Source organism: Thalassophryne amazonica, chromosome 1 (genome assembly GCF_902500255.1).
Source record: "Thalassophryne amazonica chromosome 1, fThaAma1.1, whole genome shotgun sequence".
Lineage (NCBI taxonomy): Eukaryota > Metazoa > Chordata > Actinopteri > Batrachoidiformes > Batrachoididae > Thalassophryne > Thalassophryne amazonica.
In genome coordinates this window covers 13,373,281-13,495,176 of record NC_047103.1, presented here as the reverse complement: position 1 = coordinate 13,495,176, position 121,896 = coordinate 13,373,281, and the positions used below count along the sequence as shown (strand labels likewise).

The window sequence follows — 121,896 nt, the reverse complement described above, 5'->3', positions numbered from 1 at the left end:
CAAGCATGCATTACTGTTACAAAGCGGGCCTATTATTCTGATTTGATTACTAAAAACAAGCATAACTCAAAGTTTTTGTTTGACACGGTAGCATTTCTCATTCATGGACAGCCACATGTTAGTTGCTCTCCTTTTTTCAGCACAGGATTTCCTGGAGTATTTCGAGAAGAAAATAGAAGATATTAGGTCGAGCATATCTCAGCACGCCTTGGTCCAGCCACTGCACCCTGCTATGGAGGTGGGTGCTACCATTGAGGTGTTACCTGGATTTACAGAATTTAACAGTATTTCACTAGGTGCGCTTACGAAACTCGTGATACAAAAAGCACAACCTGTTTATTTGAGCCCACACCATTCTTGGGCCGACTGTGCTGGAAATTCTTAACCTCTTATTAAATCCTGGATCTGTTGCTAAATGCTTTAAATGTGCAGTGATTAAACCATTGCTTAAGAAATCTAATCTTGACCCTAGTGTATTGAAAAATTACAGGCCAATATCAAATCTATAATTTTGTTCTAAAATTCTGGAAAAAAATGGTTTCACAGCAGCTCATGGACCACCTGACTGAGAATAATCTCTTTGAGCCACTGCAGTCTGCTTTTAGAAAACATCACACCACAGAGACAGCACTCGCTAAAGTAGGATTCAAAAGGATTCAAAAGAATTTTATTGTCATATGCACAAAAGAACATGTTCCCTGCACAATGAAATGTGTCTACTGCATTTAACCCATCCTAATTGCCAATTAGGAGCAGAAGTCGCCATTAGGCGCCCGGGGACCAGCTCCAGATGTACATCCCTGCCTTGGTCAACAGCAGGGCTGAGCAAACCAAGACCGACCCATAACAAACGACACACACATAACACACAACACACATAGGCCGGCCCGGTACATAAACACATATAAAAAGCACACACGAGGGAAGAAAGAGAAAAAAACCCCTCATAGCCACTGTGTTACACAGCAGCAATGAGGAAAAAACCCCCATCAGCACAGAAAAACAATAATCACACAGACAAACAAAGACGCAGGATGACAACCGAGATTTGAAGGTCCAGTTTATCAGAACACTCCGGAGGCAGCCTATTAGGCGCCGTCAACGGCCTTGTCCGACAATCCTGGAAGGGGGAGGGGCTCAGCCCTGAGCAGTCCACTGTCCACAGTCAACGTCAGAGCTAGAGAAGCTGAGGGGAGGGGGATGACCAGGGAGCGAGGCTTAAGTGTTGATCTTCTTGAGGAGGTTTTTATCACAGCGGCCTTGAAGTGCAGCTGTGTTTGGGGAAGCCAAATAAATATCCAGATTAGCAGACGCCTGAAAGATTCCACAGTTCTGAGAACAGAGTGGCTCTCAATACATCTGAATGTAGGATGTGGTCTTTACTGACGGTCAAAGTGGGTTTCCAGAGCTGCAATCCTGCCCGAGATGTTTTCCAGCGTGCAGTTAACACCCGCCGACTGCGCAGCCACTGCCTTCCCAATCAAATCAATCATGTAGGGCAGCCTGGACGGCCCAATTAATGCTGCCTCCACTTTCTTAATTTTCCGGTAAACCAGCGCCATGCCCGCTCCACGCAGCAGAAAGCCGGTCACCACCAAGCCAAATATATACACATCTTCGACGTCCTCCACAGAAAGCGTGTAAAGGCACATGACCTGCCATCTCCTCCACGAGTCCATCACGTAGTCCATCACATGCGTCCCGGCAGGACAGGTCGGGTCCTCCACCCCCGAATGTCTTGTGGAAAAAATAGTGTCAATTGCGTTCAGAGACCACTTTAACAGATCCATTTTTGTCGTTTTCCAGAAGAGCAAAGCTGCAGCCTGACAGACAACACGCCACAGAAGCAGGAAAGATAAGGAGGGAGGGAGAAGAGAAAAATGCGTCTGTCTCAGCCGAGTGCAAGCTGGCAAAAAAAAAAAAAAAAAAATGACCAGTGAATGACCTTCTGCGAGCAATGGACTTGGTTTTGGTGCTGTTAGATCTTAGTGCTGTGTTTGATACTGTGGATGATCATATTTTACTTGATAGGCTGGCGAATCTTTTTGGGATTACTAGAAATGTCCTTGCGTGGTTGACGTCATACCTGTCCAGTCGTTCTCACTGTGTTTTGTACAATAACACTACTTCTAATCTTAGTGATATGAAGTTTGGGGTTCCACAGGGATCTGTTCTGGCCCCCCTGCTTTTTTTCCCCTGTATGTAGCACCCCTTAGGCGTATACTGCAGTGTTTTGGGATTGCCTTTCATTGCTATGCTGATGATACTCAATTGTATATGCCGATAACTGCTGGTAATCTCATTCACATAAAATCTTTCAAAGATTTCCTTGCAGCAGGAGTAGGTGGAGAGATTATATCGCCATACTGGCCTGGGAACGCCTCGGTATCCTACAGTCACAGGTGGATATTGTGGCCCAGGAAAGGGACGTTTGGGGTCCCCCGCTGGACCTGTTGCCCCCATGATCCAATCCTGGATAAGCAGTTGAAGATGACTGAGTGATAACAAAATGGAATTTGACTTCACTATCATTTTAATCCATCAAATAGTTACATTTCTATGCAAAAAGTGATTTTTGATAGGTCACTTTGGCAGCAAACTTGGAAAAGACCCACCATCTTGAATTATCAAGCGTTCAATCGACCAGATACGCTAATATCATGAGAATCACCATGTCAAATTTGGTGTTTGTACCACCAAATGCACAATGTTTCCATTATCTACACCACTATTATAGTAGTTGGTGAGATCAGGACCAGGTCTGGGAGCATGCATTGGTGCCATGCTTTACCACATCCACCACATTGTGGTGGAACCACCTTGTGTCCTGGATGGCAACCACCCTTGCAGACAACCAATCCATCCCCAACTTGTATCTCTGTGTGCAGAGAGCTGAGGATGTGCGTCAGCCCTCTAATGCCTTTCGGTAACTCATGAAGCCCATATTCTGTCCCTTCAGACCTACTTAGGGCTGTGCAAATGAACTTAATTTGGAAATAATAATTTAGAAACAAACATATTACAAAAGGTTTTTTAGACTACACAGATGGACAAATAGTAAGCATGTCATCAATCACCACCATCACATGCACATTCAACAAGGATATGGGCATGGTGAAGGCCTTTGAAGGGAGAATTTTAAAAGCACCATCAGCGGCTGAGTGCACACACACACACACACACACACACACACAGCACAACAGATGCAGTAACACACAGTGGACTGTGTGTATGTGGAACTCTTATTACACAGAGTAAGAACCAAAGAGAATGTCCTCCAACTGTCCCACTTAGTCTCACAGGACTGAAATAGGAACTCAAATTAGTCAGGCAAGTGTTTGGATTTGGGAGTGTGTGCTTTTTGTTGCATGTGCACGACTCTCTTCTCTGTGTGACAACAGAGTGTGCTCAAAATGAATTATACATTTTTATCTTCTTGACTCTAGCAGAAAATGTATCATTAAAATACAGTTAAGATTTTCTTTTTTGGAGTGAGGAGGGTGAGAACAGGCTGCAGAGTGGATGCTTTATATTGTAGTCATAGTCTTATGGTTTGTGGTAGAAGTAGAACCCAAATATGCAGACGTGCGAACTCCAAGGGATGTGATAATAATTCAGTGGTTTATTAGCTGAGCCCATTTAAATGTATGGCAGTTTGTGAGACCAACCAGATAGCCAAAAACACAGAGGAAACAAAAAGTCCATTAAACACCAGGGAGAACAACTAACAAAAAAACAGGAATCAGAAGACGAGCATAGGGATTGTCCAGAGATCAAAGGAATACTCAAAATGAGGCGCAGATCAGACAAGGGGAAATCAAAGACCAAACCCAAGGCAAACAATGAACCACCAAAGGAACAACAGAACAGGTGTACTTAAATACAGAGATTAAAAAAGTAGAACAGGTGCACAAAACAATGGTAGGAACTAAAAATGCACATGGCAAATAAACGCAGGTTAAAATGACAGAACAAAACCAATAAGGCCGGTGAAAAAGAATACAACGAACAACAAAGAGTGAGTGGAAAATTACTAACACTAACCAAACACAACCGCCGAGGCAAAGAAATAAAGACACGTAAATAAATAACAACTAAGAGGTGAGCGCGTGCAGCAGCAAACAAACAAATATGAACAACTACGAAAATAATTACAAAGTGGGCAAACACAAATCACAATTGATACAACAACAGCAACCAAAACCCAGAAAGCAACGTGGAACTTGGAATAATAACCACATAGGAAAAATACATAATAACACTGAAACACAGGACGGGGAAACGGACCACAACAATAAACAGCACGCAAGGGACTGGGCACACACACACATCCACATGACACACACGCAGGACGCAGGGAGATGACACTCACGTCCACACACCGGAGGAGGGAAACTGTTACAGTTAAAACCCCACGAAATGAGTTGGACCTCAAAATGCAGTTTAGCAAAGACACGAGAGGTAAGTGAAAAGTAAAGGTTTTAATTCTTCACAAAATGACAGTGACAGAGGCTCCAAAATCACAACTCCAAAAATAACTACTGTCTTTAAAGACAGAAACAAAATTCATCAAAGTGACAACAACCAAAAATAGTGTAAAAATCAACATAAATCTACTGTCCAAAAGGAGACAGCAGAGACACTTACAGAAACCATAAGACAGCAACGAAAACGAAAACCATAAGAGATACCAAAACACAAGGAAATAAAGACGCACAGAAGAAACACCATAGGTGTGCGAGGAGGTGGGACCCTCGCAGCGGACAGCTGTCATAATGCTGCACTTTGACACTAAGCATAACCATGATGACAATAAGACGTGGCTGTAAACAAGGAACTAAAAGGTAAACACTGTAACAGTATCATGTAACCCAGGACACAAAGATCTAAGTCTCTTGTTCCACCACTCATTCCACACACACACACACACACACACACACACACACACACACACACACACACACACACACACACACACACACACACACACAATCGTTCACATGCATTCTTACACCCTCATTCACAACACGTCTATCAGTACTCGTGACAGGATCCCAACATACACACATTCACACCTGCCCAGACACGCACATCCACACATACGTGCACAACAGGAGGACTTGAGGAGGAACAGGACCTATTACAGACCCTGTGACAACCCACAAACTCTGCAGCAACGCAAACCCCAACAGGAAACGATCCAAACACACACACACACACACACACACGCAAACACACACACACACACACACACACACACACACACACACACACACACACACACACACACACACACACACACACACACACACACACACACCAGCCTGATGGGCAAGGTCCTTCATCCCCTAGTTGCTCCCAGTGTGCCTTGTATGTAGGTGCCTTGTATGGTAGCACCCTCACATCGGTTGTGAATGTGAGGCATTATTGTAAGGCGCTTTGAGCGTCTGATGCAGATGGAAAAGTGCTATATAAATGCATTCTACTTACACACACAAGTGCATGCAGGTGCACACAATGGACAAGGGGAGACACACCCACACAGGGAGGCCAGGAAACAATGACAGATGAAAACCCCAAAATAAAACACAAACTCAGAAACACAGGCAAACAGGCAGATGGGTGAAAGCGCTACACATAGAAACAAATCCCACATTTATATTTTAATTTATATTTGGTTGGGAAATGGGGAAAAAAATAAACAGGTTTTAGTCATACTACTGTCCGATGCCTTTCTTTCCAAGTGGCTAATCAGTTTCTGATCCCCATGCCTCAGTAAGATCAGAGCCGTACAAAATAAATAAATGAATAAATAAATATTTTATCAGATTGTTTTTTCTCTCTGTTTGAGGTGTGAGTTTATTAAAGGTCACGTTAGAAACCAGGCCTGGGACCCTCACAGACAGTCTCCATCTTGTGAAAGGCCCAGAAAATGAGTCATAAAACACTTTTTATATCTTGTGGGTGTTAACAATAGGTGTAGTTTAGTCTCACATTTTTAATGTTACTGGCTCTCACCAACAGGGGAAGATCTCCCTGTGTCTGAAACTTGGACACATGATGAAGTAAAATCTAACTTATATTTCTCAGAAGTTCCAGACAAATAACACAAATACTTGATAGCTAATTAGCACAGATTAACAGCTCCATCCAGAGATGGGTGTGGTGTCTGTTCCTGAAACCCTCCTGTCCTGTGCACTGGCAACATTTCCTGTATATTCGTTTTGTGAATTGTTTTGTAAATCGTGTCGGTAGCATGGCGCAAGCAAAGGGTCACCCCTTTGAGTCTGGTCTGCTTGAGGTTTCTTCCTCAGAGAGAGTTTTTCCTTAACACTGTCGCCTGTTTGCTTGCTCTGGGGGTTAGTAAGATTAGACCTTACTTGTGTAAAGCACCTTGAGACAACTTTGTTGTGATTTGGCGCTATATCAATGAAAATAAATTGAATGTAGCAAGATGAAGGTCCTGGGCCCTGATTGAAAAGACATTCCCGCTAGCTTGGCTAACGGGGAATTCCCCTTTGGCTGACCTGGTAGAGGAATGGTCTCCCACCCATGGGATCCCATGGAATCCCACCGCCATCCCGGCCACAAAGGTCCTACGGCCACAACTGGGGTTGTCGGCAGGATGTGGGTAGTCACAGAACATGCTTAAGTGCACCTGTGATTTTGGGATGAAGTCATAAATAGTGGGGAGATATGTAGCAGGATGAAGGTCCTGGGTCCTGATTGAAATGATGTTTCTGCTAGCTTGGCTAACGGGGAATTCCCCTTTGGATGACCTGGTAGAGGAATGATCTTTAGTGCAAGCCATCCGGGGTTCGATCCCACTGCCGTCCCGGCCACAAAGGTCCTATGGTCACATGAAATTAAATAAAAACTCTGGGTAACATTGATAAATACAAAAGGGGAGCATAGTCTCACAGGAAACTAGAGAGTTTACTTCTGCATGGACATATTTATTTGCATTCATTGCAAACAATGCTAGCTTAGCTGTTAGCTTGATTCATGGTGAGAAATTACTAAACAACAGCAAAAAAGTTACAGTGAAAGACATTTCAGGCTTTTTCCTTTTTAAGAGCTTCTGACAGAGTAAATCAATCATGGGGTGGAAAGTGGGGGTTGGCGTGTTTGGATACAACTTTACATGCATGAAGGTCATGGTATATAGTGACAAACCACAAAACATTTCTTCTGAATTCATCTTGGTTCCCATAGTAACAAGCCCTTACACGTAAGTACCCCCAACCCCCCCCCCAAAATGGCCGATTACAGACCAAGATTTGACTAGGTTTTAGTGACTTTTTAGCATTCAGGTTCTCTGTAAACACTGAAACAAGAGAAAAAATATACACATATCATGGTGTAGAGCAAAGTATATATTTTTATTACATACACAACATTTTATGAGTATTTATGGGCATATTATACATTTTGGACACTTCTATCAGGCACTTCTACACTATTTTCAATTTGGCGAGATTTCAGGAAAAAATGATCATATTGACAACAAGACCACAAAAATGGAGATCATTCTCAGAGTGTGGTATCAGGCTGTGTATGAAGGAGGAGACCTATACAGTATATATAGCAAAAAAAATTTGGTTGCACTCGACACTAAGAGTTGGTACACGCAAATTTATTTTTACCATAATTTGGGTCTGGACAATATCTAAATAAGCATATTTGGCAGTCTCTGCCAACACTGATGTCATTTTCAGAACCTTAAACTTACCCTAATGTCATCATGGTCATGGACTGACACCAAAAATATATATATTTCACATGTTATTATTAAAAACAGTATTCAAAATACTGAAGTTGATTGATTTTTGACGTGAAGAAAATCAAAATTTAATGACGTCCAAACTTGAGCTGGTCTGACAGTAAGGAATAATTTATCTCCCATCATGTGATCAGCCAGTTATAGTGAATCTCTACACCAAAACAATTTAGTTTATATCATTACTAACAGAAATCCACAATTTTCTCTGGCGAGTACATCAATACTGCACAGAACTCAAGATTATGAGGGCTGTTCCAGAAATTATTCTGAGGCGATGTAGGTGGCATTATGTTTTGTCCATTGGGTCAAGTGAGAAGTGGGGACTGGAGAAAGTGAATAATTTTGCAAGGGTAAGTTCTTTAACAATGGCTCACTATTCTCCAGATAGGCAAAACCTTGTATTTTCCTGATGATAATTTCAGGACAACCCTTGAGTCAAAGTGACAACTCTTGTACATATACAATACATGTATATGCAGATAGATCACTGCAGTACAAACTTACACAGAAGTCCTTCTCTGGTGCCAAGACTAAATATTTCAAGAAAGTGCATGGCATTCACACACTGCTAGAAAGTCCTGCAAAGCTGCAATGTAAGCCTGTTTACGTTTGCCTGACCCAGTCACCTCGATATCAAAGTTCTCACAAACAGACCTCAGATCAGCAATGCAGAACTTTGACAGACTGCCTCTGCTGTACTGGTCACAAAGGTTATCCTCACTGTCACCAGCTTGGAAAACTATGGGATGAGTGACCTTCAGACTGGAGGTCACAGCCTCTACCACTTCTGTGACACCACCCTCAGCAACCGCAGCACTGAGGTCTTCAGCTGCATCCAGGTCCAGAAGAGTTCCGTGTCGCCGCTTACTTGCTAACCTTGAGAAGTAGCTTGTTACTTGTTGGGGTGACAAAAAAATCACCAAACTGAAACAAGTGGGTGCCTGAAGCATCTTGGACAACTCTCATGTTTTTGGAAACTGTGACCCCATCTAGTTTGGTGCCAGTCCAGCTGAGCTCCAGTAGGCTCAACCAGTCCTGTCACTCCTGGCCTCCGTTTACTGGCTTGTTGCACACAATAACATGTCAGTCAACAAATTATTTGTTGTAGACTGGTCTGTCTGCAATATAGTGTCAAATCTTACCAACAGCAATCATTATTTACTGACCTATGCACGAGAAACAAGCCTGAAACACATGGCAGGAACGATCATCACCATGCGAAAATGCCAAAACACGTGAACCCGTTCACACCCGTTGCAATGCTCATAACCCTGAAATACAACCATTATGTGCATGCATTGTTTGGCCTGAGAGATGCTATTTGGTGCTGTCAGGGTGAACAGGTTCATAGAGCATGTTGGCCAAAAGTTATTTATTGTTTCTATGGTCAGGGAATCTGTTTATTATTGTGTTTTTCCTGTGTTTTGCACAGATGAAAAAGCATGATTTTCAGCTTGTGCTGTACCCCCCATACTATAGCTCAGCAGGATATAGAGTGCAACCAATTTTTTTTTCACACACCTCTTCCCAAAACATTGTTTTAACATGTCCAGTTCTTCTTGATAGTACAGAATGATCTCCATTTACGCCAATCGGAGGTCACTAAAATTAACATTGAATCGGTGTGTAACTTTGCAAAAACAATGTCGGACTCTGTAGTTTTCTCTGGGCCCCTCCCCAATTGGACCGGGAGTGACATGTTTAGCCGCATGTTCTCCTTGAATTGCTGGCTGTCTGAGTGGTGTCCAAAAAATGAGGTGGGCTTCATAGATAATTGGCAAAGCTTCTGGAGAAAACCTGGTCTTGTTAGGAGAGACGGCATCCATCCCACTTTGGATGGAGCAGCTCTCATTTCTAGAAATCTGGCCAATTTTCTTAAATCCTCCAAACCGTGACTATCCAGGGTTGGGACCAGGAAGCAGAGTTGTAGTCTTACACACCTCTCTGCAGCTTCTCTCCCCCTGCCATCCCCTCATTACCCCATCCCCGTAGAGACAGTGCCTGCTCCCAGACCACCAATAACCAGTAAAAATCTTTTTAAGCATAAAAATTCAAAAAGAATAAATAATATAGCACCTTCAACTGCACCACAGACTAAAACAGTTAAATGTGGTCTATTAAACATTAGATCTCTCTCTTCTAAGTCCCTGTTAATAAATTATATAATAATTGATCAACATATTGATTTATTCTGCCTTACAGAAACCTGGTTACAGCAGGATGAATATGTTAGTTTAAATGAGTCAACACCCCCGAGTCACACTGACTGCCAGAACTGTCGTAGCACGGGCCGAGGCGGAGGATTAGCAGCAATCTTCCATTCCAGCTTATTAATTAATCAAAAACCCAGACAGAGCTTTAATTCATTTGAAAGCTTGACTCTTAGTCTTGTCCATCCAAATTGGAAGTCCCAAAAACCAGTTTTATTTGTTATTATCTATCGTCCACCTGGTCGTTACTGTGAGTTTCTCTGTGAATTTTCAGACCTTAGTGCTTGGCTCAGATAAGATAATTATAGTGGGCGATTTTAACATCCACACAGATGCTGAGAATGACAGCCTCAACACTGCATTTAATCTATTATTAGACTCAATTGGCTTTGCTCAAAATGTAAATGAGTCCACCCACCACTTTAATCATATCTTAGATCTTGTTCTGACTTATGGTATGGAAATTGAAGACTTAACAGTATTCCCTGAAAACTCCCTTCTGTCTGATCATTTCTTAATAACATTTACATTTACTCTGATGGAATACCCAGCAGTGGGGAATAAGTTTCATTACACTAGAAGTCTTTCAGAAAGCGCTGTAACTAGGTTTAAGGATATGATTCCTTCTTTATGTTCTCTAATGCCATATACCAACACAGGGCAGAGTAGCTACCTAAACTCTGTAAGTGAGATAGAGTATCTCGTCAATAGTTTTACATCCTCATTGAATACAACTTTGGATGCTGTAGCTCACTAATTTAGAAGATCTTCACTTAGCCTGGAAAAAGAGTCTGTTGCTCTATAAAAAAGCCCTCCGTAAAGCTAGGACATCTTACTACTCATTACTAATTGAAGAAAATAAGAACAACCCCAGGTTTCTTTTCAGCACTGTAGCCAGGCTGACAAAGAGTCAGAGCTCTATTGAGCCGAGTATTCCTTTAACTTTAACTAGTAATGACTTCATGACTTTCTTTGCTAATAAAATTTTAACTATTAGAGAAAAAATTACTCATAACCATCCCAAAGACGTATCGTTATCTTTGGCTGCTTTCAGTGATGCCGGTATTTGGTTAGACTCTTTCTCTCCGATTGTTCTGTCTGAGTTATTTTCATTAGTTACTTCCTCCAAACCATCAACATGTCTATTAGACCCCATTCCTACCAGGCTGCTCAAGGAAGCCCTACCATTAATTAATGCTTCGATCTTAAATATGATCAATCTATCTTTATTAGTTGGCTATGTACCACAGGCTTTTAAGGTGGCAGTAATTAAACCATTACTTAAAAAGCCATCACTTGACCCAGCTATCTTAGCTAATTATAGGCCAATCTCCAACCTTCCTTTTCTCTCACAAATTCTTGAAAGGGTAGTTGTAAAACAGCTAACTGATCATCTGCAGAGGAATGGTCTATTTGAAGAGTTTCAGTCAGGTTTTAGAATTCATCATAGTACAGAAACAGCATTGGTGAAGGTTACAAATGATCTTCGTATGGCCTCAGACAGTGGACTCATCTCTGTGCTTGTTCTGTTAGACCTCAGTGCTGCTTTTGATACTGTTGCCCATAAAATTTTATTACAGAGATTAGAGCATGCCATAGGTATTAAAGGCACTGCGCTGCGTTGGTTTGAATCATATTTATCTAATAGATTACAATTTGTTCATGTAAATGGGGAATCTTCTTCACAGACTAAAGTTAATTATGGAGTTCCACAAGGTTCTGTGCTAGGACCAATTTTATTCACTTTATACGTTTCCCTTAGGCAGTATTATTAGACGGCATTGCTTAAATTTTCATTGTTACGCAGATGATACTCAGCTTTATCTATCCATGAAGCTAGAGGACACACACCAATTAGCTAAACTGCAGGATTGTCTTAAGACATAAAGACATGGATGATCTCTAATTTCCTGCTTTTAAACTCAGATAAAACTGAAGTTATTGTACTTGGCCCCACAAATTTTAGAAACATGGTGTCTAACCAGATCCTTACTCTGGATGGCATTACCCTGACCTCTAGTAATACTGTGAGAAATCTTGGAGTCATTTTTGTTCAGGATATGTCATTCAATGCACATATTAAACAAATATGTAGGACTGCTTTTTTGTATTTGCGCAATATCTCTAAAATTAGAAAGGTCTTGTCTCAGAGTGATGCTGAAAAACTAATTCATGCATTTATTTCCTCTAGGCTGGATTATTGTAATTCATTATTATCAGGTTGTCCTAAAAGTGCCCTGAAAAGCCTTCAGTTAATTCAAAATGCTGCAGCTAGAGTACTGACAGGGACTAGAAGGAGAGAGCATATCTCACCCATATTGGCCTCTCTTCATTGGCTTCCTGTTAATTCTAGAATAGAATTTAAAATTCTTCTTCTTACTTATAAGGGTTTGAATAATCATGTCCCATCTTAACTTAGGGACCTCATAGTACCATATCACCCCAATAGAGCGCTTCGCTCTCAGACTGGAGGCTTACTTGTATTTCCTAGGGTTTGTAAGAGTAGAATGGAAGGCAGAGCCTTCAGCTTTCAGGCTCCTCTCCTGTGGAACCAGCTCCCAATTCAGATCAGGGAGACAGACACCCTCTCTACTTTTAGAATTAGGCTTAAAACTTTCCTTTTTGCTAAAGCTTATAGTTAGGGCTGGATCAGGTGACCCTGAACCATCCCTTAGTTAGCTGCTATAGACTTAGACTGCTGGGGGCTTCCCATGATGCACTGAGTGTTTCTTTCTCTTTTTGCTCTGTATGCACCACTCTGCATTTAATCATTAGTGATTGATCTCTGCTCCCCTCCACAGCATGTCTTTTTCCTGGTTCTCTCCCTCAGCCCCAACCAGTCCCAGCAGAAGACTGCCCCTCCCTGAGCCTGGTTCTGCTGGAGGTTTCTTCCTGTTAAAAGGGAGTTTTTCCTTCCCACTGTTGCCAAGTGCTTGCTCACAGGGGGTCGTTTTGACCGTTGGGGTTTTTCTGTAATTATTGTATGGCCTTGCCTTACAATATAAAGCGCCTTGGGGCAACTGTTTGCTGTGATTTGGCACTATATAAATAAAATTGATTTGATTTGATTTGATTTGTGAATACTTTACAGATGCACTGTGTAACAAATTTGGTGTTTGTATCAACAACTAAATGATTCTTACACTTTCCTGCTGCACTATTTGGTCAATAAATCCAACATATTCACAGACCTTCCTTATAAGGTTGCAGGAACTCTAAAAAAAACAAAAAAACAAAAAAAACAAAACAACAATAACAAAAAACAAAACAAAAAAAAATAGAAAAATCAGATATATGTGTGTCGGTCTTCCTCTGACTGGCCTGTTGCTAAGTAACAATGACAACAGCAATCCCCCCCCCCACACACACACACACACACACTGAACTTATAGGAACTTGCTTCAACTCATCAAATAATCAATGTTGACCTCCCTCAGCTTATAAGGGGAGAGGGATCGTCTTTCTTATTGGGGGAAACAGAAGGAAGATGTGGTTTAATGCTTCACTCTGGGAAAGGCCTAAAATGTATTTGTGTGGCTCCATGTGGTGCTTTTGGTGGATGAATGGCAACATTGTTTGACAGCAGTGGGCTGGAAGAGGCGAACTTGTGTCCACAGCAACTGAGGAAAGGAAAGAGCAGGAGGAGGCTTAAGAGAAAAAGCAGACGAGGGAAGGAAGCAGGGGAGAGGAGGTTTGTAACTAGGTCGGGGTACCAGGGAGATTCATGGGGGGTTGGGAGGATGGAATAAGCAGTAAAGCGAGCACCAATAGTGGAGCAAGCTCAGTGTGAAAAACCAGAAGTCGGGACAAATGCACTACAGGAGATGATCACACTATACCACACCATACTATAGATACTGTATTTTATCAACCATATAAAACATGCAACACAGTGTGCGTGCGTGCGTGTGTGTGTGTGTGTGGCGGGGGGGTCCTCTCCCACTTTTGATTTATAAGCATATCCACCCTGGCAGGGTAATGTAACCTTTTTATGCGGTCATTAAAGTAGGTTATAAAGCATAACATATATCAGCACAGAACCAAAAACATGAGGTGGTATCAATGACAAGCACAAAAATAACAAAAACGTATGTAGAACCTTTACCTTTGACCATCACATGACCTTTCAAAAGTGCCTAAATATTTTTTGTCCTGGTTTGACTTTGACCTCAAGTTCAGCCAGAATGCTCAAAATGCCCACAAATATGTTCTTCACATCATCTCCATGTTGACCCACTTTTTAAACTATGGTCAAAGGAAAACATGTGAAACAAATATTTATACATCACTGTGTAGGTGACACCAGAACTGGACCTGCTGATTCAAGCCCAAATCATTTGTAAACACGGCGGAGGTCGAGCTGTTTTCGGATGATTTTTTTTCTTGTGTGGAGCTTTTTTTAAAGTCCAGTCTGAAGGTTTTTCTGAAGTAGCCTTACGGTTTTGAGCCTTATTTAGATGACAATGAGGGAGAAGAAACCTTGGAGGAAAACCTTCAGTCTGACAACAGTGACGACATTGGCAGAGTTCAGAACACAGAACGGTGATTATAAATTAAACAATGCAGGTGAGTAACTTTTTTTCCTGGCTTTGTGGTCATAATCGACTGATAAAAAATTTTAAAAGATTTTTTTACTATCCTTGACATTAGAAAAAAGTGATGCGGAAGTGTGGATTTTTTATTCATGTTTTCTTAGAAAAAAGTAGAAACATTTCAAATCTGAAAAATAACACGAGGGACTGAAAATATCCGTTATTTTTAAAATAAATTTTGTTTAGTAGCGTAATACGTTATTATTAAATATTAAAACCATTCACACAAGGAGTAAATAATATAGTCTTACCTGTCCATTTCAGTGAGATCACCTGAAAACTTATCCACCTTTACAAAACGACATCTGAAAAATAATTTAATTCCTTCTGTCTTGACTGAAGAAAAGTCCATTTGTCACATGGAAGTTTGGTGCCAGGTTACAGTGCTGGCTGTAATCCGTTATTGTGGCTGATGGATCGAGTCTTTGCTGTTAACGAGCGTTTGCTCTGGAAGTTAAAGGACTCCTAGAGTCCCTCATCTGCCCATAACGTCTCACGTGACGAAATTATTCCATGATCCACAAAACAATAAAATAATGTGAAAATACTTTGTTTTGCCTCTGTGTCGAGTGGAGAAGTCGCGGGCACCGTGCGTGCACACTCATCAATATAAGTGTTTCCACCTACCAATCAAAAGGATTATGTCGGTGAGAATTAACCGTTCTTACACCAAAAACACAGCGCAGCTCTGACCCAAACCACTCGGTGGAAACGGGGCTGTCAGTAGCCTGTAAAAATCCATAAATTAATCCATAAATTCATGGGGCTATTAAGATAATCTTTCTGGCACTGATGCCAACTCCTCTTTCTTCACCAATGTTGGGAGTCACCAGGAGGTTCCTGGTTTTTTAGTGGCATGCAGTTTAAAATCTGAAGATTTAGCGCTTCACTAACTGCACACCAGGAAAAAATTTCAAACTGTTGTTTAATTTTAGTCTTAAATACTCAAAAAAACATTACATATTGAGTCATCTACACTTTAATCATGAGACTCTCAAAAGCTGATCAATAACCAGTGGGGTAAGTAAAGCCATTGGTGGATCTATTTTCAGTTTGCTTTTCATTCAGCGTGATTAGGGGTAGGATGTCATTTGTATAATTATTATTGCCTGAAGCCAAAATACGGGTATTGCGTAGACTTTGCGTCCGTCCCTCCATTTGTCTGTGCACAGCATAACTCCATTTGTATTACTGGCAGGGTCTCCAAATTCACAGGAACCATTCTTGGGACACAGACCTTGGACAAGTTCAAAGATGGTTAACCTTCAACTATTTTAAGTGGTCAAAGGGTCACATTCTTTCTACACACTCTTTTATTGATTACATGCTCATATGGCTGAAGGTACTTTAACATTGCATTCTCAATTTTTTAGAAACCACTACTGAGAATGAACAGCACTTGGAGGGAGTGGAATTAATCCTGCAATGATGTCGATTAGTATTACTTTGGTATTGGCCAAAATCACTGGATCGGATACTGGAAATAAGAAGAAGACAACCACACCCATCTCTGGATGGAGCCTCACCTCAAACAGAGAGAAAAAACAGAATCGGGCAGCAGAAAGACAACAAATACAGTATAATTTGTCAGCATTAAGCAAGAAGAAAAAGAGAAGAAATACAAAGGTGATCGCCAGCCACTAGCCCTAAGCTTCACTAAAAGACCCAGACTTTAATTATCTATATGGCCTCTTAAACAATAGTGGTTACCAAGGTAAACTCTAGCAGTGCAGGTAATATCAGAACAAATATTATATTGTTGAGGGATTTACCCCTCAACCCCCACCCCACCACACACACACACACAGGCTATGACAGGATGACCGATAAACTATGTGTTATAACACCTCTCAGACACCTGGCACTGGGGGTCCATATGGGAGAGGGACCAAGGCCACATGCTCGATATGTCTAACCCTAACTCTGTAGGAGGTGGGTCTGGTGTGTGCGTGCAACAGCACTGAAATACTTCTTCTAAATCCATATCCAAGCTTTATCCCACTCATACTGTTGATCAGCAAGTTTCCTTCTTAAATATGCTAAATCAGTCTTCTGATGTACTTGTTTTATATATGTTGAGCTGTTCTATGCTGACACACACACACACACACACACACACACACACACACACACACACACACACACACACACACACACACACACACACACACACACACACACACACACACACACACACACACACACACACACACACAATGTCACATGAAGTAAGGCTAACATACTTCAAAATGAATGTAGACATTTCTCTTATTTGGTGCAAACAAAAGGGCACTTTCTATTTTGTATTTTAAGGGCTAAATTTAGAAGCAGTGCAGTGCTAAGTGTCGCTGCTAGTTTCCAGCTTGCGATGTGTGTACTCTGCTTGTACACCAAAGGATGTGTCTTTAGTACATCAAACTACAATGAAATTATTCTCAAAACAAACAATAAAAATTAAGAAGTAATGGAAAAATACAAAACTTCATCTTACGTAAATCACTATTTAATCTGAGGGAGCTTTGGTGGCTGTTAAGTTCTTTTATGTGGTGAGTGATCTCAAAAAAGAATCGGACAGTCAACGGACTTCAAAGTTTAGATGTTATACTGAAAAAGTTCAAACACTGATACAGAGAGTCATCTGCAGTACTGGGGTCTCTGCAGCCCGGATTTCCTTTCTACGCTAACTTTTGTTCCTCCAGCCGGCCCCATGTGGGCAGCTCTTAGCCTGCCGTAGCCCTACAACTGGCCTTGAATTGAGCCAGATACTGGCCTCTCTGTCCTAGCCTGTGATTGGTTAGCGGCCGAGATGCTGACGTCAGGCCATGCGTCATCCTAACGTTGATGTGGCACGAGTGCTGCTCTCCTATTGGTTGTTTAGGAGAGGGAATTCCAGCGCTGCTCTCCTATTGGTCATTTAGGAGTGGGAAATCTCACGCCAAAATGGAGTCCAGTATCCGGACCAATTCATAGCCGGGCCGGTTGTTGGGTTAAGCCTGTCGTGAATCAGTGTCTATGTGATTGGCTGCAAAGTGAAGTGGGTGGTTACAACCCCAATTCCAATGAAGTTGGGACGTTGTGTAAAATGTAAATAAAAACAGAATACAATGATTTGCAAATCCTCTTCAACCTATATTCAATTGAATACACCACAAAGACAAGATATTTAATGTTCAAACTGATAAACTTTATTGTTTTTGTGCAAATATTTGCTCATTTTTAAATGGATGCCTGCAACATGTTTCAAAAAAGGTGGGACAGTGGTATGTTTACCACTGTGTTACATTATCTTTCCTTCTAACAACACTCAGTAAACATTTGGGAAGTCTTTTGTTGCCCCGTCCCAACTTTTTTGAAATGTGTTGCAGGCATCCATTTCAAAATGAGTAAATATTTTCACAAAAACAAAAAAGACTCAGTTTGAACATTAAATATCTTGTCTTTGTGGTGTAGTATTCAATTGAATATAGGTTGAAGAGGATTTGCAAATCATTGTATTCTGTTTTTATTTCCATTTTACACAATGTCCGAACTTCATTGGATTTGGGGTTGTATAAGCGGGTGTCTTCTCACGTTGTGTTTAAGGTTATGTGAAAATCTTATAGTGTTTGTGTATGTGTGTTTCTGACATGCATGGGTGATCTTGTAAATGAGCCACTCATGTCCCCATCTAAATAGCAATGCACCAGGTTCCAGGGCAGATGAAAACCCATGATTACTGTAAATAAGAGACTAAATTCAACCCCTTTGTGCCCTTGCATTAGTTTGTGCTCAGATTCCACACCATGCAAATAACAAAGTGTAGTTGAACATGCCCCATGTATGCGGTTTTAGACTGTACGCTGTAGATGATCAAAATAGGGCCCTCAAATTTAAACAACAATGTGGAAAAAACTATTTTAGATTTGTAGCTATAATATGAAAAAAGAAAGACAGAAAGAAAAAAAGAAAATTCCAGGCTCTAACCAACTTACAAGCCTATTTGAAATTAGCTTGTTAGCATACAGCATGAGTCAGCAGTGCATGAGTTGTTCAATTTAACAATGAACTTATAATGGACTACAGTCAGAATCTATAAAGAATAAAAATGCCCGTGAGAGCCTTTTTCATAACATTCCTTTAGTGCTATCACTTCTGTGTGCCTTCAATTAATTTTTTTTTTATTGTTTTGTGGTAGGTGTATGAAAAAAAATTTCTAGCTTTCTAGCTCTTTGACTCTAATTTGGTTGCCATGGTTTTTGGCTACACTTCAAGACGGCAGTAGGTCTCCACACTGTGAGAAGAACTAAGCATCTTCAAAATGGTAATGTACAGTACACTGTAGTACATTGTGCTTCTAACAGTATATTATTTTTCCATGTTGAAAGCTTTTACATACAAGCATGTGTGAGCTAAGTGTGTGGCGTTAGCTTATGTTGTAGCACTCTTATTAGCAGAGTAGCATTGCAAAGCTGCTTCGCCACGTTGTGATTCTGAAAAGTTTTAACGCCCAGAAAACTCACCAGCAAATCTTTCTCAGGTAAGAGTTTGCTATTATGAAAAATAAAATACCTCATTTGTTTTCTCCAAACTTTTAGCATGACTAGAAGTAAATATTTATTGGAGTGCTATTCTTAAAGAAATCAGCTGTCTGCAGTGGGTTTTTTTCCAAGGTTGGTGCATAAATAATTAGTGCTTGGGGTGACACAATATGATTGAAAGGATTATGACTGATCATACCAGAGAGAAACAAGATGATTTAGGTATGTATAGAGGAGGGATGCAGTATATTTAGGGAGAAGAATGCTGAGGTTGAAGTCGCTAGGCAGGAGAAGAGGGGGTCAAATAGAAGAAGAGCTTTTATGGATATGGTTGGTGTGACAAGAAGATGAGTATGTTCATATGGCAAGTTTTTGTTCTGGTTGTTTGCAACAACTATATAGAGCTGTATTTGGTCAATTTATTCCTTATTTTGGAGGACATGGAAGTAGTCATTCAGAATCTTTTGAACATAAAAGTCATTTATTTAATATATTCAGTTCTAAAACGTATGCATGTATATTATATCTTTTCACTTGTTGATCTCCCCACCTTCAAACTGGAATTGACATATAGAAATCAATTTGCACACCACCTTTGATATTTCTATTTGTTTCTTGTGCACAACTACTGGAGTATGTGCTTTTACTCGTTGAATACTGGGATTCAGACAGTACAGATACAAGGATGGAAGCAAGTCTAGCAGAGCAATGAACAAATAAAAGAGCAAGCTGTACATCTGTGATGAGCAAGGTGGAGGAAGAGGATGGGGGAGGGAGTGGGGGACAGACACTGGCGCCCCGCCAACATTGACGAAAGCTGCTTAGCCCACCCAGTTGCTATGGATACTGTGAGGTAGCAACCAGCATGGGTGTGAATATGAGAGAGCAAGAGAAAGGAGGGAAAGGAGGGGGGTGGAAGAAGGGAGAGAAAACCAGCAGGCAGACGTTAGAGCAAGTCAGAGTGGGAGTGAAAGAGCACCAGGCAGCTGGGTGGAAAGAGGGAGAGCGTGGGTGAGTGTATGTGTGGTGAGGACAGAAAGGCTGGGAGAGACAGTAGAGTGGAAGTGATAGATCGCTGGACGATGGAGGTGCAGTCGGAGTGTGTGGAGCCTCCTGTGGCCCCGCACTGTGAACCCCAACCCACAGGGAAGATCAACAAAGCTGCCTTCAAACTCTTCGGAAAGCGGCGCACTGGCTCTGGAATGGCAAGCTTCTTCTCCTTCAGGAATAAAGGGGCCACAAATAGTGGAAACAATGGGATTTCTGACAGTGGAAACGGCTCAGTAGCACCGGTGGATCTCATCAGGAGCAAAACTCACGATGGACTAACGGGTTCCAACAGTGATGCTGATGGGAATGCAGGGGAGCGGCTGACTGCCCAGGAGGCAGGCCCGGTGAGGTCGCTCAGCAAATCATTCAGTTTCTTTTCTTTGCTTCGACGTGGAAGTTTTAGATCGAGTGAAAATGGAGGGGCGGGGTTTGCTGGGAGAGGGAGGAGCCTAAAGGGCTTTTTCAGCAGCATGCGATGGAAACGTAAGGATAAAACAAATGAAGGAGATGGGGAAGTATTAGAAGTGAGAAAAGAAAAGGATGGGGATATTACCCAAGATGAAAAGGTAAAGGACATCACTCTCACACTTGAACCTCATCCACACCATCACCTTGAGGATTGTAGGGATCATGAGACAGAACCTAATGAAGAGGAAGTAGAGACTCCTGCTACCAGCAATACCATCACACCTTCGCACTGTGTTGCCATGCCAGGGCCGTCTTGTGTGCCAGACTCACCCTTCCCTTACACACCCACTGACTCACCAATCCATCCTTCTGTATCAAAAGCCAAAGCCTCAGTTTCAAGCCTCACCCCCTCTCTTGCTACACCCCCTCCAGATCGCTGTAGCACAGGCGATCCGCCTTCTGAACCTTCGGTGGACCGCCTATGTTCCCTCCTTTTCACAGACGTCACATCCCTTAAGAGCTTCGATTCACTGACTGGTTGTGGCGACATCATTGCTGATGCAGAGGAGGAGTGTCCAACAGGCAATGGGGGCAATGGAGGCAGTGGCACCAGTAGCAGCAGTAGTGGGGGAAGTAGTGGGAGTGCAGGAGGGAGTGCCGGGAGAGTTGCTGCCACGGTTCTTGTTTCCCCATCCAAACCCAGATTACCATCCCAGATGGCACAGGCAATGTTCTCCATTTCCCCTAGTTCAGTTTCTGTGCCGCTTCATGCACGTGCCCGCGTGACACCTGCACTACAGCAGCCCCCAGCTGGTAGTGGGGTGGTTGCTTACATGGGTGGGGGGGAGGAAATGGCAAGTCCAGAAGGAGTAGATGATGCAGACATGCAGGGGCTGTGGCACATGCTGCCAGCCACAGGGGAAAACTCTCCTGCTTTGCCCAGATCTCTCCAACCTCCCTCCTCAACACCAACTGCTACTTATCCCCCTTGCTCTACCGCCAACCCTACAAGCAGCCACCTTTCACTCAGGAGTGCAGACAGAAAGGTGCCCCAGGTGAAAGCTCTTGGGCTCAGTAAAATCCCAGTGGTTGGGGGAGCAGGAGGCCGGGCAGCTAAGCTACCCCTCCCTCACTTGTATGGGCATCATGCCACATCACCGAATGAAAAGGAGCCTCTCAGTGATGAAGGCTACTGGGAAACTCCCTCTGCAACCCCAACAGCAACACCTGATGAGATTGGGCTGCAGCGCAACCAGAAGGTGCCCCTATCACGTGACAGTTGCTCTGGAGACCACCTGTATGATCTCTACAATGACCCTGAAGTGGAAGGTGATGACGAAGAGCAGGAGGGCGATGAAGATTTCACCAGTACTCCTTCCCCCTCCACTGAATGCAAACAAAGCTCCCACTCCCAAACAACTCCTCCTCCTTCCTCTTCCTCCACTTCCTTCCGATCAATGAAAGGCAGCACCAGCCTGCCCCGAGAATCCAAGATCCCGGTAAGCACCAGACAAGCCACACCCCCTCACTCTGTCAGCCAGTCATCTCTCTCATCTGTCCAAGAGTCTGAAGCCCATCGACCAAAGAACCAAGCGCCAGCCCCAGCACGCACCAGGATCCCTGTATCCAAGATGCCTGTTCGTCGATCAGGAAACAAACCTGGTAGTTCAAGCAGAGGAACTGGTTCCAAAAAGTAGCTTGTGTCAACGGGGCAGTGCTCTTCTACTAACTCATGGACTTGACTGTACATCGCTACAGTGCTGTTTATGAAAAGCCATTCAGAGTTGTTCCTGATGATGAAAATATCGAGCTGCAGAGCTAGCTATTTGTAAATCCCTCACAAATCTCAAAAGCTCAAATATTGTGAGGGGTTTTGGAATATGACAGGCTGTAAAGTAAAAAGTAGATTCCAGATACTGGTTTAACACTTTGCTTGCTGACTCTTGACAATCTGTGTACTTGCAACAGGCACATTTGCCTGAAAGGTTTTGTGACCTGAGTTTGACAGCCACTTTGATAGCTTTTTTACTCTCTCAGTCTTAGTAAAGGTTGACACTGAACACAGATCATGACTGTACACTGCACAAAAGCAGAGCACCTTTTGACCCTTTGTGTTTTTCTTATGGACTTCCATATTTCAGAACTTAATTTGCTCATAATGACGTGATCTAATCAGTGACGTGTGTTTGTCTAATCCGTAACAGGTTACCTCCTGAATCTGTGATTTTAGAGCCAAAGTATGAAACAGTCTTCATCAATTTGGGTTGTGCTTATCATTGTTCACCATTGCATTCTTTTTTTCAATTTGGTGTTTCTTTGCTGTTAGATGATAGTTTGATGGTATGTGCAACAAAATTTCTGCACAAAGACAGAAAGAAACACTGAGATCGGAACGCAAGTTTAACCTGTTTTTCATGTAGCAGCTACTAATGTTGCCTGCACAATATCACTGACTGGCTAGCATCTATCATTACTACTGGCCTGTGTTTGGATTATGTTTGCTGCACCCCACTGCATCACTGGAATTACATCTATCGGATTTCAATCTCTGGGATTTACAACTGATTAATATCCAATAGAAAGCTGCAAATCTATTGCAATCGTCCATCACCAGGAATCACTTGCACTGATGCTTCGACTACAGCAGCATGCACCCTTTGTGGTGCATGACCGCAAACCTTTTCTCTCCCTTTCTGCATGCAGTGCCACAGATACAAGGCACAAAGGTCAGGGAATAGCAACAAACACTGGAAGATGTTAAACTATCACACAGTCCAACCTTTGGCACTGTCTTTCTACTGACGTTGGATGACTTTATTCTTTACAAACCCATGCACAAATGAATTTTTGTAGTTATTTCTTCAACACTGCATTTTATACTGTTTCTATAGGCTCCCGCGACTGCACGGAACTTCAACTGTGATTGCACCAGCTTTTTGATTTTGTTGATCTCTGTTACAACAGAGAGGCCCAAAATAGATTTTATTATTATTATTATTATTATTATTATTATTATTATTATTATTATTATTATTATTATTATTATTTCTACCCAGACTGCAACCAAATAATGACAAGACATTTGTTAGTTGGTTCCATTTAAGATCAATTTATAAAAATAGAATGGAATTTGTTTAAAATGCCATACTGGTCATTTTGATGTGTTGGATAATTGTTTTTCTTTTAATTATTACTTTGTATTCAACTTTGCAACAAGATTACATAGCTGTCTTTATGACAGTGCATGAATGCACCATCCATAAATGTAACCAAACGTGCTTCGCAGCTTTAATTGTACTAAAGCTGTAATAGGCAGTCAGAGAATCCAGTAACTGTGCCATACACGTTTGAATCATTTGAATCATGCAAATTCATTCTTTGCATGAACCATAATATCGTTCTGTGTGGTCTTGGCACTGAATCAGTTATCTTGAAAATTGAACTGCATTAATCCTTGACTATTCTTCCACCACATTTACTCCCTATTGGCTCTTAGCCATTTGAGTTAAACATGATCTTGAGTTTGACCTGTTCAGATCACCCAAGATCAAAGATCGTGTGACCAATTGATAGGTTATACATATAATTTCCTATTTGTGCTTAACAGGGGTGTCTTTAATTGGAATAGCCCTAATCAGAATCTGGCACAGAAACTTTGACCTTGGCCTTTGACCTTGATTTTTAACCAATAATTTTTTTCAAAATCAAATCTCTTTGACCTTGGATGATTCTTCATTTTACCATGCTCGTTCAAAATTAGATCAAAACTCTTCAAGTTATTTTGTTCACACATGTATGGGTAAAAACACAGGACTGAAAACTATAGTTCTGCATGTGCTACTGCTGCATAGGGTCGCAAAACATGAATTGCTTGCTTTCATGGCTTCATGTATCAGGTAGTTGATTTTTTTTTCTGTTTACAGTTCATTGTTCCACTTACATGATTTGGAAAATGATTACCAAAAGTAATATAATGGGTGATCGACATAAAATATCCAAATGGCCTGGATGGTTATTTGACACTGAGCCATGTCGGTCCTTCACCTTTCTCCCCTGACGATTGTACTTGAGAACATTGTATAAACTCTATCTGTGACCCAACACTGCTGAGTGCCAACCTGAATGCAACTTGACATCGTCACTATAGATCGGCGGGCAGCATAAATTTTCTCTCTTTCCTCTTTTGTAAGAGAATGATGAATGGTGGCATTTATGGTTTTTGTAAGTCTCTGAAGACAGACCGCTGCAGTGTGTACAGTCGTGCAAAGCACGACTTGTATTGAGAACACGGGGTATAGCTCAGTCCTGAATGGCTTTTGTTAGTTGGGCAAGTAAAAGGTGAAGTGTTCTGGATTGGCTATTCTACCTCACAGTAGCTTTTCATCTCATTTACAATCTGACAGTTCTGCTCTAAATTCAGATATCTTTTCAGCCGACTAATGGTGCAGTCTAGGGCAGATCCCGAGGTAACCTGATCCCAGGTCTGCAGTGAGAACACAAACAACGGGAGGTTTGAGGTCATCTGAGGAGCAGACAACAATCGTCCCCCTTTATTTGTTCTCTGCCTACACTTTGATCCTGTTCATAATCACTTCTTTTTATATACCTTGAAGGTAACCAGTGAGTCCCTCCATGGACACTGTCGGCAATTAAATTGTGTTATTAACAGTAAAGATGTGTTGTAGACACTGTTTGCAATAACCTCGATTGTGCATTTTCTTATACTGGATGAGCTTTTAAATCCCCGTACTAGCTACTTTGAGGTTGTACACAGTTAAGGGCCATTTCACACATAACACGATTGAAGCCGACTAGCGCACGAAGGAGGAATTGCATAGCATTCGTGAAAAATCGGTACACTTATCGCTACAGCCATTTGCGCACACAAGCGGCTGAAAGACAGCGAATGCCCTGCGTGTGCTCATTCAATCCCCCTCTTGGCAGGTGTTGGCCAAATTCCAGGTGTCACACATGGACATCTAACACCGCTTGCTGCACACTTAGAAATGGCCGGGCTATTCATGCACCTGGTACGATAGTAGACAGCAGGCGATCGCATTCAACCCGTCTGTGAAAATTGTCAAAGTGTAACATGAGTGTGGAATCACTTAGCAACACACATGGGTGTAACTGTGCCACTGGACCAGCTGATCACTGTGTACTGCAACTCAGCTGGAGAACACGCAGTGCACATGTGTGTGCATGGCTCACACCCTCATGAGGACCAGCCAACATCTGAGCGTGCGTGACAGTGTGAAGCCACCCGGCCGGATAATGTCATTTCCACCACTTAAATTGTAGTTTACATGACAGACAGAAAGAGTGGAAATAAAATAAAACACATAAGGGTGAAGGCGTGAACTCATTCTTGTGTGATTGCTTTGCTCATATGCTTTGCTGTGGACATAGAGCGCCTGTCAGCAGACTGCAGACAGCTGGGTGTGACTGTGCACGCAAGGTGTTAAATTAAAAAACACAGACAGATCAGACAGATGCATGACAAACACATAGTAATACATACATTAAATTAAAATCACAGAACAAAGCAACAGAGAGTGAGCCTTTTTTTTCTGTGGCCTGCCGAGGTCCGCTGACAGAGGTGGGTGTGTCCCCCTGCGACGTGCAGCTCAGATATCTGTGCTCGCATGTTATAGCTGGGGACACCTGTACTGGCTTGTAGGATATTAAGTCGCATAACTACAGCGTGAAGCGTGGACGTCGGCATGCTGTCCTCGCGTGGAAATAAATTAAAACACATATTGCTTCAGCTGACCGCTGCATCAGTGCACTGCAATGCTGGTGAATATCGTACCATGCAGGAAATCACCCCACGGGACGCCCCCGCGAGGCGTGTGTCACTGCGGGATTTCCCCACATTGTAATAATTAAAACACAGATCACATTTACAGCAGATCACTGCGTGCTGGGCACGCCATGCTGGCTACATGTGTTCACGACACGAGAGCCTGGCTTTTCATGACACGGTAGCTGGCTGGCTCCAGCACATCAGGTAATTCATGCAAAACATGGAAGAGAGAACAGTAATCAATGTCAATTCATTACTTCCTGGTGTACGTCTAGGCGGTGGCTAAACCCGCTCTTTATAAGAGGAATTAAGTATTATAAATTGCTGTGGTTTATTAAGTTTCCCTCCACTGCTGTGTGCGCGACTTTCCACATGCTTGCACTGTGTTCGTGTGTGTGAACACAGACTGTTGGTGCGGTATTGTACACGCCGGTCCAACCGTACGTCCCTCCTGACAGCAGGTGGAATGTTTCGTGGTTCCCCATTTTGTTTTTGGTTCGTAGATTTTCTTCCGGTTCCTGCGTCTTTTGTGTTATGTGTGAAGGGGCCTCAACACATGCATTACTTGAAGAACAACTATTTTCCAATCTGTATAACTACAACAGCAAACCTTAAAATGTTTTTTTTTCAATTTTTTGTGCACTAAATAAAAACAAGTCTTTTCGATTTACATGATTTCGCTATGTACATCAGCTGCACATGACCAGAATGTATCAAAATAGCATCATTTTCTTTTATTTCTACTTGAGAAATCCCATTTTGTGAGTCCCATTGGTTTCACTTTATTGTATTAAAATTAGGGCTGCAGCTATCGATTATACTTTATTGTATTAAAATTAGGGCTGCAGCTATCGATTATTTTAGTAATAGAGTATTCTATCGATTATTCTGGCGATTGAGTAATCGGATAAAAACTGCTTTTGCATTTTTAAACAACATCAGTAGTCCAGGGCTCTCCCTAAGCAATTGCACAATGTCGCTGCGCCAGTGTTGACATTTTGCTGAAATGGTGATGGGATGTGGTTTCTGTTTTGCTTTGTTTTTCCCCAACTTGTAAAATGTAACCATTTTTGAGTTTTTTTTTTTTTTTTAAGGTTTGTGGACTGGGTCCCTGCGTAAAATTTTTTTAATCCCTTTTTCTCTGCAATTCAGCAGATGCATTTCAGCTGGAGGTTGAACATGTAAGCCTCGCAGTCAGTTTTTTATTATTATTATTATTAATATTTTATTTAAGTTACAGTGTTTGTGAAGTATTGTGTGTCGCCCAAAAAAGCGAAAATCAAAAAGTGAAACACTCAATGCGAGTCTGACCAAAACACAGAAGAAAGAGTGGACTTTTGCTGAGAGGATCTTTCAGAAACTGTTTGTCAGTGTGGTCGGGGATGGAGCTAGGACTCGCCTGGTGTGAGCGGAGTGCTGAGCCCCTCACACTGGGCAGAGAGAGACAGCAGCCGACTGGGGACGAGTCACTCCCCACGTAGAACGAATCGTGTTATTTAAAAATAGACAAACACACTGCTTCACTTTAAATGCTCAGTCTATTTCAGATGATCAGCGTGGACCCTCTTTTTCTTAAAAGGCTTTATTTTACTCTGTGTGTCGCGTTGGAAGTAGCTTTTGGATTAGGCTTTACACGGTGTATGGGCATGCTCTAGTCTTCTTCTGTTTTTTTTTTTTTTCTGGGGATGTTACAGCATCTCACACACAGGCCTGGCATATGTACTACAAAGTTAAACGAAGCTTTGAGGCACAAAATTTGCCTCGAACATTTTTTGGAATCGAATTATTAGAGTTACTCGACTAATCGTTTAAGCCCTAATTAAATTCAACATGCTCATAATTGAAACTTTGTTGAGATATGAACAAAGGTTTTTTTGTGTGGTTAAAACATTCAAGCAAGTTATGTGATGCGTTGATGTGTTGTGGAATTCCTATTCAGCTGCATTAAAATCATTTTGGGAAGTTGAACACAATATCAAACATGGATTCAGAAAAAACATTTCTCACTTGATATATCATCTAAATTTTCTTAAGTGTATGAAAAGAATTCAACTTGTTTAGCTTTTATTCAGACTTTGTTTTTTTTTCTTTGTGCTAGTAGTCCAAGACCAAAGGCTGATTAAAAAAGGTAAATGCACAGAAGAGCAACAAATCTTTGCGCTGCACTGCATTAATGCTCAACAGTATTTCTGCTTACAGCTATGCCACTTGCTAGTGTAGCGTCTATCTCTGCAGTGTTTTGTTGTGTTTTACCTCCTTCCACTTGCTCCCCTCAGGATGCAAACTCATGGTTTTTGGCATGGGAGGTGGACTTTCTAACCAGAAGGCTAAAACCCAGGCCTTTTAGTTGTTTTGGAGTGATGTTTACTGACCCCTATTGCACAGGAACTCTTGCCCTCTGTCACACTAGCAAATTTCTCTTTGTTGAAAATTCCCTTTTTCTTGTGTTATGAGCAGGAGTTATGCTGCCTGCAATCCCACAGTTCCACTCAGATGCATCTAATAGCAAATGTGTCAGCAGACATTGCTTCACTTCGTATCACTGTCAGTGCATCTTCACTGTGAGAGTTATTATAGTATTATAGTGAGAGTCATTATAATACTGCTGTAATATGGTGCCCTCTATGGCTGGTATCTGCTCCATGTCAAAACAGTAAAAATGTTCCCACAGAACAAGCAGGCCGGCTGGGTGAATGTGAGGAAGAAGCGTAGTTCTAAACAGAAGCCCCCTGTACACCACCAACCCGTTCACATCTCTAACCGTTTTTCCCCACTCGGCGACACACCCGCCGAGGAACAAACTCTGGTTATTGGCGACTCTGTTTTGAGAAATGTGAAGTTAGCGACACCAGAAACCATAGTCAAATGTCTTCCGGGGGCCAGAGCAGGCGACATTGAAGGAAATTTGAAACTGCTGGCTAAGGCTAAGCGTAAATTTGGTAAGATTGTAATTCACGTCGGCAGTAATGACACCCGGTTACGCCAATCGGAGGTCACTAAAACTAATATTGAATCGGTGTGTAACTTTGCAAAAACAATGTCGGACTCTGTAGTTTTCTCTGGGCCCCTCCCCAATCGGACCGGGAGTGACATGTTTAGCCGCATGTTCTCCTTGAATTGCTGACTGTCTGAGTGGTGTCCAAAAAATGAGGTGGGCTTCATAGATAATTAGCAAAGCTTCTGGGGAAAACCTGGTCTTGTTAGGAGAGACGGCATCCATCCCACTTTGGATGGAGCAGCTCTCATCTCTAGAAATCTGGCCAATTTTATTAAACCCTCCAAATCGTGACTATCCAGGGTTGGGACCAGGAAGCAGAGTTGTAGTCTTACACACCTCTCTGCAGCTTCTCTCCCCCTGCCATCCCCCCAAACCCCATCCCCGTAGAGACGGTGCCTGCTCCCAGACCACCAATAACCAGTAAAAATCTATTTAAGCATAAAAATTCAAAAAGAAAAAATAATATAGCACCTTCACCTGCACCACAGACTAAAACAGTTAAATGTGGTTTATTAAACATTAGGTCTCTCTCTTCTAAGTCCCTGTTAGTAAATGATATAATAATTGATCAACATATTGATTTATTCTGCCTTACAGAAACCTGGTGGCGCATGCTCGTTGTGGCGACACGGTCGGGTGCACGTCTTGTTTGTAGTTATGTGTGTTCGTTTTGTTTGATCAAAGTTTGTGTTTTAAATATCGCGAATTAAGTGTAGATATTCGCAGTAACGCAAGATGGGATGAAACATCGCAGTGTTTCTTCTTGTAGTTTTAATTTTTTACCTCTTGGACGACACGGTGCTGGTGACAGGGCTTTCAGAGGGTCTTCAATTTAAAATCACCTACAGCCGAGAGGCTCTGCTGAACATCAGGGAAGTGGTTCCCTCTCTCCCCCGAAATGAATTTATTGGATTACCTACACCACCTTTCCCAGGTGATAAACCAAAGCGAAGGCATGGAAGGAAAGGGGGAGTGCGAGCTCGATTGAAAAGGAGGCCATTTAGGCCACCTCTACCAACCATTATGTTTGGGAATGTACAAAGCATTCGGAATAAAACTGATGAACTCCGTGCCTGCTGCCTGGAAAAGCAGGTGTCTGACTTTGGGGTCTCCGTAGGCCATTAACAGGTGCTTTGTCTCTCCAAGATGTGGTGTTGGAGCATAATCCTTCACCATTGGTCTTATCCTAACCATTGGTCTTATCCTAACCCAATCATGTTTCAGAGTGTAGGAACACATATTTCAATTCAAATCAGTTTATTTATACTATGCCAAATCATAAATCATGTCAAGGTGCTACACACCAGTGAGGTCTAGGCCTTATCCACCACATCGAAGGCAGCAGTGATAAGGAAAACTCCCTGAGCATTTTTTAATCGCAGCAAGAAACCTCATGCACACCAGACTCAATGGGGTGACCATCTGGTGTGGAAATGACAAATTTGGTGACATAGGTGTTCATAAAACCCAAAACAGATTTTGCAGTGGACAACAACCTAACTTGAACAATACCACATACCTGAACCTTAAACTAAACATTTTAATGGGGGTAAAATTAGTTTTGGAGGAACGCCTGTTTGTGCTCTGCGGAGATCCAGCCTCTTGTGTCTGATCACAAATCTAGGCCTATGATTGTTCACTGAATTTAAATGCACATTGAGTTCCCTTGTTGTTTTTTTTGCCATTTTTGTTACCAATTTGTTACTCTGCTCACAGTGTAAAATGGTTCCACTTTTCATATTTAACAAATAAAACTGTGTTTACATTTGTAGTTAAGCTCCTGTTGACTATATTTCTGCAGTAGCACACATATTTATATTGGGATCTGTACAAGTTAACATCTATGGTGAAATGGTTTTGTACTCTTTGGAGAAAAAAGGCTGAAATCTCCTGATTTGATACCTAAATTTGATACGTAAATTTGAGACCAGCTTGTACCTACATCAGTGATGTTGTATTTTTGGATTGTGTTATGGGGGATATGATTATTTAAAAAGAACATTTAATCATTGCTGATCTCTGACAGTTGTGGCATTGTCTCCTGAGATTTGCAGATACAGAGGGGCAGCTGTTCTGTAGCTGGTAGCGTGTGGACCCTGTGCGTGTCTTGAATTTAAAAGGCCCCTCTCTTTGTTTTGAGGAGGTTCACATGTCGCTGGAAGAAGCATATACGTAGTTGTGGTGTGGGTGTGCTGAGCAGGATTTGGTGCAGTGCGAATTCCCTTTGTAATGGTGCAACAACCCCACCCCCTCCGTGTTTGTGCACGCTGAGGTTCTTGCAAAACCCTTACGCAAGACCATCACTCGTTCCAGCCCACCAGATCAAAAGCAGCGATGCTGAGAGTGAGAATGGTGTGTGCAGGCGCATGCGCCGCGTCAGCTGATCTCGCCCTTAATCTCAGGATGCTGCTCGAGGACACTCATCCACATTGTGACCTGTGTTTGTGCCAGTATGCAGGCGTTTATTTTGGTACATAATTCTGGTGTAAGTGCATGAAAAGGAGGATTATGTTCAGTGAGGAACAAGAAAGCACTGAGATAGAGAACAGAGGGACTGAACATGAGAAGCAAAGAAGACCAGAAAGAGTTTATTGTCCGGGTGAATCAGGATCTGTTCTGAAGGGCTTCAGATGATGTCAACTGTAAATGTGACTGATGACATCAACCATCATAATGTTAGCACAACAAAAATGATCTTTAAAGACTTAGCATCCTGGTTAATTGTATCAGTTTTTTCTGGTAAACTGACACGATGAGTTTTTAGAATAAAAAAAAATTATTTGGATTTTTAAACAAGGCAATGTTTTCAATCCTATATATTATACAAATAATGAACGTTTCTGTTTAAGAGTGCGATGTAAGAATATTTCATGAGGCGAAAGATGGAAAGCATTCCATTTTTCACTTAATAGTCCTGATGAATGTAGTCCATACCTGATGCCGTGCATTCTCTTCTTTGTGTACAGACTGCCATTTGCTTTCCTCAGTCCAGCAAAAAATTGCGACACCTCTTAATCCGACAGCGCTTGTACTTCAGGTAGACACATGCCGACGAATACTACAAAAGCCTCCAGACGGCTTACGACATACTCTTTGTTTTTTGTGTGTATGTTACAATAATGAGCATGTCAGTAAAACGAAGCCCACCATGTTTGTTTTTAAGCTAAGTGCTGTCACCCTTAATGTGAGCGCACACGGTGGTTGGAACCAAATTTGCACGGCCAGTGGAACCAAATTTGCCAAGTCAATGGAACACAATGGCAAATGGGATGAATGATCCGTATCATGTGACACACAAACCACCAATCAAATGACATATGTACTTATACTGGCCTCTACTGGTGGTTGGCTCTCACTGCGGTATTGTATCACTTCCTGTTCCGGAGCACAGCGGCGTTTTGCTGTATCTGTTAGCTGTTTAATCTGCGTAGTTAGATTGATCTAGATAACTAGATAATGATTTATTTCACAGTGGAATCTTCACATGCCTTAACTAAAGCACTCTCTCTGCTGAATCACCTCTAAATTATTTACACATTATTCACTTTGTGTGTTTTTAGGAATTCGCTAGCTTAACGCAGCTATTAGCTCTTAGCCGGTTTAGCATGGCAGCTTCTACTGTCTCTCCTGCACTTTTCTACGCTGGGTGTGAAATGTTTAGTTATTCCTCGGCCTCCTTTAGCAGTAACGGTAGTTGTAATAAGTGTAGCCTGTTCGTAGCTTTGGAGGCCTGGCTGGGTGAATTGGAGACTCGGCTCCGCACCTTGGAAAATCCTACAGCAATCCAGGCCCCTGTTGTTGGTGCGGACCAAGGTAGCTTAGCCGCCGTTAGTTGTCCCCTGGCAGATCCGGAGCAGCCGGAAAAGCAGGCCGGCTGGGTGACTGTGAGGAAGAAGCGTAGTTCTAAATAGAAGCCCCCTGTACACCACCAACCCGTTCACATCTCTAACCGTTTTTCCCCACTCGGCGACACACCCGCCGAGGAACAAACTCTGGTTATTGGCGACTCTGTTTTGAGAAATGTGAAGTTAGCGACACCAGCAACCATAGTCAAATGTCTTCCGGGGGCCAGAGCAGGCGACATTGAAGGAAATTTGAAACTGCTGGCTAAGGCTAAGCGTAAATTTGGTAAGATTGTAATTCACGTCGGCAGTAATGACACCCGGTTACGCCAATCGGAGGTCACTAAAACTAATATTGAATCGGTGTGTAACTTTGCAAAAACAATGTCGGACTCTGTAGTTTTCTCTGGGCCCCTCCCCAATCGGACCGGGAGTGACATGTTTAGCCGCATGTTCTCCTTGAATTGCTGTCTGAGTGGTGTCCAAAAAATGAGGTGGGCTTCATAGATAATTGGCAAATCTTCTGGGGAAAACCTGGTCTTGTTAGGAGAGACGGCATCCATCCCACTTTGGATGGAGCAGCTCTCATCTCTAGAAATCTGGCCAATTTTATTAAACCCTCCAAATCGTGACTATCCAGGGTTGGGACCAGGAAGCAGAGTTGTAGTCTTACACACCTCTCTGCAGCTTCTCTCCCCCTGCCATCCCCCCAATACCCCATCCTCGTAGAGACGGTGCCTGCTCCCAGACCACCAATAACCAGTAAAAATCTATTTAAGCATAAAAATTCAAAAAGAAAAAATAATATAGCACCTTCACCTGCACCACAGACTAAAACAGTTAAATGTGGTTTATTAAACATTAGGTCTCTCTCTTCTAAGTCCCTGTTAGTAAATTATATAATAATTGATCAACATATTGATTTATTCTGCCTTACAGAAACCTGGTGGCGCATGCTCGTTGTGGCGACACGGTCGGATGCACGTCTTGTTTGTAGTTATGTATGTTCGTTTTGTTTGATCAAAGTTTGTGTTTTAAATATCGCGAATTAAGTGTAGATATTCGCAGTAACGCAAGATGGGACGAAACATCGCAGTGTTTCTTCTTGTAGTTTTAATTTTTTGCCTCTTGGACGACACGGTGCTGGTGACAGGGCTTTCCGAGGGTCTTCAGTTTAAAATCACCTACAGCCGAGAGGCTCTGCTGAACATCAGGGAAGTGGTTCCCTCTCTCCCCCGAAATGAATTTATTGGATTACCTACACCACCTTTCCCAGGTGATAAACCAAAGCGAAGGCGTGGAAGGAAAGGGGGAGTGCAAGCTCGATTGAAAAGGAGGCCATTTAGGCCACCTCTACCAACCAATATGTTTGGGAACGTACAAAGCATTCGGAATAAAACTGATGAACTCCGTGCCTGTGCGCAGCATATGGCTGACTATCGGCAATCTTGCCTGATTTGTCTATCGGAAACCTGGCTGACGGAGTTTGATTCAGATTCATCGGTTGAATTGGAAGGCTTCACACTGGTAAGGGCAGACCGTGATTCTAACTCTGGGAAGAGAAAAGGTGGAGGAGTGTGCGTGTTTATAAACAATAGGTACTGCAACCCAGCACACATCACCGTGAAACATAAACTTTGCACAAAAGACATTGAAGTGTTATCAGTCAATTTAAGACCTTATTATATGCCCCGTGAAATACACCAGATTTGCCTTTTTATTGTATATATTGCACCTTCGGCGGACGTTATGGAAGCTGCTAACACTATACATGAACTTGTGACAATGACTGAAGCAACAGCGCCCGATGCAGCAAAATTGATACTTGGGGATTTTAATCTGTGTTCTTTGGCGGAGACTCTACCTGCGTATCATCAATATGTATCATGTTCCATGCGGGAGGGGGCGTGCCTAGACCTGTGTTACGGCAACTTGGAGAAAGCTTACTACGCGATGGCCCTGCCAGGGCTCGGAAAGTCGGATCATAACATGATCCGCTTAACACCAACGTACCAACCTCTGTTGCGCCGAGAGAAAGTAAAGAAAAAAGAGGTGAAATGTTGGACCACTGATGCATCTAATACTTTAAGAGACCGCCTAGACTGCACTGATTGGGAACTTCTGATAAACTCATCGTCAAACATCAATGACGCTGCGCTTGCAGTTTCAGGATACATTCATTTTTGCAAGGACATTATCCTTCCAAAAAAGATTGTCAAACTCTACCCAAATAATAAACCATGGATCACTCCTGAACTTAAAGAACTACTAAACTGTAAAAAGAGGCTGTTTAAATCTGGAGGCTCAAAGGAGGACATTAGATCTGTATAGAAAAATATTAAAAAGAAAATACTGGACTGCAAGACTGGTTACAGGAATAAGATTCAGTCATTATTCAACCATGACGCTAAAAGGACCTGGCAGGGATTACAAATTATGACTGGATATAAACCTAAAATGCAGAACTTGACTGTCTCAGATGACAATGTCTTTTCAGATGAATTGAACACTTTTTATTGTAGGTTTGACAGTACTGACTATACAACTCAGCAGAAACTGGCAATGGATGCAGTCAGAACTATGCAAGTTCGTGACATACAAATTAGCATTGAGGAGGTTAAAGAGCAGGTTTTACGTGTTAATATTAATAAATCTCAGGGTCCAGACGGTATCAGCTGCAAAGTGCTGCGCACATGTGCCGATTCACTTGCTTTTCCTTTTCAAATGCTATTTCAGCAGTCAGTAGAAACAGGATTAATCCCGGCTCAGTGGAAACAGTCTTTGATTGTTCCGGTACCAAAGAAAAGCAGGCCCAAAGAGATGAATGATCTGAGACCTGTCGCATTAACCTCAGTGCCTATGAAATGCTTAGAGAAAATTATATTGAAACATCTGCTTACTGAGGTGGCACCATCTTTGGACCCTTTCCAGTTTGCATACCAGCCAAGGCGGGGAGTGGAGGATGCACTGCTGACCATGATAAACAGTATATTTGAACATCTGGAGGAGCCTTACAGCTTTGTAAAGATTGTTTTCATTGATTTCAGCAGCGCGTTCAACACCATCCAACCCCACCTACTGGTGGACAAACTGGTTAAGTTAGGTGTTAACCCAAGACTCATTATATGGATTAATAACTTCCTGTTAAATCGTACTCAGCAGGTTAGATTTAATCAGGCCATCTCATCCGCTGAGGTCATTAACACGGGTGCTCCCCAAGGATGTGTGCTGTCTCCCATACTCTATACACTTTACACCAACGAGTGTCGTGCTCTTGCGACTACACACTCCTACTTCAAGTATGCAGATGACACTGCCTTGGTGGGGTTCTTGAAAGCAGGGGAGCTGTCAATGACCAGCTTTGAAGAGGATGTGGGGAGCTTCATAAAATGGTGCTCTGACAATTTCCTTAATGTTAACGCAAGCAAAACAAAAGAAATGGTTATCGATTTTAGACGTAATGCAGAAGAAGTATCAAACACTGTCATCAACAACACATTGATAGAGAGAGTTAACACCTATAAGTATTTGGGGGTTGAAATTGATGATCCGTTGAGATTTGACAAATGTGCCGTTTTTAAGGTGAAGAAGCTTCAACAAAGAATGTTTTTCCTAAGAAAATTGCGTAGTTTTAGTGTTGACACCTACATTTTAGAGTTATTTTATAAGTCTGTACTTCAGAGTGTCTTGTCCTTTGGTCTGGTCTGTGTCTTTGGTAGTATGCGTAAACAAGATCAGGATAGATTGCAACGTATTATTAAAACAGCTAGTAGGATAATTGGGTGCAGTCAAACATCAGCTGCTCAGCTGTTTCAAGATATCATACTACACAAGGCTGAAAGTATTCTTGCAGACATTACCCACCCTTTACATAACAGATTTCAGTTAAGCCAACGTGGTAAGGGGAGGCTACTACAAAGGAAAATAAGGACAACCAGGTTCAGCAAGTCATTTGTTCCCTGTGCAATTAGAATTGTTAATGAAAGACACAGTTCTCAGCAGGGGACTTGACACTGTAGTACTGTGTGTGTGTGTGTGTGTGTGTGTGTGTGTGTGTGTGTGTGTGTGTGTGTGTGTGTGTGTTTGTGTGGTATGTAGCAGCTTAGCTGTGTGGAAAGGAGCCAGAGAGGCATGGGGGAGGGGGTGTATTTATCTGTCATTTATTTATCTGTTTTTAAGTTTGTCTATCTTGTCTGAAGTTGTTTGTATTATACGCACCTTGACTATCTGAATTTCCCTTCTGGGATAATAAAGTTAACTTTGGTTACAGCAGGATGAATATGTTAGTTTAAATGAGTCAACACCCCCGAGTCACACTAATTGTCAGAATGCTCGAAGCAAGGGTCGAGGAGGAGGATTAGCAGCAATCTTCCACTCCAGCTTATTAATTAATCAAAGACCCAGACAGAGCTTTAATTCATTTGAAAGCTTGACTCTTAGTCTTATCCATCCAAATTGGAAGTCTCAAAAACCAGTTTTATTTGTTATTATCTATCGTCCACCTGGTCGTTACTGTGAGTTTCTTTGTGATTTTTCAGACCTTTTGTCTGACTTAGTGCTTAGGTCAGATAAGATAATTAAAGTGGGTGATTTTAACATCCATATAGATGCTGAGAATGACAGTCTCAACACTGCATTTAATCTATTATTAGACTCAGTTGGCTTCACTCAAAATGTAAATGAGCCCACCCACCACTTTAACCACACTTTATATCTTGTTCTGACATATGGCATAGAAATTGAAGACTTAACAGTATTCCCTGAAAACCCCCTTTTGTCTGATCATTTTTGTTAATAACATTTACATTTACTTTAATGGACTACCCAGCAGTGGGGAATAAGTTTCATTACAATAGAAGTCTTTCTGAAAGCGCTGTAAATAGGTTTAAGGATATGATTCCTTCTTTGTTATGTTCTTCAATGCCATATACCAACACAGTGCTGAGTAGCTACCTAAACTCTGTGAGTGAGATAGATTATCTCGTCAATAGCTTTACATCCTCATTAAGCACAACTTTGGATGCTGTAGCTCCTTTGAAAAATAGAGCCTTAAATCAGAAGTGCCTGACTCTGTGGTATAACCCACAAACTCGCAGCTTAAAGCAGATAACCCGTAAGTTGGAGAGGAAATGGCATCTCACTAATTTAGAAGATCTTCATTTAGTAGTGATGTGAATCGTACAACAACTCACGATTCAATTCGATTCCAATTCTTGGGGTGACGATTCGATCCAGAATCGATTTTCGATTCAAAGAGCTCTGAGAAATAGTTATATTACTTAAAAATGTTTATGCAGCTTTACAAGGTTAATCAAGTGATTCTAAAGATGTAAATTTACTTATCTGCTTTGCTCGTTCGGAGTTGACTGGCAGTTTAGCGAAGCGCTGGTCAGTAGTCGGCAGAGACTGCTGCTCTGCTCCTTTTAGCTCCGGGTGATGACGTAGCATGTGGGCTTGCGGATTTGAAGTGTTTCCAAAGTACTTAACTTTCATTTTGCAGATTTTACACACTGCATAAGTCATGTCAAGCTCCTTCTTACGCAGCAAATAATAAAATCCAAAACGTGCCCAAACATTTGCCATCAGCAAAGACGGTACTGGCTGAATTAGCTCTTCATCTGCCATGCTAAGCTCCAGCTCACAAATGTTTGAAGCACGCCGGATCCCCCCACCCCTCGCGGAGACGCTGTAGTACGGAAGTCGTTGCCTAAAAAAGCCCTCCGTAAAGCTAGGACATCTTACTATTCATCACTAATTGAAGAAAATAAGAAAAACCCCAGGTTTCTTTTCAGCACTATAGCCAGGTTGACAAAGAGTCAGAGCTCTATTGAGCCGAGTATTCCTTTAACTTTAACTAGTAATGACTTCATGACTTTCTTTGCAAATAAAATTTTAACTATTAGAGAAAAAATTATTCATAACCATCCCAAAGACATATCTTTATGTTCGGCTGCTTTCAGTAATGCTGGTATTTGGTTAGACTCTTTCTCTCTGATTGTTCTGTCTGAGTTATTTTCATTAGTTTTTTCCTCCAAACCATCAACATGTCTATTAGACCCCATTCCTACCAGGCTGCTCATGGAAGCCCTACCATTAATGCTTCGATCTTAAATATGATCAATCTATCTTTATTAGTTGGCTATGTATCACAGGCTTTTAAGGTGGCAGTAATTAAACCATTACTTTAAAAGCCATCACTTGACCCAGCTATCTTAGCTAATTATAGGCCAATCTCCAACCTTTCTTTTCGCTCAAAAATTCTTGAAAGGGTAGTTCTAAAACAGCTAACTGATCATCTGCAGAGGAATGGTCTATTTGAAGAGTTTCAGTCAAGTTTCAGAATTCATCATAGTACAGAAACTGTTGGGAAAGTGTAATGACACGGACCCACAACAGGGGGCGCAAATGAACGGTCAATAGATAATCAAATAAATACAATTTATTGTGGCAAATGTGCACAACAGGTCGAATACTGCTTTTAGACAGTCAATTACAAAATTCAACAGGTGACATGTGGGCAGGTCCGAGGGTAGGAGACGCCTATCCAGAGAAGAGCCGGGGCCCACAAGGTTCCGCCGCCAACGAAGACCTGCAGTATACTGAAGCTGCCAAGTCCCGAGTCCTCAGGTGGCCTCTACTTCAGCTGTCAGATCCGGTACTGCTGGCAGGAACAGAAAACAGGTTAATGGTGGGTGTGTGCACACCCAGCAGAACAATCAACAACTCAGTTCAATTCCTTATGTGGGAGGATCTTCACCTCCTACACGAAAACACAGAAACGTGCAGAGACCGATTGTTACTTCTCTGGTTTTGGAAAGAGGAGTGAAGTCCGTCACTCTTCAAACGTCCAAAACCCAGCTCCCAGCTGATTTGAAGATAACAGGTCTGTCTGCAAAGGTTTCAAAGAAAGACAATGAGAGGTGCGTTGAGCACAGACATGGCTGAGAGTTTTACCTGAGTGGTAAACTGATATCTCGGCAGAGATGTGGTGTCTCCTCCAGTCTTTTATGGGATGGGATGGTGATGAGATGATTTCTGACAGCTGTTAGTCCTGGCTCCTGGGTGGTGACTGCGCCCTCTGGTGCCTGCAACCCGACAACAGGCAGGGCGCCCTCTGGCGTTGGCCAGCAGTACCTCCTCTTCGGGCAGCCCACACAACAGAAACAGCATTAGTGAAGGTTACAAATGATCTTCTTATGGTCTCAGACAGTGGACTCATGTCTGTGCTCGTCCTGTTAGACCTCAGTGCAGCTTTTGATACTGTTGACCATAAAAGTTTATTACAGAGATTAGAGCATGCCATAGGTATTAAAGGTACTGCGCTGCAGTGGTTTGAATCATATTTATCTAATAGATTACAATTTGTTCATGTAAATGGGGAGTCTTCTTCACAGACTAAGGTTAATTATGGAGTTCCACAAGGTTCTGTGCTAGGACCAATTTTATTCACTTTATACATGCTTCCCTTAGGCAGTATTGTTAGAAAGCATTCCTTAAATTTTCATTGTTACACAGATGATACCCAGCTTTATCTATCCATGAAGCCGGAGGACACACACCAATTAGTTAAACTGCAGGAATGTCTTTCAGACATAAAAACATGGATGACCTCTAATTTCCTGCTTTTAAATTCAGATAAAACTGAAGTTATTGTACTTGGCCCCACAAATCTTAAAAACATGGTGTCTAACCAGATCAGTACTCTGGATGGCATTACCCTGACCTCCAGTAATACTGTGAGAAATCTTGGAGTCATTTTTGATCAGGATATGTCCTTCAATGCGCATATTAAGCAAATATCTAGGACTGCTTTTTTGCATTTGCGCAATATCTCTAAAATTAGAAATGTCTTGTCTCAGAGTGATGCTGAAAAGCTAATTCATGCATTTATTTCTTCTAGGCTGGACTATTGTAATTCATTATTATCAGGTTGACCGAAAGGTTCCCTGAAAAGCCTTCAGTTGATTCAAAATGCTGCAGCTAGAGTACTGACAGGGACTGGAAGGAGAGAGCATATTTAACCCATATTGGCCTCTCTTCATTTGCTCCCTGTTAATTCCAGAATAGTATATTCTTCTTACTTATAAGGTTTTGAATAATTAGGTCCCATCTTATCTTAGGGACCTCATAGTACCATATCACCCCAATAGAGCGCTTTGCTCTCAGACTGCCGGCTTACTTGTAGTTCCTAGGGTTTGTAAGAGTAGAATGGGAGGCAGAGCCTTCAGCTTTCAGGCTCCTCTCCTGTGGAACCAGCTCCCAATTCGGATCAGGGAGACTGACACCCTCTCTACTTTTAAGACTAAGCTTAAAACTTTCCTTTTTGCTAAAGCTTATAGTTAGGGCTGGATCAGGTGACCCTGAACCATCCCTTAGTTATGCTGCTATAGAATTAGACTGCTGGGGGGTTCCCATGATGCTCTCTTCCACAGCATGTCTTTTTCCTGATTCTCTCCCCTCAGCCCCAACCAGTCCCAGCAGAAGACTGCCCCTCCCTGAGCCTGGTTCTGCTGGAGGTTTCTTCCTGTTAAAAGGAGTTTTTCCTTCCCACTGTCACCAAGGGCTTGCTCATAGGGGGTCGTTTTGACTGTTGGGGTTTTTCTGTAATTATTGTGTGGCTTTTGCCTTACAATATAAAACGCCTTGGGGCAACTGTTTGTTGTGATTTGGCGCTATATAAATAAAATTGATTTGATTTGATTTGATATATCTATGTATATTGTAAACAGCATTACAGAATATTTTTTAAATGTATCAAGCAATAACTGTTATGTGTCGGACGCAGCTCGGAGAACCGACCAGCATTTGAAGGACCCAGTATGAAATAAGCAGAGCACAGTACAAAGGCTAACTGAATTTAATACATAACAGTGATAATATAATAAAAGGTGCGGCCTGGCGTGGTGCGCTCCCAGCAGCGCTAGCGGTCCGGAGCCAGAAGCTGTTTCGGACCCAAGGACCCCGCCGACACCCCCCAGGTGGCCTCAACAACCGAGTCTGTGAAAGAAGGAACCATTATGTGAGTCCACACTCTACACACAGAACACTTAAAGGTGTACAAACAGCAAACACTTCCTGGCTTGATTACTAATCAGCTTCCCAACCTGCAGGCATGGAACAATCAGTTCACAAAACTCCACTGCAGTGAAAGCTGATACATGACTAACAAACAGCTCAATACAATAAGGTGTGAGGGACACCACATTTACTGACTGTATAAATGTTAGTCACAAAATCTAACGTACCTCAGGAAGTGTGCTGACGAGCGTGAAACCTCACCCCCTCCTCTTTCACAGACTGTGCATCAAACCTGGACGTTCTCAGCATCCGCTGTTGATGAGATGGCTCCCGAGACGACGATCTCACCCGTCTGGTCACAAGGTCGAGTCTCTGGCAAATACACACTGTGCACTCCAGTCTTAAATGCCAACATGTTCCAATCCATCCAGATGCACCACAGCTGTGAGTCCTGACGAGTCGCAGGTGATCAGGGTGAGGTCCTGACAGCCTCAGCAACACAGCCACTCAGTCCCAAACGCACGCCACCTGGGAGGAAAACCAACAGACAGCAACAAACCGGCAGCCAGGCCCCCCCAGCCATATAACAATAACAGCCAAAATGTATTAAGCAACAACAGCAAAAGTTCTTTCATATAATTAAAATAAACATACAGGCATAAGATGTCAACACAATTTTTGGCACACTTTGATGATTTCACAGGAAATGTTCACTTTGCCAGTTTTCTTTAGATAAATCAGAGGGTGGATCTCTAAACATTTATAAGTCACTGAATATGTTGTGAACTTCATTTTACGTAAATAATTATGAAATGCAAGTTCAAACAATGTGGGACTGTGTGGTCCATCTGTCCAAAGTAGGAAGTTCTCAAAAAGTAGAGGGAAGTCACCAAGACAAATTTGGAGTTATAGTCAAATTCTCATGCTTTTATATCTTCAGCTTTTCAGAAAAACAAATGATACACAGAAATCCTTTATTAGAAAAGAAAGTGAGCTGCTGATTCTGGTAGAAGGAACTTGTTTTACAGATTAGAGATCATTATTGTTCATCTTAACATTGATGTGGTCGTGATGGGTTTCTGCACATTATATACAATTTTAAATGCTGCCTGGTAGCTTGAGAGAGAAATTAGGTCGTTGATATCTCAAAAACATCCAAATCCCAAAACCAATTACAAAGAGAGAGAGAGAGAGAGAGAGAGAGAGAGAGAGGGGAATGGTGCCTTAAGCACCATTCAGAAGCTTTACCCCACATTCACCATGGCAGCCCCTCCACACACGTTCTCATAGTAACTACTGTGCCAGCCAATAAAAAGGGGACTGTGCACGTGGGAGGAAGGGGGCTGGGGTGAAGCAGCGGGACTGCTGACACAATGTCTGAAAACCTGATTGGAGTTAATGTGGTGCATTAAAACACACCCACATGTAGTATGAGATTTGATTCAAAATACTCTGCATTTGTTTATTGATTTAATTGTCGGGATGTCCTCCTCATAAATAAACTTTAATTAAAAATTCTGCTGACACTCAGATAAAAACATTTCAAAATTTTCACCTTTGTTACTTTTGAAATAAATGAAAAATGTAAGAAGCAGGAACATTTTCCCCAGAGTGCATATCCAACACTATTATACCATGGTCAGTGAGAATTCCATGTCTAACTGGCGTGCATTATTTTCGTGTATACGCACACGTAGTTCGGCGAGTTAAGTCGCTGTTATAATCACTCCGCTCTGGTCGTCACCATAGCAACGCGCAAATCAGTTGGCGCAGATCAGCTGTGTTTTGACAGGTGAATGACATAAATGCGATAAAACATGGATTTCCAAGTGAATTTTAATATTTTTGGCCAAAATAAAACATTTGAGAAATGGAAAGAGGAGGAGAGCAAACGAGAAGAACAGCAAAAGCAATGGCGTAAAGATTTAACATCGGACGAACTGGACAAGATTGAAGACGGGAAAGAAGAAGAGAACGGTTCTATCCGTGTGGGCTGCCGAGTGCTCCGCATCAAAACAGCGAGCGTAGTTTCTGGACCTGTTGCCAGAGTTTGCCACAGCTCCACACAGCAGAGAGGGGGACGGTGTGAGTGGCCCGCTGTGGCGCGAGCCCACAGACACAGAAAGCGCATTGGAGACAAAACATAAAATAGTCCCAAAGTCACACATTTTTATCAAGTTCTTGCGTCATTTTGAAATGGATGCCTGCAACATGTTTCATTTTGAAATGGATGCTTGCAACACGTTTCAAAAAAGCTGGGACAGTGGTATGTTTACCACTGTGTTACATCACCTTTCCTTCTAACAACACTCAGTAAGCGTTTGGGAACTGGGGACACTAATTGTTGAAGTTTTGTAGGTGGTATTCTTTCTCATTCTTGCTTGATGTACGACTTCAGTTGTTCATCAGTCCGGGGTCTCCGTTGTTGTATTTTGCGCTTCATAATGCGCCACACATTTTCAATGGGTGACAGGTTTGGACTGCAGGCAGGCCAGTCTAGTACCCGCACTCTTTTACTACGAAGCCACGCTGTTGTAACATGTGCAGAATGTGGCTTGGCATTGTCTTGCTGAAATAAGCAGGGACGTCCCTGAAAAAGACGTTGCTTGGATGACAGTATGTGTTGCTCCAAAACCTGGATGTACCTTTCAGCATTAATGGTGCCATCACAGATGTGTAAGTTGCCCATCCCATGGGCACTAAAACACCCCCATACTATCACAGATGCTGGCTTTTGAACTTTTTGCTGGTAACAATCTGGATGGTCTTTTTCCTCTTTTGTCTGGAGGACACAACGTCCATGATTTCCAAAAACAATTTGAAATGTGGACTCATCAGACCACAGCACACTTTTCCACTTTGCGTCTGTCCATTTCAAATGAGCTTGGGTCCAGAGAAGGCTGCAGCGTTTCTGGATGCTGTTGATGTATAGCTTTCTCTTTGCATGGTAGAGCTTTAACTTGCACTTGTAGATGTAGTGACGAACTGTGTTAACTGACAGTGGTTTTCTGAAGTGTTGCTGAGCCCACGCGGTAAGATCCTTTACACAATGATGTCGGTTTTTACTGCAGTGCCGCCTGAAGGATCGAAGGTCATGGGCATTCAGTGTTGATTTTCGGCCTTGCCGCTTACGTGTAGAAAGTTCTCCAGATTCTCTGAATCCTCTGATTATATTATGGACTGTAGATGATGGAATCCTTAAATTCCTTGCAATTGAATGTAGAGAAACATTATTCTTAAACTGTTGGACTATTTTTTTTTTCATGCAGTTGTTCACAAAGTGGTGATCCTCGCCCCATCTTTACTTGTGAATGGCTGTGCCTTTTGGGGATGCTCCTTTTATACCCAATTATGACACTCACCTGTTTCCAACTACCCTTTTCACCTATGGAATGTTCCAAACAGGTGTTCTTTGAGCATTGTTGCACCTATCCCAGCTTTTTTGAAACGTGTTGCAGGCATCCATTTCAAAAGATTTTTGCACAAAACCGGAGAGTCTATCAGTTTGAACATTAAATATCTTGTCTTTGTGGTGTATTCAATTGATTATAGGTTGAAGAGGATTTGCAAATCATTGTATTCTGTTTTTATTTACATTTTACACAATGTCCCAACTTCACTGGAATTGGGATTGTATGTTTACATTGTCAAAGCAAGTGTTAGAGTAAAAATTAAGTCCCCTGTGTCTCTCTGTCTGTCTCTCTCTCGCTCCCTCTTTCTGTCTCTTGTTTGCTCTCTCTCTCCCTCTCTCTCGCTTTCTCTCTCCCTCTGTCTCTCTTTCTCTCTCGTTGTTTTTCTCCCTTTTTCTGTTCCATTTCTGTTCGGCTTCTCCTTCTCGGCTTCACGCTGAGCTGGCTTTTCACAGCCTCAAGACAGTGAGGCGGCTCAATTTTTGGGACCCATTTTCAGCAACAATTCAATTCATTTTCAGAAAATCCGTACTTGACGAACAGACAATATCTCAATCTTGCCTGTTTTAAAACATGACATCCACTGAATGTGCCAAATAATAAATACAATTATCCACAAAATGTTTTAATTTTATTTCCTACACTTTCAGTTAAGATCATTATACAAACTTTGCATAATTTATTTCCACCCTTGAAAAAATGTCAGCTACCCATTTTATAAACACGACCCAATCTAGAACCCGTGGATCCCCACAGGCATTGTGTTAGTCAGTTTATATGGAGTAAGCTGCTCGAGTTGCTTGTCTGAACTAGCTCACAAGCTTGCATCATTTAATGTGGAGCCTGAATATCCACAGTGATGAACGTGAACAATAAATCCTTAACAATCTCCTTGATTGTGTATTGGAGGCTGTTGATCCCATCTCTACCCATGGTCTGCAGCGTGTTTTTAATTTTCTCTGGATTCTTCGGATTAACCTGATTGTACAAGTCTCTGTTGTGTTGAATCATCTTGTACTTCCCGATCACCAAGTCAGGACGAGAGACAGACATTCCGTGGAAAATAATTTGCTTATATATATCATCATCCTCGCCACCCCAGCCCCAGTAAGTATTTGGGAATCCGTTAATCTTCACATACTGGTTCATGGACAATGAAGAAACACCACCAAAGTAGGTCTTGTAGGGTAAATAGCCACAGCTAAGTGCCGGGGATGGTCAAAACACCTGTAGAGGTTACGATCATCTATAGGAATGAGGTCTACATCAGAGAAGACGAAGCAGTTGTAGTCATATTCCTTCAGTGCTTCGGCGTAGCCCACATTCATTAGTTTGGCTCGATTGAACATTCCGTTTCCTTCCTGGTTAACCACATACACACCGTAGTCCAGCTGCTGTCGCTTTAAGATAGGATGAAGGTAATATAGCCAGTGCTTCAGGTGCTCATCACGACTGCGGAAAGGGATGATGATTGCCACCTAAAAAAGTATACAATAACAGTATATGAGTGGGCAAGTATTTGTCAAACACACTTTTTCTCTTGATCAAAATTTATATATATATATATATTTATTTTATTTTATTTTTTTATGGTAAAAGAGGTTAGACACAAGCTGAGTAAAAGTGATTTACAAACATTTTAATCTAACAATACACTTATATCCGAAATAATCATACTGTAATTTTGCCAATCACAGTAATTGGGATCAGACAACACTGAGGTGAAAGATTGAAATTTAGATTTCCACTCCAACTTGCACCAGATTTGGCAACCACATGCAGGTAGGTGCTGGAATAGCCCAGGCACAGTCAAATTAGCAAAAGGACCCATCACTGGGGTCAAACTTAAAGTCATGTCTTACGTTTACCTCTACCAGGTCCTTTGAACAGACTTGGTGTGTGTGTGTGTGTGTGTGTGTGTATCTGTGTAAAACAGATGGACAATGACGCATGTAGGATTGGTTTCATAGATTATATCATGTCTCCGTATATATATATATATACGTTTCAGCATGCTTTAAGTTTTTCCTGTTCTTTTTCTAATATTATCATATTAATGATAAATATGGAGAAGTGGGGTACAGTACCTAACAGCTAACGTTAGCTTATCTAGCCGGCTGTAGCACTGTTTATCATAGCTAACAATATAGTTGGTTCTTTTCTGTTTGGGAAGCTAACGTTAATACACACTTCTGTTTAAATTTGTTGTTATATGTATTTGTTTATACCGTTATTGTAGGGTTAAACTACACAATTATACTTTATACGCTAGTTACCGGCTTTGTTTATCTTGTTGGCTAGCTAGGTACGGTTGGCTTATTAACGGCTAATTTAACGGTAGCTCTTCTAACGATAGTTAGCTTATTTTTGTTATTTACATTTTTATTTTACATGTTGTAGATTTTTAATTATTCTTCAGTTTATGGGTTCTTTAATAGATATCAACATATAGTACCGAGTTTGGGGTTTCCATGAGATAGCATATAGAACATGTATTTTGTCTTCTTTATAGTAAGCTAGCAGGGTTAACTTTAGATAGATACCTAATACATATTACTTCATAGCTTCTGTTTCTATAATAAAATAACCATATTTAAAGCTTAGCCTACTAGCTATAATTTAATTTTACTACTAGTCTACAGACTAGGTATACGTATATTACAATCTTCTCCTGTATTAATATTTAGGTTTTACAAGCTAACTCATATATTATGTAGTAACTATATTTCTTGTATATGTTGTTTATTACCCTTATTATGTAAATATCACTTATATACATGATGTCTATTTTCTTAAGATATGTCTTATGATATATAATTATGATATATCCATTTTCCTGAGCCGCTTGGGTGTGTAGGGAGAGTTCCCATGGGATAAAAAAGCTTTTCAACCTACCATTCCTGGTTCTCAAGACCAGACACGTAAGTAGCTGTACTTTATTCTACTCTTCTATTCTTGTCTTCTCTCTCTCTCTCTTTTTAGATTTTTAGATATACCTTAGTATACACTAGTTGAGTTCTACTTTAGATTTGGAATATATTATAGAAAACATACCTTAATGAATTTTCATACAGTGAGGTAAATAAGCATTTGATCCACTGTAGATTTTGTAAGTTTCCCATCTAATTTTTTATCATAGATACACTTGAGCTGTGAGAGACAGAATAAAAAAATTCAGAGAATCACACTGTATCATTTTTAAATGATTAATTTGCATTTTATTGCATGAAATAAGTGATAAAGAAAAACAGACCTTAATATATGGTACAGAAACCGCACATTCACACACTCATCTTCAACCGCTTAGTCCAGTTAAGGGTCCCAGGGGCTGGAGCCTATCCCAGCAATCATAGAGTGTGAGGTGGGGTGCACCCTGGACAGGACGCCAGGCTGTCGCAGGGCCACATATAGACAAACAAACACATTTGCAAGTACAGAGGTCAGACATTTCCTGCAGTTCTTGACCAAGTTTGCACATACTGCAGCAGGGATTTTGGTTCAATCCTCCATAGAGAGTTTCTCCAGATCTTTAAGGTTTTGAGTTTCAGCTCCCTCCAAAGATTTTCCATTGAGTTCAGGTCTGGAGACTGGCTAGGCCACTCCAGGACATAGAAATGCTTCTTATGGAGCCACTCCTTAGTTGCCCTGGCTGTGTGTTTCGGGCCATTGTCATGCTGGAAGACCCAGCCACGACCCATCTTCAATGCTCTTACTGAGGGAAGGAGGCTGTTTGCCAAAATCTCACAACACATGACCCCATCCACCCTCCCATCAATATGGTGCAGTTGTCCTATCCCTTTTGCAGAAAAGCACCCCCAAAACTGATGTTTTCACCCCCATGCTTAACAGTTGGGACGGTGTTCTTGGTGTTGTTCTCATCTTCCAAACACGGCGAGTGGAGTTGGTACCAAAAAGCTCTACTCTGGTCTCATCTGACCACATGACCTTCTCCCATGCTTCCCCTGGATCATCCAGATGGTTACTGGTGAACTTCAAATTAACCTGGACTTGTGCTGGCGTGAGCAGGGGGACCTTGTGTGTCCTGCAGGATTTTAAACCCTGACTTACTAAGGGCCCCTTCACACATAGTACGAATAAGTACAACTCAGGGCGACTCACAGCAGAACAGCTCGTATGAGTGAACCATGAAAACATTGAGCCAACAGGCAGGTGTGCATCATGCCTCTGCAGTGGTTCATGCATGCAGGAACACAGTGCAAACAGCTGCAGCTTGTGTAACCACATCGTGCCGCTGCAGTGAAAAAAAAAAAAAAATACATGCCATCCACAGGATTCGAACCTGCAATTTACAAAAGCTCTCATTGCCAGTCAGAAACTTTACCACTGAGCTACCTCGCTGTCCTGCAAAAGGTGTGGGAAAATGCCTGATATCAAGAAGGACATGGATGTATTTAAAAAAAAACCACACACACACACTATATAAAAACACCGCATTTTGTTGAATCCCTTTTATCAAGTGGACAATACAAATATGATCTGTCTCTTCCTCTGTAGATGACCCATGGTCACAGATGTACAGTCATGAAATGAATGATGAAGCAGTGTGCTCTTATCTTGTCCACATCTGCTGTGGACAGCGCGCCTCAGGACAGACATCATGTTGTGTGGAACAGAGCTCACATGGGTGACGTGACATTCAGATTGCATGCTGCATGTTATGATCTGACGGTCTGCTTCACCTGGGGCAGCCTGTGCACACTCGCTGCAGCCCATTGCAACAGTGATATATGTTTTTATACATGAGGACAGCAAGCAGACACACGTGCGTCACAGTGGGGAGTTGTTAGTTCATGTCCGTCCAAACACAGTACGTGTTCCCCAGCTGGGATGTCCAGAACCACAGATCTCCACAGCCACTCCTGTCGGCGGACACACCCCGTCAGTTCAGCACACACACCAACGTGTTCATGTGAGGAAGCTAGCGGTTTGAACATGGCCCCCTCCCCACTCCCGCACACAATGCATCACCAGCACTGCCTCTCGAACAAACCGCATTCACCACATCCCAGTCATTATCACAGAACGGTCTCAGTCAAACTCTCACAAATCTTCATTCAAACATAATAATCTAAAATCATTATCTAAATATATTCCACCACATCCAACAATCCATTCTACTCCAATAATATTAAATATGGCCCTTTTAAATATCCGCTCACTTTCAAATAAGACTTTTATTGTTAATGACCTGCTTTTGGATAAAAAATTTGATTGTTTATTTTTAACTGAAACTTGGCTGGGTGCAGATGCAGGTGCAGTTCTCACTGAGGTCCTTCCACAGAACTATAGTTCTTTTTATTCTACTAGGGGTGCTAAAAGGGGCGGTGGCACAGCATCTATCATAACAAACACCTTGGCCACCAAACCTATTTTATTTGAACAATTCACAAGTTTTGAATATCATGTAATTGTTTTTAGCAACATCACAATTTTATCTGTTACTATTTATCGGCCAACCAAAAATTCTGGTGATTTTGATTGGTGATTGCTTCCCCCCCCGGTTGGAGGGGAAGCAATTTTGGACAACTGGAAAAGTACTGCAGATGTGGTGAGGGAGACAGCTAGGACAGTACTGGGTATGATATCTGGACAGTGGAAGGAAGGCAAGGAGACTTGGTTGTTGGGAAAGTGTAGTGACACGGACCCACAACAGGGGGCGTACATGATAGGACAATGAAAGAGTCGAATATGAACACTTTACTGTTGTGAAAGAGCACAACAAAAACACAGAGGATTACAGAATTTGAGCAAACAGTCAATCCACAAAGGTGACGTGTGGGCAGGCTCGAGGATAGAAGATGTCTGTCCTGAGAAGAACTGGAACCACACGATTTCCTCCGCCACCGAACCTGGAGAATACTGGAGCCGCCAAGTTCCGAGTCCCCAGGTGGCCACCGTCTCCGAGTGTCGGATCTGGTACTGCTGGCGAGCAGCAAAAACAGTCATATGTGGGTGCGTGCACACCCAGAAACAACAATGGTGGGAATTCCACCTCCACCTCCAATACACACTCGTGCAGCTCCTGTCTAATGACTTATCTGGTTGGGGTGTGAAGCGAAGCCGTACCTGATCACACCAAATGCCAATCTCTCAGATAAGGAACACCACAGGAAATAGCTGCAAAAAGAGTTCAGACTAAGACACAGTTTAGTGTTAAGGCTGAGAATATTACCTTCACAGGTAGATGATATCTCGGCAACGAGGTGGAGATGACGTCCGGTTTTTATGGAGTGGAATGATGAAGTGTAGATGGATGACAGCTGTCATGAGATAATGAGTGACAACTGTCACCCCCGGCTGTGTCCGTGGCGGCAGCGCCCTCTCATGCCTGAAGCCCGCACGTCAGGCAGGGCGCCCTCTGGTGGTGGGCCAGCAGTACCTCCTCTTCTGGCGGCCCACACAACATTGGTGGTGGAATGAAGAGGTCCAGGAAAGCATAAGGAGAAAGAGGTTGGCGAAAAAGTTTTGGGATAGTCGGAGAGATGAAGAAAGTAGACAGGAGTACAAGGAGATGCGGCATAAGGCGAGAAGAGAAGTGGCAAAAGCAAAGGAAAAGGCATATTGCGAGCTGTACAAGAAGTTGAATAGTAAGAAAGCAGAAAAGGACTTGTACCAAGTGGCCAGACAAAGGGACAGAGCTGGAAAGGATGTGCAGCAGGTTAGGGTGGTAAACGATGCACATGGTAATGTGCTGACAAGTGAGGAGTGTGTGCTGAGAAGGTGGAGGGAATATTTTGAAGAGTTGATGAATAAAGAAAATGAGCGAGAGAAAAGGCTGGATGATGTGGTGAGAGTAAATCAGGAAGTACAAGAGATTAGCAAGGAAGAAGTGAGGGCTGCTATGAAGAGGATGAAGAGTGGAAAGGCAGTCGGTCCAGATGACATTCCAGTGGAGGCATGGAAATGTCTAGGAGAGATGGCAGTAGAGTTTCTAACCAGATTGTTTAATAAAATCTTGGAAAGTGAGAGCATGCCTGAGGAGTGGAGACGAAGTGTGCTGGTTCCTATTTTCAAGAACAAGGGTGATGTGCAGAGCTACAGTAACTACGGAGGCATAAAGCTGATCAGCCACAGCATGAAGTTATGGGAAAGAGTAGTAGAAGCTAGGCTTAGAAAACAGGTGAGAATCTGTGAGTAGCAATATGGTTTCATGCCGAGAAAGAGCACTACAGATGCAATGTTTGCTCTGAGAATACTGTTGGAAAAGTACAGAGAAGGACAGAAAGAGTTACATTGTGTGTTTGTGGACTTAGAAAAAGCTTATGATAGGGTGCCAAGAGAAGAGTTGTGGTATTGTATTAGGAAGTCTGGAGTGGCAGAGAAGTATGTTAGGGTAGTGCAGGACATGTACAAGAATAGTGTGACAGCGGTGAGATGCGCAGTCGGAATGACAGACTCATTCAAGGTGGAGGTGGGATTACACCAAGGATCAGCTCTGAGTCCTTTCTTGTTTGCAGTGGTGATGGACAGGTTGACGGATGAGATCAGACAGGAGTCTCCATGGACTATGATGTTTGCAGATGACATTGTGATCTGTAGTGAGAGTAGAGAGCAAGTTGAGTCTAGTCTGGAGAAGTGGAGATATGCCCTTGCTTGCCTCTACTGGTGGTTGGCTCTCACTGCGGTATTGTATCACTTCCTGTTCCGGAGCACAGCAGTGTTTTTCTGTATCTGTTAGCTGTTTAATCTGCGCAGTTAGATTGATCTAGTTATCTAGATTACGATTTGTTTCCCAGTGTAATCTTTACATGCCTTAACTAAAGCACTCCTTCTGCTGAATCACCTCTAAATTATTTACACATTATTCACTTTGCGTGTTTTTAGGAATCCGTTAGGTTAGCGTAGCTACTAGCTCTTAGCCAATTTAGCATGGCGGCTTCTCCTGTCTCTCCCGCACTTTTCTGCTCTGGGTGTGAAATGTTTAGTTATTCCTCGGCCTCCTTTAGCAGTAACGGTACTTGTAATAAGTGTAGCTTATTCGTAGCTTTGGAGGCCAGGCTGGGCGAATTGGAGACTCGGCTCCGCACCGTGGAAAATTCTACAGCTAGCCAGGCCCCTGTAGTCGGTGCGGACCAAGGTAGCTTAGCCGGCGTTAGTTCCCCCCTGGCAGATCCCGAGCAGCCGGGAAAGCAGGCTGACTGGGTGACTGTGAGGAGGAAGCGTAGCCCTAAACAGAAGCCCCGTGTACACCGCCAACCCGTTCACATCTCTAACCGTTTTTCCCCACTCGACGACACACCCGCCGAGGATCAAACTCTGGTTATTGGCGACTCTGTTTTGAGAAATGTGAAGTTAGCGACACCAGCAACCATAGTCAGTTGTCTTCCGGGGGCCAGAGCAGGCGACATTGAAGGAAATTTGAAACTGCTGGCTAAGGCTAAGCGTAAATTTGGTAAGATTGTAATTCACGTCGGCAGTAATGACACCCGGTTACGCCAATCGGAGGTCACTAAAATTAACATTAAATCGGTGTGTAACTTTGCAAAAACAATGTCGGACTCTGTAGTTTTCTCTGGGCCCCTCCCCAATCAGACCGGGACTGACATGTTTAGCCGCATGTTCTCCTTGAATTGCTGGCTGTCTGAGTGGTGTCCAAAAAATGAGGTGGGCTTCATAGATAATTGGCAAAGCTTCTGGGGAAAACCTGGTCTTGTTAGGAGAGACGGCATCCATCCCACTTTGGATGGAGCAGCTCTCATTTCTAGAAATCTGGCCAATTTTCTTAAATCTTCCAAACCGTGACTATCCAGGGTTGGGACCAGGAAGCAGAGTTGTAGTCTTACACACCTCTCTGCAGCTTCTCTCCCCCTGCCATCCCCTCATTACCCCATCCCCGTAGAGACGGTGCCTGCTCCCAGACCACCAATAACCAGCAAAAATCTGTTTAAGCATAAAAATTCAAAAAGAAAAAATAATATAGCACCTTCAACTGCACCACAGACTAAAACAGTTAAATGTGGTTTATTAAACATTAGGTCTCTCTCTTCTAAGTCCCTGTTGGTAAATGATATAATAATTGATCAACATATTGATTTATTCTGCCTAACAGAAACCTGGTTACAGCAGGATGAATATGTTAGTTTAAATGAGTCAACACCCCCGAGTCACACTAACTGTCAGAATGCTGGTAGCACGGGCCGGGGCGGAGGATTAGCAGCAATCTTCCATTCCAGCTTATTAATTAATCAAAAACCCAGACAGAGCTTTAATTCATTTGAAAGCTTGTCTCTTAGTCTTGTCCATCCAAATTGGAAGTCCCAAAAACCAGTTTTATTTGTTATTATCTATCGTCCACCTGGTCGTTACTGTGAGTTTCTCTGTGAATTTTCAGACCTTTTGTCTGACTTAGTGCTTAGCTCAGATAAGATAATTATAGTGGGCGATTTTAACATCCACACAGATGCTGAGAATGACAGCCTCAACACTGCATTTAATCTATTATTAGACTCTATTGGCTTTGCTCAAAAAGTAAATGAATCCACCCACCACTTTAATCATATCTTAGATCTTGTTCTGACTTATGGTATGGAAATAGAAGACTTAACAGTATTCCCTGAAAACTCCCTTCTGTCTGATCATTTCTTAATAACATTTACATTTACTCTGATGGACTACCCAGCAGTGGGGAATAAGTTTCATTACACTAGAAGTCTTTCAGAAAGCGCTGTAACTAGGTTTAAGGATATGATTCCTTCTTTATGTTCTCTAATGCCATATACCAACACAGTGCAGAGTAGCTACCTAAACTCTGTAAGGGAGATAGAGTATCTCGTCAATAGTTTTACATCCTCATTGAAGACAACTTTGGATGCTGTAGCTCCTCTGAAAAAGAGAGCTTTAAATCAGAAGTGTCTGACTCCGTGGTATAACTCACAAACTCGTAGCTTAAAGCAGATAACCCGTAAGTTGGAGAGGAAATGGCGTCTCACTAATTTAGAAGATCTTCACTTAGCCTGGAAAAAGAGTCTGTTGCTCTATAAAAAGCCCTCCATAAAGCTAGGACATCTTTCTACTCATCACTAATTGAAGAAAATAAGAACAACCCCAGGTTTCTTTTCAGCACTGTAGCCAGGCTGACAAAGAGTCAGAGCTCTATTGAGCTGAGTATTCCATTAACTTTAACTAGTAATGACTTCATGACTTTCTTTGCTAACAAAATTTTAACTATTAGAGAAAAAATTATTCATAACCATCCCAAAGACGTATCGTTATCTTTGGCTGCTTTCAGTGATGCCGGTATTTGGTTAGACTCTTTCTCTCCGATTGTTCTGTCTGAGTTATTTTCATTAGTTACTTCATCCAAACCATCAACATGTTTATTAGACCCCATTCCTACCAGGCTGCTCAAGGAAGCCCTACCATTATTTAATCCTTCGATCTTAAATATGATCAATCTATCTTTGTTAGTTGGCTATGTACCACAGGCTTTTAAGGTGGCAGTAATTAAACCATTACTTAAAAAGCCATCACTTGACCCAGCTGTCTTAGCTAATTATAGGCCAATCTCCGCTGCGGTGGTTTGAATCATATTTGTCTAATAGATTACAGTTTGTTCATGTAAATGGGGAATCTTCTTCACAGACTAAAGTTAATTATGGAGTTCCACAAGGTTCTGTGCTAGGACCAATTTTATTCACTTTATACATGCTTCCCTTAGGCAGTATTATTAGACGGTATTGCTTAAATTTTCATTGTTACGCAGATGATACCCAGCTTTATCTATCCATGAAGCCAGAGGACACACACCAATTAGCTAAACTGCAGGATTGTCTTACAGACATAAAGACATGGATGACCTCTAATTTCCTGCTTTTAAACTCAGATAAAACTGAAGTTATTGTACTTGGCCCCACAAATCTTAGAAACATGGTGTCTAACCAGATCCTTACTCTGGATGGCATTACCCTGACCTCTAGTAATACTGTGAGAAATCTTGGAGTCATTTTTGATCAGGATATGTCATTCAAAGCGCATATTAAACAAATATGTAGGACTGCTTTTTTGCATTTACGCATTATCTCTAAAATCAGAAAGGTCTTGTCTCAGAGTGATGCTGAAAAACTAATTCATGCATTTATTTCCTCTAGGCTGGACTATTGTAATTCATTATTATCAGGTTGTCCTAAAAGTTCCCTAAAAAGCCTTCAGTTAATTCAAAATGCCGCAGCTAGAGTACTGACGGGGACTAGAAGGAGAGAGCATATCTCACCCATATTGGCCTCTCTTCATTGGCTTCCTGTTAATTCTAGAATAGAATTTAAAATTCTTCTTCTTACTTATAAGGTTTTGAATAATCAGGTCCCATCTTATCTTAGGGACCTCGTAGTACCATATCACCCCAATAGAGCGCTTCGCTCTCAGACTGCAGGCTTACTTGTAGTTCCTAGGGTTTGTAAGAGTAGAATGGGAGGCAGAGCCTTCAGCTTTCAGGCTCCTCTCCTGTGGAACCAGCTCCCAATTCAGATCAGGGAGACAGACACCCTCTCTACTTTTAAGATTAGGCTTAAAACTTTCCTTTTTGCTAAAGCTTATAGTTAGGGCTGGATCAGGTGACCCTGAACCATCCCTTAGTTATGCTGCTATAGACGTAGACTGCTGGGGGGTTCCCATGATGCACTGTTTCTTTCTCTTTTTGCTCTGTATGCACCACTCTGCATTTAATCATTAGTGATCGATCTCTGCTCCCCTCCACAGCATGTCTTTTTCCCGGTTCTCTCCCTCAGCCCCAACCAGTCCCAGCAGAAGACTGCCCCTCCCTGAGCCTGGTTCTGCTGGAGGTTTCTTCCTGTTAAAAGGGAGTTTTTCCTTCCCACTGTAGCCAAGTGCTTGCTCACAGGGGGTCGTTTTGACCGTTGGGGTTTTACATAATTATTGTATGGCCTTGCCTTACAATATAAAGCGCCTTGGGGCAACTGTTTGTTGTGATTTGGCGCTATATAAAAAAAAATTGATTGATTGATTGATTGATATGCTTTGGAGAGAAGGGGAATGAAAGTCAGTAGAAGCAAGACTGAATACATGTGTATGAATGAGAGGGAGCCCAGTGGAATAGTGCAGTTACAAGGAGTAGAAGTGGTGAAAGTAGATGAGTTTAAATATTTGGGGTCAACTGTTCAAAGTAATGGAGAGTGTGGTAGAGAGGTGAAGAAGAGAGTGCAGACAGGGTGGAGTGGGTGGAGAAAGGTGGCAGGAGTGATTTGTGACCGAAGAATATCAGCAAGGGTGAAGGGGAAAGTTTGCAAAACAGTAGTGAGACCAGCTATGTTGTATGGTTTAGAGACAGTGGCACTAACAAAAAGACAGGAGGCAGAGCTGGAGGTGGCAGAGCTGAAGATGTTGAGATTCTCTTTGGGAGTGACAAGAATGGACAAGATTAGGAATGAACATATCAGAGGGACAGCTCAGGTGGGACGGTTTGGAGACAAAGTCAGAGAGGCGAGATTGAGATGGTTTGGACATGTGCAGAGGAGGGACCCAGGGTATATAGGGAGAAGGATGCTGAGGATGGAGCCACCAGGCAGGAGGAGAAGAGGGAGACCAAAGAGGAGGTTCATGGATGTGCTGAGAGAGGACATGCAGGTGGTTGGTGTGACAGAGGAAGATACAGAGGACAGGGTGAGATGGAAACGATTGATCTGCTGTGGCGACCCCTAACGGGAACAGCCGAAAGACAAAGAAGAAGAAGAAGAAGAAGCCCACCACATGTAATTTAGATCTGATCCCGACAAAGTTTTTAAAATTATTTTATGGATCTTTTAGAGATGAGCTTTTAAGCATCATGAATTGCTCTCTTCAAATGGGGGTCTTTCCTGCTGCATTTAAAGGGGCGGTGGTGAGGCCCCTGCTGAAGAAGAGCAATTTAGATTCCAGTGATTTTAACAATTTCAGACCTGTGTCCAATTTACCATTTTTAAGTAAAATTTTAGAAAAACTAGCCTTTATTCAGCTTAGTGATTTTATTAATTCCCACAATGTCCCAGAGCAGTTTCAGTCAGGATTTAGGGTGAACCACAGCACCGAGACAGCCCTTTTAAAGATATTAAATGATTTTAGATTAAATTTTGATTCTAAGAAGTTGACAGTGTTGGTTCTACTGGATCTGAGCGCAGCTTTTGATACAGTGGACCACACTGTCCTTCTAGCTCGTTTGAAGAACATCGGCCTCTCTGGTACTGTGTACAAATGGTTTACTTCGTATCTTACAGACAGGACTTTTATGGTAAGTCTCGATACCTGCTCTTCTCATGTTCATGAAGTCACATGTGGTGTGCCCCAGGAGACATGGAGTTAGCTTTCGCAGCTACGCAGATGATGCACAGCTGTATGCCTCTGTGTCTCCTGATGACACAAGACCAGTGGACACACTTTTTAACTGTATCTCAGATATCGAATCCTGGATGGCAGAAAACTTTCTCCAGCTCAACCAGGACAAAACCGAAGTTTTAGTTATTGGTCCTGAAGCTCTGAGAATGAAACTTTTACCAAAACTTCAGTCACTTTCTTTTAATTCATCTCCACAAGTGAGAAACTTGGGCGTAATTTTAGACTCTGAGCTGACTTTTATTCCACACATTAAACATATTACTAAAATAGGTTTTTACCATCTTAAGAACATTGCCAGAGTCTGCCCCATTCTCTCTCGAGCCAACACAGACACGCTGATGCATACTTTTGTCACTAGTCGTATTGACTATTGTAATGCCCTGCTTTCTGGTCTTCCTAAGAAGAATATATCCGGCCTCCAACTCTTGCAAAATTATGCAGTTCGTGTCCTGACAAGGAATACAAAGCGGGAGCATATTACACCGGTTTTAAAATCGCTGCATTGGCTCCTCGTGTCTTTTAGGATTGATTTTAAGGTTCTTTTAATGGTTTTTAAATGTCTTAATGGTCTTGGCCCTTTCAGAATTGCTTTTACCATACGAACCCTCATGCTCTTTGCGCTCCTCTGGCAGCAGACTGTTAGTCATTCCCAAAGTTAGAACACACACTCATGGCGAGGTGTCTTTTCAGTTTTACCGTCCTCATCTTTGGAATAAAAATAAATAACGCCGGTGTGCACAAATATTTTTAGCAACAGGTGTATGAGGCATTGGAGGCACCTACAATTTTACGTGTTGCATACGATTCCTGCTTTATGCACACTTCATGCGCAGTTCGACCACATTCATACTATGTGTGAAGGGGCCCTAATGGTAATCTTTTCAACTGTGGTCCCAGCTCTCTTCTGGTCACTGACCAGGTCCTCCCATGTCATTCTGGGCTTTCTCAGAATCCACAGAGAGTGGGGAGTAGAGGATAGACCCACAAGGATTGATTTAACGGATAATGACCTAGGCATGAACAGGACAATGATTCAAGATCAGCGAGAAAACAGCTTCACTTGTGAGCAGTGCAGCAGAAAGTTCGGTACCTGGCAAGGGTTAAGAGTGCACCAGGGGAGAATCTGTATGAGGAAGAGAAGACAGTGCAGATCGACAGATCGTAAGACACAAAGCAAATCATCCCAGGATGAAAACCACAGTGGATCAATTAGTGTTTCAGTCAACTATCCTGCTACCCAGACTCAGAGTGATGCAGAACAGCAAACTCAGGAACTGGGGGCAAGGAAGCCGAGAATTCTGTGGCCTGCTGCCAATGAGATGTCGATGTATAAAGCAGTGAAACAAAGAGTCCAGAAGAAACTGAAAGAAGCTGATGAAGTCCAGCAGAGGTGATGCCAAGGAGATGTTGGGTGTGTTTGCAAACATTATCTATGAGTCATCGATGGAAGAGTTTGACAGTGGTGAGGTAAAGAAGAAAGTTCCAGTGAAGAAAGGGGGATTGAGTAGAAGGCAGAGAGTGTTAGCAGAACTAAGAAAACAGAAACAAGACCTGTAGAAGCAGAGAAAAAGTACCCCAGGGCCCAAGGCCTGAAAATCTTGTTTGAAGACCTTAAGAAGAAGAGCAGATACCTGCAGAGGCAAGAATGAAGGTATACCAGAAGAAAAGAAAGCAGATGACTACGGGAGCAATTTCTGAAGAATCCATACAAAGCAGCCAAGAAATTGTTCACAGAGGCACAGAGTGGGAAGCTGAAGTGTACAAAAGAGGAGTTGGAAGCTCATGTTAAGCAGACGAACAGCGATCCGAATAGGGATGAGCCACTGCCAGACATGAGAGGTCTCAAATGTCCGACTGCCCCTGGCGTGAGCTTTCAGCTTGGACCAATCAGAGAGAAGGAAGTGGATGAGTTTGTCAGAAAAACAAGCTTGTCGAAGATTGGTGCAGAGCTGAAGTTGTGTGCCTACCAAAAGAACAGAATGCAGAGAATATAGGGCATTATCAACGTGGCATGCAAGATCTTCAGGGGAATACTTTCGAAGAGGACCGTGACATATCTGCAAGTGGATGAGAGTGTACAGAAAGCTGGGGTACCAGGAATCCCAGGATGCACTGAACATGCTTTCACCATTTGGGAAGCATTCCAGGAGACCAGGAAAACCAAAGAAAGCCTGAATGTGGTCTGGTTGGATCTGGCGAATGCCTATGGATCTGTACCTCTTGTACTATTGATCAAAGCAATGGATTTTTTTGCAGCTCATCTGAGGTGCAAGTCATCATGAAAGATTACTATGGTAGCTTCCAGGTGTAATTCTCTACTGAAGACTTCACAACTGAATGGCACCGACTGGAGATTGGGATTGTAGCTGGCTGCGCTATATCTGCCATCTGGTTCATCCTGGTGATGGAGATGCTACTGAGATCTGCAGACTGCTCTGAGGAAAAAGCAAAGGTGAGATCACCAAAGAAAGCCTTCATGGATGATGTGACCCTACTGAGAAGAGATACAGACACAATGCAGGGTATTTGACTCAGCTGGATGAGGTGATCACTTGGGCCAGGCTGAAGTTTAAAGCCAAGAAATCTATAAGCCTGACTATTGACAGAGGGAAGCAGAAGCAACAGAAGTTTACAATTGCAGGAGAATGGATACCCACAGTAAAAGATGAGCCTGTGAAAGGTTTGGGATGGTTGCATGCAGGAACTCTGTCTGACAGGAGTCGCGGGGTGACAATCATGAAGCAGGCAGAAGATGGGCTGAAAGCGATCGATTAGACAAAGCTGCCAGGAAAGCATAAGATACGGTGTCTGCAGTTTTCCCTCTACCCTCGACGAGCGTGGCTGCTGACAATGTATAAAGTCGCCCTGTTGAGAGTTGAGATGATTGAGAGAACATGTAACACCTATATCAGGAAGTAGCTTGGGCTACCTCGCACAATCAACACATCATCCCTGTACAGGCAGAAAGGTGTGCTACAGTTACCCCTCACATCCATCGTGGAGACCTACAAGGCAGGAAAGGTCAGGACAGTGATGATGCTGAGGGAGTTGAGGAATCAGTGGCAAGCCAACGGATGTCAGAACATGAGAAAATGTAAGACAGAAAAGGCAACTGACAAGATCATTGCTTCATTGGAGCAAGAAGATGTTGTCGGCCCAAAACAGACTGACAAGTTGGGACTAGGCTACAGCGACTTCAGACCTTTCAGGAAGCTGTCTCAACTGGACAGGAGAGCAGCTGCAGCAGGGCAGGTGCGAAAGATGGAGGCTGAGAGGCAAGAGGTTCATCTCATTCAGTGTGCCCAGCAAGGACAGGTGACCAGGTGGGAAGCATGTAGTTGAAAGAAAGATTGGGTGGCGTGAGATCTGGGAGTGGAACACATCAAGGCTAAGCTTTCTTCTCCGGTCCACCTATGATGTTCTGCCTTCACCAGTGAATCTAGGCAGATGGAAGGTCCAGGAAGATGACAAGTGTAGGTGCGGAAAAATAGGAACCATGAACCATATCCTCTCAAACTGCCACCTGGCTCTGAACAGATACACCTGGAGACACAATCAGGTGCTCAAAGTGTTCACCAAGGTGGCAAAGGAGCAGGTAGAAGAGGGAAAATATGCTCCTAAGCCACAGAAGCATGGTCTGAGCAAGATCGAGTTTGTACCGCAAGGAAGCACGGTTCCTGATAAAAAAAAGGTGAGCCAAGCCACGGAATGCCAGAGTAGTGGTCAATGGGAGGTAGCTGCAGAGCTAGATGGCTGCAAGAGATTCTTCCCCATTTCAACAATGAAAAAGCCAGGCCTGGTGATATGGAGTGAGGAAGAGAATGAGGTGCACCTGGTGGATCTCACTGTGCTGCACGAAGATAATATCAGCGTGGCACACAAGCGGAAAGAAAATCGTTATGAGGTCCTTGGCGAAGAATGCAAGGAGGCGGGATGGAGGGTAATGCATTCCCCAGTCAAAGTCGGCTGCAGAGGTTTCATCATAACTAGTGTCAGAAAGTGAGTGGGAGTGGCTGGACTAAGTCAGAAGAAAGGGAATACCATGACAAATGCTCTACAGGAGACTGTTGAGAAAGCAAGTCATTGGATTTGGTTGAAAAGAGAGGACACCAGCTGGAGCGAGTCCTGATGGTAAAGGCATACAGTTGAACTGGCAAAGAGACCTCACATTGGTGAGGCGTCCCGTTGCATTATTAAGGATGTAGAGAGAAAGAGCTCAAAACAGGGACAGATTCTCTCTTGATGATCTCCTTGCCAGATTCCAGTCTGCGGAGCTTTCGACTGTCATACAGAGCAGGAAGCTGTTTTCAACTAACTAACTGTTGCCTTCTCACCAAGCTGCTTGCCTATAAGCGAAGTGCGCATCTCAGGCCGCGCGGTGCATTATGGGCAGGTTAAAGTTTTCAGCTACCAACCCACAAGCTATGGTGGCAGAAAGCAGCGAGGAGTGCTGTGATTTGGATCGTTTCATCCGCTGAAAAGTTGACGATTTAAAGCGTTTTTGTAAGCTCCGCGGATTGTCTGTTACAACCAGGACTACGTACGGCAGTGGACAGAAATGGAAAGAAGAGCTGGTTGTGCTTGCGTATGCTGCATCTGTACAGAAAGTACCGTTTGTGCCGACAAAGGAGGAAGAGCGCGCTGCTGTTGAAAATGACCCGTGCTTGTTGATAGTTGGAGAAAAACAAATTTCTGACCCCTTGAAGGCAACTGACGGATGGTTAGATGAAGTCCAGAGACTGAAACTGTGGATATTGCAGAATATTTGCTAAGCAGGGATGAGAAATCGCGACTCTGCCGGCTCCATAATGACGACAGTTACGGTGATTCCCACTTATAACCTCTTTGGTGTCACGTTTGTTTTGATAAGTTGACAGACATACAGTGATATGTGCATGCATGCAGTTTGTTTATAGAACATGTCAATTTTACAATATTACGCGCCACGTCATTCATGGCGCGACATTACAGTCATAAGCCGATGCACGAAAACAGCGGCATGGTTTCAGGATATTGACAAAATAAATGTGTGCAAGAAACTTACAGTTTTAGTCCGACTTTTACGTCCGTCTGGAACTTTCTTTTCTGTGGCGAAATTGTGTAGAATGAACGGAGGTTTATGACCACATTTCTTCTTCTTTCCGTCTTTGTTTGGACTCGGCGGAGCTTTGCAATCGTGTGTTTTCAGCCAACTTTCAAGCCTATAAATTCCGTTCAAGCATTTGAAAACAGCACAATGCGCCCCTGTCATTACTGTATGTGTCACTTAAGGCTTAAAGCCTTTGAAACAATCCCTGTAAAAGCCTTAACTTTTACAGTCCACTAATGCTACTGCATACGAAATTCAGTGGGAGCAGTGTGAGTGTGGTAGCTGAGATTTTTGCACCCGTTTGACCCACGCATGCGCAGATGCGATGCGCACTTCGCTTATTGTCTTGTAGCCCAATCCAGCCTCATGCAGGTCTACAATTTTGTCCCTGGTGTCCTTAGACAGCTCTTTGATCTTGGCCATGGTGGATAGGTTGAAGTGTGATTGGTCGAGTGTGTGGACAGGTGTCTTTTGTAGAGGTAAGGAGTTCAAACAGGTGCAGTTGGTAAAGAGTGCAGAATAGGTGGGCTTCTTAAAGAAAAACTAACAAGTCTGTGAGAGCCAGAATTATTGCTGGTTGGTAGGTGATCAAATACTTATTTCATGCAATAAAATGCAAATTAATTATTTAAAACTCATACAATGGGATTTTCTGATTTTTCTTTTTTTTAAGATTCTGTCTCTCACAGTTGAAGTGAACCTACGATAAAAATTATAGACCTCTCCATTCTTTGTTGGTGGGAACACTTGCAAAATGGACAGTGGATCAAATACTTATTTGGTATTTGGTTAGACTCTTTCTCTCCGATTGTTCTGTCTGAGTTATTTTCATTAGTTACTTCCTCCAAACCATCAACATGTCTATTAGACCCCATTCCTACCAGGCTGCTCAAGGAAGCCCTACCATTAATTAATGCTTCGATCTTAAATATGATCAATCTGTCTTTATTAGTTGGCTATGTACCACAAGCTTTTAAGGTGGCAGTAATGAAACCATTACTTAAAAAGCCATCACCTGACCCAGCTATCTTAGGTAATTATAGGCCAATCTCCAACCATCCTTTTCTGTCAAAAATTCTTGAAAGGGTAGTTGTAAAACAGCTAACTGATCATCTGCAGAGGAATGGTCTATTTGAGGAGTTTCAGTCAGGGTTTAGAATTCATCATAGTACAGAAACAGCATTAGTGAAGGTTACAAATGATCCTCTTATGGCCTCAGACAGTGGACTCATCTCTGTGCTTGTTCTGTTAGACCTCAGTGCTGCTTTTGAAACTGTTGACCATAAAATTTTATTACAGAGATTAGAGCATGCCATAGGTATTAAAGGCACTGCGCTGTGGTGGTTTGAATCATATTTATCTAATAGATTACAATTTGTTCATGTAAATGGGGAATCTTCTTCACAGACTAAGGTTAATTATGGAGTTCCACAAGGTTCTGTGCTAGGACCAATTTTATTCACTTTATACATGTTTCCCTTAGGCAGTATTATTAGACGGCATTGCTTAAATTTTCATTGTTACACAGATGATACCCAGCTTTATCTATCCATGAAGCCAGAGGACACACACCAATTAGTTAAACTGCAGGATTGTCTTACAGACATAAAGACATGGATGACCTCTAATGTCCTGCTTTTAAACTCAGATAAAACTGAAGTTATTGTACTTGGCCCCACAAATCTTAGAAACATGGTGTCTAACCAGATTCTTACTCTGGATGGCATTACCCTGACCTCTAGTAATACTGTGAGAAATCTTGGAGTCATTTTTGATCAGGATATGTCATTCAATGCGCATATTAAACAAATATGTAGGACTGCTTTTTTGCATTTGCGCAATATCTCTAAAATTAGAAAGGTCTTGTCTCAGAGTGATGCTGAAAACTAATTCATGCGTTTATTTCCTCTAGGCTGGACTATTGTAATTCATTATTATCAGGTTGTCCTAAAAGTTCCCTGAAAAGCCTTCAGTTAATTCAAAATGCTGCAGCTAGAGTACTGACGGGGACTACAAGGAGAGAGCATATTTCACCCATATTGGCCTCTCTTCATTGGCTTCCTGTTAACTCTAGAATAGAATTTAAAATTCTTCTTCTTACTTATAAGGTTTTGAATAATCAGGTCCCATCTTATCTTAGGGACCTCATAGTACCATATCACCCCAATAGAGCGCTTCGCTCTCAGACTGCAGGCTTACTTGTAGTTCCTAGGGTTTGTAAGAGTAGAATGGGAGGCAGAGCCTTCAGCTTTCAGGCTCCTCTCCTGTGGAATCAGCTCCCAATTCAGATCAGGGAGACAGACACCCTCTCTACTTTTAAGATTAGGCTTAAAACTTTCCTTTTTGCTAAAGCTTATAGTTAGGGCTGGATCAGGTGACCCTGAACCATCCCTTAGTTATGCTGCTATAGACTTAGACTGCTGGGGGGTTCCCATGATGCACTGAGTGTTTCTTTCTCTTTTTGCTCTGTATGCACCACTCTGCATTTAATCATTAGTGATTGATCTCTGCTCCCCTCCACAGCATGTCTTTTTCCTGGTTCTCTCCCTCAGCCCCAACCAGTCGCAGCAGAAGACTGCCCCTCCCTGAGCCTGGTTCTGCTGGAGGTTTCTTCCTGTTAAAAGGGAGTTTTTCCTTCCCACTGTTGCCAAGTGCTTGCTCACAGGGGGTCGTTTTGACCGTTGGGGTTTTCCTGTAATTATTGTATGGCTTTGCCTTACAATATAAAGCGCCTTGGGGCAACTGTTTGTTGTGATTTGGCGCTATATAAATAAAATTGATTTGATTTATTAAACAACAGATAAACAATAGGTGCCAAAATGCTTTGTCCACATTGCAAATTAGGGATGGTTAGTGCAAAACACCGCTCCAAAATGAACTGAAAGTTGTTTCAAACATTGTTCCAAAGTACTTATCAAAAAGGAAGACATCATGAGCTGTGCTAAATGGAGCCTCATTGTAGGATTTAATTCAAAACATTTCACCTGTATGTTTCAAAACCTGTTTTGAACATTGTTCTGGAGTATGGATCAAAAGAACAATGGTCGTCATGTATCAACATTGCGTACTTGTGGCGTAAATTTACGGTGTAAATTTGAAGTACACCAAAGTTGCCGTGACATGTATCAAGCAGTTCTCACCTGCCCATTTCCAGCGTACGCCCGACGTGACCTTGATAAATGCGGCAGGTGAAAACAATCGTAATTATAATGAACACGCCCATAAATATTCAGACTCCGCTTCAGACACACCCTCATTTTACGACATGGAAGCCAGGAAGACGGCAAAGAAAAAGAACTCCACCAATCACGATGCATGCCAATAGAGCGTCTAAGGCGGCCGTCGTATTAATTGTTTTGTAGTATAATCAAAAAAGTGTTACAGTGGTCCCTCGTTTATCGCGGGACTTACGTTCTAAAAATAGTCCGCAAAAAGCGAAGTCCGTGACGTAGTCAGCGTTATTTTTTTACAATTATTATAGATGTTTTAAAGCTGTAAAACCACTTTATACACTTTCTCAATCAGGCATGAACATTTTCTCACTTTTCTCTAGTGTGTAAACACTCTCAAAGTTCAAACCTTAGTAGAAAAATAAGACCAACCTGTTTTCAGGCCCAAACATTTGTTTGAGAAATAAAAATAGAACGTTTTCCTATAAATAATTATGATGGCTTTTAGAACTACGAGGTCAACGTACGAGGTTGGACACATAAGAAATTATTAATAGTGACTGACCAGTATTTCACAGTTCCTCTGATCGCGCCTCTTCGTCCTGACGCCGTGTCTTTTTCCACTGAGTCAAACCTCGCTGCAGGTGTCTTTTTCCGAGTGAAGAACACAGTTATGGGTAGTTGTTGGCGCTCTTTTTCTTCTGGGTGAGAAGATTCTTATAAACAGACACGCAGACCACAATGCACTGTAAAAAAAAGCATGCAAAATTAGACTAAAAAAATCCGCGAAACTGCGAGGCCGCGAAAGGTGAACCGCGTTATAGCGAGGGACCACTGTATTCTTTTCACATGTCAATAATTCTTGACATGTGGATATTTGCTAGCTCAGTTAATAAGACACGCCTAATTTTTCAGATTTCTTTATTTTTAAAATGTATTTCTTTATTTATTTTACTGTAACAAACGAATGGACAAGACAAAACCTGATTGCAGCACGGGCGAAGGGAATGACAACACTACAGTTGTAATTATCAATTCCATTGTCTAAAACGGTCACACCACATAAAGTTAAGCTCAGCGCTGCTCTGGCTCCAGGCTCGAAGTCTGGAGAAAAAGGCAAGCAGCGCTTTCTTTTCAGTCAGCGCTGTGGCCACGGATCGTGCTTGAGACCAACAATCCCGCAAAAGCGGGATTTGTATTAATTATTATGTAGTATAATCAAGAAAGTGTTATTTATTTAACATATGCATTGATTTGTATAATGGCACTGTTTATCATGTTGATCATTTTCATTTTTATGTGGATTCCAGTGCTGGTTCATTTTGGTGTATAATTTACACCACCTTTCGACCTGGTGTATATTTTCAGCGCACCGTACGCCAATGACCACATTGATAAATGCCAAGTAGCGCAGCCATTTTGGCGTACACCCCATATACGCTCAAATATCACCGTACGCAACGTTGATACATGAGGCCCAATGTGAGTACTGTGAATATTCATATGACTTCTTATTTGTTTTTATTTTTAATAAATTTCCAGAAATGTCACAAAAAACTTTTTTTCACATAGTCATTATGGGGAACTGTGTGTATAATTTTGTGGAAAAAAAAAATAATTTACCCCATTTTGGAATAAGGCTGTATCGTAATTAAATGTGGAATAGGTTTCTGTATGCACTCTGGAAGGTGTGCACATATCTTCCTAACAATATTTGGTCATGAATTTACCTGACAGTAAAAAAAAAACAAAACAAAGTGACAAACATAATAATGCCTTTGATCCTCATGCAGATTTTGACTTTGTCTAGGTAGGTTTGTGTTTTTGGCACACTATATCCAACCTTTCTTCTAAATGTCCATTCCAAATTGTGACCTTGACAGGCATTCATCTTACCTTGTGTCGTGAGATACAGTCCGGCGGCTTGTATCTTCCTCCCTGCTCCAGAGACGAGTTGACCTTCTTCCTCACATCATCCAAAGTCCACTTGTGATCAAATTCCACTCGGAGAGGACCCGCTAGATTAGGAGGGGTGTCTGGGCAGAGGGTCAAAGTCTTACTCATGCTGTTTAGATTATGTTGTTTGACGTCTTGAGTTAGATTATTAAAAATTAATTCCGGTGTGCCCATTCCATTTTCAACATCCGTCCTCCTCTTGCTGAAAACAGTGAACTTGTATTTGTTGTAGACAAGAAACACAACCGAATACAAAAGGCTGAAGATGGTAAACACTATCAGGGCATGAAATATTTTTCTCAACATTTTGGCTCTGCTGGATGTGGAGTTGATTCGAGGCTGTCTAACGGCTTTGCTGCACCTTTGCGTTCTGTATCTGTCTCTACAAGACCAACCAAACAGGTTTTTTTTTATTTTTTTTTTTTATTCTTTTTCTTCCCAACATGTCAGCTGATTGGCTAAGGCCTGAGACCTGGTGTTAGCAAATAATTACTATTCTTTAACGTATTACCTGTGATGTCACACACAACCTACTGATAAAGTTACATCTACTTGTATACATGCTTGAATATGTCTGTAAGTGCTTGAGTATGTTAATAAGTGCCTGTGTACCATTTAGCTGCTTTATTATGTGTAATTGGAGGAGCACGGTGGATTAGTGGTTAGCACTGTCGCCTCGTAATGAGAAGGTCATGGGATTGATTCCCACCTGAATGTTCTCCCCATGTTTGCGTGGGTTCTCTCTGGGTGCTCCGTCTTCCTCCCCCATCCAAAGACATGCAAGTTAGGTGAATTGGATACTTTAAATTGTCCATAGTTGTGTGTGCGGGTGTGAATGTGCTTGTTGCCCTGTGACGGAGTGGAATCCTGTCCAGGTGGTAGCCTGCCTCATGCCCAATGACTGCTAGGATAGGCTCCAACCCCCCGCGATCCAATCTTGAATAAGCAGTTGAAAATGAGTTAGTGTGTAATTGCGGGTATGGAATTCTGTATATTTGCTGATTGAACACAGCTGTGAATTTTCTTATGTACATATCTGCAAAAACACTAACTGAGGAAATTCTTTTAGGAATCAGTGATTTATTATATATTCAGTTCATTTGATTAACTTCAACAGTTTTCTTTTACCTTCAACACATTAAAACACTGCTGCATAGTGAATCGCATTGTTGGGGTGATACACACAAAATACTGCAGCTATCCAGTAAATGTGTTTTTTTTTTACTACATTTTATCACATAATGACACATGTTTAGCTGACTGACATGAGCTTTGCGTCATCACTTGAGGCCTGTTGGCTGCAGACATGTCCCGAATGGAGCAGAGAAAGCTTTTGTATGTATATATACGAGGTCTATTAGAAAAGAAACCGACAGTTTTATTTTTTAAAACTATAATAACTATAATTAACTATAATTAAAACTATATGGATTTGAATCACGTGTGATTACATCAGCCAAGCTTGAACCCTCTGCGCATGCGTGGGTTTTTCCACGCCTGTCGGTGACGTCATTCGCCTGTGAGCACGCCTTGTGGAAGGAGTGGTCCAGCCCCCTCGTCGGATTTTCACTGTCTGAGAAGTTGCTGAGTGACTGGCGCTGTGCTTGATTAAAATTTTTTCAAGAACTGTGAGGCACATCCGAGTGGAGACCAATCGAGAAATTAAGCTGGTTTTCGGTGTAAATTTTAATGGCTGATGAGAGATTTTGGATTGTTTCTATCGCTGTAAGGACTTCCCACGGAGCGGGATGTCGCGCAGCGCTCCGAGGCGACGTCGTCATCCTGTTTCAAGCTGAAAACCTCCAAATTTAAGCCTCTGTTGACCCAGGACGTCGTGAGAGAACAGAGAACTTTCAGAAGAGGTTGGAATCAGCAGTTTATCTGGACATTCCACTGGTAAAGGAGATTTTTTTAATGAAAGACGTGCGGATGGATTGGCGCGTCGGCTCGCAGCCGGCGCGGCGCACCCGCCACAGGAAAAACACCTCTGTGTTGATAACCATTTGTAAAATCCAGGCGGCTTTTGGTGGCTTTCAGTTGATTGAGTATCTGAGAAATTGTTTAACAGCAGGGCATGTTCCAACTTGTCCTTAAGGCTTCCAACGGAGGTGTTTTTCCTGTGGCGGGCACACCGTGCCGGCTGCGAGCCGACGTGCCAAGCGAACTGTGAGCTTTTCATCCGCCTTTTTTTGCAGCAGCTACGACTCGTGCTTTTTTCTCCTTTATTTAGAATTCTGAGCTGAGCCGCTCCGTATCTGCTGCTAAAAACAGCTGATCCTCCGCGACGCGTCAACAACTGACACTATTTTCCATTCAAATGCACCTAAACTCTCTTTCTGAGGACCACATGATGTGAAAACACAATAAAACTTTCTTACCTGTAAATCTGGTCACGTTTTCTGCATAAATAAATGTTATCCATTCTTTGTGCTCAAACGCCAAAGCAGGGGCGAATCCAGATGGAATGGGGGCGTGGGGCAAAGATGTGCCCCCCCCCACAACACCCCTAGATTAAAGGTCCAGTTTTGAAGTTGTTTTTTACTACAGCTACTAATACTACTTAAAATAATAATAATTTCGACAAGTAAAATGTTTAGAGATAATTTAAATGTTAGAGTGAATTTTATAGTTACATTTATAAACAATGTAGGTTAGAAACTGCAAGTTTTACTGTTGCAGTGCTGTCAATAGTTAAATATGAGGTCAAGAAAGAGGTCTTTATTTTACTTTTTATAAAACAAATATTTATTTTCATTGAAGTCAAGAAAGGGCGACTATAAAGTGAGTTTTGGCAAAACAGGTATCATTGTCATTTTGTGGTGGCAGAGGGTTGTTGTCGGCAGCTGGGGAAAGTAACTAAAAAAGTAACTAATAATCTAACTTACTTTTCCAATTGAGTAATCATTAAAGTAACTAAGTTACTTTTTCAAGGAGTAATCAATAATTGGATTACTTTTTCAAAGTAACTGTGGCAACACTGATGACGACGTCGCCTCGGAGCGCTGCGCGACGTCCCGCTCCATGGGAAGTCCGTACAGCGATAGAAACAATCCAAAATCTCTCATCAGCCATTAAAATTTTCACAGAAAACCAGCTGAATTTCTCGAATGGTGTCCACTCGGATGTGCCTCACAGTTTTTGAAAAAATTTTGATCAAGCACAGCGCCAGTCTCTCAGCAACTTCTCAGACAAAGGAATTCCGACGAGGGGGCTGGACCACTCCTTCCACAAGGCGTGCTCACAGGCGAATGACGTCACCGACAGGCGTGAAAAAATTCTCGCATGCCCATGAGGGTTCAAGCTTGGCTGATGTCATCACACATGATTCAAATCCATATGGTTTTTAAAAAAATAATAAGGTCGGATACTTTTCTCACAGACCTCGTATATATATACAACTCCTGGCAATAATTATGGAATCACCGGCCTCGGAGAATGTTCATTCAGTTGTTTAATTTTGTAGAAAAAAAAGCAGATCACAGACATGACACAAAACTAAAGTCATTTCAAATGGCAACTTTCTGGCTTTAAGAAACACTATAAGAAATCAGGAAAAAATAATTGTGGCAGTCAGTAATGGTTACTTTTTTAGACCAAGCAGAGGGAAAAAAATATGGACTCACTCAATTCTGAGGAATAAATTATGGAATCACGCTGTAAATTTTCATCCCCAAAACTAACACCTGCATCAAATCAGATCTGCTCGTTAGTCTGCATCTAAAAAGGAGTGATCACACCTTGGAGAGCTGTTGCACCAAGTGGACTGACATGAATCATGGCTCCAACACAAGAGATGTCAATTGAAACAAAGGAGAGGATTATCAAACTCTTAAAAGAGAGTAAATCATCACGCAATGTTGCAAAAGATGTTGGTTGTTCACAGTCAGCTGTGTCTAAACTCTGGACCAAATACAAACAACATGGGAAGGTTGTTAAAGGCAAACATACTGGTAGACCAAGGAAGACATCAAAGCGTCAAGACAGAAAACTTAAAGCAATATGTATCAAAAATCGAAAATGCACAACAAAACAAATGAGGAACGAATGGAAGGAAACTGGAGTCAACGTCTGTAACCGAACTGTAAGAAACCGCCTAAAGGAAATGGGATTTACATACAGAAAAGCTAAACGAAAGCCATCATTAACACCTAAACAGAAAAAACAAGGTTACAATGGGCTAAGGAAAAGCAATCGTGGACTGTGGATGACTGGATGAAAGTCATATTCAGTGATGAATCTCCAATCTGCATTGGGCAAGGTGATGATGCTGGAACTTTTGTTTGGTGCCGTTCCAGAGGTGGTGCAACAAAATACTAGTGATGTGTTGGAGCGTTCTTTTGTTTTTCATGATTCCATAATTTTTTCCTCAGAATTGAGTGATTCCATATTTTTTTCCCTCTGCTTGGTCTAAAAAAGTAACCGTTACTGACTGACACAATTTTTTTCCCCTGATTTCTTATAGTGTTTCTTAAACCCAGAAACTTGCCATTTGAAATGACTTTAGTTTTGTGTCATGTCTGTGATCTGCTTTTTTTCTACAAAATTAAACAACTGAATGAACATCCTCCGAGGCCGATGATTCCATAATTTTTGCCAGGGGTTGTGTATATATATATATATATATATATATATATATATATATATATATATATATATATATATATATATATATATATATATATATATATATATATATATATATATATATATATATATATTCTATTTCTACCTCATTCTCTTATTGTATTATTACAAGTATCATTATTATTGCCTATCCTTGCACACGCTGTTGATGCATATTTTCCTCCACTTGCACCCATCTTGTGTGTTTTTCTTTTAAGAGCTGAAGTAACGTGAATTTCTCCACTGTGAGGTCAATAAAGTCTTATCTTATCTTATCTTTAATACTAGAGAAAAATATCAAATTTAGGCTCAAATCTCCCAATCTACCTGCAGTCCTGATCTGTCTCTGAGTGAAATACTCATATGTGGCACATTATGATTTGCAAAATACAGCAATGCAGACTTCATATAAAAGGCACTACTGAGGTCCGACATAAATGTGACAACATTCAAAGCTTCACAAACTCCACAACCAAGTGTTATTCATCATAGTCACTTGAGTTATACTAGACACAATTTTATTGTACTTATTGTAATGTTTACTGTTTTTTACTTGTCTACAGTTGTCTGTAGACATCTTTTCTTTCAAGATTCCTTGAAAGAAAAGGTGATTTAATGCCATAGCTTTTTTGAAACATTTCTTTGCCAACATCAAATTCAGAAGTACCATAAATTGAAAAAATCTATCTACAACACAATGCTAAATTACCCTCAGCCAAAACAGAATGTGACCTTTTTACCTTTTAAAATAGGTCAAGGTCCAAGGTCTGTGTCCAAGAAAGTTCCCTGTGAATTTGAAGAAGAAGAAGTAATACGACTGGACTTATGCTGAGCACAGACAGATGGAGGGACAGACGGACAGACGCAAGGCCTTCACCATACCCGATGCCATATTTTGACCTCGGGTAAAAATCTGTTTCATTTGAATGTTGTTTTTGGACTGTTTAATTAAGTATACAGTTTACATGATAAGAATTGCATTCTGCTTTTATTTGCATTGTACACGGTATTGGATTTTTTTGGGATACAGAACTTTAGATCCCCGTGACCCTTAATTGGAGTAAGCGGTTGAAGATGAGTGAGTGAGGACCTGAGATCAATAATAAATGTCATATTATGTTGTCAAGTGGTGCCATCTAGTGGTTGCTGATTGGGGCTGCAGACTCTTGATGATTCAGGAAGATGACAAATTTCTTGTAAGAAACCTCATATTCATTCCAGAATTAAAGGTTTTATTTGCATACAATCACAAATTGAACATTTGCAGTCAGATGTGTAGATGTTATAGGATCTGCATTCCCAAAAAGATGAAGGTTCTTCTGATTTGCCATGGGAAGATGGTAAATGTGTGTTCCCATAGTTATATACAACCCCTGGCAAAAATTATGGAATCACTGGCCTCAGAGGATGTTCATTCAGTTCTTTAATTTTGTAGAAAAAAAGCAGATCACAGACATGACACAAAACTAAAGTCATTTCAAATGGCAACTTTCTGGCTTTAAGAAACACTATAAGAAATCAAGAAAAAAAGATTGTGGCAGTCAGTAACGGTTACTTTTTTAGACCAAGCAGAGGAAAAAAATATGGAATCACTCAATTCTGAGGAAAAAATTATGGAATCACCCTGTAAATTTTCATCCCCCAAATTAACACCTGCATCAAATCAGATCTGCTCATTGACATTGACCCTATGCCATGACATTGACCCTATGTGTCTTTTTGCAAGGAATGTTTTTGCAGTTTTTGCTCTATGGCAAGATGCATTATCATCTTGAAAAATGATTTCATCATCCCCAAACATCCTTTCAATTGTCCAAAATATCAACATAAACTTGTGCATTTATTGATGATGTAATGACAGCCATCTCCCCAGTGCCTTTACCTGACATGCAGCCCCATATCATCAATGACTGTGGAAATTTACATGTTCTCTTCAGGCAGTCATCTTTATAAATCTCATTGGAAAGGCACCAAACAAAAGTTCCAGCATCATCACCTTGCCCAATGCAGATTCGAGATTCATCACTGAATATGACTTTCATCCAGTCATCCACAGTCCACAATTGCTTTTCCTTAGCCCATTGTAACCTTGTTTTTTTCTGTTTAGGCGTTAATGATGCCTTTCGTTTAGCTTTTCTGTATGTAAATCCCATTTCCTTTAGGCGGTTTCTTACAGTTCCGTCACAGACGTTGACTCCAGTTTCCTCCCATTCGTTCCTCATTTGTTTTGTTGTACATTTTTCGATTTTTGAGACATATTGCTTTAAGTTTTCTGTCGTGATGCTTTGATGTCTTCCTTGGTCTACCAGTATGTTTGCCTTTAACAACCTTCCCATGTTGTTTGTATTTGGTCCAGAGTTTAGACACAGCTGACTGTGAACAACCAACATCTTTTGCAACATTGCATGATGATTTACTCTCTTTTAAGAGTTTGATAATCCTCTCCTTTGTTTCAATTGACATCTCTCGTGTTGGAGCCATGATTCATGTCAGTCCACTTGGTGCAACAGCTCTCCAAGGTGTGTTCACTCCTTTTTAGATGCAGACTAACGAGCAGATCTGCTGTGATGCAGGTGTTAATTGAAAATGAAAATTTACAGGGTGATTCCATAATTTATTCCTCAGAATTGAGTGATTCCATATTTTTTTCCTCTGCTTGGTCTAAAAAAGTAACCGTTACTGACTGCCACAATCTTTTTTTCTTGATTTCTTATAGTGTTTCTTAAAGCCAGAAAGTTGCCATTTGAAATGACTTTAGTTTTGTGTCATGTCTGTGATCTGCTTTATTTCTACAAAATTAAACAACTGAATGAACATCCTCTGAGGCCGGTGATTCCATAATTTTTGCCAGGGGTTGTATAAACTGTGATGCCATCTTGTGAGGGATTCACCACAGCAAGATGCCTGCACATTGAGCAACAGTGGGTTTCACAAACACATCAATAAAATGAACCATTCAGGCCACAAAATGACATTCCATCACTGAGTAGTCACTGTCTGCGTGTGATGGTCCTGGATAAAGCTTTAAGGCACTTTGACACTTGCGCAAATTTGATCCCTACGCTGCCGCACAATTCATTGTGCCAATGCGTTCTGCTTTGTCCTGTTTGACGCCATGCTATATAAAATATTCATTTCGTAGCTGATGGCGCATTTGTTCTCAGAACGTGGCTCATGAACCCATTCTCTCATCGCTCCCAGAATTACAGAGAAATTATCTACAGCTACAGGTTGTTATGTGCTCATCTTGTGAAGGAGAATGCATTTGTAATCTTGTCTCAAAGGTATTTATTCCTAAAATATATATATTGTAATGGATTGGTAAAACAGTTGCATTTTCATTCCTTCTTATGAGTTAGATAATGTATCTGTAAAGTTATGTTTATTATAGATGTAACATCGCGTCACAGTCGTTCAGATGCCCTGTGCGGAATGGCACACGCATTGACACACAGTGACACGCAGTGTTTTCGAATAGGTTGCGCAATGTTAATGACTAGTGCCAATGTTGGTGTAAGTGGCATGAAATAAATGCAGGCCAGAAATTTTTAACATTTTAAAATTTTCTTTGCGCACTGACACACATCACAGTTTACAACAAGTTTAATCATTGGCATGCAAGGTTGTGTACCTGTGCAAGGATCAAATTTGTACAATTGTCCAGGTGTCTTTGGTCTTCAAAGGATCCTTTGGGTACCACTGGAATGACTTTTAGCAAATTATGATTACTTAGGGAGACTGATGAGGGATAATGTTTGCATTGTTGGTTTTGACATTAAAAACATTTAGTGTGATTCCCTGAGCAAATCCACAAATTCAGAAGTCACTAAGGCTGACACTGTTCGAGGGTATATCTACACATGTGCCAGTGTCCACATGATGAGGCGTTTCATATTGGGTCATGTGTTCGATTCCCACTTGTGGCCTTTCTGTGTGGAGTTTGCATGTTGTTTATGTGGGTTTCCTCTGGGTGCGGTAGTTTCTTCCCACATTTAAAGTCATGCAGGTTAGGTGAATTGGAAACTTTATAATTGTCCGGGCCTTCCTTGCAAAAGAGGTCTTGATCTCAGTGGGACTAACATGGTTAAATAAAGATTTAAAAAGATATATATTTGAGAGCACTCTACATAGCCTCATAGAACACAGCATGATGGAAACTGTAGTCTGTACAGAGAGCTGTGAAGAGCTCTGAGAGTGGACAAGGAGTAGGTCATGGGCCAACATGGGTATACATGCCCCCCCACAACTCTATGAACCTATATTTTCCTTTTGCCCTAAAAATAAGGTTGTAGCTTGTTGTCTACCTTCCTAAGGTAAGAAACTAGTGTTGTTTCTTTTTCTGCAACATTTCTCTTAAGATTATTGAGCCGTGAACTTTGAATCTGTGAATATCTTTATAACTTTACCAGAGGCTCCAGGGGAGGTTTCTGTCTTCCCTGAATTTGACACCTATGTTACCATTTGACAGGTGTACCACCCCATTGAGACTCCCCACCTGACACTGTCCCCAGAGTGGGTCAGGTGCTTGACACCAGAAACGAGAGGTGATAACTGGATGTTTTTGGTACTATTTCTTTTCAGAAGATCCTTGGGTACCACCAGAATGACTTTGTTTCAAAGGGCACAAAGATGTAGAGTATTACTTGCGTTGTGAGGGAATGTCAACTTCAACATTTTTGCCACGTGGCACATTGTTCTATGCATGATGCAGCACACAGGCGTCCAAGTATTGAGGACTCCAGTGTTTAGAGAAAACCAAGTGGTACCTGATAGCTGCCGATAGATGGTTATTTTAGAGGTATGGGGATGGACCAGTTGTCTGTCTGAGTGGTTGCTATCCAGGACCAAAAATGAAAAAGGGAATACAGTAGTGTTCAGAATAATAGTAGTGCTATGTGACTAAAAAGATTAACCCAGGTTTTGAGTATAGTTCTTATTGTTACATGGGAAACAAGGTATCAGTAGATTCAGTAGATTCTCACAAATCCAACAAGACCAAGCATTCATGATATGCACACTGTTAAGGCTATGAAATTGGGCTATTAGTAAAAAAAAAAAAAGTAGAAAAGGGGGTGTTCACAATAATAGTAGCATCTGCTGTTGAGGCTACAAAATCAAAACTGTTATGTTCAAACTGCTTTTTTAGCAATCCTATGAATCACTAAACTAGTATTTAGTTGTATAACCACAGTTTTTCATGATTTCTTCACATCTGCGAGGCATTAATTTTGTTGGTTTGGAACCAAGATTTTTCTCATTTACTAGTGTGCTTGGGGTCATTGTCTTGTTGAAACACCCATTTCAAGGGCATGTCCAATGGATAGAAGAATAACCAGAATGGCAAAGGCCCATCCATTGATCAGCTCCAGGATGATCAAAGACAGTCTGGAGTTACTTGTAAGTGCTGTGACAGTTAGAATCTACTGAATCTACTGGTACCTTGTTTCCCATGTAACAATAAGAAATACGAGGTCTGTGATAAAAGTAACGGACCTTATTATTTTTTTCAAAAACCATATGGATTTGAATCACGTGTGATTACATCAGACATGCTTGAACCCTCGTGGGCATGCAAGAGTTTTTTCACGCCTGTCGGTTACGTCATTCGCCTGTGGGCAGTCTTTGAGTGAGGAGTGGCCCACCCTCTCGTCGTTTTTTTCATTGTTTAGGAATAGCTCAGAGACTGCTGCTTTGTTTGATCAAAATTTTTCAAAAACTGTAAGGCACAACTGAGTGGACACCATTCGATAAATTCAGCTGGTTTTCTGTAAAAATTTTAACGGCTGATGAGAGATTTTGGTCTGTAAGTGTCGCTTTAAGGACGGCCCATGGTCTCCTGACGGCGATCTGCGCTTCGAGGCGGCAGCGTCTCGCCGTTTCAAGTTGAAAACTTCCACATTTCAGGCTCTGTTGACCCAGTAAGTCGTCAGAGAACAGAGAACTTTCAGAAGAAGTCGGCATGAGGAGTTTATTCGGACATTCCATTGTTAACGGACATTTTGTAATGAAAGAACGTGCGGGCAGAGTCGCATGTCGGGCCGGACCCGACCGTGGGGGGTCGCGACAGGAAAAACACCTCCGTTGGAAACCTTAACGGGCAAGTTGGAACATGCCCAAGCTGTTAAACAATTTCTCAGTTACTCACTTGTTGAAAGCCATCAAAAGCCGCCTGAATTTTACAAATGGTTTTCAACATGGAGGTGTTTTTCCTGTCGCGGCGCACACAGATTCACCGACTCGTCACGGAAACGACTCGGCGAATTTGCACGCACGTCTTTCATTACAAAATGTCCTTAAACAGGGGAATGTCCGCATAAAGTCCTCATGCCGGCCTCTTCTGAATCTTCTCTGTTCTCTCACGACGTCCTGGGTGAATTAAAAAGCTGATGTGATTTCTGGCTGGACTGAGGAACGACACAAAGTCTTTTTTTTTCTTTTTTTATGTAAGTCCTAAGTCAGTGCACAGCATCACTGGACTACACGTCCCAATTTTGACAAGGATCTATTTTAGCCATTATATAAAACAAATAATTAATGTTTTTACATTCTTTCAATGGAAGGAATATTTAATTCGGTGAAAGCCTCGTTGAATGGTATGTTCCAGCTTTCACCTCATGAAATATTCATACCGTTGAACTCATAAACATTCATTATTTCTATTCTATTCTATTCTATTCTATTCTGTTTTATATAACGGCTGAGTGGATCCTTGTCATTTGATTGGTGCCTTGTATGTCATGTGACATGGAATATTCCTCCCATTTGTGTTGCATTGCATTTAGAGTGCAATTTGGTTCCATTAGGGTAAAAATTTGGTTCCATACGTTTGGTACCATTGCACTCTGCACACACACACACACACACACACACACACACACACACACACACACACACACACACACACACACACACACACACACACACACACACACACACACACACCGCCCATGTGTATATACACACACACAAAACAAATCCACTGTGCTGTAAGCCGTCTGGGTGCATGAAGAGCTGTTAGGAGGAAGTTAGAATAAAAAGCTGGACTCATTTCTGATGTGACTTTTTTCACTGCACTGAGGAAGTACACAGTCTTTTTTTTTTTTTGGAAGTACATGAAGTTGGTGCACAGCATTGCAGACGACATCGTCAGAATTATTTTTGGACTCGTATTTAATGTTCGTGTTGGATTGTTGATGTCAAATGTGATTTTTTGCTGGAGTGAGGATTGTACACAAACTTCTTTATTTCTGGAAGTAGCTTACACAAAATTTCCTTTTCTGTGTTTATAAATTAATATGAAATGACAAGGATTTATTTTAGCCGTTATATAAAACAAATAATTAATGTTTTACATTCTTTCAATGGAAGGAATAATTTAATAGGCTATTTATAATAACGTATAATATTTAGTACAATAGTATACAAATAATGAATATTTATGAGTTCAGTGGTACAAATATTTCATGAGGTGAAAGATGGAACATACCATTCAGCGAGGCGAAGTTGAATTCTATTCTATTACTTATGGGCCCTGTAAATGGAGGCACAATCCATACAATAGCCATAGTTCCTAAATGGTTTCAAGCTGAAAGTCTACACTATGAACACATTCAAGCAGACTGGGAAAAAATCGACTAAATAAACATTAATGATCAACAATGCTATATATTCTCCCTGTTTATATTGTTCAAATTAAAATAGTCTTATTCAATTGCATTTAGATGCAATAGAAGTATGATTACAAGAGATGCACATTTACTAGAGCTAATACATCTAGTTTAACTAACCCTAACTTGATGTTAGTTAGTCAAGTTGAACATGCAATTTAATTGAGCAAACAGTTAGCTAGTTGAAGGCACATCACATCTTGCTAGTTACAAATTCAAGTTAGAACATTGTTGGATACTGACATGTAGTTGCTAATAGCATAGCATATTTTCAATTTCAATTTATTTTCATCACTTCTGTAACTTCAAGCAATCCTTCTCACTCTTTTTGGGGAATTCCAAGGAATTTCCAAGCCAGCTGTGAGATGTAATCCATCCAACGTGTTCAGGTCTTCCGATTTCAATTTATTTCATTTATATAGCGCCAAATCACAACAAAGTTGCCTCAAGGCGCTTCATACAAGTAAGGTCTAACCTTACCAACCCCCACAGCAAGCACACAGGTGACAGTGATAAGGAAAACTCCCTCTGATGATTTGAGGAAGAAACTTCAAGCAGACCAGACTCAAAGGGATGACGCTCTGCTTGGGCCATGCTAGCCACACAATTTACAAAACAATTCACAAAACGAATATTCAGGAAACGTTGCCGGTGCACAGGACAGGAGAGTTGCGGAAACAGACACCACACCCATCTCTGGATGGAGCCGCACCTCAAACAGAGAGAAAAAACAGAATCAGGCATATTTATTCTGAAAAACCCAAGACCCAATTAAATGACTTTCCTGGATATGAATATTACTGGTAATAGATTAACACAGCCAAGCAGGTGCCATAGAAAAAGTAATTAATTGGGTGTCAAATTATTATTTTTTATTTTCATCCAAAGAATGCTGTTGATAATTGGTTGCAGATATTTCTAGTGCTCATTACCAATGTGGTCCCAATTATCTAATGCTAAATTTTATTTTAATACTAAGCCTGGAGAAATATTTCAGGTTTGTGCCCTTATTAACCATATTAGTTTTACATATTAAAACCTTGATGTTGTGAATGATAACTTCATTGTACATGAATTAAGAGAAATACCTATACCTTTGTAAAGAACATTCATGCTTACAATATCTGAGACAATTATAAATTGACACTAATGAGGGAAGGGCTACACCTTCTTAATCATTTATAATCATCACAAAACATGTTTGAATTAAAATTCATTGATTGCTGCCCGAGGATCAGCTGTGGGTCCAAATTATATTCCAAACTGGTCAAATTTATACAATAACTTTCAGGTGAGTTGCTCAAATCACGAAGGGAAGAAACAAAACATTTCATAGTGTCCAACTATAGAACTCTAGAGATCTTGTGTGTAGCCCTGTATTTTTATCACTAGGGGGTAATCATGTATCATGAATAACATGTACTGAGGACAACACATTTGTCGCTCTGTGACCAAAGACATTTTGGCATGTGTATCATTGTGCAATGCTGCTCACATGTGCAAACCGTGTGTCTGTGCATCTCCATCAAGGAGGTTTTTGTTGCCTCTGGCTAGTTGTTTGTCAGCAGCATATCTCAAAATGACATGCATGGACTTCAGTGAGATTTGGTGGAGACATAGGCCTTGAGTCTTGTAAGAATTAATTAAATATTGACTTGTGTAAGAATTGATTAAATATTGGTGCAGATCCATCTCAAGTGGACAATTGTGCCTTTAATCATTTATCCAGATTCCTTTTATCTTGATCCTATCTTTGATGTTTAATCTCTGATCTTAATTCCTACTGTCAGGATTGTTATCAGGAACACGATCACAGGTCTTCTGAGATATCCTGCTGGTGAGCAGACAGACACAAGGCAACATGGATAACAGCAAGACAAACTTTGAACAGGATTCAGTTTGTGCACTTTTGTTTTCTTTTGTTTATTTTTGTGGCTCCCACCAACTCTAGTTTGAGAACAAAAATGATCCCTGCCAAACATTTGGAACGGCAGAATTCGACTTGTTGGAAGGCAACTTCAATCTTAGTAAGTGCATTTGGTAAAAGCCCCGCAGACTTAGTTTAACTGTGGCATCCCTTCAAAGATGAGTGTCAACTGTCTGATGGTGCAGCTCATAAGGGGTAATTATCGTTTGCACAGTAAGTTGTGCAAAAACATGGAATTCTAGCTGGTGCCTACGGGATGCAAAAATGTGTGGGGAAAGGGGTTGAGCAGATTTATTATTATTATTATTATTTAACTTGTTTGACAGAAACAGTATGAGGTGTGTGTGTCACACAAAGCATTTGGAGGCAAAATAACAAAAACTTTACACTGACTAAGAGATGGAACAACACTTCCAATTTAAGATAATACTAGCAAATGCAGGAAATACAAATACAAACAAACACTGGCATGAGTTCAGCAACGTGCAACCTGAGATAACGCTTACAAACTGAGAGCACAAACGCATGCAGCAATTTCATTTGAAATAGTCTCTGCTGCAAATTAACACAACATGCAGAAAAATAGCCACATATAAAAGAAGTACTAACAACACAAAAAGAGGTTTCTGCCTAGAGGACTTTACTGATGGACTGCACAGTGCATCACAGGCCTCTATAATCTTTATTTTCACATGGTCAGCAGAGCAGGTTTATTATACATTTTATTGGTGATTTTACTCTTAAGTAAACTATATTTTCACATTTTATTATATCATTTGCAAAGCATTGAAAGGTAAAACTCCTCTGGACAGAAACCTCTTTTTGTGTTGTTTATGCTTTCCTTATGTTGTGGAGCTTTGTGTTTTTGTGTGCTGTTGTGAATTTGCAGCAAACACTTTTTAATATTAAACTGTTGCATGTGCTGCAGGTTATGATTGTATTCCCTGTGTTTGCATGATCCAGTGCTCAGGTGCCTCAGTGTTGAGGATGCCAGTGGGTAGAGAAGGCAAACGGGACACCCATGTTTCACCTGGTTTGTGGCAGATTGATGGTTACTTTTGAGATGTGTAATTGGGTGTAATTGTATGTGTAGTTGTTTGCCTGGTTAACTGTCATGCAGGACCTGGGCGGTTTTGTGGTGTGGTGGCTGCAGGAACACATGGCACCAGTGCATAGTCCCTGACCCGATCTGTGTTTGCAACCGTTTTTTTTTTTTTTTAATGCAACGACCTCTTGTTGAATTGATGCAGGTGTTTGGTTGTATTTGCTTTTGCTGGTGTTACCTGAATTTGCGAATGGCCAGATTTGTCACAACAAGGATACAAATTGTAGAATGACCAACACCAGGTCTGAAACCATCCTGTATAAAAAATACTGAATATATTTATATTTTATGCAGCAAAAAAGGGTTTATTTTCTCACGTCAAAAGAGTTTATTTAATGTCTGCACAACACAAAACATTGGTACCAGCTGAGAGTTTTAAGCATTGCATAAATACATTCACAGTGATGTGAAAAGCGCACATGTGCACATTTATATTTGACCACAGGCCTTAAAAACAGACCTAGTTAAAGTGCAGAGAACTCAGCAGTTTAGTGAAACATGATGCTGAAACCATAAAAGTGTGCATTTGCTTGTGTGGTTTCTGAGTGGTCTCAGCAGTGTAGGATACACTGCAATGACAGCCAGTCAGAGCTAATTCAGAATCAGAGTGGTTTTGACGGCTTTGGTCGACCCCGGGGGGAACAAAGCGGTTTGTGTGTGAGCACCTTATGGCTGTACTCCACCTGCTTCTCATTGCCCAAATGGTCTGACAGAAGTCTGTTTTTTCATACATTCAGTATTTGTATTCTGCAGTTTTTCATTCCAGATAGGCACAAATTAATTGAACAACGTGAAAGTTTCTGTAAGTCAAAAATGTTTGAAGGCTAGAGTGATTAAAAATCTTTTCTTTGATGTTGAATAATTTTGGTAAGATCTCAAGTCACATGTTGGTCCTTGAGACCCCCCCCCTTCGTTCATGCAATTACACACAAACGTTACAGCTTGTGTCCTTGATGTTTTCTTTATTTTATAAACAAAAACAAAACAAAAATCCCTAAGAAGTACATAGTTCTTTAGAAAGATAAAATAATTACAATCTCCTCAAAAATCAGAGATGCATCACAATCCCATGCAACACGAGCTAGCAACAAGTCCTCAAGTAGTTTTGTTCAAAGCTGTTACAGAAGTGGTCAGTTTATGAGATACTATTTACTGTCATGGTGCTAGATGTTGCTTCTTCATTTTGACATCACAATCACTTAACTTTTCAAACAGCAGAATAAATACATTATTTATGGTCAGAGTTCTCCCAGAATCCTTTGTGCTGCTGTGAATTATGTGTGTTGCACTCAGTCACTGCACAATATTCTTTTTATTAAGGGCCCATTCATACTGTGATGATTAGCCTGGCATTTGCCTATGGAGAGTGAAAATGTGATAAACATCGTGGAGAGCCATGGTCCACCAGATTTTGTAGGAGCTAATTCAGTATCAGTTGGGCAATGCTGATGTTTGTTGTGGTCCTGGAAAATTTTTCAACATGCTTGTAGATCAGTCACTGTTTACCTGATTTTATTATTAGTCAGCGAATGCATCATTGTGCAGTGCCATTGTGTAAGTTACCAGTGAGAGCCACAATGTGATGGCTGTGTGCCCGTATTGCTCCATTCATTGTTGTTGTTGTTGTTGTTGTTGTTGTTGTTGTGGCTGCTCCCGTTTTGTGTTTGGGGTCGCCACAGCGGATACAACCAGATCCGCATTGATATTTGGCACAGCTTTTTACGCCGGATGCCCTTCCTGACGCAACTCCACTGTTACCTGGAGAAACACACCTCCAAAGAGGTCTCCCATAAATGTCTATAAAAGGCACGTTCAAGATAACCATGTGTGATATTATTATACACACACCTTCAAACATGATGTCAGAAGTTACTCAAACTTATTTTGGAATGTGCTTTGTTTTTTCGCTAATATTTTTCACGAGAGGGGAGGTGACTAAATGACGTGGTGGAGCAACATGGTGGACAGATTCCAGTGACCTGACTCCACTGGTCTGTGATGCTGACATTGCTGAGAAATGGCCTGTCTTTCAGCAAGAATATGATACCTTCGTAGTGGCGGCACACTGTGACAAGCCAGTCCACACACAACAAGCATATATTCTCCTCAGTAAGCCACTGAATGGGAGTGGTCTTTTGTATATGCACTGGAGGTGAGAGATCCCAGCAGACTCCAAAGAAGATCTGGAGTGTCTCAAAAGGAAATTTCGGGAGCTATGTAACGCTCAAACCAATGTCACAATGGAGAGACACAAGTTCAACACATGAAATTAGAAAGCTGCTGAGACAATTGAATCATATGTCAGTGATTTGAGGATAAAGGCAAAATGCTGTAACTTTGGAGATCTATATGAAGATCTTATCAGCGATAACCTGGTTTGCAGGTTCAGTAATGACCATATGAGAAAAGTATTGCTGCATGATAGTGATTTGACTGTAGCTAAGGCTGTCTCCGTGTCAAATACACAAAATGACTGAAGAACACAATAAAACGCTGGCCATGCCACAGCATCTAGTCGCACATGAAAGGCAGTTTGAGAAGTCTGACATTATAAACTGCAATAGTTGTGGAGGTCTTCATCCAACAAAGAAACATAAATGTCCAGCTTTTGATCAACAGTGCCACACATGCAAAAAAATGGAATCACTTTAAAAATTATTGCAAAGCTACACAACAACAAACAGACAACAGGCCCAGACCCAGAACAGTTCATCAGCTGGAGCCAGAACAAGCAGATAGCTGCAGTGATGAGACTTTTTAGGTTGATGGCTTGACACTGCAAAATGCTGTCAATTCAGCCACTGCACAGATTGAAAGAAATGAAGAAGCTTTTGTCACTTTAAAAATTAATGCTAAATACATTGAAATAAAAGTGGGCACAGGGGCCAAGTGCACTGTTCTGTCAAAAAAGACATTTGATGTGTTTAAAGATGATGAAGAAATCAATGCATACGCTAAATCCACTAATCTTGTTGAATATGGTGGCAGTAGAATAAAACCCTTAGGAATTGTGATGTTGTAGTGCCATCTAGTGGGAAACTTTTTATACACTGCCTTTCCACATTGTACAAGAAGATACATTGCCATTGTTGAGGCTATGTGCATGTGGTGAAATGGGGCTGGTCACTTTCAGTAAAAAAAAGTCCACCACTTACGCCCATCGGACAGTGATTTATCTCATGAGATCCAAGCAGAATGCAGGGATCTTTTCTCAGAAGAGCTTGTAAAGCTGCCTGTGACCTACTCAAGGACACTTGATAATGTGGTATGCGATGTCACCAAAACAGCTTCCGTAGGATTTTTATGCTAAAATTGATTTTTTTTTTTGCTCTATTGGGTTGATTTGGGACTGGCCTATCCAAAAATGGCGGGGAGCAAATTTTCTCACCCCTCGACCCCCCTCTGGGGGAACTTTTTGGCCCAGGGGTGTCCCCCGGACTGCCTCGGCACCTATCTTTGGTAATAATGATGGGATTTTCATGATTTTAAGGTTGTTTTGGGGGACACCGGTTCCATTTATAATACTGTAGTAGCGACCGGAAGTAGTTTTAATGCATTTCGGTGATAATTATCAATTTCGAGTGTCCCGTAACGCCAAAGTTTTATCAAGTTAGAGAGAACCTAGTCATGCAGTACCACGTTTTAGGGGTTTTCAAGTATGACAAAATGTTTGGTGCAGTCGTTTTTGTGATTGGACCGTTCTACCACAACATTCAAAGCAAAATGTTAAATATTTCAGGTGTTTTACACGTAATACACAAGAATATCAATACAAATTGTTATAACACAAGTCCAAACTTGGAACCAAATATATTGATTGTCTAAATTTACGTCATACTAGTCATCATTTTCATCCTCATGTACATCCTTGGCAGTATTCATACAGTCTGTGGCAAAACACTTGCAGAACGGTATACAGGGAAGGCCGTTTTTGCGGCAACTGTACCTGCCAGGTACAACCTGCCTTGCACGCACATTTGGTGAGCTCGATCACAGCATGAGGGGCAGGCATTGTGAGGCATCGCACTGGCATGAAGACAACTTTGTCCAACTGCCAACCATTATCTTCATTTGCAGGAAGATCTGGGCAGTTGGTTATATATGACTTGTCACGTATGGGCATATAATTTGACCTCAGGATATGGGGTAGCAGTGCAGTGCGAGTTGGGGGCAGCATCTGTCCTTCTAAGTTTTTTGAGCGGAACAATTGCCATATGAGAGCTGGTAGGGTGAATGGTCCTGACAAGGAATATACCTGGCATACAAATCTCTCCAAAGCCTTGACTTGTTCTGGAAGATCACTCAGTTGGCAGAACACCTTTGCCAAGCTCTCGAAAGCAGTCAACAATGGGGTCGTCGCCGTCGGGTTTCATGTATGTACTGACCCAAGTTTTCTTTGTGATGCCCACAAACTTGCCTCCCCAGTCAGCACCAGAGAAGTTGTGGAGTCCGATCAGACCTTGGCACTTCTGACGACCGATCACTCGTACTTGCTGTAGTACATCTATTTCTCTGTATTTTGTGGCTTTTCCAGTTACAAACTTGAGATGAGTGCGACTTCCAAGGTATCAACAAGAGGCCAGATCGAGCAGCATTGTCAATACATTGGTCACGTGTCACGTTCTCTGGAATGAATGGTAAGACGTAGGCCGATCGAGAGGGGTGTTGGTTCAGCCTGTCGAAAACCATCGTCCCGTTTTGACTGATGCTTCACCTGTCGATCACTGCGAGTGTTTTCAATGATAAACTCTCAGCCAACATGAACAGCCTTATCAATTTCAGCGTTCCTTGTCCCTGAAGCTTTGAAAACATGTCTGCCAAAAAGGAGCTGTGTGACAAAGAACTGCAATAGTGGTGGATTTTCAAAGTTGTCAAATCCATCATTTAATGACCAGTTGCGGTACTTCAGAACTTCATCCTGTAGAATTGTGGCCATTTCTTTCAGGTAGCCAATCTTTTCATCGACATCAAGGAAAGCAGATTGAAGATCCATTGCTTTGCTAACTGCTCTCGGGAGGACAGTCATTTCAGGCTCATTCCTCCGTAAAGATTTGATGAACTGTACACTGGGGAGGCGATCTGAAATCAGCTTTTTCAGATGTTTGCGGTAGTTTTTCTTCTCATTCATCTCCACTTGATACCTTGTCAAAATCGACAAGTATGCATCATTGATTTCAGCCATATTGAGGGTAGCCTCATCGTCAGTGAGAGTGTTTTCAACAGAGTGGATCAATTGTTCGTCACAGGCAGAATGAATGAGCTCAGCATTACCATATTCTTTTGAGGTCAAGGTGCGCTGAGCAGACAGCAAGCATTTTCTGTGGTAGTACCTTTCAAGAGCAGATGCATCGCCTAGATCTTCCAAATCTGATATGCAAGTGCGGACATGATCATCATTAGTTTTCAGTTTTATCTGGAGGAAATTTTCACCCATCCTATCTGAGAAAACACAGTGGAACGGTTCTGTATTGTCATTGGGGCAGAAGCTACAGCTAGAGAAAAACATACTTCTGCCTTTGGAATAGATTTTGTACTTTTAGGCCAGCTAGAGTCTCTGGAAGTTGAAGGGCGGCCAGACCCTTGCACAGCACATGTAGGGGAATCAGATCAGTCTCTCTTACATCGGAGTCGTTTGATCATGTTCTTATTAACAATGGGTTTCCGACAATCACTGTGCTAATTCACCAAGTTGCGTTCAGATTCACTCATACTGAATAAGTGATCATGAAGCTGTTTCAGTTTAGTTTGGCCTAGATCCAGCTGCTCTTTACAACATGATACAAGTTCATCAACCATATCAGGATTGTTAATCAATCTCCTACTTGAGGTTGCACCCTTGCTGCAAATGACACACTTCTTTTCAGACATGGCTACTCTCCGATATTATCCTCCAAGGATATCAACCTGAAAATACACAATCAGATATGGAATGAAGTATTGTACCCAGGTTCTTTAAATGTATCTAGTATAATATCTGGTAACTGAAGAGTTCCATGCTTTTAATGATGATCCTTCCAGCTTTGCAGCGTCTTTCCTGAAAGAATACAAAATACATGGACATTAATATTCCTTAAACTAAGTAACCATGTTTCATAAACATGGTAACAGGAATGTCTTATCATCAAAACAACTGCACCAAATGATTTGTCATACTTGAAAACACCTAAAAAGTGGTTCTGCATGACTAGGTTCTCTCTAACTTGATAGTGACCTCGAATTCTGGCGTTACAGGACACTCGAAATTGATAATTATCACCGAAATGCATTAAAACTACTTTCAGTGACTACTACAGTATTATAAATGGAATCAGTGTCCCCCAAAACAAACTTAAAATCATGAAAATCCCATCATTATTACCGAAGGTAGGTGCCGAGGCAGTCCGGGGCGCATCCTGGGACCAAAAAGCCCCCCAGCTTGGGGTTAAGGGGTGGGAAAATTTGCTCCCTGCCATTTTTGGATAGTCTGGTCCCAAATCAACCCAATGGAGTAAAAAAATTAATTTTAGCAAACAAATCCTACGGGAAGACATATCATACCACACTATGATCCAGAGATGAGACGCGTGGTTCGTCTGGCACATCGTATTCCAGTAGCTGTGAAAGAAAGAATCAAAGCTGATCTGGACAGGATGCACAAGATAGGTGTTATCACACCTGTTTCTGAGCCAACAGACTGGGTGTCATCTATGTTTGCTACTAACAAAAAGGACAAACAAGAAATCAGGATTTGCATCAACCCAATCCAAGACTTAAACACTGCTTTGAAAGACCCCATAACCCACTGCGTATGGTGGACGAAGTAGCGCCACGCATGTCAAATGCCACTGTGTGTTCTGTTTTAGATGCAAAGAGCTCATTCTGGCAGATTTCACTTGATCATAAATCATCTATGCTAACGGCTTTTAGCACCCCCTTTGGTCGCTACAGGTTTCTGAGGATGTTGTTTGTTTCAGTGGTCCATGGAGCAGGTTTTTGCAGGTTATCCCTGTGCTATCATCGTCAGTGACATCATCATTGCCAGAAAATATGCGGAGGAACATGACGCCAACCTGAGGAAGGTGCTCGATCGTGCCCAAGAGGTGAACTTGAAGTTAAATCCTCACAACTGCAGATTCTGACTGAACTAGGTCAGTTATGTTGGACAGGTTTTCACCACTGAAGGGATTCAAGTCGATCTGTCCAAAACAAAAGTGATCAGTGACATACCACTTGGAAAATTCATTTCAAACTACAGTGAGCTTACTGTGCCACTTCGGCAGCTTACACACAAGGACACAGAATGGACATGGCATCAACAGCAGCAACATGCATTTGAGCCCCTAAAAAAACACGTCCAGCTCTCCTGTTTTGTCTTAGTACGATGTCGCTTTAACATGTGATGCATCACAGTATGGACTTGGAGTAGCATGTTCACAGGAATAGAAACCTGTTGCATATGCTTTACGTACATTAACCGACACAGAAACCAGATATGCTCAAGTAGAGAAGGAGGTGTTGGCTGTGGTTTTTACCTGTTCAAAATTCAATGTTTACAGTGCATTTGTAAAGTATTCACAGCGCTTCCCTTAGTTTTTTTTTTTTTTACATTTTTTTTATGTTACAGCCTTATTCCAAAATGGATGAAATTAATTTTTTTCTTAAAAAGTCCACACACACAATACTCTATAATGACAATGTGAAAGTTTATATATATATATATATATATATATATATATACACGAGGTCTGTCCGTAAAGTATAGGTCCTTTTTATTTTTTCAAAAACTATATGGATTTCATTCATATGTTTTTACGTCAGACATGCTTGAACCCTCGTGCGCATGCGTGAGTTTTTCCACGCCTGTCGGTGACGTCATTCGCCTGTGAGCACTCCTTGTGGGAGGAGTCGTCCAGCCCCTCGTCGGAATTCCTTTGTCTGAGAAGTTGCTGAGAGACTGGCGCTTTGTTTGATCAAAATTTTTTCTAAACCTGTGAGACACATCGAAGTGGACATGGTTCGCAAAATTAAGCTGGTCTTCAGTGAAAATTTTAACAGCTGATGAGAGATTTTGAGGTGATTCTGTCGCTTTAAGGACTTTTCACGGTGCGAGACGTCGCGCAGCGCTCTCAGGCAGCGTCATCAGCCTGTTTCAAGCTTAAAACCTCCACATTTCAGGCTCTGTTGATCCAGGACGTCGTGAGAGAACAGAGAAGTTTCAGAAGAAGTCGGTTTCAGCATTTTATCCGGATATTCCACTGTTAAAGGAGATTTTTTTAATGAAAGACGTGCGGGCGGATTGCAGCGTCGGCTCACAGCCGCCGCGACGCTCCGTCACAGGAAAAACACCTCTGTTGGAAGCCTTGAGGACAAGTTGGAACATCTCCAGCTGATAAACAATTTCTCATATACTCACTCCACTGAAAGCCATCAAAAGCCAACTGGATTTTAACAAATGGTTATCAACACGGAGGTGTTTTTCCTGTGCCGCCGCGCCGCGTCGGCTGTGTCCCGACGCGCGGACCCGTCCGCACGTCTTTCATTAAAAAAATCTCCTTTAACAGTGGAATATCCGGATAAAATGCTGAAACCGACTTCTTCTGAAACTTCTCTGTTCTCTCACGACGTCCTGGATCAACAGACCATGAGAAACAAAATTTTCTGGTCTGATAAGGCAAACATTGAACTCTTTGGTGTGAATGTCAGTCGTCATGATTGGAGGAAACCAGGCACTATTTCTACAATAAAGCGTGGTGGCAGCATCATGCTGTGGGGATGTTTTTCAGCAGAAGGATTGAGGGAAAGATGAATGCAACAATGTACAGAGACATCCTGGATGAAAACCTGCTCCAGAGCGCTCTTGACCTGGGATGACAGTTCATCTTTCAGCAGGACAATGACTCAAAGCACACAGCCAAGATATCAAAGGTGTGGCTTCAGGACAACTCTGTGAATGTCCTTGAGTGGCCTAGCCAGAGCCCAGACCTGAATCCAACTGAACATCTCAGGAGAGATCTGAAAATGGCTGTACATCGACATTGCCCATACAACCTGATGGAGCTTGACAGGTGCTGCAAAGAGGAATAGGCAAAACTGCTGAAAGATGCTTGTGGCATCATATTCAAGAAGACTTGAGGCTGTAATTGCTGCCAAAGGTGCATCAACAAAGTGTACATAACTGCTGGTAATCTCATCCAGGTAAAATCTTTAGCAGATTACCTTGCATAAGTGAGAAGCTGGATGTCTAGTTCTTGGTTCAGTTAGACATCGGCATCAATTTGATCAGCTAACGCTTAGCCTAGGCTCGTGTGACACATCACACTGACAAAGTGAGGAACCTTGCGGTCTCCAATTTGTTCAAAATACTGTTGCCAGGCTTTTTGTCAGAATCTGCATTTGAGTTGGTATGTGTTCTGTTTTATTTATTTTTATTGTATTTTGTTTGCTGTGGTGTCAATCTGTTTGCTTGTTTTTCTCCTTGGGTTTTCTCTGTCCTGCTTTTTCTTGTTTCTCTCTCTCTCTCTCTCTCTCTCTCTCGGCTCTTAGTGGTGGGTGTTCCTTTCTGTCCACACCCTGGTTCTGGGAGCTTCTCCACACACCTGTTTTTGATTTGCAGTTAATCACCTGGGTGCTTTATAAGCCTCACAGTTTGTTGTTGTCTCTCGCCAGATTGATGCGCCTTGTGTCTTCCTTCCAGCTCTGTTCTTGTGTCTTTTGCCTTGCCTTGATTGCTTCATTCTGCTTTTTGATTACCTGTCTGTGTACCTCGACCATGGCTCAGCCTGATGTTTTTTGTACTGTTGCTCATTTTGGACTGCCCGCCTGTGTACCGACTCCCGCTAACGGTTCAAGTAAACGCCTTAAAATTACAGAGCTGTATTTCTGTGTCCTGCATTTGTATCCACCCTGCTTTGCCAGTCATACCAGAATCAGAATCAGAATCAGAAGAAGTTTATTGCCATTGCCAATGAACAGGATTCACAGACTAGGAATTTGCTTCGATATAATGGTGCAACATTAAACAGAGAGCAGTATAAAATGCTAAGATAAAATATACAATATGTGCCAAAATAACACAAGATATAAGATAAAAAAAAAAAATGACATATGAAATATGAAAGGCTGTGTGCAACAGAAAAACAGAAAGAGAAACAGAAAAAAAAAACAGTGCAGTGGGAGGAGTGCAATTAAAACCAAAGTACATTGTCTAAAGTGACCCGTGATAAAATTATAAAGTGACAGAGTTAAGGTTAAGGTGACTGAGTTATGAGGAGTTCATGAGTCTAACGGCAGAGGGGAAGAAACTGTTCTTATGGCGGGAGGTTCTGGTCTGGATGGACTGTAGCCTCCTGCCCGAGGGGAGTGGTTTGAATAGACTGTGTGCAGGGTGAGAAGGGTCGGCTGCGATCCGACCTGCTCGGCCCAGAGTCCTGGAGATGTGCAGGTCGTGGAGAGATGGAAGGCTACAGCCGATCACCTTCTCAGCAGAGGCCACAATGCTCTGCAGTCTGTGTCTGTCCCTGGCTGTGGCCCCGGCGTACCACACCGTGATGGAGGAGCAGAGGATGGACTCAATGATGGCCGTGTAGAACTACACCATCAGCTGGACAGGCAGCTTGGCCTTCTTCAGCTGCCGCAGGAAGTACATCCTCTGCTGGTCCTTCTTGATGAGGGAGCTGATGGTTGACTCCCACTTGAGGTCCTGGGTGATGGTGGTGCCAAGGAAGCGGTGACAGTCCACAGTGGTGATGGGGCTGTTGGTGAGGGCGAGGGAGGGTGGGGGGACTGTGGCTTTCCTGAAGTCCACGATCATCTCCACTGTTTTCTGGGCGTTGAGCTCCAAGTTGTTGCTGCTACACCAGGTCACCAGCCGGTCCACCTCCCTCCTGTAGGCAGACTCATCCCCATCCGAAATGAGTCCGATGAGGGTGGTGTCATCCGCAAACGTGATGAGCTTTATGGAGTCATGGCTGGAGGTGCAGCAGTTAGTGTACAGGGAGAAGAGCAGAGGGGAAAGGACACAGCCCTGTGGAGATCCTGTGCTCAGAGCCCAAGTGTTCGAGACATTCTTTCCCAACCTTACACGCGGACTCCAGTCCGTCAGGAAATCTGTGATCCCCCTGCAGGTGGAGTTGGGCACGTGGAGCAGAGAAAGCTTGTCCTGGAGCAAAGCTGGAAGGATGGTGTTGAATGCAGAGCTGAAGTCCACAAACAGGATCCTAGCGTAGGTTCCTGGGGAGTCCAGGTGCTGCAGGATGGAGTGCAGGGCCAGGTTTATAGCGTCGTCTACAGATCTGTTGGCTCTGTAGGCAAACTGCAGGGGGTCCAGGAGGGGGTCGGTGATGGACTTCAGGTGGGATAAAACCAGGCGTTCGAAGGTCTTCATGACTACAGACGTGAGAGCCACAGGCCTGTAGCCATTAAGTCCAGTGATGCGTGGTTTCTTGGGGACTGGAACTATAATGGAGGACTTGAAGCAGACTGGAACATGGCATGACTCCAGGGAGGTGTTGAAGATACCTGATACTTTTGACAGGAAGCAGAAAGTTTGACCACATTGTACCCATTTTGGTGTCTCTTCACTGGCTTCCTGTCCCTGTGAGATCAGATTTTAACGTTCTGTTACTTACCTATAAAATTATTCACAAACTAGCACCTCGCTACTAGCTGACCTAATTAAACCCTACATACCGGCCTGGGCTCTGCATTCTCAGTGCGTTCACAGGACTACTTTGTGTCCCTAGGGTGAATAAGAAGTCTGTGGGTCATAGAGCTTTCTCTTAGTGTGCCCCTGTTCTGTGGAATGATGTCCCTGTGTTAATAAAACAGTCAGATTCTGTAGAGACTTTCAAGTCCAGACTTAAGACACAGTTATTTTCCCTTTTGTATGGCTAGCATACTGGCATAGTATGGTAATATGCTTCCTACCCTTTTAAATTAATTTTATTAGTAAACAGAGCAGGCCACAGCCTCAACATTATCTAAAGTCTGAGTCTGGGTCTTGATGACACATAAGTTGCAAGTGATGCAATCACAGAGTTATGTTGAGTTTACGTATATAGGCTACGTCACTTGACATCTCGAATGTTGAGTCGAAGATCAGCTCCACGAAGCTAGGCTTCTGCTCGGTGGAGTGCGCTACCAATGCACCCATTAGCCTGGCGAAAGCTGAACAACGTCCTGTATTTAATCAGTGGACTGTCGCCAAACGCCAAGCTCTACCAGTACAACGTCGCCCTTCACTGAGTTGTGTTGACCTTTGTTGGAGACAGGAAATTTGGACCCCTGGTGTGTGCTTCGGTGCTTCACACAGAATTTTGGGAATCCGTTACATCGGCAGCATCAGCTGCTTCACGTCATAGTTAGTGTGAATGGGCCTGAAGGTAAAATGTCCTCCAATGAACTTTTAGCAGTGAAAATAGTGTGGGCCCCTTTTTAAAATAAAATTGCAGGGAAACAATTTCCTTCATGCCAGTATCAGCAGTCAAAATTTCACGGCTGTGCAAAGTATTCTGGGACAGCTGTAATGATAAATAATTGTTTATTTATTCTGTTGTAGGAACTCTTTACATTGAGCTCACTGTCTTTTCATAAATTACTTTCACAACCTGGCACTGAGCACAAGTTAATGCTTTGCTCACATTTATGTCAACCATTGTCTGCAGCAACTGGAACCTGCATGCGCGCTGTGGGAGACTGGCCCCTCAAGACCCTTGACCTCATCCGCCAGTTGCCGCACATCCGTTGATCCCAGGGAAGGTGGAAACAAAGAAGTTATGACACAAAAGAATCTGTTCAGATTGCACCTTGCCTGATTTACCGTTCAGAACAGAGTTTTATTTAAAACAACATTGAGTAGCAAAATCACTGTTACACAGAGCTCTGTGGATCCTGTTCTCAGTCCTGACGTAGCCTTAGCTCTCAGCAGGAGATAAGAAGAAGAGTCTCCCATGCTATCTATCATTCACTTAAATAACCTCCTCTAACAGTGATTCAGCTATTCTTGAGGCGTTGCTTTGTCCCTTCCCCTCATTGCTCCAAGAGGTTGGTGAGAACAGTCTGCTTCTGGGAATTCTCCTCCCTTCGTGTTTTGTGGCATAACTGTCTTGGAAGGAGAGGTTTCTAGCATGTCACTTCCCTCGAGTATCTTTACCACATTTGTCCCTGACTGGCCTGTACAGGACAGGTCATGGCTACATGCTTCAGGCTTCCTCCCTTGTTCCTGTGAGAATCTGCAGAATAACTCTATGTGTGGGCATGAACACACTTCGCGAGATTATCCTTAGCCATAACATCTTCATCATCATCTTAAATGCCAGCAGACTAGCATGCACAGATGTGCCTGCAGTTCAACACTTAGTTCCATAGCAACAATATAGGCGGGGTACATCTTGTCTAGACATTTCACTGATACCAAACAGGCCGCATAAGCAGTTACACTATTCCCACAATTAGGTCAAAGTAGAATGATGAGTACAATATCTTCAGCACATAATCTGCTCTTACAAAGAAGCCCTAAATCTAATACGAGGTCTGTTAGAAAAGTATCCGACCTTATTATTTTTTTAAAAACCATATGGATTTGAATCACGTGTGACAAGAAGCTTGTCTAACGTGACAATGTCACGTCAGACAAGCTTGAACCCTCGTGCGCATGCGTACGTTTTTTCATGCCTGTCGGTTGCGTCATTCTCCTGTGAGCAGGCTTTGAGTGAGGTGTGGTCCACCCCTCTCGTCTATTTTTTATTGCAAATAAATGTCTGAACGATTTGGAGCTTTGCTGCATCAATTTTTTTTCCAGAAACTGTGAGAGACCTCCAGGTGGACACTGTTCGAAAAATTAATATGGCTTTCAGGGACGATTTTATGGGGATTAAACAGATTACGGGGTGTTACTGCCACTTTAAGGACGGCCCACAACTGCTGAGAGCGTGCCGATTGTGATTGTAAATGCATATTATACTAATATAAGTCTAAACACAATCAGCTGGACAGTGCAAGCATACATGAACACAATATGATCATCAAACAGTAGTTTTAGGATTATGGCAGAAACTTCGTTACTCAAACGTCAGAATCAGGTCAAAACATACGAGGTCTGTCAATAAAGTATAGGTCCTTTTTATTTTTTTCAAAAACTATATGGATGTCATTCATATGTTTTAAGATTTTTTTTTTAGATTTTTTTAATGAAAGACGTGCGGGCGGATTGCAGCGTCGGCTCGCAGCCGCTGCGACGCTCCGCCACAGGAAAAACACCTCTGTTGGAAGCCTTAAGGACAAGTTGGAACATGCCCAGCTGTTAAACAATTTCTCATATACTCACTCCACTGAAATCCATCAAAAGCCGCCTGGATTTTACAAATGGTTATCAACACGGAGGTGTTTTTCCTGTGCCGCCGCACCACGCCGGCTGTGTCCCGACGCGCGGACCCGTCCGCACGTCTTTCATTAAAAAAATCTCCTTTAACAGTGGAATATCCGGATAAAATGCTGAAACCGACTTCTTCTGAAACTTTTCTGTTCTCTCACGACGTCCTGGATCAATAGAGCCTGAAATGTGGAGGTTTTCAGCTTGAAACAGGCTGACAACGGCGCCTGGGACCGCTGCGCGACGTCTCACTCCGTGGGAAGTCCTTAAAGCGACAGTATCACTTCAAAATCTCTCATCAGCCGTTAAAATTTTCACCGAAAACCAGCTTAATTTTTCGAACCGTGTCCACTTCGATGATCAAACAAAGCGCCAGTCTCTCAGCAACTTCTCAGACAAAGGAATTCCGACGAGGGGCTGGACGACTCCTTCCACAAGGAGTGCTCACAGGCGAATGACGTCACCGACGGGCGTGGAAAAAGTCACGCATGCGCACGAGGGTTCAAGCATGTCTGAGGTAAAAACATATGAACGAAATCCATATAGTTTTTGAAAAAAATAAAAAGGACCTATACTTTATTGACAGCCCTCGTATACATTTTAATCATACAGACCAGATGATTTATTCTGTTTGTTTCTGAAAGATAAGCAGAAGAATTAGTAGCAGAAAATGCAGTAATACTCTTCAGCGCAAGGGATTGTGGTCAGCCCCTGGAGAGTGAATGATAGTGACTCTACCAGCTACTGCTTCGGCCATTACGTTACACATGAAAGGTAACAAAATAAAACACACACCTCTTATAAAACTGTATTGTTAAGAATATTTTAATATCCATATGAATAATTTATGAGTTGTTTGATCCAAAGTCCTGCTGCAGAAATTTCAAGAAATCTTTTTAATTCATTAAAATGGTCAAGAGCAGCGTGGTAGCTAAGTGGTTAGTGCACTTATTTTAAAACCACTGAAAAATGACTGAAAATGCAATAGTTAGATATGGGAAACCTGTTTTGGGTGCTGTAACTCTCCACCAACAACAAAACAAAACAGAGAAGCTTGATTGTGAACATGGAGGCTACAGCAAGAGCAAAAGCTGGCGACGTGACGTTTACTGCTCCTTGTAGTAGAAGAGGAACAGAAGATGTTGCTGTTGTAGCCCCACTAAGTAGCTTCTTTAGCATGAATGCAATTGTGTAGTCTGTCATTGTTGTTGGGTGAAACACCGATATGTTATGCCTAAACTCTTCTCCATGTGCACAGGCCCTTTATAACTGTTAGATAATATATGTGGTAATTCTTTATTTTATGTTAGTGATCAAGTATTTGTCTAGGTTTAACGTTTAAACATAAGAGTTAAGTTTCACTTTCATCACACGTGCAAGTTTCAGATACAGAGAGGGCTCCCCCTATCTGTGACAGCCAGTAACATAGACTAAATCACACCCACTGTAATGCCCACATTGTATAAAAGTGTTGTGCAAGCCCTCTTTGTTGTCTTTACACAAGATGGAGTCCATCTGTAAAGACCCAGGCCTGGTTTGCAACATGACTTTCAGTAAATTCAAAATGTGGAATATAATGGTTTGGTTCTTGGTAAGGGGCAGTAACTACCTTGCTGTCCATGCAAACATTCAACAGTGCAGAAAAACTGGCTTTAAATTCCCTTATATGTTCATGTTGCAATATCCTCCACAATGTAACATCCTTCACTGAAAATACCAACTTTGCCCAGACAAGTTTCTACATTTTTTTCAGGAGTTTGTACAATTAAATCATTTCTGAAAATAGTATTGAGCACGACAGCAAGAAGCTCCTAATTTTGAAGCATTTGTCGTTAGCGGCTCCATATTATTCCACTACTTGGCCAGAGTTTCCCACCCTGTCCTTGAATTAGATCAAGCATTTTTTTGTGGTCATACATCTGCCACTCCAGCCTTCAGGCTATTACCATTTGCAGCGTTTAAGAGAAGGCTGAGGTGGCAACTTCTGTTCTTTTTAAAAGCTGAAGAACTATCTGCCCCAAGTCACAGGGTTTGGGACGAGAACCCAAGGATAGAAAACGACAAGGACTGTCCTCTGCTCCCGTTATCATCCAACACTCTCCTTTTCTATGTGACGTGAAGCCGGCGTTCTCCCAATAGGCCCTGGGGCGACATGTCAGTAGCAAGTGGAGAACGAAGGAGAAGCGCTCAATTAGGGGCTACTGACGTGTGGTCTTCATGCCTAACTATCATCTGCTCCCATTGCTGATGGCCAACTCTGCAGAGTTTCACACAACTGCACTTGTTCGCTCAGTCACACTTGCTAACTGCCCACACCAGCTGTCTCATTCACTCATTTCCCTTTTCATTAGCAAAGGTCCTTTCTACAGTATCTCAGGTAGCAAGACTTACCCATTTATTTGCCTTCCATCATTTTAAAACAAGATTTCGCCTATTTTGCATTTTTTAAACTTCAGCAGCTACCTTCAGTCATTATGAATATGATGTAAAACTGTTGACGGCGCATAAATAAATTTGTTAACAATTCAGCAACAATGCATATATGAAAAAAACATATATAACTCACACTGGAGTAAAAGTCTGTCTTTTTCATATGTATTGTCAGCTCTTTAATTTGGGATTTTCATGCATTGTTGTAGAGTACTTTTTGTTACTGATATGTATTCTTTTATTCTTGAAGTTGATTTTGTTTAGTGCTTTGATTGCTGGGAAAGCCCTATATAAATACTTAGCTCACAATTTTTCATCTATCATTATGGAATTTTTACTAAACATTCATAGCCTGATAGGCAAGAACCACCGTGCTCAGCGTGCTGCTCTCGTTGGAGTGACATCTGTGCTATTTTGGCATTGTGGGATAGCTCGCCCACAGATTGAGCTCGCTGGACTACTTTCACCACCCTGCTCAATGTGCCGCTCTCGTTCGAGCGATAACACACAGAATGTGTCTCTTCCCAGATAGATCTCATTCAGTGCAGCTTCTTGTTCTGGCTGTAAAACGAAGTTAACACCCAAGTCTTTCATCGCCACCTGTAAATGGTAATCAAACCAATCGTATCTTTCTGAACTCTTCCACATCAAACTCCATTGTGTCAATGTTTACAATACGAGGTCTGTCCATAAAGTATCGTACCTTTTTATTTTTTTGAAACTATATGGATTCCAGCTCGCCACAATTTCACTGATACTTACTGGACTGGTAAGCATTGAAAGCCGAGATAGACATGTCCAAACTTGTCCTCTGACACGTCGAAACGGAGGTGTTCCTTTGTCTCGCTTCCAAAGCGAATCGGTCGTGACGCTCGAAGCCTCCGCGCGGCTTTCCATGACAAAATTTCTTGTTAAAAGTGAAATCTGCCGGAAAATGGCTGATGTCCAGCTCTTGTGATAACCAGAGAAAGAGCATATGACGGTCTCGTATCCACAGAGCCGTCAGCTCAGAAATGGTCCGGTGGCTTGTGCCGTGTCGTCGCAGCTTGCAGCGCGGCGCACTGAGCGTCCTTAAAGGGGTCCTTAAAGCTGTACTACCAGACCTTATTCTCTGTGAAGCCCGTAAAATTTTCACCAAAAGCCAGATAAATTTTTCGAATAGTTTCCAGGTGCCAGTCTCTAACAGCTTCTGAAAAAATTCTGATGGAAAAAACCCCAAATCATTCCGCCATTTCCAGACAATGAAAATCCGACGACGGGGCGGGACCACTCCTTCCACAAGGCGTGCTCACAGGCGAATGACGTCACCGACAGGCGTGGAAAAACTCACGCATGCGCACAAGGGTTCAAGCTTGTCTGATGTGAAAACATATGAATCAAAGCCATATAGTTAAAAAAAAAACTAAAAAGGTACAATACTTTATGGACAGACCTCGTATGCTTGAGCGATAACAGGTGAAGTTGCTCATAAACTTTAAGTTTCTTAAATATTTATTATGGCCACTCTTAAAACTTCAGTTATCTTTATAATTTTATTACTGGTAAATTTTAGAATTAATTTATATGAGATACACTCATTATCTCACAGGAATATATCACAATTATCTGGGAACTATTTTTTGCGCAGGAATTCATCAAGCATGTCGGCCGCGGGCGCGTACTAACACAGAATACCCAGAAACTGGCCAGACGTTCGGCCAAAACAAGCACTTCCATTTTTAGCTTGCCATAAGCTAAGCTAGTTGCGCTCATGATAGTGTGGGCAAGAACTGATTAAATTTTCAAGGTCATAGGTCAAAGTCAGGAAAAATCTTGAAAAATTAGAAAAATCCCTATCTTTAACATTGAACGAATTTTCAAAAATTCATAATGCTGTCAAAAAGATGAGATTTCTTTTATATTTGATAGCTTTAAGTAGGATGGTATTCTTTATCCACTGGCAAAGTTTGATCCAGATCTTATCTGGATTTACAGATTTTGTGGCCAGTCAAATTTGACATTGAAAACCCCATTTAATGTACACTTTACATTATATCCTAATCAAACGTGCCCCAATCACTCTCATATTTGAACGTGAGGTGCAGACTGGCACTCACTATCACCTGACAAAGTTTGATCTGGATCTGATCCGGATTGTGGATTTTGTGGACATTTGGATTTGATATTGAAAAGCCAATTTGGTGTACATTTTGCATTATATCTCAATCAAAAGTGCCCCAATCGTTCATTTTTCTGTTATGGATTTACCTACACCATCAAAATTGGATGTAGATTCAAATTTTATGCTTGTTTGTCTTTCTTTCAGTTATCAGTCAGAAACCAAGTGCCAAAAAGCAATGACAAATTTGTGCATAGCAGAGATAACCAATGTTATGTGAAAATTATTTGAAAAAGAATTCAGAAACTGAAAAAGTAAAAAAAAAAAAAAAAACTTTGATTCAAGTGCATGAACTAAATACATCATCCTGACATTGGATCACATCTAATTTAACTTAGGAAAAGTCACTTCTAACAGGACTTTGACCTTGAAAATTTTTTCCAAGGTAAAATTTAGTGGAATTGGAAACTAGTGTAGGTGGAGGTTTGTGCTCTTCGAGCGCGGTGCTCTAGTTAGTAGTAATGAATGAATGAATTTTCTGAACATAATTTGCACCAGAGTATAAGTAGCAGGACCTCCCACCCTTCTAAGGCTGAAGTCCCTGAATTGGAATGCAGCAGTTATGCACATGTAAAAAAATGGCAACTTTTACTGTCAGTGTCAATTTTTACTGGTACTTGTTCAAAAGTTGTTTGCTTGAATTGTGCTATAAAGTCTGCTTGTGTTGTGTTACGTTTATTTTTATTGCTTGTTAAATGGAGATGTTATTGAAGTTCTTGAAATGACAAACATGACTCGCTCTCAAGAATATTCTAACATTTGGTCAAACTCTCATCTGTTTTCATTAAAATAGTTGGATGCGAGCTGTGCTGTTGATTAGGGATGGGTATTGATAAGATTTTATCTAACGATGCCATTATCAATTCTGCTTATCAATCCGATTGCTTATCGATTCCCTTATCTTCAGACTTCAGACAAATTTATTGATCCCAAAAAAGGGCAATTATGTTTACACTCTAATTACCTCAGACAAGATACAGCAATTAATCCACAATTATTACTTGTTTACCGTAATAATGGCACACATCAAAATTAAAGACAACACATATACATTTGACATTGTTTATGTGCACTAAACTTGAAGCAGTCCGTCATCCGAATTGAGGCAAAGTGGGTGAAGGCCACTGCAACTGGAGACGCGCCGCAACTAGCTTGGGGGGAACGGGGACCTGCCGCAGCTAAAAACCGTGCAGCCCCCCGGGGGGGGAAAGGGGTGGGGTGAGCAGTGGCCGGGATGGGGTGTGTGATGGGGGGCAGGAAGGGAGGTAAAGGGAAAATGGAGCATGCTTCAGTCTTTGTCCATGTGTAAGTCTGTCAGTTTATTGTCTTTGTGGGTTGAGATAAGTGTCAGATCCCGCTTTTTAGATACACGGCACACGCTCACCCTCCGATGAGTGTGTTTGTGTACAAAACCAGCTCTCCGTCTCTGGGGTCCGACCTTCGTGTCACCACGGGTATTACCCGGCAGGGCTGCACAAAGGCTGTTCAAGCTGATGGCGAGGAGATTCGTCTAGCTGCTCACTGCCTCCATCCGGACGTCCACCCCGCTGAAGCTGATCTCGAATAGCCTTCTCAGGAACCAGGATACGAACCGGCCACGCCCGTTAACGGCAGCTCTCCTCTTATGGATCAGGGCTCTTGGAATGTTGCTAGATTTTAAATTTAGTGACTCGTACAGCGAGTCCCCAGGATGTGTTATTTTCATTAAAAAACCAGACTAACCTTTTAGAGCCTTTTTGATGTTGTACACCCAATAAACTTTAACTTTTACACCTAAAGAAGCATCAATAATCCAATGTCCGAGCCTTAACACTTTAACTGCATGCTTGGAAATTTATTGCAGGTTTTGCAAGTGCCAATAACATAATCAACATAGATTATACGGTGATAATTTCACAACAGTAATTCAAGTATAATTAGAATAATGATTGGCAGAGATTTTTGTTTTAGATTCAATAATTCTGACTGATCATACTTTGACTGGGACTGGATTGACTTCTTAACAATTTTTTCTAGGAGTGAGGGAAGGAGGATTTGAGGTTAGGGTCCCCAGCTCGATGAACTTGATTTCCTCTTCATCAGCTATTAATCGTTAGCTGACCACGATCCTTGTGTGATGTTGTAATCCTTCAGGAAGTTAATCCACATAAGAATTTATTCCGTCTTCAATCAACCAAAAGTTGATCTAATCCATTCTGTTGTGTGGGCCACCAGAAGAGGAGGTACTGCTGGCCCACCACCAGAGGGCGCCCTGCCTGAAGTGCGGGCTTCAGGCATGAGAGGGCGCTGCCGCCCCACAAGAGCGGCCGAGGTGACAGCTGTTACTCATCGGCTATGACAGCTGTCACCAATCATCTACGCCTCACCCCTGATAAAAACAGGACGACACCTCCACCACGTCGCCGAGATATCGTCCTATCAAGGAGGTAATTTGTTCTCAGCCATTGTTTTGTCTACCACAGACAGTATTTGCTTGTTATTTTTGCAGTTATTTTTGTAGCTGGAGGCTGGGTTTGGACTGACGTCTTCACTCCAAACCTTTGATAAGTACATTTACTACTGCACGTGCCAGCTTTCTGGGGTTAAGGTGGAAATGTTTTCCCACCTGACTTGCTGACTGTTTTTGCTCTTCGCCAGCAGTACCAGATCCGACACGCGGAGACGGTGGCCACCTGGGGGAACTCGGGACTTGGCGGCTCCAGTATTCTCCTGGTTCGGTGGCGGAGGAAATCGTGTGGTTCCGGTTCTTCTCCAGACGGACGTCTCCTATCGTCGAGCCTGCCCACACGACACCTTGATTGATTGACTTTGTATTCATTCTGAAATCTGCTGTGTGTAGTTGTGGCATTCACAACAGTAAAGTGTTCAGATTTGACTTCTTCTATTGTCCGTTCCTTTGCGCCCCCTGTTGTGAGTCCGTGTCACTACACTTTCACAACACATTCTGGTATGCGGTGATGTTCCTTGAGAGAGAAATCGTTGAACATTCCCCACTCAGACTTAAGGCCAGTGGTTACTCTCCGTTGTTCTGCTACTCCGTGACTGGACGGCCTGAGTGGGAGTTGAAAACTCTCTCAAATGATCTTTTATGACTCCAATCCTCTCACTCCACGATTCCAATTGATGCTCACAAGATGGTCAAGTCTTGTGATTTCCTCGTAGCAGGGGAGAAGTGGCAACAGCACCTCTCCCTGGAAGAATAACCCCGTTTACTGGTATTTCAACAGGTTATATATGTTCTTGACTCCAGTCATCCTCAGATGATCTTGGTTACCATGGGGACGCTGTTGACTCAAAACCTCCTCCCTTCTCCTTCTGCTTACTGGAAATCTCCGCAGCTCCTACCAGTAACGTATTTCTCAAGTTCCTCTTTTCTGTTAACACTTCAGCTTTTCTGAGAATTCATTCTTTTAAATCATTTCTTCAAAATCACATCAATCATATTCAATCATTTCATTACAACTCTCTTTCACATAAAAACAATTCATATGATCATATACAAACATTTTCATTCCTTATTATTCATTTCATATCTTACTACCATTTTAATCATTTGATCAGTTGTTTAACATCAGCTCTTCTTGCCCTGCTTGCGACATCTTCTTCACTTCCTCTTTTTTCTCTGACTCTGCACTCTTTATGAAAAACAACTCATATAATCATTCATTTCACTTATTTGTAACATACTTTTTCTAATCAACTCTTAATTTTAACTCATTAATACTTCATTTGATCATGCTTGTCATGTTAGAATCATTCTTAGACATATTCCATCGTCTTCACCACCGAGTTCATTCCGTGGGCCTCCCCATTTGCAATGGAAAAGTCCGGTATGACCTCACTTACTCCTGTAAGGTACCAAACACTGTGCAGTTTAATCCAACAGCATGTATTTTAATCCCATGGCACGTATTATATTCCAAGATGAAAACAAGCTGAAAGCAAGCTTAAAGTCATCTTTCCTGACATAAGAAAGGATCCAAATAATCTCACCAAGGCCTGAAGACATTTCGCTGGAGGAAAACAGTCGGGCAATTTGTCCTTCAGGCTTGATAAGCCTGGCGTGTTGTGGTTTGAGCAGTGAAAAACACTTTTTACAGCTGCACTAGAACAACCAAATCTCAATTATGAATTAAGAATATTCCCAATTGTAAATTAAGAATATTCCCCAGCCTCCAAAATCTTCAACTTCATCTGCAAGGCATGCATGTGCTCCAAGATGCTCATCGCAGTCTGAGAATGCACTACCTTGCCAACCTCGTTAATCATGACGGACAAGCGAGGGGCTATGGTTCTTGATGCCGCCATCTTGCCAGTTTTCCGGTAGATCAGGGCAGCACATAAGCCAAAAAGTACCAGCCCTGCTACCATAACACCAAAAATGAATAAATCCTTGACGTCCTCAATGGAGTAAGGTGCCAAGCATGCAACACGCCAAGACCCCCAGGAGTCGAGAACATAGCCCGCAGGATACGTTCCATCTGGGCAGGTAAGATCCCCCGGTCCTGACCTTCTTGTAGAAAAGATGGTGTCAATAGTGTTCAGAGACCAGCTGATCAATTCCATGGTAAAGCCAATAGTAGTCCAATAGATCCAGAATCCAATATAATTTGAGGAATTCACAGTCTGGTGAAGTAGGGACTTGAAGGTTAAAGCAGAAGCAGAGATAAGGGAGAGTGGAGGAGATGCGACCGCCCTCGTCGGAGTCCCAAGCTGTCAAGCTATCAATACCCTTTGTGAATTTTCTGTGTACTAAAAGTAGGCTTTACAGGTTTTCTATGTCACCAACATTTTACTTAAAGTAAATAAATATGAAATTGGTCACTGTATCCTTGATCTCTGGACATCAATAAAAATAAACAAAATCTGTAGTTTTTGTCAAAAGCATTTCCTTTCAGACATTTTGGCATGAATGTCTCTCCCTACCTCCGAGCTGAGCTCAGCCGGCTGCTGCACGTCACCGCAGGATGTCTCATTTTGGGAGGAAAAAACATTTTGATTGATTGCAATTTGTTTGTATTACAAGATTTGGAAAGAGGTGTCAATTGATTTAAACAGTGTTTCTTTTTGAAGTTATTAATTCTGACTGGACTCTATCGTTCGAACTTGACTCGGCAGAGAGCAGCGCAGCGTTTGGAGCTGTGTGAACAGAACGGAGGGCGATTCTCGTTTCTTTCTCGCAACAAGACAGGAGTCCCAGTTAGTGTCTTTAAAGTGACTCACGATTGACATATTCAGGGATCAAAGTGGCGAAAAACAAAAAAAGCTGAAACCCAAAATTACCCCCCAACACCACCTGCACGAAAATGTTTGAATTCTAGAAGCTCTGACATGCAGTCTGGGGCTATTCCAGACAATAAACTGCAGTGAGTGCAGCATACATTTTGGTGAGAAAAAAAAAAAAAAAAAAAAAACTTTCCTCATTCAAATTCATTCCAGTAGTATTCTGCTCTTACTAGGATGCAGCAGAGGAAATCACTGAAGAAATTAACAAATTTAAAATATGGGTGACCGAAACAAATTGTCATTAAACTTAACTAAAATAGGGATGAAGTGGAGGTGTAAGAGTCACTAGGTGTTCACAGGAAACATTTATTTCTATATTTATTTATTTATTTATTTATTTATTTATGTTCATTGTTAGTTGGTTTTATATTTTCTGTTGTGTTTTTAATCAGGTTCTTTTTGTCTCTTTCTCTAAAAAAAGAAAACGAATGCACACAAACGTGCTGAGATGCAAACAGCTTAATGCTAACTTTAACATTGAAAACGCCATAGACATGCTAACGCGTTAGTGTCGGTCCCGTTTTTAAGTTATGAAATACATCTATCAACTGTTTCAGAAGACCATAACAGGTTGGTTTAACATAAAAAAGGTAAATATTACTCACAGACATATAAAAATTAAGATAAAGCAAAATAAAACAAAGAATCAACGAAGCAGTAATTCGGATCAATGGTTCATTGCTTCAACCTTCAAAGAAGAGCCGTGCTGCAGAAACGGTTGATTACAGACCCTGCAGGGGTTCTGTAATCAACGTAGAGACATGATCATTTTCCCGACAAACACCCACAAAAACAACAGCCACTCTGAAGGACCGATAAGGGAATCGTTAAGCAAAAAGGCTGTTGATATCAGTTTATCAAATCATTTCTTAACGATACCAAAAAAGAACCGGTTCTCGATACCCAACCCTACTGTTGATGTATACACAAGAGAAAAGAAAACCATTTTTATATATATAAAAAAAGCAAGTGTTATCAGGAGATGACATATCCCCCTGATCCCCATAAATCAGTAATACAGAGTGTTGGGGGATCACCCAAGTACATGCTTAATATGAATGAAATTGGTCGACTGGTTCTTCAAATATCGCCCTAACAAGGAAAGCAATTACAATATCTTGAATATAACTGACTGGTGTTGGGGGATAAGCCAAGTACTGTTGTGAAAGTGTAGGAACACGGACCCACAACAGGGGGCGTAAAAGAACGGGCAATGGATAAGCCAAACAGTAACAATTTAATGTTGTAAATTGTGCACAACAGAATACAGACAACAATCAGTTTGGGACTACAGTCAATTACACGTTGGGTGACGTGTGGGCAGGCTTGAGGATAGGAGACGCCCATCCAGAACCAAGCCGGATCCCACACGGCCCTCACCGCCAACGGACCTGAAGAACACCGGAGCCACCAAGTCCTGGGTCCCCAGGTGGTCACCGTCTTCAGCTGTCAGACCTGGTACTGCTGGCAGAGAACAGAAACAGCACAGGTGAGTGTGAGTACGCACACTCAGTAATCCCACAGTCTGTGTTCAGTAAGGAGGGAGCACCTCCACCTCCAATCACACACTCGTGCAGCTCCTGTCTAACCACTTATCTGGTTGGGGTGTGAAGCGAAGCCGTCGCTGATCACACCAAACGCCAATCCCACAGATAAGGCAATCACCACAGGAAAACGGCTGCAAAAGAAGTTCAGACTATAAGTCAGTGTTTAGTTCAGCAGAGAAATTACCTCCAAGGTAGCTGATTTCTCGGCGAGGAGGCGGAGTTGCAGTCCGGCCTTTATGGTGATGGTGATGAGTTGACTGAGTGACAGCTGGTGGTGATGAAGAGTGACAGCTGTCACTCCCAGTGGCTCCGGCGCCCTCTCGTGCTTGAAGCCCGCACTCCAAGCAGGGCGCCATCTGGTGGTGGTGGGCCAGCAGTACCTCCTCTTCAGCGGCCCACACAACAGGACCCCCCCCTCAACGGGCGCCTCCTGGCGCCCGACCAGGCTTGTCAGGGTGCCGCCGGTAGAAGTCGGCCAGGAGGGCCGGGTCCAGGATGAAGCTCCTCTTCACCCAGGAGCATTCTTCAGGTCCATACCCCTCCCAGTCCACCAAATACTGGAACCCCCGGCCCTTTTGACGGACATCCAGGAGCCTGCGCACGGTCCAGGCAGGCTCTCCATCTATGATCCGGGCAGGAGGCGGCGCCGGTCCAGGGGTGCAGAGAGTTGATGTGTGGTAGGGTTTGATCCGTGAAACATGGAACACTGGATGAATCCGCAGTGAAGCTGGTAGCTTCAGCTTCACTGCAGTCGGACTGAGGACTTTGAGTATGGCAAAAGGTCTTATGTACCTGTCCTTGAGCTTCTGGGATTCCACCTGCAGGGGGATGTCCTTTGTGGATAGCCAAACCTCCTGCCCGGGCTGGTATGCAGGGGCCGGGGAACGGCGGCGGTCTGCATGGGCCTTAGCCCTCGTCCGGGCTCTGAGCAGGGCAGAGCGGGCGGTACGCCACACCCGACGGCACTTCCTCAGATGGGCCTGGACCGAGGGCACCCCGACCTCTCCCTCCACTAGCGGAAACAATGGGGGCTGGTACCCCAAACACACCTCAAACTTGGAGAGGCCGGTGGCAGATGAAACTTGGCTATTATGAGCGTACTCAATCCAGGCCAGATGGTCACTCCAGGCCGTCGGGTGCGCGGAGGTCACGCAGCGGAGGGCCTGCTCCAGTTCCTGGTTCGTCCGCTCTGCCTGCCCGTTCGTCTGGGGGTGGTACCCAGACGAGAGACTTACGGTGGCCCCCAGTTCCCTGCAGAAACTCCTCCAGACCTGGGAGGAGAACTGAGGACCACGATCCGAGACAATGTCCGATGGAATCCCATGCAGATGCACGACATGGTGGACCAGGAGCTCTGCAGTCTCCTGGGCCGTCGGGAACTTCGGGAGGGCCACAAAGTGGGCCGCCTTGGAGAACCGGTCCACTATCGTGAGGATGGTAGTCATGCCCTGGGACGGTGGGAGGCCCGTGACAAAGTCCAGGCTGATGTGAGGCCAGGGGCGATGAGGCACTGGCAAAGGCTGGAGGAGGCCTTGGGCCTTGTGGTGGTCGGCTTTGCCCCTGGCACAGGTGGTGCAGGCCTGGACATACTCCCGGACGTTGGCTTCCATAGACGCCCACCAGAAGCGCTGCCGGACCACTGCCACGGTCCTTCGCACCCCTGGATGACAGGAGAGCTTGGAACCATGACAGAAGTCTAGGACCGCAGCCCTGGCCTCTGGTGGGACGTACATTTTGTCCTTCGGACCTGTCCCCGGGTCCGGGCTCCGTGTCGGCCTCCCGGACGGTCTTCTCCATGTCCCAGGTGAGGGTGGCCACGACAGTGGACTCGGGGATGATGGTTTCCGTTGGGTCTGACAGCTCGGTCTTGACCTCCTCTTCATGCACCCGGGACAGGGCGTCAGATCATTGGTTTTTCGTCCCGGGGTGGTAGGTGATCCGGAAGTCAAAACGCCCGGAGAACAGCGACCAGCGGGCTTGCCTGGGGTTCAGACTCCTGGCGGTCCGAATGTACTCCAGGTTCCGATGGTCCGTGAAAACCGTAAATGGTACAGATGCTCCCTCCAACAGGTGTCTCCACTCCTCAAGAGCTTCCTTCACCGCAAGAAGTTCCCTATTGCCGACGTCATAGTTCCTTTCAGCCGGGGTCAACCTGCGGGAAAAGTAGGCACATGGATGGACAACCTTGTCGGACTCCCTGCTCTGGGATAGCACAGCTCCTATCCCTGAGTCAGAGGCGTCCACTTCAACTACAAACTGGCGATTGGGATCGGGCTGCACCAGAACCGGTGCAGTCGAGAACCGGCGTTTCAACTCCTTAAACGCGGCTTCGCACCGATCCGACCAGGTGAAGGGGACTTTTGTGGAGGTCAGGGCTGTCAGGGGGCTAACTACCTGACTGTAGTCCTTGATGAACCTCCGGTAGAAATTTGCAAAACCGAGGAACTGTTGCAGTTTCCTACGGTTTGTTGGTTGGGGCCAATCTCTCACCGCCGCAACCTTGGCCGGATCAGGGGAGACGGAGTTGGAGGAGATGATGAACCCCAGGAAGGACAAAGAAGTGCGGTGGAACTCACACTTCTCGCCCTTCACAAACAGCCGGTTCTCCAACAACCGCTGTAGGACCTGACGTACATGCTTGACATGGGTCTCAGGATCCGGAGAAAAGATGAGTATATCGTCTAGATATACGAAGACAAACCGATGCAGGAAGTCCCGCAAGACGTCATTAACCAACGCTTGGAACGTCGCGGACGCATTGGTGAGGCCGAACGGCATGACCAGGTACTCAAAGTGACCTAACGGGGTGTTGAATGCCGTCTTCCACTCGTCTCCCTCCCGGATCCGAACCAGGTGATAAGCATTCCTAAGATCCAATTTTGTGAAAATTTGGGCTCCATGCAAGGGCGTGAACACTGAATCCAACAGAGGTAGCGGGTATCGGTTGCGAACCGTGATCTCGTTCAGCCCTCTGTAATCAATGCATGGACGGAGTCCGCCGTCCTTCTTGCCCACAAAAAAGAAACCAGCACCCATCGGGGAGGTGGAGTTCCGGATCAACCCGGCAGCTAACAATGCCCGGATGTAGGTTTCCATTGATTCGCGTTCCGGACGTGAGAGGTTGTACAGCCTGCTGGACGGGTACTCAGTGCCCGGTATCAAATCAATGGCACAATCCTACGGACAGTGTGGGGGCAGCGTGAGTGCCAGATCCTTGCTGAAGACATCAGCAAGGTCATGGTACTCGGCTGGCACCGCCGCCAGATTGGGGGGGACTAAAACCTCCTCCTTAGCTGTCACACCGGGTGGAACCGAGGATCCTAAACACTCCCGGTGGCAGGTTTTGCTCCATTGTACCACAACCCCAGACGGCCAATCAATCTGGGGATTGTGTTTTAACACCCATGGAAAACCCAAAATCACTCGGGAGGTAGAAGGTGTTACATAAAACACAATCTCCTCCCTGTGATTCCCAGATACAACCAAAGTCACGGGCTGTGTCTGGTGCGTGATTAGTGGAAGAAGGGTGCCATCTAGTGCCCGCACCGACAATGGTGACGGTAAGGCCACTAGAGGGAGCTCAACCTCCTTTGCCCATCTGCTATCCAGCAGATTCCCCTCCGACCCCGTGTCCACCAGTGCTGGGGCGTGAAGGGTTAGATCCCCACTCAGGATCGTGACTGGGATACGTGCAGATTTTCGGGGTCTCCCCGCGTGGGTATTGTGACCCACCCTTAGCCCAGTCTCTAAGGACGAGTGCTGCTGTTATGACCGTTTGGGACATTCTCTCTGTGTGTGCTCGGTTGAGCTGCAGAGAAAACACTCTCCACGGATCAGCCTCCTTTGTCTCTGATGTGATCGCTTTTTGGCCCTGCTCATTTCCATAGCAACGTCAGCAGGGGGAGCTGTCGTCACGTGGAGAGCCCTGGCTGTGGAACGTGGGGAAGTCGGCTCCCTTTCAGACCCGGGAGGAAGAGGGACGGCTTGTGCCTGACCACGCCCTTCGTCTCGCTCCCGTCGGTGTTCTGTTAATTGGTTGTCTAACCGTATAACCAGGTCGATGAGCCCGTCTAAATCCCGCGGCTCGTCCTTCGCCACCAGGTGCTCCTTAAGGACCAGAGACAGTCCGTTTACAAAGGCGGCACGGAGCGCAACAGCATTCCAGCCGGCTCGCGCTGCCGCGATGCGGAAGTCGACTGCATACTTCGCTGCGCTTCGACACCCCTGTCTTATCGACAGCAGCACTCTTGAAGTGGTCTCGCCTCTATGAGGGTGGTCGAACACCTGTCGGAACTCCCTCACAAACTCAGTGTAAACCGTTAGGAGACATGAATTCTGCTCCCAGAGCGCCATAGCCCAGGCGCGTGCCTCTCCTCGAAGCAGATTTATAATGTAAGCCACCCGGCTAGCGTCTGACGCGTACATGTAGGGACGCTGTGAAAAGATGAGCGAGCACTGCATCAAGAAGTCCGCACACGTCTCCACACAGCCTCCGTACGGCTCCGGAGGGCTTATGTATGCTTCAGGGGAAGGTGGGGGGGTTCGTTGAACGACCAGTGGAATGTCTGTCTCTGGCATTCGGTCAGCAGGAGGAGGTGCTGCAGCAGCGCCCTGAGCATGCGCTTCCACCTGGGCGGTGAGAGCCTCCATCCTTTGATTGAGAACAATGCTCTGCTAGGTAACTAAGTCCAACAGAGCAGTAAAAGCAGTTAAGATGTGCTGCAGCTCACCTAACACGCCTCCTGCTGGCGCCTGTGCACCTCGCTCTTCCATTGGCTGTTCAAGCGATGGTTGACGCCCCTCGGGATCCATGACGCTGGCCGAGAAATCCTGTTGTGAAAGTGTAGGAACACGGACCCACAACAGGGGGCGTAAAAGAACGGGCAATGGATAAGCCAAACAGTAACAATTTAATGTTGTAAATTGTGCACAACGGAATACAGACAACAACCAGTTTGGAACTACAGTCAATTACGTTGGGTGATGTGTGGGCAGGCTTGAGGATAGGAGACGCCCGTCCAGAACTGAGACGGATCCCACACGGCCCTCACCGCCAACGGACCTGAAGAACACCCTAGCCGCCAAGTCCTGGGTCCCCAGGTGGTCACCGTCTTCAGCTGTCAGACCTGGTACTGCTGGCAGAGAACAGAAACAGCACAGGTGAGTGTGAGTACGCACACTCAGTAATCCCACAGTCTGTGTTCAGTAAGGAGGGAGCACCTCCACCTCCAATCACACACTCGTGCAGCTCCTGTCTAACCACTTATCTGGTTGGGGTGTGAAGCGAAGCCGTCGCTGATCACACCAAACGCCAATCGCACTGATAAGGCAATCACCACAGGAAAACGGCTGCAAAAGAAGTTCAGAGTATAAGTCAGTGTTTAGTTCAGCAGAGAAATTACCTCCAAGGTAGCTGATTTCTCGGCGAGGAGGCGGAGTTGCAGTCCGGCCTTTATGGTGATGGTGATGAGTTGACTGAGTGACAGCTGGTGCTGATGAAGAGTGACAGCTGTCACTCCCAGTGACTCTGGCGCCCTCTCGTGCTTGAAGCCCGCACTCCAAGCAGGGCGCCATCTGGTGGTGGTGGGCCAGCAGTACCTCCTCTTCAGCGGCCCACACAACAAGTACACCCTTATGTTAGATTGAATTGAAATTGGTGAAGTGGTTCTTGATAAATCACACTAATAAGGGTAGCAATTACTATTTCAAGAATATCTCGCTGTGACCATGAAAGTGATCCCATGGTCACTGTAATCGACTGATGTTGGGGGATCACCCAAGTACACTCTTTTGCTAAATATCAGTGAGATTGGTCAACTGGTTCTTGAGATATCGCATGCAAAAAAGGACGGACAGACAGACGGACATGCTGATTGCTACAGTATATCACCCCGTACTTCATACTGGGGTGATAAAAAAAAGGAGGCCACTTTATTAAAACTTTGTGATTGTAAAAATGGGTGAAAAAGGTCTGTGATAAATTATTAGCCTATACTTGCTTGTGGCATAGTGGCTGTTTTGACTCAGTGTCCGCTATATGGTGTATTCCTTTGTGCGTGATCCAGCCAATAGGCACCTCAGGAACCCAACGGCTGGAGAAGGCCAAGAACACACATGTTTCAACTGGCTGTGGCGGATAAATGGCTAGTTTTAAGAGGTCGGGATGGACCAGTTGTCTGCCTGGGTGGTTGCCAACTTGCCATCCATGCAGCATGCACCACCAATGCCAGATCCAGGGCTTAATCCATAGATTGAACACATGGAGGTCTAAAATGATGCAGACACAGTGCATCAAGCAAGAAAATATGAAAACATCTGGCAGCTAACTGCTTGAATTTTTCTCTTGTTTCTTTTTATTTTAACTATAACATCTCAGTATTGATTAAAAAAATTACAGCTCGAGGTTCTGCACATTATGTTCATCTCATTGAAGGCCTTGTGTGACTTTTCCAATAGCATCTGCCATCCATCAATATTTGCAGTTTTTAATGACTAATAATTAATGGAAACTGTTCTGTGCTTCCATTACTGACAGTCAGTTTCAGAGAAACAAGAAGAAACACAGTCTCTTACCTACCTACATCACACTTCCCCCCTGGCTTCCCGGGCTTCTTCCTCTTGACGTGTCACATTTTGGGCTTCTGCTCTCGAGGGATAAATGCCAGATTACATGGTGTAGTATTTTTATCCGTAGTACATTAACCAGCAGAGCATACAGCATCAAAGCTTAGGGGATATCATCATGTGACACATTAGAACCCAAATGCAGTGTGTCAAGTGCCTCTTTTGATCTCTCCCTCCTCCTGTTCCTAATTACCCTGGTGACACACATCCATGCAAACACAGATGCTGACATGCACTGTACACAATGTGCGGTCGCCACTATGTGTAATCACAAAGAAATGAGCGCATGAATAAAAAATCATATGGGAGAGGGGGGCAAAGTTGATGTCTGTATTTGCCAAAACCTGAATAAATAGAACTTGTGTGGTGCATAAATACAAATTCCTTATTCTGAGATCTACCTTTCAGTAGATATGCAACCCCCTCCCCCCAAACAAACAAAAAAGTCCTGATATCTCAAAGCTTTTTATTCTAAATTACTGTCCTTTGCACAGTCTTGAGGAATGTTGTGCACAATTGTGTATATCCTTTGTGTGTGTGTGTGTGTGTGTGTGTGTGTGTGTGTGTGTGATGTTACAGTCTGCTCAGATCAAAAATTTGCCTCAGAGTTACGTTTACTTGTAATCAGTTCTTTTTTCTTTTAGGGTGTTTTCCGATACATCTTCGCAATATTTGTTTTAAATTTTATGTCATTGTTGACGAAGTGATTTCTTTTTAGAAACAAACAGTACAGTGTTTTTTTTTTCGTTTGTTGTGTTAAAAATAAATCTTCAGTTTTGTTCAATACCACAATCGGCAGTCTTTTTGTAGCCCACACAAACATTTTTCTTTGTGTATAGAAACTTAAAGTTTATTTAATTTAAAGTTTATTTAAAGTTAATTATTGTATGGCTTTGCCTTACAATATAAAGCGCCTTGGGGCAACTGTTTGTTGTGATTTGACGCTATATAAATAAAATTGATTTGATTTGATTTGAAAGTTGAACATAATTAATTATAAAATAATACCTTCTTGGGAAATTACAAAAATGATCTGCTCAATGACTATTGCTACATACTTTTATTAACAAAATGTGCAAACACTGCAAACATGAGGTAGATTGGTGTCACATAAATAATATAAACACAACAGGACTTTAACTGCACATAACTAAAGAAATCTTATATAAAAAAAATTACCTTTCTAACTTCCAAAAATATTTCTATTAACCAAATGTGCAAATGTGCATTTAGGTAGATGGCTTTGTCCTGAACTCACAATTAAAACTTGTTTTTAGGCACCCATCTGCTCAGAATTTAGTAGTCTCAATAATGAGGTAGGCTGCGTAGATGGGACCTGGTACTCTTGGGAGGGATACCAAGAAGACCTAGCTGGCTGACCTGCATACTGGCAATGCCCATTATGCTCTGCCTCCTGTGCATCATATATCATATTCATGATATTTCTTCTAAGCCATAATTGTAAGGCTTGGTCTTTTATGTTCCTCAGCTCTGATGCTACCTGCTGTCCAAACAGCTGCTCAGAGTCTGCATTCGCTGTCAGCGTGTTCTGGACCTGCTGGAGCAGTGAAATTTTAGCCATTTCGAGGCTGTGCTCAACCGATTTGGCTTCGGATTTTGGAGTCTTTGTCTTTTTTTAGCGGGCTGACTTGTGACCGATGGACTGTTCGGGATGTTTTCTTCTTCCAGCATCGCTGACACTGGACTGGTGTTTGAGGTGCTTAAAACATCTGCTTCGATGTTCACAGTTGACACGTCATCTCCCTCCTCTGCACATGTGTCCTCTAACTCTGTGCCAAGCTGAGGGAAACAAAATAGAGAGCAGACAGACACAGGTAAATTGATTACACAGAAGTGAAGATTTTAATCAGTTTTGCACAGATGAGATAACCTCACACTCTACAGTGGCAAGCTAAAGTCCTCGGCCCTTGGCATTTCACGCATTTAAACTTGTTTATGCCATTTCAAGTACAAAAAGTGAATCAGGTTTCTTTAATATAATAATTTGGAAAATTATGTTCCTTAAACTCAAACTGAAAACAAATATCTACAACTTGATATAAATTAAAAAGAAATTATAAAAGTGACTTGGGAATGCTCGTATCTATCCCCTGACTTGTCTGAAGTAAACTGGCAGTAAAACAGATTATTTACAGGTATTAGACCAAAGGAGCTGATTACTTATGCAACCCATCATCTTGGGTTTTATATTTTTTATAAATTTATACCAAGTTGTACAGATTTGTTTTCAGTTCGAGTTTAAGGAACATAATTTTCCAAATTCTTATATTGAAAACCTGATTTACTTTTGTATTTCAAACGACATAAACAAATTAAAAAGCGTGAAATATCAAGGGTGAGAATACTTTTGCAAGCCACTGTATATGTCCATAACTTTGTGGCTTTACTTTGACTAAATACATTTTTAACTGTGCATTTGGACGAGAACATAATGGCCATCATTTCATGTTTTTCCCTTCATACTGTGTGAGTAGTGATATGAACTTACTGTCAGAGTGGACTCTGTGTGCCTGTGGATGACATGGGCCTTCAAAAAATCTAAGTGCTGTAGTATCCACTTCTGCTTCGGGGTCAGAGGTTTCTGGGCACTGCTGCTGGGCTTGGGTTTTAGTAATTTTCCATACTGCGTCCGGAGTGATGCCACATGGGTTTTAACCTCATTCACTGAAAAAGTAACACGTGTACTTCATGAAGTATATTGCTACTCGCCACCACAACAACATTAGCCACATGTGAACTTTGCTAATTGCTAGTCAACAAAAGCATGAACCTACCAGGTAGCTGCAGCTGGGCAGCAATCTCCCCCCAACTTTTCTCCGTTATTTCGGTCGTGGTAGCTCTGTGACGTGACATTGAATAGGCTCGGATGAGCCTGCCACAGTTCTACTAGCTGTTCCTCCATAGTTTGGCTCCATGCCACACGTACCGCCACGCTGCTCTCTCCCAAACACTGTGTCCACCTCCACAGGGGTCCACCTCCGCAGGGATCCACCTCCGGTGTTTGCACATGCGCAGTGCGAGAGTTTGGGGTAGATTGGCTCATAGCGCTACTTCAACAGCGCGATACACTCACGACGGCCGACCAAAATATCAAACACGCTTGATTTTTATCCGACCATACAATTCCCGATCGGGAGGTGGTCATGAGATGTGAAACGCAGCTCGTTACTCCATGTAGACTGCACGAAGCAGGACGCGCGATTAGGCTGAAACTCAGCATGATCCAAAAAATACTTGCACGAGTGAAAAATCGGCTGAAAAAGTGCCAAAACTCGCACAGTGTAAGCCCGGCTTAATGCAGATGGTTTTCCATTTTTTTGTCTGTGCCTTGATCCCTCATTCAGCCATGTTGTGCTTTGATACAGGTAGATAATAACTACAGTGAGGTGAGCGGGTCATGTGAGCGGGTTAACAGATGTGCACTTTCTGGTTCCCAACTTGAGCTGACAGTTTTTCTGTGTAGTAGTTCATAGTTATGACTAACATAGGCCTGTAAACTGAGAAGGCAGACGGTGGTCGTTGTTTGATAACTACGAGTAAATAAACATGTGGGTCACCTCCCCTTGCTTGGAAGGTACTCCCAGTGGGCCATGAGATGACATTAACAAAATAAACAAAAATATGTATGATTTATTTTTCAAAATAAATTTTAAAATTACCACAATATAGTTAAGATAAAAAAGCAAACCACATCCAACTTTTCTGACGTTATTCTGTTGCTAAACAAAGCGGCATGAGCGCTCATGTTTTCCAAATGATTTTCTGGCCCAGGTTGACGGCATCTGCTCGACCAGCTAGCTGGTACAGTAAAAAAAAATAAAAAAATACTGTGGAGTACATTTATAGCGATTATGTATGTATCATTTACACAGTCCACCCCTCCTGAGGAGGCTGTCCGATGAAGTGTGCAGAGCTATTGAGGGTCTGTGGTCTCTGATTGTTCGTGTTCAGGCCGCAGGGCTTAGAGCCACGTAGGAAAGAAACACAAATAAGAACAGTGAAAACAAGAAAAAAAAGTGTCTGTTTGCCTAATCCTGAAAACTTACTGCGCTCACTCATGGTTGTCAACAGGACCTCACATGAGCCACTGAGCTCATCAACAACCCAATGAGATTATATTTTTCTCTGTTTCCACCTTTTTGCTAACTGCGTGGATTGCATTGCCCTATTGTGTGGGGTCAGTCAGGAGAGCTTGGAGAGGTGAGTGGACAGTTCGATTGGTTTGTGCATTAAAGACTGAGGCTGTGTTTTTCCGTGGTCAGGGTCAGTCGCTTGTAGAGGAGATGTAGCATGAGTGAGTGGTGGAGAGGCTGAATTGGCCCTTCAGTACATACCGTTTGTGGTCAAATCAATAAGGATCTATTCATTGAGTGCCTGACTGCAGGCTAGCATGCCTCATCCAATAACAGGTGCATAGTGTGTGGACGTGTATTGTATTTCTCTTTACAGGTGCTCAATTGTGCATGTGATCAGTTAAGAACCCCTGAGAGTGAACGTCAATCTTCCCGTTTGACCTTTTAACTCTTGAACAAGAGTATGAGGATGTATTTCAGGCCTTACCTACAGGCTTCAGCTGTTTTCGGCATCAACTCCAGACAATATCGGGAAAATCAGCTTTGCTCCATTTTTGTTGGTGTCTTTGTGTAGGTTTAATCTCTCCTTCACCCTCAGATGTTTGTCTTCTTCCCATTTTGCACCAGTTGTATGATGGATGGTATGATTCACAGACAATAATCTGCTCTATTAACACATAGGATTCAGTCGGTTATTTTAAACACAGAGTACTCTGCACCTGGCAGGTTAAAGTCCATTTAACGTCCAGTCGAGGTCATTAGGACATTTGCATTCTCACATAAAACTGCCCCAAGATTGGTCTTCCAGCACGTGTGAAAAAGGCATCATTTACTGTGTAGGCTCTCAGTTGTCCAGGTGGTTTCCATAGTAGAGAAGCTTGAATCTTCGACTGGA

General features: G+C 42.5%; 2 protein-coding genes and 1 long non-coding RNA gene across 4 annotated transcripts; 1 reads left to right on the top strand and 2 right to left on the bottom strand.

The window, feature by feature from the left end:
- Positions 1-514: 514 nt before the first annotated feature.
- LOC117505029 lies at positions 515-23,924 on the bottom strand. Its single transcript, XR_004559019.1, has 3 exons — positions 23,755-23,924; positions 3,425-3,432; positions 515-524 (listed from the first exon to the last, which is right to left on the bottom strand). It is a non-coding gene; the product is annotated as an uncharacterized LOC117505029 (long non-coding RNA).
- Positions 19,987-22,272, top strand: amer2 (APC membrane recruitment protein 2). 2 transcript variants are annotated; one of them, XM_034164414.1, is made up of 2 exons: positions 19,987-20,142; positions 20,177-22,272. In XM_034164414.1, exon 2 carries the CDS (start codon positions 20,185-20,187, stop codon positions 22,255-22,257), a length of 2,073 nt encoding a protein of 690 aa, XP_034020305.1. In that variant the 5' UTR covers positions 19,987-20,142; positions 20,177-20,184; the 3' UTR covers positions 22,258-22,272. The 2 variants fall into 2 exon arrangements, with proteins under 2 accessions (XP_034020305.1, XP_034020368.1); XM_034164477.1 differs by having other exon boundaries at positions 19,987-20,147; positions 20,182-22,272.
- Positions 23,925-46,002: 22,078 nt separating the features above from the next.
- LOC117504796 (beta-1,4-galactosyltransferase 1-like) lies at positions 46,003-69,526 on the bottom strand. The gene is given in 3 exon segments (XM_034164344.1): positions 46,003-46,827; positions 46,830-47,112; positions 69,134-69,526. Coding segments are annotated over 3 exon segments (1,011 nt in total). The 5' UTR covers positions 69,500-69,526; the 3' UTR covers positions 46,003-46,465.
- Between the last annotated feature and the right edge of the window lie 52,370 nt (positions 69,527-121,896).

Bases quoted from the DNA above. Each gene is read 5' to 3' on its own strand.
- amer2 (XM_034164414.1), top strand. From the start codon at position 20,185: ATGGAGGTGCAGTCGGAGTGTGTGGAGCCTCCTGTGGCCCCGCACTGT.